This window comes from Leiobunum rupestre, chromosome 1, assembly GCF_980474605.1.
Source record: "Leiobunum rupestre chromosome 1, qqLeiRupe1.1.hap1, whole genome shotgun sequence".
NCBI classification, from domain to species: domain Eukaryota; kingdom Metazoa; phylum Arthropoda; class Arachnida; order Opiliones; family Sclerosomatidae; genus Leiobunum; species Leiobunum rupestre.
The window spans coordinates 34,344,321-34,484,846 of NC_143384.1; the positions used below are offsets into that span (position 1 = coordinate 34,344,321).

A 140,526-nucleotide genomic window follows, 5' to 3' on the forward strand; every position below is an offset into this window, starting at 1 on the left:
AAAAATAATACGGAAAAAAATTCGGGCGAAAGCAAAACTCGCTAACTTTCAATACGCGAAAGAATACCGAAAAATAATACGGGGAAAAATTCGGGCGAAAAGCAAAACTCGCTAACTTTCAGTACGCGAAAGAATACCGAAAAATAATACGGGAAAAAATAGGGCGAAAAGCAAAACTCGCTAACTTTCAATACGCGAAAGAATACCGAAAAATAATACGGGAAAAAATTCGGGCGAAAAGCAAAACTCGCTAACTTTCAGTACGCGAAAGAATACCGAAAAATAATACGGGAAAAAATACGGGCGAAAAGCAAAACTCGCTAACTTTCAATACGCGAAAGAATACCGAAAAATAATACGGAAAAAAATTCGGGCGAAAGCAAAACTCGCTAACTTTCAATACGCGAAAGAATACCGAAAAATAATACGGGGAAAAATTCGGGCGAAAGCAAAACTCGCTAACTTTCAATACGCGAAAGAATACCGAAAAATAATACGGGAAAAAATTCGGGCGAAAGCAAAACTCGCTAACTTTCAATACGCGAAAGAATACCGAAAAATAATACGGGGAAAAATTCGGGCGAAAAGCAAAACTCGCTAACTTTCAGTACGCGAAAGAATACCGAAAAATAATACGGGAAAAAATAGGGCGAAAAGCAAAACTCGCTAACTTTCAATACGCGAAAGAATACCGAAAAATAATACGGGAAAAAATTCGGGCGAAAAGCAAAACTCGCTAACTTTCAGTACGCGAAAGAATACCGAAAAATAATACGGGAAAAAATACGGGCGAAAAGCAAAACTCGCTAACTTTCAATACGCGAAAGAATACCGAAAAATAATACGGGAAAAAATTCGGGCGAAAAGCAAAACTCGCTAACTTTCAGTACGCGAAAGAATACCGAAAAATAATACGGGAAAAAATACGGGCGAAAAGCAAAACTCGCTAACTTTCAATACGCGAAAGAATACCGAAAAATAATACGGAAAAAAATTCGGGCGAAAGCAAAACTCGCTAACTTTCAATACGCGAAAGAATACCGAAAAATAATACGGAAAAAAATTCGGGCGAAAGCAAAACTCGCTAACTTTCAATACGCGAAAGAATACCGAAAAATAATACGGGGAAAAATTCGGGCGAAAAGCAAAACTCGCTAACTTTCAGTACGCGAAAGAATACCGAAAAATAATACGGGAAAAAATTCGGGCGAAAAGCAAAACTCGCTAACTTTCAATACGCGAAAGAATACCGAAAAATAATACGGGAAAAAATACGGGCGAAAAGCAAAACTCGCTAACTTTCAATACGCGAAAGAATACCGAAAAATAATACGGGAAAAAATTCGGGCGAAAGCAAAACTCGCTAACTTTCAATACGCGAAAGAATACCGAAAAATAATACGGGAAAAAATTCGGGCGAAAGCAAAACTCGCTAACTTTCAATACGCGAAAGAATACCGAAAAATAATACGGGAAAAAATTCGGGCGAAAGCAAAACTCGCTAACTTTCAATACGCGAAAGAATACCGAAAAATAATACGGGAAAAAATTCGGGCGAAAGCAAAACTCGCTAACTTTCAATACGCGAAAGAATACCGAAAAATAATACGGGGAAAAATCCGGCGAAAAGCAAAACTCGCTAACTTTCAGTACGCGAAAGAATACCGAAAAATAATACGGGAAAAAATACGGGCGAAAAGCAAAACTCGCTAACTTTCAATACGCGAAAGAATACCGAAAAATAATACGGGAAAAAATTCGGGCGAAAAGCAAAACTCGCTAACTTTCAGTACGCGAAAGAATACCGAAAAATAATACGGGAAAAAATACGGGCGAAAAGCAAAACTCGCTAACTTTCAATACGCGAAAGAATACCGAAAAATAATACGGGAAAAAATTCGGGCGAAAAGCAAAACTCGCTAACTTTCAGTACGCGAAAGAATACCGAAAAATAATACGGGAAAAAATACGGGCGAAAAGCAAAACTCGCTAACTTTCAATACGCGAAAGAATACCGAAAAATAATACGAAAAAAAATTCGGGCGAAAGCAAAACTCGCTAACTTTCAATACGCGAAAGAATACCGAAAAATAATACGGAAAAAAATTCGGGCGAAAGCAAAACTCGCTAACTTTCAATACGCGAAAGAATACCGAAAAATAATACGGGGAAAAATTCGGGCGAAAAGCAAAACTCGCTAACTTTCAGTACGCGAAAGAATACCGAAAAATAATACGGGAAAAAATTCGGGCGAAAAGCAAAACTCGCTAACTTTCAATACGCGAAAGAATACCGAAAAATAATACGGGGAAAAATACGGGCGAAAAGCAAAACTCGCTAACTTTCAATACGCGAAAGAATACCGAAAAATAATACGGGAAAAAATTCGGGCGAAAGCAAAACTCGCTAACTTTCAATACGCGAAAGAATACCGAAAAATAATACGGGAAAAAATTCGGGCGAAAGCAAAACTCGCTAACTTTCAATACGCGAAAGAATACCGAAAAATAATACGGGGAAAAATTCGGGCGAAAAGCAAAACTCGCTAACTTTCAGTACGCGAAAGAATACCGAAAAATAATACGGGAAAAAATTCGGGCGAAAGCAAAACTCGCTAACTTTCAATACGCGAAAGAATACCGAAAAATAATACGGGAAAAAATTCGGGCGAAAAGCAAAACTCGCTAACTTTCAGTACGTGAAAGAATACCGAAAAATAATACGGGAAAAAATACGGGCGAAAAGCAAAACTCGCTAACTTTCAATACGCGAAAGAATACCGAAAAATAATACGGGAAAAAATTCGGGCGAAAAGCAAAACTCGCTAACTTTCAATACGCGAAAGAATACCAAAAAATAAAACGGGAAAAAATTCGGGCGAAAGCAAAACTCGCTAACTTTCAATACGCGAAAGAATACCGAAAAATAATACGGGAAAAAATTCGGGCGAAAGCAAAACTCGCTAACTTTCAATACGCGAAAGAATACCGAAAAATAATACGGGGAAAAATTCGGGCGAAAAGCAAAACTCGCTAACTTTCAGTACGCGAAAGAATACCGAAAAATAATACGGGAAAAAATTCGGGCGAAAGCAAAACTCGCTAACTTTCAATACGCGAAAGAATACCGAAAAATAATACGGGGAAAAATACGGGCTAAAGCAAAACTCGCTAACTTTCAATACGCGAAAGAATACCGAAAAATAATACGGGAAAAAATTCGGGCGAAAAGCAAAACTCGCTAACTTTCAGTACGCGAAAGAATACCGAAAAATAATACGGGAAAAAATTCGGGCGAAAAGCAAAACTCGCTAACTTTCAGTACGCGAAAGAATACCGAAAAATAATACGGGAAAAAATACGGGCGAAAAGCAAAACTCGCTAACTTTCAAAACGCGAAAGAATACCGAAAAATAATACGGGAAAAAATTCGGGCGAAAGCAAAACTCGCTAACTTTCAATACGCGAAAGAATACCGAAAAATAATAAAGGGAAAAATTCGGGCGAAAAGCAAAACTCGCTAACTTTCAGTACGCGAAAGAATACCGAAAAATAATACGGGAAAAAATACGTGCGAAAAGCAAAACTCGCTAACTTTCAATACGCGAAAGAATACCGAAAAATAATACGGGAAAAAATACGGGCGAAAAGCAAAACTCGCTAACTTTCAATACGCGAAAGAATACCGAAAAATAATACGGGAAAAAATTCGGGCGAAAGCAAAACTCGCTAACTTTCAATACGCGAAAGAATACCGAAAAATAATACGGGAAAAAATTCGGGCGAAAGCAAAACTCGCTAACTTTCAATACGCGAAAGAATACCGAAAAATAATACGGGGAAAAATTCGGGCGAAAAGCAAAACTCGCTAACTTTCAGTACGCGAAAGAATACCGAAAAATAATACGGGAAAAAATTCGGGCGAAAGCAAAACTCGCTAACTTTCAATACGCGAAAGAATACCGAAAAATAATACGGGAAAAAATTCGGGCGAAAAGCAAAACTCGCTAACTTTCAGTACGTGAAAGAATACCGAAAAATAATACGGGAAAAAATACGGGCGAAAAGCAAAACTCGCTAACTTTCAATACGCGAAAGAATACCGAAAAATAATACGGAAAAAAATTCGGGCGAAAAGCAAAACTCGCTAACTTTCAATACGCGAAAGAATACCGAAAAATAATACGGGAAAAAATTCGGGCGAAAGCAAAACTCGCTTACTTTCAATACGCGAAGGAATACCGAAATATAATACGGGAAAAAATTCGGGCGAAAAGCAAAACTCGCTAACTTTCAGTACGCGAAAGAATACCGAAAAATAATACGGGAAAAAATACGGGCGAAAAGCAAAACTCGCTAACTTTCAATACGCGAAAGAAAACCGAAAAATAATACGGGAAAAAATACGGGCTAAAGCAAAACTCGCTAACTTTCAATACGCGAAAGAAAACCGAAAAATAATACGGTATGCGAAAAACAATACGCGAAAGAAAACCGAAAAATAATACGGTAAAGAATGCCGGCGAAAAGCAAAACTCGCTAACTTTCAGTACGCGAAAGAATACCGAAAAATAATACGGGAAAAAATTCGGGCGAAAAGCAAAACTCGCTAACTTTCAGTACGCGAAAGAATACCGAAAAATAATACGGGAAAAAATTCGGGCGAAAAGCAAAACTCGCTAACTTTCAATACGCGAAAGAATACCGAAAAATAATACGGGGAAAAATACGGGCGAAAGCAAAACTTGCTAACTTTCAATACGCGAAAGAAAACCGAAAAATAATACGGTATGCGAAAAACAATACGCGAAAGAAAACCGAAAAATAATACGGTAAAGAATGCCGGCGAAAAGCAAAACTCGCTAACTTTCAGTACGCGAAAGAATACCGAAAAATAATACGGGAAAAAATTCGGGCGAAAAGCAAAACTCGCTAACTTTCAGTACGCGAAAGAATACCGAAAAATAATACGGGAAAAAATTCGGGCGAAAAGCAAAACTCGCTAACTTTCAATACGCGAAAGAATACCGAAAAATAATACGGGGAAAAATACGGGCGAAAGCAAAACTCGCTAACTTTCAATACGCGAAAGAAAACCGAAAAATAATACGGTATGCGAAAAACAATACGCGAAAGAAAACCGAAAAATAATACGGTAAAGAATGCCGGCGAAAAGCAAAACTCGCTAACTTTCAGTACGCGAAAGAATACCGAAAAATAATACGGGAAAAAATTCGGGCGAAAAGCAAAACTCGCTAACTTTCAGTACGCGAAAGAATACCGAAAAATAATACGGGAAAAAATTCGGGCGAAAAGCAAAAACTCGCTAACTTTCAATACGCGAAAGGGTACCGAAAAATAATACGGGGAAAAATACGGGCGAAAGCAAAACTCGCTAACTTTCAATACGCGAAAGAAAACCGAAAAATAATACGGTATGCGAAAAACAATACGCGAAAGAAAACCGAAAAATAATACGGGAAAAAATTCGGGCGAAAAGCAAAACTCGCTAACTTTCAGTACGCGAAAGAATACCGAAAAATAATACGGGAAAAAATTCGGGCGAAAGCAAAACTCGCTAACTTTCAATACGCGAAAGAATACCGAAAAATAATACGGGGAAAAATTCGGGCGAAAAGCAAAACTCGCTAACTTTCAGTACGCGAAAGAATACCGAAAAATAATACGGGAAAAAATTCGGGCGAAAGCAAAACTCGCTAACTTTCAATACGCGAAAGAATACCGAAAAATAATACGGGAAAAAATTCGGGCGAAAAGCAAAACTCGCTAACTTTCAGTACGTGAAAGAATACCGAAAAATAATACGGGAAAAAATACGGGGGAAAAGCAAAACTCGCTAACTTTCAATACGCGAAAGAATACCGAAAAATAATACGGGAAAAAATTCGGGCGAAAAGCAAAACTCGCTAACTTTCAATACGCGAAAGAATACCGAAAAATAATACGGGAAAAAATTCGGGCGAAAGCAAAACTCGCTAACTTTCAATACGCGAAGGAATACCGAAAAATAATACGGGAAAAAATTCGGGGAAAAGCAAAACTCGCTAACTTTCAGTACGCGAAAGAATACCGAAAAATAATACGGGAAAAAATACGGGCGAAAAGCAAAACTCGCTAACTTTCAATACGCGAAAGAATACCGAAAAATAATACGGGAAAAAATACGGGCTAAAGCAAAACTCGCTAACTTTCAATACGCGAAAGAAAACCGAAAAATAATACGGTATGCGAAAAACAATACGCGAAAGAAAACCGAAAAATAATACGGTAAAGAATGCCGGCGAAAAGCAAAACTCGCTAACTTTCAGTACGCGAAAGAATACCGAAAAATAATACGGGAAAAAATTCGGGCGAAAAGCAAAACTCGCTAACTTTCAGTACGCGAAAGAATACCGAAAAATAATACGGGAAAAAATTCGGGCGAAAAGCAAAATTCGCTAACTTTCAATACGCGAAAGAATACCGAAAAATAATACGGGGAAAAATACGGGCGAAAGCAAAACTCGCTAACTTTCAATACGCGAAAGAAAACCGAAAAATAATACGGTATGCGAAAAACAATACGCGAAAGAAAACCGAAAAATAATACGGTATGCGAAAAACAATACGCGAAAGAAAACCGAAAAATAATATGGTAAAGAATGCCGGCGAAAAGCAAAACTCGCTAACTTTCAGTACGCGAAAGAATACCGAAAAATAATACGGGAAAAAATTCGGGCGAAAAGCAAAACTCGCTAACTTTCAGTACGCGAAAGAATACCGAAAAATAATACGGGAAAAAATTCGGGCGAAAAGCAAAACTCGCTAACTTTCAATACGCGAAAGAATACCGAAAAATAATACGGGGAAAAATACGGGCGAAAGCAAAACTCGCTAACTTTCAATACGCGAAAGAAAACCGAAAAATAATACGGTATGCGAAAAACAATACGCGAAAGAAAACCGAAAAATAATACGGTAAAGAATGCCGGCGAAAAGCAAAACTCGCTAACTTTCAGTACGCGAAAGAATACCGAAAAATAATACGGGAAAAAATTCGGGCGAAAAGCAAAACTCGCTAACTTTCAGTACGCGAAAGAATACCGAAAAATAATACGGGAAAAAATTCGGGCGAAAAGCAAAACTCGCTTACTTTCAATACGCGAAAGAATACCGAAAAATAATACGGGGAAAAATACGGGCGAAAGCAAAACTCGCTAACTTTCAATACGCGAAAGAAAACCGAAAAATAATACGGTATGCGAAAAACAATACGCGAAAGAAAACCGAAAAATAATACGGTAAAGAATGCCGGCGAAAAGCAAAACTCGCTAACTTTCAGTACGCGAAAGAATACCGAAAAATAATACGGGAAAAAATTCGGGCGAAAAGCAAAACTCGCTAACTTTCAATACGCGAAAGAATACCGAAAAATAATACGGGGAAAAATACGGGCGAAAGCAAAACTCGCTAACTTTCAATACGCGAAAGAAAACCGAAAAATAATACGGTATGCGAAAAACAATACGCGAAAGAAAACCGAAAAATAATACGGTAAAGAATGCCGGCGAAAAGCAAAACTCGCTAACTTTCAGTACGCGAAAGAATACCGAAAAATAATACGGGAAAAAATTCGAGCGAAAAGCAAAACTCGCTAACTTTCAGTACGCGAAAGAATACCGAAAAATAATACGGGAAAAAATTCGGGCGAAAAGCAAAACTCGCTAACTTTCAATACGCGAAAGAATACCGAAAAATAATACGGGGGAAAATACGGGCGAAAGCAAAACTCGCTAACTTTCAATACGCGAAAGAAAACCGAAAAATAATACGGTATGCGAAAAACAATACGCGAAAGAAAACCGAAAAATAATACGGTAAAGAATGCCGGCGAAAAGCAAAACTCGCTAACTTTCAGTACGCGAAAGAATACCGAAAAATAATACGGGAAAAAATTCGGGCGAAAAGCAAAACTCGCTAACTTTCAGTACGCGAAAGAATACCGAAAAATAATACGGGGAAAAATTCGGGCGAAAAGCAAAACTCGCTAACTTTCAATACGCGAAAGAATACCGAAAAATAATACCGGGAAAAATACGGGCGAAAGCAAAACTCGCTAACTTTCAATACGCGAAAGAAAACCGAAAAATAATACGGTATGCGAAAAACAATACGCGAAAGAAAACCGAAAAATAATACGGTATGCGAAAAACAATACGCGAAAGAAAACCGAAAAATAATAAGGTAAAGAATGCCGGCGAAAAGCAAAACTCGCTAACTTTCAGTACGCGAAAGAAAACCGAAAAATAATACGGTATGCGAAAAACAATACGCGAAAGAAAACCGAAAAATAATACGGTAAAGAATGCCGGCGAAAAGCAAAACTCGCTAACTTTGAATACGCGAAAGAAATCCGAAAAATAATACGGTACGCGAAAAACAATTTGCGAAAGAAAACCGAAAAATAATACGGTAAAGAATGCCGGCGAAAAGCAAAACTCGCTAACTTTCAATACGCGAAAGAAATCCGAAAAATAATACGGTACGCGAAAAACAATTTGCGAAAGAAAACCGAAAAATAATACGGTAAAGAATGCCGGCGAAAAGCAAAACTCGCTAACTTTCAATACGCGAAAGAAATCCGAAAAATATTACGGTACGTGAAAAGCAAAACTCGAAAGAATACCGAAAAATAATACGGTAAAGAATACGTGCGAAAAGCAAAACTCGCTAACTTTCAGTACGCGAAAGAATACCGAAAAATTATACGGGAAAAAATACGGGCGAAAAGCAAAACTCGCTAACTTTCAATACGCGAAAGAAAACCGAAAAATAATACGGTACGCGAAAAGCAATACGCGAAAGAATACCGAAAAATAATATGGTAAAAAATAATTGTTGGCCGGGGACTTATTAGCGGCTGCGGGAGGGCGAAAACGTAGGGGACAGTGTGTCAGAATTTATTGCCCGGTGTACCTAGTAACAGAGACCATACCACCGGAGGGCGAAAACGTAGGGGACAGTGTGTCAGAATTTATAGCCCGGTGTACTTAGTAACAGAGACCATACCACCGGAGGGCGAAAACGTAGGGGACAGTGTGTCAGAATTTATAGCCCGGTGTACTTAGTAACAGAGACCATACCACCGGAGGGCGAAAACGTAGGGGACAGTGTGTCAGAATTTATAGCCCGGTGTACTTAGTAACAGAGACCATACCACCGGAGGGCGAAAACGTAGGGGACAGTGTGTCAGAATTTATAGCCCGGTGTACTTAGTAACAGAGACCATACCACCGGAGGGCGAAAACGTAGGGGACAGTGTGTCAGAATTTATAGCCCGGTGTACTTAGTTACAGAGACCATACCACCGGAGGGCGAAAACGTAGGGGACAGTGTGTCAGAATTTATAGCCCGGTGTACATAGTAACAGTGACCATACCACCGGAACGGGTTTAAGAGAGAGCGAGAGACCGAGAGCGAGGGGATAGTAAAGTTAGGAAACGATCGTCGATCGGTCCACGAAAGCCACAAACACACAAACACACAAACATTGAGGATTATATACAAGTTTATAGAAATGTTTTAAAATAGTGAAAATTTATGAATTTACTGGGTTTCACTTTCCATTGTATAATTACTGGTTGAATTGAATCACCGAAGGGAACTGTGGCTTATTGCCCTCAACAAGCTTGGATTCAGAATGCATCTTTGAAGAACAACATTTTGTTTCACCGCGAAATGGACAGAGAAAAGTACGAGACAATTCTGGAGGCGTGCGCTTTAGAAGAAGACATTTACATTCTTCCAGCTTACGACGAAACAGAAATTGGCGAAAAAGTAATTTAATTACAATTGGGTTCATTAACAATTCTTTTCAACTTTGCATTGAGCAATTTAATTTAACCATAATATTAATAATAATAATAATAATAATAATAATAATAATCATAATAATAATAATAATAATAATAATAATAATAATTTTGATCTCAAAATGTGTTTTAGCTACGATTTTGAAATTTAAGGGTGTTATAGAGCGCTCAGGGGCATAGCTGCACGGGCTCGTCTCAATTTTGAGCCAATTTGTGAGTTTGAGACCGAGTCCTTAAATATTCGAAATTATTTTTGAGCCCGAGACGAGTCCCTTCTAAATTTCATTATATCTCGAGCCTCGGGTGAGACCATTCGAAAAAACGTATAGCATTTTGAACACGAGACGAGACCAAGAAATATATTATCTAATTTAAGAGCTGAGACGAGACCCTTAATTGTTTTGAGACGAGACTGAGTCTGAGTCCCAAAAATAGTATAAACAAGTTCGCCAAGAAGGCGATAATATTATTTCATCGCGATGCTCTCAATCGAACCGTTATATATCAAGCAGAGATCGGCATTCTAATATAAAAAAGAGAGAGAGACACTGCGCTCGCGAGCCCCAGCCTAACCTACGGCATTGGCGATCTTTGAAGCCCAGAGCTCCCCGACCTATGATATCAAGTTTAACTGTGTTAAATTGGTTTCTTTAAAATTTAATTTAACAACACTCTATAGTACATACGTTTTTACTATATAGTGTTTTTAAAATTAAAGACCGCAACCTTCTGAACGCCAGAAGCCCACGCTGTGTAATCCCCACGCCCAAGTCGCGAAGAAAAATTTCGTATACTTTTGGCAAGTTATATACGATGATTTTATCAAATTAAAAGTTGGTTTTAATCAATAAAATAATGTAAATATAATATTTGTACTTAATTTGCGTCTACATTTCGATAGAGAGTAGGTTATTTAATTATGTCTTTAAATGAGAGAAGGGGGAGGGGAATGGCGGAGTCTAAGACCTGCTCTTGTATCGTGTATAAATCCTCCTAGATCGGGTTGAAAGAGGTTCCGAAATGACTGACAAATCGAAGTTTTAAATTAGTTAAGCCTAAAGAAGAGGACCAACGAAACTTATATTGTGTGAATGATACTTTACAAGATAAAATTAAGAATTGAAACTATCAAATAGGTCATATTGTATAGAATCACAATTATACTCATAACAAAAAAGCTACGTTCACACTTAGCCCTAAATTCGCTTCGTTTAGATAACTGGTTTTTAAAACCAACGTTAAAATCGCTTGGTGTTTGTTCGGGAAGCAACTCTTCCAAGTCAGTTCGCTTAGAATCGCTTTCAAAACGACAAGGCGGGGAAGTAAAATTGATCGTATTTTCCAAAATAATGGGGATAAAATTGTAAACCATGTCAAATAATATTACTATATGTATATTAAACATGATTAACTAATTGTTTTGGGATACATTTTAGTATTTTCAATATTCTAGTCATAATTTGAAATGGCGTTAAACCTTGGCTATAAGCGAACCGGGCTGAATAGATTCCGCACGTGTGAACCAAGAATTATCGTAGGTGGTCAAAACTGGCATTCAAACCGACCTAAACTGGGTTTTAGGCTCTAGTGTGAACGTGGCTACAGAATACTTCAGAGCTTGAATTTGAACAAACGAATTTCCAATCGGCAAAAGGGATGATGCGCGTTATATTTGTTACTTCAGGTCATACGTTGTAAGCATTGCGTATTACTCCGAAAAGTGTCACACTTATTTGTTACTTTTGGTCATACGTTGTTAGCATCGCGTATTACTGCGATAAGTGTCACACTTATTTGTTAGTTTTGGTCATATTGGATAGGCCTGGGATAAGTGTCACACTTATTTACTTATTGGTTACTTCAGCTCATACTTTGTAAGCATCGCCTAATACTCCGATAAGTGTCACACTTATTTGTTACTTTCGGTCATATTAGAACGGCCTCCGATAAGTGTCACACTTATTTTTACTTCAGGTCATGCGCAGTAAGGATCGCCTATTACTCCGATAAGTGTCACACTTATTTGTTACTTTCGGTCATATTAGAACGGCCTCCTATATGTGTCACACTTATTTGTAACTTCAGGTCATACGTTGTAAGCATCGCGTATTACTCCGATAAGTGTCACATTTATTTGTTAGTTTTGGTCATATTAGAACGGCCTTGGAAAATACCAGAGAGAAATTCACGACCTCCGATAACTGTCACACTAATTTGTTACTTCAGGTAATACGTGGTAGGCATCGCCTATTATTCCAATAAGTGTCACACTTATTTGTTACTTCAGGTCATACGTTGTAAGCATCGCGTATTATTCCGATAAGTGTCACACTTATTTGTTACTTCAGGTCATGCGCAGTAAGGATCGCCTATTACTCCGATAAGTGTCACACTTATTTGTTACTTTCGGTCATATTAGAACGGCCTCCGATAAGTGCACACTTATTTGTTACTTCAGGTCATACGTTGTAAGCATCGCACGGAAGGGATAATTCAACTTAATCCTTACCTATCCAATAATATTTTTTTTAACGTTACCGGACTTGATTTTTAAAAATATCTACCACACAAAGCCAAACTCCCGAAAACGGTTAGTTGGGCAAATATTATATAGTATTTTAATTTTCGCGCCACCTATCAATTAGGTTTGCCAATCTATATCAATTTGGTACTAGAAGGTTTTTAAATAACGCACCATATTATATGGTATTTAAATTTTCGCGGTCAGGATGGTATTTCGCAAGACTAAAAATTTTACATGGTATTTAAATTTTCGCGGTCAGGATGGTATTTCGCAAAACTAAAAATATTACATGGTATTTAAATTTTCGCGGTCAGGATGGTATTTCGCAAGACTAAAAATATTACATGGTATTTAAATTTTCGCGGTCAGGATGGTATTTCGCAAGACTAAAAATATTACATGGTATTTAAATTTTCGAGGTCAGGATGGTATTTCGCAAGACTAAACATATTACATGGTATTTAAATTTTCGCGGTCAGGATGGTTTTTCGCAAGACTAAAAATATTACATGGTATTTAAATTTTCGAGGTCAGGATGGTATTTCGCAAGACTAAAAATATTACATGGTATTTAAATTTTCGCGGTCAGGATGGTTTTTCGCAAGACTAAAAATATTACATAGTATTTAAATTTTCGCGGTCAGGATGGTATTTCGCAAGACTAAAAATATTACATGGTATTTAAATTTTCGAGGTCAGGATGGTATTTCGCAAGACTAAACATATTACATGGTATTTAAATTTTCGCGGTCAGGATGGTTTTTCGCAAGACTAAAAATATTACATGGTATTTAAATTTTCGAGGTCGGGATGGTATTTCGCAAGACTAAAAATATTACATGGTATTTAAATTTTCGCGGTCAGGATGGTTTTTCGCAAGACTAAAAATATTACATGGTATTTAAATTTTCGCGGTCAGGATGGTATTTCGCAAGACTAAAAATATTACATGGTATTTAAATTTTCGCGGTCAGGATGGTATTGCGCAAGACTAAAAATATTACATGGTATTTAAATTTACGCGGTCAGGATGGTTTTTCGCAAGACTAAAAATATTACATGGTATTTAAATTTTCGCGGTCAGGATGGTTTTTCGCAAGACTAAAAATATTACATGGTATTTAAATTTTCGCGGTCAGGATGGTTTTTTGCAAGACTAAAAATATTACATGGTATTTAAATTTTCGCGGTCAGGATGGTATTTCGCAAGACTAAAAATATTACATATGGTATTTAAATTTTCGCGGTCAGGATGGTATTTCGCAAGACTAAAAATATTACATGGTATTTAAATTTTCGCGGTCAGGATGGTTTTTCGCAAGACTAAAAATATTACATGGTATTTAAATTTTCGCGGTCAGGATGGCATTTCGCGCCACCTATCAATTAGGTCTGTCAATCTATAACAATTTTACACTAGAAGATTTAAAGCACGTTTTACGAGCTAGAGGCTGGCGTAGATCCTAAAGGGGTCAGTTTTGGAAGCGGAGGGCCGTGAGTTCGAATCTCAGTAACGACGGTTTGTTAAAAAATTTGGCTCTTCTGATAGAATCCTCGGAGAGATTAAAAGAGCCCGAGTAGAGACTTATCGTAAGAGTTGTTAATGATACGAGCCCGACACGAGCTCGAGTGAATAAATACGAGCTGAGACCGGTCGCGGATTCTAAATTATTTGTTCAGAGGACGAACTCATCAGTAGTAGTCAACCCCTAAAAAAATAATCGACTGAACCGAATTCTATTGGCTGTTAAGTCGATGACGCAAGTCATGGGACCTTTGCACCCACATGGCCCACGTTTGTTTTTGAAAAGTTCGTTTTTAACCACGCATTTCGCGATTGTTCCGAGCTTTCATTCGTTCGACGGTCAAAATTATGTACGGTTCTGCCGTCATGCCGTGTTTATTTTGTAACCTAAGCGGCAGCAGAGGCCTGTGTTTTTTGGAGGTACATTTTTTTTTCTAAACAAACTCTACAACGGTACTTTCTATATTTTAACCTTATAATGTTAGTGGCAGATGTTATTTTATGTTATAACGCATAAAGTAGATTTAGGTAGTCTCTTAATTTTGTAGGAAAAGTGTTAGACATGGCAGTTTTCATATGATCGGATTAAGTATTGGTATTTATTACATAAACCAGGGTACACAAAGGGAAAGAAAAAGCGATTAGAGCAGCGGCGGCGAACGCAAAAATTATGGTGAGGGCTCGGCTGATTTTTTAATAAAAAATGTATTTACATCAAACTAAAATAATTTTAATATTTAATTTCTCAAAATGTGTTTTTCTGATATCTGAAACGTCAATGAATTCAAAGTCGTTGTCTTCGGATAATTAAAATATTTTGATAAAGCTGTGTACGCGACGGATACATTTTGGGTTAAACATTTTAAAGGACTAAAACTTATGCTTATTTCTTTTTATGTACCCTTCTTTGGTAATAACAAATTACTGCAATTTAATAAATGAAAAACAATAATTTAAAATTGGTCTTGGGGCTTTCCGCACAAATATTTTTCAGTGGACGCTCTGGCCCCGGAGCCCCCACGGGATCGCTGTCCCTGGATTGGAGGATATTATAGAAATGGTTAAAATTCCGTAGGGCACAAGACAATGGCTTAAATCTTAAAATTTATTTGTCACGTATCCTGCAATATCTAAAAATCTTATGAACTCTTCAGGGCCGTGCAGGAGGGCGCAAAATCCCCGGGGCAGTACGGTAAATCACCCACGAAGGACTAATAGGGACCCATTAAAGAGACAACAGGGGGGTTCAAATCAGAAGGATTGAAAACGCTCTAAAGGCTCGAGGTGGATAACCTTGGACATTGTTAATAAGGCGGGGGGTGCCAAATCATGTTAACATGGAAGCTGGAGGGGGGGGGGCTAACTAAAGGGCTCGCGAGTAACTTTCGCCACGGGCCTCAGATTACCTCGGCTTTCAACCGTTTTCTTTATTGATAAAAAATATAGTTTTTATCTCTAGATAAAAAAGTATGGTTTTCTATAAGTAAAGTATAGCTAAACTTGTGTTGAGCCGCGGACTCAAAACGAGTGAGCCCTCTAATATTTATTCAGAGACCTAGTACGAGACGACTCCAAAACGAATTGTTTAAGTGAGAAGAGCCCGAGACGAGTCCAAATTCGTTAACTTAAGAAAATTGAGCTCGAGACAAGACGAGCGAAAAAATGTAAAACAAATGAGACTGAGGTGAGTCCAAAGAAAAACTAAAGCTTAACATGAGTCCGAGACGAGCCGTTTCAAATATTGTCATTTTAACTGAGTCTGAGCTCAGCCTGTACAAAATTTTTCCTTAAATTGAGCCCGAGACGAGCACTTAAACATTTCTGTAAATACTTTGAGATGAGCCTGAGTCCAACACGGGGCGTGCAGCTATGCTCAGGGGGTCAACCAACTATGCAAATTTTAATTTCCTTGAACCATGTCTTCAAGGTCATTCAAAAATTATCTTGTGAACCGTTAGTGTAACGAGTTGGTGCCAATTCGAAAAGTGCTCCCCGTCACATTTTATGGCTAACTATCTGGTTTGCGAAATAGGAAGTCGAGATCAAAGACAACTAGCCCTAAAATGAATTGCGTCAGAGACCAGGTGTAAAGGCTAATAACCTTAAAGATTTTGCGTTTGCCATGCTTACGTACAATTTCCATTAAATAAAATTGGTCGGACGGCATTTACACTCGCTTTTTCTCACGCTTGTTACGCTGTTGCACGGTCACCATGGCAACCACTTCGAAAAAAATCTAAAATTCACTTACTTGTTAGTCCTAACGCCATTAGGTTTTTATGTTGAATTGTTGTTAAAAACCAATTAGGTTAGGCATTCGCAATAATCAGAAATGTATTCTTCCCAAGAAAAGGATGAAATGGTTCGACATTATTACGAGAATGGTAATAACGCGTGAGTTGCTGCAAGGACGTTTCACCTACGTCATCCACAACTTCGATCAAATCACGCAAAAATGTTAAGAGTTTTTAAGCTATTTCAACTAACCGGAAATGTCAATAGAAACATTGAAGAACGTAACCAGGGTGGAAAAAATGACGATATCGACCGGATTTAACTTCTTTAGATTTTTTTCTGCGGGGTTTTATTTCGGACAATGTTTACTACAATCCAGCACAGAACGTTGCGATTCTACGTGAAAAAAAAGTACGTGCAATTTCGTGAGCTGACTGTAGAAAATTTGGAGAACACAATGAAGTCGATAGTTACGAGAGCTCAAGTTTGCGTAGTGGCCGACGGTGGAGTTTTCGAACAGTTTTTAAAACGATCTTGAAAAACTTGTTTCATTTCAGATTATTTATTTCAATGCGTTCGTTTTGTATCTAACTTATTTTAAATTAAAATAGTTAAATATAAAAATTTCTACGATCAATTCTATTTAATGGAAATTGTACGTAAGCATCGCAAAGGCAAAATCATTTAGGTTTTTTAACCTGGTCTCTGACGCAATTCATTTTAGGGCTATTTGTCTTTGATCTCGACTTCCTATTTCGCAAATCAGATCGGGTCAAAGCTTGTCAGCCATAAAATGTGACGGGGAATACTTTGCGAATGGGAACCAACTTCGTAACTCTTTCGGTTCTCAAGATAATTTTCGAATGACCTTGAAGACATGGTTCAAGGAAATTAAAATTTGCATAGTGACCCCCTGAGTGCTCTATAACACCCTTAAATTTCAAAATCGTAGCTAAAACACATTTTGAGATCATAGCCCTGGTCCTTTTTAAAGTTAACACCCTGTATAAAAAATAACAAAAAACAATTTCATAGCGTACATAAAACTGTGATTAAAAAAACAACTCCTTTAATTTTGCATTAGGACTTCAAAAATAGTGGAAAATTGTTTTTATAATAGAATTTTTGTCATAAAGGTTTAGATTTCAGAGATTATTCAAAATATTCTATCATGGCAAATGTTTTGATCATGTTACGTTTACAGAAATTTTATACATAAATGGATTATTTTTCAAAAATACAAAAAGGTCTAAGTAAATTTTTGGGGTTGCTGAATTGTTTAAAGTAAACAAGAGAAATTTCCGAAATCGAAATTTGGAGAAAGTTGAAATAACGCTGAATGATATCTGACAGTTTCTGTGTAAAACAATTTTGAGCACGACCTTTGAATAGAACCGTAGAACATTAACAATGTGTATATATTCTATATGTATGCTCCATTCTATTAAATGGCGTTAACGTCAATGCCATCAATAAATGTTTCGCTTATATCGTAGATGAAATGTGCGAATTTCAATCATTATAGGGTATAAATTTTGAGTTGGTAGGTTCAAAGTGGAATCGTATATATGAATAAATATATATCTTTGTAAGAAAAGGAATCTATTAAGTTGAACACTAAAAGGAGCAAAGTATAAACTTTTAATTCACAGCGACCGCCAAATCCTTTTGTATTGACTTTTTTTAAATATTCTGTCAATTTAAATGCAAAATTTGTAGCTTATTTAAATCAATTATATAATTAACTGTACTAATAATATCGGCAAAATATCTTTAATTTAAAGTATGTGCATTTTGGTAATATCTTTATAACATTGTTCAAAACCTTACAGCTTAACTCTACAGAAATCGGTTAAAATGATTGTTAATCTTTAAATATTTATGCAGGGAATCAACCTTAGTGGGGGGCAAAAGCAACGAGTGAGCTTAGCCAGAGCCGTTTACTTGGATCGAGACATCTACTTGTTGGACGATCCTTTGGGTGCGGTAGACACAAACACCGCGAACCATTTATTCGAGAGGGTGATTGGATCCAATGGACTACTTAAAAATAAAGTAGGTTACACGTGTTTCAATTATTACGCTACGTTTAGATTCATATTGCAGACACCGTTTATGCATTCAATTAGTTTTAATCCCGGATACACCTGAGGGAAAAAATGTTTGATTAAGTCTGAAATTCCGCAATGATAAAACTTTGTAAGCTCTAAAAACATTTTTCGCGCTCACTGTTTTTGTCAAAGTGAAAAGCAACTTTATAATTAATATTTTCATCAAATTAGCCCAAGCCCAGAAAATGAATTAAAGCTTCGAATAATGCCTATAGTCGAAGACCTCATACGAGAGGGGTAATTTCTAAGTACCCACTTCCGAAACTCAGCAAAATTTAGAATAAAGCTTTAAATAATTAGCACCTAAGAAAAACGACAATTTTTTGTTTAAAATTTCATTATGATAACAAGAGTGTTTAAGCTTTCATGGAATAACTTAATTTAAAAATTTGTTTCAGACGAGAATAGTGGTAACCCACAATTTGTCCCTTCTTCCGCATTTCGATGTTGTGTACGTGATGGAAAATGGAAAAATTGTAGGCAAAGGGACATACGAAGAATTGCTTGAGAAAGAGGGTCCATTCAAAGATCTCTTAAACGAGTTAAACAAAGAAGGAATTAAAAACAAAGGGATAGTTCAGAAAGAAAAATCGAAAGCAGACGTAACGAAATATACTTCAAAAAGGTAATTCCAATGTTCTATTCTGAAGTTAAAAGACTAAGGCGAGCTTCAACGTTTTCCAGCAACTTCCTTAAAAGTAGGCGTTCTGCTATATTTTTCAATTAATTATTTGCTTCAAAACTGTTAGAAACACCGAACAAAGCTAATATGAACAAGAAACGCACAGAACCGATATCAATGGGTTTGAAATACTATGCTACAGCAAAGAAAAACTCCATTTAAGTTTTTACCCTCGTTTAAGCCCTTTAATTATAGAAAGATTTTTAATTCTTACAAAATAAATAGATAACTAGATAAAGTATTTAAACTTGTTATAATTCGATTGGAAAATGATCAGTACAATTCAAAGTTAAGATAAACACGAATGAAATGTTGTAACGTTTTTCTAGTCGAGGTACTCATTTCCTACCGCGACCAGCGTAGTCAATAACGTTGACATCAAATTAAATTAATCATTAGGCAAAAAGTATGATTTAGGGAAATACTAGAACGCAAAGGATTTGAATTTGAAAAGCATTTAATATTTAAAAAGTAAATTAAAGTTACAAAAACACTAAATTATATGCCTGAACATTAATTGGCCAAAATACCTACACATAAAGACTTTTTGGGTAAAACAAAATACACTTGAAATTAAACAATTAAATGATGGGAAAGACAATTAAACAATTATTAAATACTACTTAAACACTAAGTTATCAAACACTAATTTTATGTTAACGGCGATTTTAAACTAATTAACGGTTAACTTTAAACACTGGGGTACCCCACTCTATTGCACGCGACTTATTCGATCGTGGAGACGAACTCTTGGTTGAACACAAAGCTCAACGAATGGCTTACTATCGCGGCACTATAGTACGGGTGTCCCGTGTAAGGTACTTATCTTATAGTTGGCTCATATGAGCGGACGCTCCTGAAACTGGATCCAAGATGGTTTCTTCATCTGCCATCCGTCCCGATGTCTGGAGCGTGGTTGATTATGGACGCACGAAGGTCTGCTGGCTCGACGCGGCTAATGGCTAGCTATATTACCGACGACGATAACCTTCGGCACTTAACGACTGTTTTCGACGACTCAAAATGCACACTTTAGAACTTTACTAAGTTCAGTTTCGCGACTATGGCGGTTCGGCACTGGTCAAGAGTCTGGGAGGACTACTGCTCTCGGACGAGTTGTTTCCGTACTGTTTTTGTTCGAGTCCGAGTTCACCCTTTTTAAAAGGTTCGCTGGTGTTGCACCACACCACGACACAAGTTTGGGGCATTCGCGTATTTTCCACTTCTTCACTACCTATCAACCTATTTCCGGTCAGGGTTTTTCTATCGATCCAACAATATCCGCCGTACAAAAATATTCACAATAGAAAGAAATCCTTTGCGTTCGAGAAGGGGATTATGACCAAAACCCAGTGGCCACGGCTAGAAACTAGAAACCTTTTCCCAATATGTTTAAAAATAAAAGTAAGCCTAAATACACTATTTACACTATTTAACTTTTTGATATTACATAAAATATCATCACAATGTTAATGCTATTTAATGTTTAAATTTGTTAACACGAAATTTAACTTGCTTAAAGAATTCGAATAGACCATGAATCTAATCCTATAGTCATTAAATAACCTATATACTTTTAGTTAAAAGTAAAAACATTTTAAAACATACACTGTTCATAAAGTAAAGGTTTAACATATGAACGATTCAAAATTCTGAGGTGGTACCAGATGAACGATTGTCATTCTCTTTGAAGGTTTACAGGGATAAAGGTCAGGTGATACCCTTACTAGCTCAGGCAAGCATCTAGACATTTTTTTTGTAAACTGACAATTTACCTAATACGGTACCTCCAATTCGGTCTCTTGTATATTGAAAAGCTAGAACATAGTTTTTTTCTTAGTTTGCAAATGATAAAAAAATTCAAAAACTGATAATACCAACTTTGTTATCGATTAAACGCATTTTCTAATTTATGAAAAAAAACTAAGAAAATGGTCGTTGACCTCGTCCCCTGCAGCAAATAAGGGCCAAGGGTTAACTATTCGGTTGACCGATCTTGAATGTCCAATGGATCTTTGACCTGACTCTTTCATGTTGTTGGACCGACTTTCAATTTTCGACTAAATTTCAAACCTAAAATGGTACGAAATCTAACTTCACTTTGTCAAAATGACAAGCTTATAGAATGAAATCTTGCCATCGTGAATTTCTGATAACTTGACTCTTAAGTCGCCAGCATATTTTTAGTCGAAAAAAACACGAGTTGAGTATAAGGGATTTAAATTGAATTTATTAAGAAACAAAAATATAAAATACAGAAAATATTTATAGAAGCTCTTCTCTTTTGGGAGGCACTAGAAACAGCGCAAGCTTTCGCAGCCTTATACTTCCTTTTTCTAGCTCTCAACGGGCTTGGCTTTTCAGCCTTAATTAATCCCGGTCGAGGAGACTCGCTCCCCTTCTGGGAAAAACCCTTTCTCCCTTCGGGCGGTGGCGTACGCGCTTCCTGGCCAGTGAAAGTTGACTTGGTGTCCATCATTGGGGGGGGAGGGGGGCGGTCCGCCCCGGGTACCAGGGTAGCCAGGGGTGCCATCGGAGAAGCTCGAGGGGGTGGGTGCAAATCGGAACGATTACACTTGAAGAATGTTTTGGTGCTCGAGGGGGGGTTGCAAAACGAAGGACTCCTGAAAACTTCTGCACGGTTCTGGGGGCGTCACAATACATTGCCGCCCCGGGGATCCAGTCTTCTTAATCCGTCACTGACCATCACTGGTGGTAAACGTGTTAAGTTAGTGGTAACAGGATACCAACTATAATCCCCTTAATTAAATTCTTATGGAAGGCAGCAGCCTTTCTTTGCATTAATGATAAAAATCCAGCTTTTTTTCCTCCAGCTGCAGAAATTAAGAATTATAATCCGGGTTGACAATCACCGCTTATTCAGTATCTGCTCGAAACGCGTACACTTCTCCGATACTTATGTACTCGTTATACCGAAAAAGACAGAGTTAATAAAGAATTAAGAAAAACACATCGTTTTAATTTGCAAATTATACTTAAATTTAAACCACTGATTTCCCCGGTATTATTAAAGTGGCGTTGTGAATGTTAGAGCGGTGATGCAAAAACCCTGCTTTTACCCAGTTTGAACGTACAATGCTGTGGTGACGTAAAATGCAATGGCGCAATAACTTAGTATATAAATTCGAGTGACAACAGTGGATAACCATTCGAATTCGAAGAAGTTTAAAGTCAAGAAGAATAACCCAACAAGAACTATGTAAGTATAATCCCTGTTTAGTTTTCTAGTCCTTTGTCTCTGGGGACAATGTATTTATTTTACTTTTGAATTACATGTATAAGAAATCGAAAGTCGTTTATTTTGAATTCTTTGACGGGCGGACGAAAGATGAGAGACCGCAGAAAAAAGTTGAAGAAGTGGCAGCCGGTTCAGTCGAATCTTTATCCCAGGTCGCGGCATGGGTTTTTACCTTTCGCTGGTACGCAATTGAACCTTTCGCTGGTACGGCATTGAACTCCTTTACGGTCCCTTCTTGAACCATAGCAGGCTAGCTTTTGAACCCATATTTATTGGTTGTAAATTTAACCATTTGAAAAGGTTCCCTATTTCACCATTTGAAAAGGTTCCATATTTCACCATTTGAAAAGGTTACATATTGCACCATTTGAAAAGGTTCTCTATTTCACCATTTGAAAAGGTTACATATTGCACCATTTGAAATGGTTCCATATTGCACCATTTGAAAAGGTTGTATGTTGCACCATTTGAAAAGATTCAATATTGCACCATTTGAAAAGCTTCCATATTGCACCATTTGAAAAGCTTCCATATTGCACCATTTGAAAAGGTTCCATATTGCACCATTTGAAAAGGTTCTATATTGCACCATTTGAAAAGTTCAATATTGCACAATTTGAAACGGTTCAAAGTAGAACCATTTGTTATGGTTCATATTAGAACCAAATAAGGTCTTTAATGGGATGCATAAGTTTGAATATCAAATGAGTTTATTTTAAACCTTTCTCATTAACAGTGTAGCGGTGCAAAGAAGATACGGTCTTTGAAATATATTTGCCTCGGCATTTCGGTCTACCATGCCTTTACTCAAAAAATGAGCCACATTCCTTAGTCAAAAAGTTTTAAATACCGGAGCTAAAATTGCTTCCGATGTCTCGAGTGGTGTGTCCATTAAAGACGCGTTAAAATTTCGGGGAAAAGAAGCGGCGAAAGAAACATTAAGAAGAGCCGCCAAAGCAGTGACTTAGCTGACTGGAAATGGTTGTAAAGGGAAACGTTAAACGTCTCCCATCATCAGTTTGGTTCGAACGGGGAAGAAGAAAATACATTATCTGCTAGAGTCTGATATATTCTTGAAGTCATCCCAACATCGAACATAAATGAAAACCAAGCAATTATCTTCTTTATACCGAAAACTCACATTGATCTGAAAAACACCCTACTTCAAGTTCAAGTGAAAATTTGGAAACTAGATGGGACTTTACCAAAACCCAATATTCATGACGCTATTTCTAAAACAACAACGCCTGTGGACAAAATATGCTTAAGAAAAGTTATTTTTAACCAGTCTCTTTATCAAGTATCATAAGGTGACCCATCAGTTACGTCATGTCCTCAACAGTACCCTTACAAGAGCATGTTTCAAACTCTTAACATTCGGTTGTCCAACCAAGGAAAGCTTCTTCACTGCGTCTCTAATATATAAAGACAAAGCTGGGAAATTTGACAAAAAGTTAGATTGACGCCAGAGATTAGGATATTCCACGCTTAATCTTTGGAGCTGGCCACATTTAAATATCCCATCACCCGTTAACGGAATGTAATTCTTTTTCAATATCACAAAGGAACAAAATATGCGTCAAAGACAACTTATATAATACATTAAAATAACTCAAAGAGACACGATACTTCATGACTATTTTTTTCCTTTTATTAAAAGAAACTTAAATTATTTTTGAAAATAAATAATAAAAGGAAAAAATTATGAAGTATCATATGTCTTTGAGTTATATTTAATGTTATACTAATCCATGACTTTTAAAACTATGAAAGTGAAAGATTATATAATACATGTAGTCAACTACCGAGTAATGTGGTTATCGGTTTTGTTCAACAGAAGGCTTATTTGGGAGAATTCAAAATGTCACCTCTTAAAAAATGTTTTGCTAAGTCAAATCGCCCTATACCTAGACGGTAGTAGCGTTCCAGCAAAACCGTTAAATTCTTATTTCAAAGAGATGCTATTTATGCGATCCTACACTAACCCCTTTCTTCAAACCAGTCAATGGAATATCGGCGAAGGATATCAGAGGTACCCTAGCAAGGTCCGGGAAAGTGACTAGCTTTTCGAGACCGAGCTAGTATTATCCCGAAGCAACAAAGGGCTGATTTCAGCCCCTTGTATCTAATAAACCACAGTAATCAGACAACCAAAATACCATTGGAAAGATACGACAAACATACAATAAAACCAATTGGAATGTGCTAGGAAAAAACATGAGTTTAAAATTTTGGCTATTTTTGGAAATGAAAGTGCCGTACATTTTTACACGGGTTTTGACAGCAAGTAGAGATTCTCGGCATTTTACGAGTTTGCCTTTGAAGGTTATGAAGATGCTTGGATAAGAGTAACTAAGTTGAACAAGTCAAGAAAAACTGATAAAAAAACAAAAACCGCTGATTACTCCAGTGAACCAACTATTTCTAGTTTTAAGCAGACTAAGAGTTGGTCTTTTGGAAGCGAACATTGCATACCGAACTGGAGTTTCAGAGGCTACAATAAGCATTATTTGGTTTTTCTGGGTAGATTTTCTCTTCAATCGGGTTATTCAACTTCCTATTTGGCCCAGTCGAAATACAGTTGACAAACAAATGCCCCCTTCTTTCAAAAATGTTTATCCAACAACCAGAATAGTTTTAGATTATTATGAGATTTGTATTGAAACTACATCAGATTTCAAAGTGCAGAGCCAAACTTTCTCAATATACAAGTCTCATAATACAACGAAGGGCCGTATAGGTATTGCACCCAATGGTTGAATTTCTTTAGTTTCTGATTTGGCATCTGAAAGGCTTTCGGATATAGTAATCACAGTACAAAGTGGTGTGATTAGTATGCTTGAAAAAGTGGATTCCGTAATGGCGAATCGTCGGTTTTTAATTAAAGAAGAGTTATATGAGAGGGGAATAATTTTAAATATTCCCCCATTTCTGCATGGAAAAAACAATTAAGTGTAGAAGAAGAAAACATGACTAGAGAAATTGCAAGAGTAAGAATACACGTAGAGCGTGCAATATGATAAATCAAAACTTTTCGGATTATAAAATATACATTCCCTAACTCTATGAGTGATAAAATGAATAAAATATGGACAATTTGTTGTTATTTGTGCAATTTCTCACGTGATAACTTCCTAGATAGATAATTATTAAATATTAAAATCAAACAAATTTTTTAAATTTGATCTTCTTCTTGCAGACCGCTCTAGAGCAAAAACTACTTATCCGATTTGCATAAAAATTGGTGACCACCTTTTTTTTAATCATAAAAATAGAACTTGCAAATCATTAAATGTCAAGTAGCGTGATATGCGGTCTTTTCTTTACCAACAGTTATGAACAGGCCCAAATAGAACTAGTCCATTTTTCTAATTTCGGACCTTGGCCATGGTTTGATTTCACTACGTTCATGGGCTTTGACATTAGGACGTAGTGTTGGGCAGATGACCTTGCGAATTTTAACCTTAAGTTTTTGGCCAGATTATATTGACCGTGAAGAATTCACCAATAGCAATGACCTTTTCGTATTCGACTGAACCCCGACCTTAACGGTAGTTCGACTGAGGTTTCAACCCGGAAAAGAGCGGGAGCGTTCGTGTCGAATAAAATATTTGGAGCATCATTGCTGTCTAAAATTAGCGTGATTTACTATTCCAAATACAAATCTTTGGTTGAAATCGACCAGATGAGTGCAGTTTTATTCGATCAAGAACGACTCGAACACAAAATATCTGTTCAGAGGAGTATATTTTGCTTTTAAATTGTGTTGGAGGATAAAATTGTTTATTATATTGGAAAGATTTTCTGAAAACCAAAATGTAAACGACTGTATGATTTCCGAATTTACGTATAAAAAATACTCAATAAATTGGTCAAAAAAATTATTTTGCTTTATTACGATAATGCTCATGGGCGAGTGTCGAAAATATTACGTTTGTCATCGCAAGGGTTAAGACACAATTTGTTCTGACGCACATTTGCCACAATATGTTTATTAGAGATAAGGGAGGCGATCTACCGATAGGGGCCCCCCGCGGGCGGGGGAAACGGGGGGTGAAACAGGGCCCCTGTGGGGGTAAGCATTCCCCCCTTTCCCCCCATTTTGTGAGCATATTCGGCAGGTCAAAAGGTTAGCTGATTTAAGAGGTCAATAGGTTAGATGATTTACGATGTTATACCACCTCATAAAACCAAGGTGGTAACCCCCCATTTTAGGTCAATAGGTTAGATGATGTCGCTATTCGGCAGGTGGTGTGGACTGACACGATGTTATGCAAACAGCTATAAACCGTTAAATAGGTCCGTCAAAATCGATCCGTCATAGTGAATGTCGGGCACCTGTCTTTCGAGTTGGTAATAAATAGGGTTTCCGCCGACCAACACTTTCAAACACTTTCGGCCCCTAAGGGTTGTAAAAGGGTACCGTAAAATAGCGGGCGGTTAGAGTTACGATTACGTCGCCGCCGGGTCCCTCGGGGCTGGTTGTGGGTATTTTTCGGATGGCGGGATATCTCGACCCTCCAAAGCGGCGGGTGACGGACAGTTGGGATAAAATTTGTCGTGTTCCGCTATGGGTACGTCGCCGGTTTCCCAACTGCCTAACTGTCCGTGGCAGAGGTAGCATTCGACTATGCCGTCCAAGTCTACAGCGAAAAGTCCGGCGTGGGCCAAGTCCTCTTTGTTCACGTGTACGTTGTCCCATTGCTTGAACGTTTCTAGCCTACCGGTTACGGTGTTGAGATCCTCGTGACTAGCCATCCTGATTCTCTTTGAGCTACGGAATAATATTTCTGGGTCTAAACCCCCAAAATGACGTAATCTATAAAAATTACGTAATTTAAAAATGACTCACTAAAGATGACGTAATATACACCATGAAACGTAAAGATTACGTAGATGCGTTGCGGTTTTCATAAGCCAGCCTCTATGGGAAAGAGGAAGATGTCGCCGCTTAGGGTACCAAATAAATGCTGGATATGCGCTGAAATATACCGGTCCGTGAGAGGTTTCAAACAACATTTAATGACTCATTTATCGTGTAATACAATGAAAGAAGATTCGGATCTGGCGTGTGATTGTGATGCGAGTGAATCTCTCCATTACACGGCGTCCGAGGAAATGTCAGATGATAAAATTATCGATTATCTTAACGAACTTATTGTGACATGTAAAAAGCGCGGTGCCCCAATGGAATAAACCGAACCAACTACATCTAACCTGCCAGCCGAATTAAAAATGCCGACTGAAAAGGAAATGGATGCTCTGATTTATTTTCAAGAATATTGTAAAACTAATCAAATTCATAATATTAAAACCGTTGTAAAGAAAATGTGAATAAACGTTTTTATATTGAATACATTGTTATTTTTAAAGGTGACCGTATTAAGTAATTTTGACATTGGTAAATTGACACTTCGTATTTTTAAAATTCTAAAATACGTTTATAATATTTTTCCAACGTGGGCGAATGAATGGACACAATGAACTATTAATTACGTAATCTAAAAAAATGACGCGAGCAATGAGAAATAACGAGTCGGATTTATAAGATAATAAAAATATTTATTTTTACACAAAAAAAATTTATAAGATGATATATTACAAAAATTATTTTTCTTTTACGAGTCAAAAAAAATTAAAATGGACATCGTATTTGACTGTCTATTTCAGCGCGGTTCTGGGTAATCCAGTCGGCGAAAAGTAGACTTCGTTCCAAAGAACACGGTTGTCGGGTGTTTAGAGTTTGAAGTCGGAATAGACATTTCACTGGCAGCTCGGGGACAGTCAAAAGTTTCCAAATCGTATATGGCGGTCTCAGTATAATCGGCTAAAAATTTACACTTTACGTCTCCTTTTGTAAAAATCATATCCGCACTCGATACAGCTGATATAAGGCAGGCGGGTAGTTTATAATAGGGGAGATACCCCGCGGTCCAGCAAATACCGTGAAGGTTCCTAGACACCCAGCCGTTTTGTCTTTTAATGGCGTTCGGAAGTTGTTGTCGCTACCGTTGATATAGCTAGCTCCTTCACGACAATGTCGGGGCCTCTCCGCCGGAGCGCGAGGCGGATTTTCCTAATAGAAAGTCAAATTCGACAACGGCCATTCTCGCCATGCCACCGACACGATACTGAGGGTTTAGTTAGGAATAAAACGGGGTATAGTCGCGCGACGGGAATTTATACTCCGTTTATGATGACGTAACAGGTTGTTAAATTTTCTCGTTGCCATTATATCATTTTTGACGTCTCTTCGTGAAAAACCCTTAAAGAAGCTTTGGTGACTTCTACGTTTTGATCGGTGACGTATATAAATCACGCAATAATGTCCGCAAATGACGCTCGTTGTCGATTGAAGTCGCCGCTTGTTGGGCGTGATTTTTCTCGAATTTTGTTTTAAAAAAGTTAAATGGCTGCAAAAATGGACCGTAGCGCCAACGAGTCAAAATACCAAGCCCGTTTTAATTTATCAAGGTAAATCGCGACCCAATGGCTGCCCGGTTCATCGTGGGGGTCCAGATTTACAACCAGTGACGCTGGAAAACTATTAATCTCATCGGGTAGACAGTCCGAGGCGAATACGCCCATAAAATTGCGCGTATGTCTCAAAAGGTCTAAAATCTCGCATAATTACACGTTTTCAATAGAAACGTTACGATCTTTGTCTACGCTAAAGCTGGCTTGAAATTCGGCGAAAACTACGCAGCCTAACGTTTGCGGGACTGGTGTAGCGAACGAAAGCTCCAAACGCATCTGCCCCTGTCTGGAGGGGTTCCAATAATGACTCTCATCCGCGCTATGGTCGTTTGAAATGTCGAAGACGTAAAAAGCGTACCCCTGGGCATAATATGATAGGCTTGAATATATTGGCCAGCGTCGTAGTTTGGCGTAATAGGTTTCGAATCCACACCATCAGAATCCACATAAAGAGCTAAACTCGATAAATCTTGATGTTCGAAAGCGTACGGGTTTTTTGCCAAGGTTCCATTGTAGGCTTCGTGATCCACCAGCCCGACAATCAAGCGAAACGGGAGGGTACCCAAATATACGTTGGGAATAGCTGTGTTTCGGATATTCGAGTTGATGGTGAATATTTTAGTTTCGGTACGTGTAAAAGCGTACTTTGCTGCTGCTCGTGACAAGGTGTTTTCGTGAGCGATAAGTATTTTGGGTGCAATTTGGACTCGACGTACCAACAAGCTCGCATCCGTAATGATAATTTTATAGTCAACCCCGGGCTTTGGCGTACCCATTAACGCAAAACTCGCTTTACTTCGCGATAGTTTAATACGTAAATCTACTCCATTAATTAAATATTTTTCGACATTGAGCGCGTCAAGAAACAGCGGACCAATTTAATCTATTTCTTTCGACTGATCCGTGAATCCTTTCCGTTGTTTAAAACCCTCGTTGGCCGTGACCGAATTCATTTCGCCGGGGGTATCTTTGTACCACAGCGCGCCTGTTAAATGGGACGCTTTGGCACCCTTGCCAAAATTTAACAACGTTTCAATGTACGCCCGATAAGCGTACGAACAAGCTGACGGAGACAGTAAGGTTCCGTTAAGGTAAACTTCCGCGTGATTAAATAGCGTGTGCAATAAATTATTACACCCCCCAACAACGTCAGACGCGGATAAACCTTTATCAGCGTCATCGGCGACGATTTTAGCTTTAACAAGTAGGTACGTAAGCGGTAAATCAATGTACTCGTGCCCGCTTCCAGGAATATTAAACTCTACGGTATCGCCCCTCAGCGACGAGATGGGTTTGAAGGTGGTCCATTTTCCTCCCTCAATTGACGTTTGGATGGGCGCGGTTTGAAAAATATCAAGTTCACTTTTCAACGCTTCGCAATGACCCATGATTTTAGGAGAAAATATCAACGACCTTTCTAGCTCGTTTCCTGTCTACTAATGATTTTTTTCCACCGCGTTTTGGTCTTTTCTTAATTGTTTTATTTTTAGTTTTGCGTTTACGTTTCCCAGTCCCGTATTGTTGTTTGAGATCCTCGTACTTTTCTGTGAGCCGCCGTTTGGTGGCTTCTCGGATAGTTGAACCCGTCGACACATCAGCCAAAACTTGTTTACCCGTGGAGATGGCTTGTCCCCCCCCCCAAAATTTCGCCCCCCCGTAAAAGAAAAGGTTTCGCTAGCTTGTACAAGCCTGAGAAGAAACTTCCAAACCCGCTACCGAATTGTCCGTGCCCCCGCTGATAAGGCGATCCTACGTATACTTGGGGGATAGCGCCACCCGCCTGAGTGGCGTAATATTGGGCGTAGGGGCACGCTGCGCAGCGTCTTTTTTCAAGAACGTGTCTTAAGGGCATCTTGGACGCAAATGAAGTTTTACTGTTAGATTGCCTAACTCAAAAGGAGCTGGTTTCCCATAAACATCGCGTAGATCTATTTCAATAGTATCAAAGTATTTCTTCTCAATGGGTACGTAATGCGGCGAAATGTACGTTTTCTCGATATGAGTACCAAATCGGGCTGATTCGTCAACAGCTATTATTCTTAACAATTTGACGAGCGACGAACCCACCACTTGATCAGCGACGATATCGGAATAAACGAAAATTTGGGGCGGAATGTGGAAATTTAAGCGAGCCGGTTTCTCGCTTCTACCCGCGATAGTTTTAGTTCTTTCAAATCCTAGCGTGTTGCTCAGTCCGTCACTCATAAATACGCCATAGGGGGTAATATTTTTTCCAACCAGCGCCACGTGTCCGTTCAGCGGATCGTGGGTAAGACACACATTAGCGGCGGTGCATAGCGCGGTGTCGTTTACTACTTTAAGTAAATGGTCTATACTCAAGTAAGGCCCGGAGGGATTTCTCGCATCGTCCCGACCATTTTAGGGTCAGTCTGTCCCCCATGCTGGGCGGGATTAACGCGGAAATACACTTAATTGTCATAGGGCAACACGTTGTAAAACGAAAAGGGATACAATATTTCCACCAACGCAACTTCCCACCCCCCCCCTTTAATTCGATGGGCTCGGGTAATTTTATAGTGAAACAGGCTACCGTATTATTCGGAAATATCTCGAGATTTGAATTACTGGGTATCGTTAGGTAAAAGGCTTCGGACATCTTTAGCAGAAGCACAAGAATTGAATGTAGCCGGATACCCTAACCAGGAAACGATATATTCGACTTTACCCTTTGAACGTCGCTTCTTTAATACTTTGTCAATTGTATATTCTTCCGGTTTTATAACTCGTTGGATTTCTTTGAAATAAAAATATCCCGTGATGGATTCGTCAGCCAAATCAACGAGCTTAAATTGAAGAGGTCTTTTAGTATTCTTGAAAACAACTTTAAATATTTCGGCGCTCCAATTTTGATCGCTGTATCCTTTTAAAAACGGTCTGGCAGTTCGGGTAATCCTTACGTAATCGCCGACTTTGATACGGCAATTTCGGGGGTTGAGGGCGGCTGGCTGAGACTGCCCTGGTTTGTAAATATTTCTATAAACTTGAAGAATATTTTTGTCGTTTACCTCGACTGGAGCCATTTTAATTGTCGTATGATAACTGTGGTTAAACGAATGAATTAAATTGGGCAGCTCGTCGAGATAGCGTCGCGTGTTTTTATGAGTAAAAAAACGATACATGCGCTGTTTCAGGGTCCTATTAAAACGCTCTACCATCGCGGCTTTAACGTCGCTATTTTCGGAATGGTAATGTCTAACGCCCTCCTCTTTTAGGAGTTTTAAAACAGTCGAATTAACGTACTCCAACCCACGGTCGAACTGTATAGCGCGGGGCTTGCCCCGCTCTTTAAAAATTTTTTTCAGGGCACGGGCAACCTCCGCGCCGGTCTTACGTTTTAGGGGGACGGCAAACGCCACTCTCGAAAAGCAATCTATACAAGTAAGAATAATTGTGTATCCGGAATTGTCGCTCGCTAAAGAGCGCATATCCGTCAAATCAGTCTGATAGAGGTCTAGTCTTTTTCCTACACGAATCTTTCGTCGTTGGAATTTTCGAATGACTGGTCTATGTAACGTATAGGCGTCGTGAGTTTGCAAAAACGTTTCAACATTCTCCGTAGATATTCCGAGCTCTTTGACAGAGGCGTATAATTTTTCAACACCCCCGTAGCTAGCTGGATTAAGAGAATCGAAATATATTTTTTCGAGTCTAGTCGTTACGTTTATCGGTTACTCTCCCATTTCAAAATTTTGGCACTAGGCGTTTTTTTTACGTAAACGGTTCTTAATAGTAGGAGACCAAAGTTTCGGTGACTGTCGAGGTGTCGCGAAAGAATTAGGCCCGACCGCTGACGACAAAGTTTTCTTTCGTTTGGAGGTTGCGAGTGAAAGATGGGGCCCAGGGGGGGCGGAAGCTGTTACGAACGAAGTAGACGGTAATGGGGTGGTGCTGGGGAAGGCTTGAGGGGTGATTTTTCGTAGTTTACCAACCAGGTTATTAAATTTTGGCCAACTCTGTGGTCTCGGCGCGTGGGGACTTATTAGATAATATACTAAATCAACAATATCAGAATCAGTTTGTATTTCCCCGTCTAATAAAATCTGCCCCTGGCTATCCCACCGCAGTCTACCGCTGTCCGAAATCAAATGATTAAATATAGCTCGGGCGCTCGCCCTATAGCCCAGCGGGAACAGATTGACTAATGTTTCGAAACTGGGCGTATCGTTATTTTCAATCGGTTTATTTCGAGCGTGCTTTTTCAGTAGCATCTCTTCGTATATCTTCCACTTGGTTCGGTCATCGATCGCTTCGCTTTTTAAATTATCCGCCATTTCCGTGTCAATATCCGGTTTGAGTTGTTGATGGGGTGTCGTAATCGGCGCTAAAGTTATCTTTTTCGAGTATCTTAACATTTTTTATGTTCAACCTGTTAGGGCTCCCACGAGCGACGAAACAATAGGCAGAAGAAACGAGAAAAATCCGGCACCTTTTTGATTTAATAATATTCGTTTTTTAGTTTGCCAGCCCAATTTTTTCTGGGCAATTTTCCGTAACGTTTTACGGTGTATTTTTAATCGTAGTTTTTTCCGCGTGGTTAGACGTATATTCCCTATAAGCGTATTATACACGCAATCGGATATCGCTTCGATCAACTCTTTATTGGCGTTAATTAAAACAAAGTTTTAATTATCAGGGGCCATTTGACGCGCTAAGCAATTAATCTGTGTTTTGTCCCGTACATATTTCGTTAAAAGTATGTAGTGCGCATTGAGGGAAATTTCGCGACACCCGCGACCCTGATGAAATAAATTTTGACTTATGTAGATAAAGCTAACATTACGATGATGGGAGACTTTGGTGAACAATTGGGCAACTTCTCCCTTTTGACCCGCTCCCATTAAATCGTCTAAAACGGCCAGTATACGTTTCGAGCCGTCAAATAAGTCAGGATCGGGTAAACCCTTATGAAATATAACGTTATATTTTTTAAGTTTATCGTATCCTGGCTGATCCTCGCCGTAAAACCAGTGGATTTCTTCAATTTGAGGTTCAAACATTTGTTTTAAATGTTTAATCAGTTTTTCTACGAAATATGTCTTAACACTTTGGCTAGGCCCGCAAAGTATGATGTTACAACTGTGATAAAAAGGGTACATTATCACCGCGTAGCTGAAACCAGAATGAAATAAAATGGACATTTGTTTTATATATATAATATTTTTATTTTTGACAATAACAAAAAAGGTTTTCCCGTGACACACCCCTTCCCACGTGGATAGCGGCCGGCGCGCTAGAGACACACCCACCCTCGTGACCCAGACGCGCGCGCGGATAGCGGATCGAGAGACCCTATTCCACTTTTAGCGAGCTTCAAGCTTATTTTAAACAAACGTTCCAAAACCTGACGCCAAAAAGCAGTTTTACTACGCAAAGCCTTTTCAAGTTGCGCGTCGATTTCTAAAGTTATGTTTCTATACCAGTGCTCTTTTAAAAAGCAAGAGTCAATGTGACTAGAAGAATTTTCATGTCTTTTAATGGCTTTTGAAAGACCTTGCTAATCACGCAAAGCGTTACACCACGAAATATCCTTATTTTTAGCGAAAAGCCAGCAAGGCTCACAATATGCAGCATCGAGTTTTGGAGAATAACATAACCAAGAGGTTTCAAATTGAGAACCGGATTTAGGGGTCTTTCGGTAATATGACGATGAAAATGACCTACCTTTACTATCTCTAGGAAATGGGCCTTCTGGTCTGCAGGGTCCGTGATCAATGATAACTCTTTTAAGTCGTGTGCCAATTATGATGCCGATGTAATGTCCCAAATCCGTTGGATATTTTTCTTTGGAGAGAAAAGTAATATCATTTGATTGATTTCCTGCAGTATTACTCGTTTCAGTGGTGTCTGCGCCTTTTTTAAATTTATTTCGTGTCCTGATGTTTCGTCATGGGTAATTTTGCATAAATTAAGATCGGTAGCTGTACCTCTGTCTTTATCATCAGGCTTGGGATCGACTGACCTTGTGAAAAAGTCCGTTAACTTGGCAATTTTATTCAATTCTTTTTGCAATTTTTCATCTCTCTCTTGGCGAAGTTTTCGCTTTTATGTTTATTCAGTGATGTCGAGCTATCAGTACCTTCAAATTCTGTGTGAAAATGTTTCTCCTCCATATTTACTGTTAATAAAACTTATGACTTTTTATAGATTCTTGTTTGTCAAAGATTAAAAGAATAATGAAATTTGCAACGAGCGCAAGCAGACGATGTTGAGTGAGGTCACTGCCTGACTTTGCCACGGCGGAATTCAATGCTCGAACTCGATACGTAGTTACTCTACAAAGAAGATAAATCACCAACGACTAAAAACGCGAAGACTTTCGTCCGGCTCCAGCGTAATAAAATTTGTTTGAACTTTAGGATAGAAGTCATAGCCGAGACAAAGAAGCTTAATACATAACTAAATTATTACTTCTGGATATTTTTAAGAAGCAAGAGCTACTCAGTGAATTCAGTGATTGAAAATTAGTATTTTTCAAAAGTATGGTCCAAATTTTGAATGGGCCCCCTAGGACCGTGGGCCCGCCCGCATTGCGGGCTCTGCTCCCCCGTAGCTACGCCACTGCAGTGACCCTGGCAAGCCCTTCCGCTATATTATCAGATATTTCAGCTTCCAATTCAATTCCCGTCATATTGAAGTTCGGGAACTGTTTTTCATTCTGACCCAAAATTTCGCAATTAGGGTCGTCAAATTCAATATACCCTACAATTGGGAAATTTCCCTCCTCCTCCCCGTAACCGCTTTGGTTAAGTAGTTCGTTGAAATATTCGTCCACCATTTCGGCGGATTCACGCGGTTCGGGGTCTCCAGCATCATGGACCGTGACAATTTCAGGGGTGTCTATAAAAAATAAATATATTTTTTTAATTTCTTATATATTTTTGATACGCGGTACGAGAGAAAAAAAACTTACTCCTCAAATATTCCAACACAGGTTCGTCATATTCGGCACCCAACATAGCATCCCACTCGAGTTCGAGTAATTCTTTTTCCCGCTTATTATATCTAGCTTCAATAATTTCGCCTAACCGAGACGGTAATACTTGATTAAATAATCGGAGTTCGGCTACCGTTTGGCACGCTTCTGGAACGTGGGGAATAGCTTGAACAGTTTCAAAAAATTCAATGACCGTCAAAATTAGTTTAAAACTCAGACGGCTTAAAATTTCGGGTAACTTATTTGGTGCAAACTCCGGCTCTAAATTTAAAAATAAACATATTCCGTAATAAAATTGCAACAGTTGGGGCACGGGCCAGGGTCTATTTACCGCCAAATCGTCTAGAAACCAACATAAGCTTTCGCTATCCATTTTTTCTAGGCGCTAAGAAAACTACTTCCAACTTGAGAATTCTGCTGATTAGTGAAGTTTCTTTGGCCGATCGGACTCTATTTATACGTATCTTTTGAGGCTGTATAAAAATAATAACACGTCGTTAATTCGAAACTCTATTATATAAAACTCGATTGTTTCTAAAAGATGGGCCCAATGTTTTTTAAGCCTATAAATTTAAGGATGGATAGTGATCAATGGCTACTTTAATGATAGCCCCATCCCCCATAAATTTGGTGGCGGTTCATCCTTTTATCGCTGACAAAAGTTGTTTTTCAAAAAAAGAGCCGCCGAAAAATCTTTTTACTATTTTGACAAAGCTGGATGAATATACGAAAAAAAACTTTTTGACGGTGGCTTTCTTGTTCTCCGAGCGGCCAATTTTTTTTTTACGAGCCGCTGTTTTATTAGACACCAAACCCTTAGGGTGGTATCCTTTGGGCCCACGCCGCTCGAGTCTTAATTGAACGATGTGGGCCCCACCGGTCTTTTTCTTTGAAGGGAAAATGGTTTAGGGCTCTTTTTTTGTGTCAACCCTAACCTTTTTTACGATGCAAATTAAGTTTGTGTTTGACCCACGCGCGACTCCTGAATTTAACATGACGCGTCAAATCGGGTATTGTTAAAATAGTGTGATTTTTTTGCGCACCGAAATAATAATAATAATCAGCTAGGCTAATACCCAAGTCACCACCTTAGGCCTAAGTCATCATGCGACTTTTGAAGCCCTTAATTCAGGTGGCTGGGTTACAATGCGTAGGGGGGTGGTGGCAAGCCCTGCATGCCACGAGATCGAGCCAACAGCTCCCTACACTAACTATTACCGTTAACCTAGACAAGTTTTTATGGAAGGGGAAACCGAAGAACTCGGAGGAAACCCCTTAAACCAGTGGGGAGAGAACTTGCAAACTCAACGCAGAAGGAGTTGTTCCGAGTTTTCACCCAGTGCCACAAGCTGGGATCGAATCCGGCTCCTCTTGCTGCGAGGCGAAAGTGCTAACCACTCCGCCACCCCACCTTTGTAATTTTTCATTTGTAAATAATTCCTTTGTATATTTTAGTTATTTGTCAATATTTCTATTTATATATTTTAATAATTTGTATGTCATTTGGTTTTTTTTAAATATATAAAGTTTAAATCCGTTTTTTTGGTTTATTGATAAATTTAGTTTAAAGATAACTTCCGGTATGGAAGGTTCTATCCCCGCTTCTCCCGTTACTCGCCTTATCGCGAACAATCCTAAAAACGCATTACTAATCGCGTTGATTTTACTTTTAATGGGACTTGTAGAATTTCTATCTCTTTGGTTTACCAATATGGCCGTCGCTATACACATAACACCGCAAAATTTGACTAATCGCGTGAGTCAGAGTCAACCCATTACGTCATACTGATTACGTCATCAAATTATTATCTATATATAAGGCATTCACCCCCGTCATCCATCGGCAGTACACTACAAACCGTTTCTCGAGCATCATGTCTAAACGAAGCTGGGTAGATAACGTTCCAGGGCCTACTAAAATGTCTAAATTTGACCCGACTCAGCGGAAAGTTAACCCTCGGTATTCACTTTCATCCGAGCTTTTCGTTACTACGGGGTTTACGTCTGAACTCGATATATCTGTAGCTCTATGCAATAAAGTCTCACACCAGGTCTTTGAGATGTCTTCGCGCGCCTGGGATGATTTATACGGCCACTGGGAACAAATAAATGATTCCCAACGGCTGCCCTTTCGATCACCGTTCCCGCTATCTGATTCGCTAGTGACCGCCGCCATGTCTGACCAAAAAGAATTAACCTAGCAAAGTACGATATCCGAAGCGTCGGTCGTAATCAAAGCGCCTGAAACTCGAGAATTGGACAGACTCAAATATTTCATTAATTCGCACATTCAACTCCTTAAAGTGAACCAAAAACTCTTTGAATTAATGGGTTACGTTATAACCGATAATTATCGTAAAATTTACGAAATATTGTATAAAGAACCATGCGTGCCCAACAATTTATTTCTATCGGTTGAACATGAAAGGTATGATACAGTTGTACGCTATGCGTCCAATTACGTAACAGCATTTAAAATTATTGAAGATTTTAAAGAAACAGTTGTCAACCAAAATATGTTTTGCGTATTTAACTTTTACAATTTGTTCGCTATGGTATCTACAAACCATAAATATATTAAAACTAAATTGTTTTATCTTTAAGCGTTTTTTTTTCATCCGCTTAATGTACTGTAACTTTGAATGTATAAATAAAACCTTATAATTTGTATACACTCGACTCTTTTTTTTTGCCAAAACACTTTTAGCGAAGACCGCCCCCCGCTATTTTACGCTACCCTTTTACACCCCTTAGGGCCCATATATAAGCTGGAAAGTGTTTGAAAATACTGGGGGAAAGTGGGTGAAAGTGTTTGTCGGCGGAAACCCTTTGAACTATTTATTACCAACTCGAAAGACAGGTGCCCTAGGCCTGACATTCACTATGACGGATGGGTTTTGACGGACCTATTTAACGGTTTATAGCTCTTTGCATAACATCGTGTCAGTCCATACCACCTGCCGAATAGCGACAGATCATCTAACCTATTGACCTGAAATGGGGGGGTTACCACCTTGGTTTTATGAGGTGGTATAACATCGTAAATCATCTAACCTATTGACCTCGTAAATCAGCTAACCTTTTGACCTGCCGAAAATGTACGCAAAATGGGGGGAATGGGGGGAATGCTTACCCCCACAGGGGCCCATTTCACCCCCGTTTCCCCCGCCCGCGGGGGCCCCTATCGGTAGATCGCCTCCCTTATCTCTTTTATTACTGACAATCGGTTTCATGTCCGCGACCGTCAGTTTACTGGAGACAGTCGCGGTGCTGGACCCGCTTCCACTCCAAGCACTTGCACGTCATTCTATCGCCTTTGAAAGAAAAAATAAGTTGAATATTCTAAACATTGCTCGTTATTCATTCAATTGTGCACTTACAAGATTGAAATTGTTATATAAGCACTCGGCACATATGCGGCATAAGGAACGAAAACATGGGTCCGTCGTCATCTAGTTCAGCCGTTTAGCGGCATCCCACTCCATTTAAATCAATAACATCGCGTTGTAAAAGTTCCAATAAAAATATACCCCTCTCCTCTAATTTACAAAAAAAAACGTTTTCGTAGCCTCGGGTAGCCTTTTCCACGCGTGCTTACCGTTTGTTGTATGAAGTAAATCCCTGACGCAGGGTTTTTGCCCCATCACTGTAACATTTCCCTCCCTATTCGCCACTTTCATAATTCCAGGGAAATCAGTGCTTCAAATTGAAGTCTAATTTGCATATTAAAATGTTGTGTATTTCTTAATTCGTAATTTACACGGTCTTCGTACGGTATAACGTGTTCAGTAGATTGTGATAAAGCTGGGACTGTCAATCCGGATTATAACTTTTCATTTCTACAGGTGAGGAAAAAACGGACCTATCATTAATACGGAGAATGGCTGTTGCCTTCGATAAGCCTTTCAATGAGCGGATTACCGTTCGTAACTTTTCACCGCTAACTTACACGTTCACCAACAGTGATGGTTAAGCTTTGCTAGTACACCACCCAAAGAAAAGTGGGGACTGTCAATCAGGATTATTCGGCAGGTGGGAGAAGTCAACAGTCAAATATTAATACATAGAAAGGCGGCTGCCTTCTACAAGCCTATAAATTTACCATCAGTGGTGATCTAGCTTTGTATGTCCATCACCCAGCACGACCTGGTGGTGTAGCTTGGTAGTTTATTACCAGGTGGTGGCCTTCCACTGCGCTGGCTGGGACCGGCCACTCGATCTTCACCCATTGGTGGAGCCTTTGCAGTTCACCCTTCCACACCACCCTGTGTTTGCCATCCACTGCGTTGACTGGGACCGGCACGAAGACCCTACTGTCGCGTTTTTTACCTATTTTTTAAAACAGTACAATTGTTGTTATGTATCACAAATATTAAGAAACATTTTCATTTTAGATTCATAATTTTCGTTGTCTCACAATCTTAATTTTGCAATTTATCTTCAAGATAATTGCTAAGATTTTCGAATAGCGTAATTTAGATGATTTGTGTGCATATGAACTGGCTTATTTGTCTCTATTGTTACGAAGAAACAATAAAAACAAATGGCTACTGGTAGAGTGATAATAAAGGACCGCAACACGCTGATGTCCACTCGGACATTTAATTTTGATTGCTTTATATTTATTTTATACTAACCTGATTTAAAAAATTAAAATTATTGGCAAATTCAGGGAAGAATCTTTTGGAAAAAATGGTGAGGAAATCGTTGGAAAAAAGTTAATTTCAGAGGAAAAAAATACTCAAAGTAGGGTAAGTATTTAGTTAATATTATTCATCCATCATTTATCTCTTCCGTCACTTCGGAAGTTTCCTGCTACATTTAAATAATCTTGAAACTTATTTGAGCAGAATGATTGTCTAATGATGACTATCAATTACGTTAGTTAAGCCAATAGTTAAACCTCTTTTGAAACAACTAACTTGATAGCCTTTTTATTATGTAGATCAATTCGCCAATCTTTAAAATCTGAAAAGATAAAAGAACTAGTCCTCTAGATTCAAAAAACCGAGTTTTCTTACTAATGGTTTTGTAACAAAACCATTAACCACTTCCGGCATGAGACCTCCAAAAATCCGGGCTTTATCGGTTGCTGTAGTGCGCGTTCAAAGGCTGGTGAAAATGGTAACTATGGAGCTAAAGTTTTCGGAATTCCGGTTGGAAGTGGGTAAATGCTGTTGACCTCGCTCAAGGCAGTAATTTCTAATTTAGGGTACGATGTCTATATTACCTTTGATTTATGGCACAATTTCGGAGCTTAGGAGTAGAAACTAATAATGGATCGAGTTTTGTATTTGTGTATCCAAAAAACAAAAGGGAATATAAGTTCTATTTTGGCTGGATGAGATTTTATTTATTATATCTCCTTTACTGATAACTCGGTAAAAATACTAATATTCTGCTTCTCTTGCCGAAGTTGCTATTTTCTTTGTCGATAAGTTTCAAACCAATATTTTCAGAATCCTCTTTCAATAACATTGAAAATATATTTAATTAAAGGCCGGTTTAAAAAAAACAAATCCCCAGAACAACTTGGCAAGTGGTTTTAGGAATATCCTTTTTTATACGCTAAAGCTTTTAAAAAGTTATTTGCGTTAGAAATTGTTTATAATAATGGTTACCACAATTTTAAACCAGCCTTTAATTAAATATGTTGTTGGATCGCTGTCGAAGTTGCGTTATTAATAATCGCTTGATGCATTTTAGGTGTTTCCCAATTTCGACGAAAGTTTGTAAACGCGATAACTTCTCAACCGTTGGTTGTAGAGGGATAATTTTTCCACTTTCTAAATATGAATCGACCATTCTGAATTCAATTCAGTGCCGTAGAACCAATATTTAAAAAGTTGTCAAAAACGAGTTTTGACGGTACCCGCCAAAACTATTAATTTTTGGCGGACGAAAGATATTGGAAAACAAATAATAGTTGCAATTGGTTTCATCGATCTATCTATTATAGTTTTCTAGCAGAATTAAAAGGAAGGGCAAAATTTTCACCTGTCGAAGACTTTTTAAACAGAGTGTACCTCTATGTCTATGATTTTTAGAAATCTCAATTTCAGTCAAAATGTAAGATTTTATAAGATTTAAATTATCAAGCACTGATATTAAATACACTCTCAATGATACGATCATCGATTACCAAAGTAAAATGTATCGTATACTACACATGATTTGGCGTAAATGGGGTTCGACGTTGCGGAAGAATAGATATTTTTTGGGGGGGTTATGAATCACGTGTGGAAACTGGCGTTCGCACTTTTTTTATCACGATTGATTTTTGAGGTACAAAGTAAGTTTATTTTCTAAGTGGATCTTTAAAAATTTTATTAATCTGTTTTTTAATCTCTAGCAGTCTAAAGTTACTTGCCTACACTAGCATTTTGTATTATTTTTAATGTGTACAAACAAGAATTTATTTATTTATACTCATAGAGAATGATAACGTCGAGACTATCGACGGACACGTTGAGGCCCTGACCCCGCCACGCTAAGGGGGGGGGGGGAGGAAAAAATGGAGGCGGTCTTATTTTTTGCAGCAGCGTTAATCGCGTCGAAAAACGTAATTTTTAAGAACCTATGAGATTGCAGTATTATTTGATTTTATTAAAGCGAAGGAGCATACCGGGGGCCCCAACGGGGGAAATTGGAGAAACGCTAAAAATAATCTCGACATATTCATTCTCCCTGAGTTTAAATAAATACATTCTTGGTACAAATAATTAAAATATATATAAGTATTAGAAAATTTAGTTTATCCATAAATAAAATTTTGCCGAAGATTTTGCATAAAGATAAATTAGATGCAAGTAAGACCACCGTTGCGAGTTAAATCGTTATTTTTAAGGATTTCAACTCAAACGTGTGATCGGTGCAAACGTACGTAGCGTTGTAAATAAAGTTTTCAACGGTGCATCCGTGCTTTTTCTTTTCATCTTACAGATATCAAATGTGTCCTATGTTTAAAAACACAAAATAATCCACTTTATATCAACGTTTTCAGGTATAAATTATTTTTTCTTTTTGTTTTTCAGGGAGCTTTTTCGGTGGCATGGCAATATTTCCAACTCATTGGTTTAAAGAGCTGTTTGGCCATTTTATTGGGCTTTTCTGGCGCTTATGCTTTATCTGTGTTTTCCAATTACTGGTTGGTGCTTTGGACTGCAGATATTCAGTCTTCAAAAGCTGATCAAAGCAATGCCACTATGTCCAAAATTAAGAGACTCTCAATATTTGGAGCAATTAATCTGGGGCATATTAGTATGACCTTAGTATCAGGAATCTTTTTGTTGATTTCGATGTTAAACGCCGCCGTTAAATTGAATCGAAAACTACTTGAGTCAGTTCTTCGATCACCGTTAGCCTTCTTCGACACCACTCCAGTTGGACGTATCCTCAATCGCTTTACATCTGACATCCAGGAAGCCGATCAAGGAATGAACATAAATTTGCTGATGGGTATCGCCTATGTATTTCAGACAGTATCTTTATTAATAGCTGTAATGGCTGAAATTCCATTCTATGCGTTGGCCATTGTGTTTTGCCTAGTGCCTTTTATGTTTATTAAAGTAAGAACCAATTTAAATCTAATAAATACAAAAAATATGACTCGTAACCTTCACCCCATTATTAGAGTAGTTTTTGGCAATGAAGATTACAAGAAAAGTAGTTTTGGTTCAGTATCATAAGATCGACTTTCATAAGGTCGACTGAACCTGCCCATAAGGTCGACTCTCCTACCCTAACCATAAGATCGACTGTTGAGGTTCATAAGATCGACTGCTCACAAGGTCGACTTTTTGAAGTCAAATCAAAGTCACCTGATAGTTAAGCCATAGAACATAGAAGGGCTTATTAGCCTTTGACAACTGTACTAGGTAAGGCTTATATTTAATATAGTCGATCTTATGAACATGCCATAAGATCGACTGTCGATCTAATGAACCACCATGTTGTTCATAAGATCGACTGAACTTGCTCATAAGATCGAGTGCTCATAAGATCGACTGCTCATAAGGGTCGACTCTCATTTCCTTCTTAAGATACTGTAAATAGAGTAATAATTCTGCAATAGAGTTTTCTGAGATCCTACTGTTGCAAACACGAAATTTATTTGACTTGTTATTAGATAATTTTTAGTTTACATCGAAATGTGTGTATGTTTTTTTAAATTGGTAATTAACTTCTTATATAAACCAAAAGAGTGTGATTTCCAAAATTTTTAAACTTGAGTTAAATTATTCGGAAAGCATCCAAATTATATATTTGCTTTCAACCAGACGGTGACACGGCATAGGTTTCGTTTGCAATAAACAGTATATGTTTTTTTAACTAGTTTTAGCTTTGGTTTTAGTTAGATTCATTATTATTTATAATTATTTATGTTAAACCAGCATTAATAATGCCGGTTTAAATGGTTTTATTTAAATAGTTTGAGACTTATAAATAGCTGATTAGTTTGATTAATTGATAATTGATTATTAAGAAAGACTCATTGAGTACTTGACTTATTGTTCAAATATAAATGAAATGGAGGTTAAGTTATTTTACTAATTTAAACTTAAACTTTACGTAGACCTCAGACATTGTCCCAGTGACCGAAACCTATTGACATTGAACATTTAACAATGACTGAATGATGAGCGTAATGAGATGCATTTTTAGAATACCAAGGGCTTCCAATTTTGAAGAAGTCTCTACCTCCTCAAATATCAATATAAAAATAAATTGTCCCTTAATTTTTTGGCTTAATTTCAATAATTAAATAATATGCATATTTGGTTTGAAAATTATTAGACACTTTGAGAACCAAATGAACAAACTATTTGATATAGTATTAAATATTTGGATGCTATACAGTATTTGATCAAATATTATTTGACATGGTCCCTATAAAAAAAGGTATTTGCACATCCCTACTTAAAGGAAATTTGTTTATATCGATAATAGAAAATCAAATGATTGAGTAAATTGCAAAAGATAATTTATTTCATACAAGCCAAATTTAGATATAAATTAAAAAAATATGAAATATGAAGTTTATATATTTACATTCACTAGTTATGAAAACAATTTTTAAAAAGGTTTTAGGAATGAACATAATATTGAAAACGTTATAATAGTGCGAGATTTTTAAAACAAAATATTTAAAATAAAACAATTATCCATATTTAAAAATTATTTGTCTATAAAAAAAAATCCATCTAAAAAAAAAGCTCTTTTCATAATACTGAAACATGAATTGGTTGAGGCGGATTCATCTGAAATATTTGACATTAATTACAGAAAATTTCCGATATGCAAGAAAAATGCGTTAAATTCGATAACCAACCTTAGGTAAAAACAATTTGAAATTCTTCCATGATTTGACCGCAGACTGGACAACGAAGAGATAGAGGGTCTTCTCGTCACGCAGCTTGATCCGCAAGTTCCTCGGCGCATTGCTGACAACAGCAGAAATGACGGCATGGCATGGCCATGCGACTTCGTGGGACAGCCCAACAAATGATGCAGGTCAAAACTTGAAGATTGGCAGCGGCTTCTACTTGAACTTCTTGAACGGGAGCATAATTCAAAGGAGGGAGGATCGGTGCTGGAAAATATTGTCCATAATCATCTGCGGGAATTTTAAAATCTTCTTCGTCGTCGTCGTCCTGGATGTTTGCGGCTTGAGCGTCTGCGGCGAGAGCTGGTCCAGCTAGAATCTGAGCGGGAACGGGAACCGGCGCTGGAAGCACGAAGAAAATATTTGGCGCTGCGTCATCTAGAAATAATTAAAACAATATTTATTATCGGCCAAATACTGTTGGTATACAAAGTTAGTTTCCTGTATATTCTACTAGATGGCGCTATAAGCTAATATCTACTAGATGGCGCTACTGACTGATATAGTCGTAAACGTAATAAAAACTTATTACTCATTTCTTTCACAAAACGACTTTTTTATGATCAAACGATTATAATTCAATAAAATACCATTTTCTTGAGGTACGTCTGGGTCGGGAATCACAAAATGTTGCCCAGGCTCTATCCTGTGTTTGACTCTATCCATAAAATCTCCGATAGTTAAATTTCCATTACCATAACGTTCGGATAATCTCATAATTGCTCTAAAAAACAAAATAACAATTGAATTAGCGAGAAAGAAATTACTTAAAAATATAGATGAAAGCAACTAACTTGTTGTTATGGAGATATTTTTTGTTACGCCCACAACGAATGACTTCGTCCTGTTCTACCCCCAAAGGATAGTCCCTTTGTTCCCTATCTTCTACCATTCTCAGTTTGTCTAAAAAGAACTTTAATAATTATAAAAAGAGAGAAAGAAGGGTAAAAAATCGCTTCTCTACCTACCAAGGTACAGGTAAATATTTGGATGTTTGGTTGGCAGACTTCGATTAAACTGAGAGTTAAACGACTCTGCGTCGTTGTTCGTTCTTTTGGTGCGACCGTAGACAGAGACTCTCTCGGCACTAACTACGTCCAACCAATATTGCTGAATATAATCAGCTAAAGCGTTCAAACTTCCAGTTTCGACGTTTGAATACAGCGATAAATAAAAACTTTGTTTTTTAAAGACGAAAAAAGATTTAAAATATTTAAACTATATTAAATTTACTAACCTGAAACAATGAAAGTTCAGCAATTTTACCCCTTATGTGAGCAAGCCCATGGGACATGTCGTCAGCTTTAAGAAGTGGCAATATCATCATGAGTTTCATGATACCGCGAGCATCTTGACGATCCTGATATCTTTCTTCATACATTGCCAAGAGTGCTGGTCTCTTCTGCATTTTGCGGTAAATTGCCTATTTGTACCAAAACGGAAATTATCAGACGACGTTTTAATTTAGAACTAAAATAATTAATTTATTTAAATTCATGCTAAAATAAACACTGCAACGCGCCCGGAAAGCATTATGAATTCTAAAGGCTGTCGGTGATCAAAGATCGTTACTTATTAGCGAAAAATTTAAATATATAGTCTTTATCTTCGGCGGTATGTCGAATAAGAACGTAAATTCGGTAAATATTTTACAATCATCTTCAACAACTATATCGTCATAAGTTATAGCTAGAAATAAATTATTCAAATACCTGCGCAAAACTTCCTCCAGCTGCATTCATTTGGTTCTCAAAGTGTCTAATAATTTTCAAACCAAATATGCATATTATTTAATTATTGAAATTAAGCCAAAAAATTAAGGGACAATTTATTTTTATATTGATATTTGAGGAGGTAGAGACTTCTTCAAAATTGGAAGCCCTTGGTATCCTAAAAATGCATCTCATTACGGTCATCATTCAGTCATTGTTTAAATGTTCAATGTCAATAGGTTTCGGTCACTGGGACAATGTCTGAGGTCTACGTAAAGTTTAAGTTTAAATTAGTAAAATAACTTAACCTCCATTTCATTTATATTTGAACAATACGTCAAGTACTAAATGAGTCTTTCTTAATAATCAATAATCAATTAATCAAACTAATCAGCTATTTCTAAGTATTAAGTGACAATAAAGTCTAATAGAAATTGAATTTTAAATTGTTTCTTACCATACAGTGGAAGTTGTTCAAGTTGAAAGTTTAATCCAAGTTTTAATCTTGAACTTTTCTAATTAACTTAAGTCTCAAACTATTTAAATAAAACCATTTAAACCGGCATTATTAATGCGGGTTTAACATAAGTAATTTTAAATAATAATGAATCTAAATTTTGGTAATCACACTCTTTTGGTTTAAATAAAAAGTTAATTACCAATTAAAAAAAACACACATATTTCGATGAAAATTTTATCAGAAATTAACGCGTTTCAAATTTTTTTTTTAATTCTATATCAAGTTTTCGTTGCTATAGAGAATAGGTTTATTTCCTAATACTATAGAAGAAATCTTACTATAAAAGTGCTACTATACTTCAGTCGATCTTATGAACCAAATAGCATGTTCATAAGATCGACTATATTAAATATAAGCCTTACCTAGTACATTTGTAAAAGGCTAATAAGCCCTTCTATTTTCTATGGCTTAACTATCAGGTGACAATGATTTTATTTAAAAAAGTCGACCTTGTGAGTAGTCGATTTTATGAACATCAACAGTCGATCTTATGGAAGTCGATCTTATGGTTAGGGTAGGAGAGTCGACCTTATGGGCAAGTTCAGTCGATCTTATGGTGGTTCATTAGATCGACAGTCGATCTTATGGCATGCTCATAAGATCGACTATATGAAATATAAGCCTTACCTAGTACAGTTGTCAAAGGCTAATACGCCCTTCTATTTTCTAAGGCTTAACTTTCAGGTGACATTGATTTGACTTCAAAAAGTCGACCTTGTGAGCAGTCGATCTTATGAACATCAAACAGTCGATCTTATGAAAGTCGATCTTATGAGACTTTCCCGTAATTTTGAGGCATAATAGTTAATTTTTTAAACCAGTTCTTTAATTATAATGAGGTTGCTTTTACAAATATTAAGGATTCATTTTAATAATAGATGATGTAGGATGTAATAGAATGTCCACCTAATTTTGCTCAACGCTTCTTGGGAAAAGAATCGTTATTAAATCAACAACATTGTCACTTCTTAGTACTTACAAGGACAGTTAGAAGAACGTAATGACATCTGCTGACCAAAGACTGAATTTTTGTGAACTTTTTTTAAAGTTAAATGCCAAACCCAGACCATAGGACGAGCCGAGGTGTTTCTCACCGATTGAATAAAAACTCAAGGATTCAGTTAATCTTAATATAATTTAAAAATGTCCAAATGAGAACGGACAGTATTTTTAAAACACACAAACACAAACTTATGATTAACATGGGAAATCAGTGACTTAAACGGAAAACAATTATACATAAATGGAAGTATTTCTTTGGTTGACTAGACTATTTTTGGGTGGATTCCTCTAATTATTGGTAAATACGAGCAAATTAAGGTAAGTTCGAGTAAAGGTGCAAAAATTAAAGTTATATACATATAAGTTCATTGAGGTAAATTTTACTAAATTGGACTACGTTTAATAAAATTTATAATACGGCCTATAGTCTATAAAAGAAGGCCGTATAATTAAAGGCATATTATTATGTAATCAACGTATAATTGTTTTATATTGTCATTAAGCAGTTACTTATACGGGGCCATGCGTGGAGACACCTATTGCAGCGTTCTAGTTTCGTGTTGAATGTGACGGAGTTTCATCACTGGCACTTTGTCCTTGGTAATACAAATAGGCATAGTTCTCCGGGAAATACCGGGTACCCCAGCTAATGTAAGATTAATAAGAGTTAATAGAAGCGAAATAAGTTACAGGCAAAAAATGTGGTTATTGCCAATGTATTTTAATTCAATGCATTGCATTTGAGTTACTGTGAATTTAAATAGTTCAAAATTAAGTTAACTAGGTAAAGTTAAATATATTTCATTTGGTGAAACAAAGTTAAGTAATTTGGGTTAACGTGTGTTTAATAAGGTAGGGATTAATAAAATAAGGTTAATGTATAAAAATAGTGTTTTATTTGAGTAAAATTATTAAATTTTAGTTACTTTAAGTAAGATTAAAAAAGCTAGTAAGGGTGAATAATTTGTGTGCAGTAAAATGGGATAAATTTATTTACGAACACGTTTTAAACTTAAATTGTTTTTCTTTGAATCGGCCTTTAAGCCGGTTGCACACATGAGACCCCGAGAGAGTGAAGTGACGCGAAATTAGACAAATCCAAATTTCGCACACGGTTCGCCTGTGCCCGCGCTCAAAATTCGCTTGCGAGCTTTAGTTTTAAACAGGAGACTCCCCATAGTTGCGGTGAGAATTCCCGGTGATACTGAAACACGTCAATCTGCCCGAAGAAATTGAAGACAAGTTCTTACCACCTTTCTAACAAATGTATCCAATTTCAGGAGTTACATTAGGGTACAAGCGAAAAAATTACGTTAATTTCGAGCTGAGCAGTGAAATATATAATCTGGTAACCCTTAATAATATTTAAGTTTTTAATTTTAATCAGTTTTTAAAATATTTTAAATCCTTCGTTTATCAAAAATGTTTTAGGTGATACGTAATATCGAGTTAACTTTACAAGGACAATTTATCTATAGAAATGTAATTTATATATATTTATAGTAGTGTTTAATTATAAATTGAAATAGAATCAGTTGATAAATTCTTATTTTTCTATAAATGTTCATGATTTTGTGAAGGGTCATACGTTATCTTTACGTCTTAAAACTTGTCCCGAAATAACATTTCAATTATGTTCTGATTCACCTATGAAGTTAAATGTTGGATATCTGAAGTTTTGACTATTATAATACCCGATAAATGTCAATATTGTAGACTTTGCCTCGTGTTTCAAACAATAAGCATTCGAATTCCCGTCATGTGTTGTAAGTACCACTGTCTATAATATGAAACAACATTTTGCAAACTAAATTTTCAAGAGTATGTCCATCTTATTAACAAAATGCGTTGAACAGAACTAACATAAATTCTATGGTAAAATTTATAATATAAATATTTATTAACTAATAAATATAAAAAGTGGACAGGAAAAAGAACAATTTTAACCTAATTTCAAGGTGACGCCAGTTATCATACCGTTTTTTTAAGACTACTTACGTATATTTAAAAGCACGAGATTTTAAATTATGTTGCGATAGACATATGAGTGAAAATCGGAACGTTAAGCTTTTATAATGAATACCTTTGTTTTGTTTTGTTTCCCTTATTGACGCATACACTGTATGTCCCACGCGACATAATTTAAAATATCGTGCTTTTAAACTTATATTAGTAGTCATAAAACAATGGATTGATATAGGGTTTCGGCTCGGAACGTCTCCAGTAACAAAATATTGTTTATACCATGAGAGTTTATCCAGTTTCCTTTTTATATTTATATTGTACCATGGTATAAAATCATTTGAATTTTTAGCATTTGTATAATTTCACAGAAATCAAAAATAAGATTCAAACTTAAATTCAATGAATTTATCTATCTTATTATAATTTTGCTAAATATCTTAAATTTTCGCCACTCATTCGATCTACCCAAGTTTTGTAACTTTAAACTGTTAACTAAATTGTATGTATAAATTCGCACTAACTGAAACGCTGTGGATTATACGTTAGGATCTACTCAATCCTTGAGTTGAATACACATCGGTGCGAAACACCTCGGGTGGTCTTTTTCTACGGTATCATTGGTTTTTAGAATACAAAATGAAGATTATTTTTCCGCTTGGGAGTTAAAAAGGGAATAAAATTTAAATTATTTATTTAATTTGGCTATTTTACCATTTACATTGATTTTTCATGGGATTTAAAAAACACTTCTTTTCGATTGATATTTAAATTGATGGAGTGGTCAAATATCTTATTGTTATATCTACATCGTTGTCTCCCAAACCCCATTTCTATATATTTCCTAATTGTTTTAGGTTTATACTTTTTAAACATGGCCTAACTAAGTAAAACAAACTTGTTTTTCTAAACCAGCTTGATGGGCCTCTCAGAAAATATATTCAGGGAGAAACGAGTCTATTTCGTTTTCGGACCACCTCGAAAGTTCTTTTATCCTTCAGCTCCAAAAAAAAGAAGCGATTTCATCAGTATAGCGTGTTGCCAGATATAATTTATTTATCAAATAAAAAAATGTTCCTGCCAACTTTTTAATATGTTGCTCTTACGTCACAAGACACAACTTTATTAGTAAATTGTTCGCACGAGCGATTTGCACGCGCGCTAGAAAACTCTACTGTAGTGCGCGCTCATAGGCTACTAACAGTAAGAGACTGTGACGTAAGAGCCACATTTAAACAAGAAGGCCACGTAACTTTATAAAAATAACTATTCGTCAAGAATTGATCAAGGACAAAATAATAATTTAGTTAAGTCCAAACAAAGGAAAGGTCTGATTAGAACTGGAGCTCCCGCAGTCCCTGCTCTTAAAAGAAACTCAAGTTTTTACAAAAGGTGTTTCTATTCAATACGGGAGGTCATGTGACAATGTTTTGTCCGCGTCTTTTAGCTGTAGCTTTTGAAGTAGAAAGCACGCGCTGCAGTCGCGAGATTCTTCGGAATCTGAAAAACACGTTCTAAACTTACATGCAAGTATAGCCCTTAAATAACTTGCGTGACTCGAATAAGAACATTTTATACTTTTAATTTTTAATTATTTTAATTTACAGAAACACCTATTCGATATCGTCGATGAACGAAGCCCATATAACATTTAGGCGGTTGTATTGGAAATATTGTTTTAAATTTTTAAAAGAGTAAAGGATATAGTTAAGGATTTGCATTATAGAAAATTGATATCTTTCCGAATATTTGAGATAACGGACTAGCGTGTCCACCACTGATATCAGAATTCTTTGGAAAATTTAATTATATATTTAAAGCCACAGAAAAGTTCAAGTTACTTGATTAAGGTTTCCAGGTGGTAAATGAAAACAACCCCTTCTATGTTACATTACGCGGAAAGGTAACAAAGTCCATAATAAAAAGGGCAAAAAAGTCCATAATAAGAAAGGCAAAAAGTCCATAATAAGAAGGGCAAAAAAGTCCATAATAAGAAGGGCAAAAAAGTCCATAATAAGAAAGGCAAAAAGTCCATAATAAGAAGGGCAAAAAAGTCCATAATAAGAAGGGCAAAAAAGTCCATAATAAAAAGGGCAAAAAAGTCCATAATAAGAAAGGCAAAAAGTCCATAATAAGAAGGGCAAAAAAGTCCATAATAAGAAGGGCAAAAAAGTCCAGAATAAGAAGGGTAAAAAGTCCATAATAAGAAGGGCAGAAAAGCTAAGCCCTAACAAATTTAAAGTAATCATAAAACTTATGAAATTCTCGGACCTATAGGACTTCGAGAATAAAATGTTATTCAAGTTTAAGTATTGAAAGCCTGAATCAAAAATGGCTAGTTTCGTGCTATTCTAGGTGATATTTATAATGTTTATCACAACTTATAAAGAATATACTTCAACCAAATTATATTTGGGATAAAAGTTCTATCGTCATTGCATATTAAAAAACAAAATTATCAAGAAAGCGGTGCGTAAGAACTTTTGGGTGTTTCAACCACCTTCCCGGCCACCTGGGATAAAGCCATTAAAAGTCACCTTGGGTGGTGCCTTGGGTATAAGCCTAGCTTATTATTATTTAATTCTTGATACATCGTAGAATTATGAAGAATATTAATACGGATATTACTCAGACAAATATCTGTGTTCCATCTGAAACTTGTCAAAAGTATTCTTATTTTAAATTATATTTTAATGTAAAACTAAACTACGAGGGAACTTAATGCTTTTAGGTGTTTTACTCGAAAGCTCATCGACAGTTGAAGAACCTTTACGTCAACTCAAACTCTCCTCTTTTCACTCATTTTTCTGATACTTTGGGCGGTGCCAGCGTCATTAGATCTCTGAAAGCTACCGACATATTCACCGAGAAAGCATTTTCACTCATTGAGGATAACGAGGCGAAATATTATTCCTGGTCAATGAGTGTGAGGTTAGAAACTTTCATATATTTAATTAAACAAAGTGTTATCGCGTGTAGTTTACAATATGTTTTATTTACTTTACTTATCTCAATTATATTTAATTTAAAGCCTCTTTACGATTTTTTTATTATAAATGTTCTGGGTGCGTTGAATAATTTTAATATTCTTTTTTGGCGCTTGAATTCGGACAACATAAAAGTTTATTATTAAAATTAATGTCGTGTTTTGTGTAATACCCAGCGAAGACGCTCATGCTAGTTAAGCTTTTGCGTTTCAATTTATGTTGTAACGATACCGATAATAAAGATGTTCCTTTCTACAGTAAATCAACCAGGAAACACAAATACGAAATTGTTTTCAAGACAAAATATCCAGGTTGATATTAGTTAGATGTCATTGTTTTGTGAAATACGGTACATTTCAAAACACTGATATACTTATTTTCTAGTGAGATTTTAAATAATTTTTCCTCGCTATAATAATAATGTATCATTAATTTTTTTAATTTCTCAAAGATTTTTCGCATTTAAATAAAAATTCCGTTAATGTTTCATGATTGCAAAAATTTCCAAGTACATTAAGTGGATATAAAGTTACTTTTACTAATAAAGCTTAGGTTTTCTTTTACTTCAAACGTATTAATAGCTTACACGAAAAGCCACTCCTCTTGTAGGAAAGTAGATTGTACTCCATAAATCTTCGTCTACATTTCCACAAATATCACATACACGTTTTAGAGATAATGATTAATCTGTTTAATAACGACTCAGAAACTAAAATAACTTTATTTCCAGATGGATGTCCTTCCGCGTAAATTTGTTACTAAGTGTGCTGTTACTCATCGCTTATCTATGGGTAATACTGTCAAAAGAATTCCTCTCACCTGGAATAGTTGGATACATTCTTAACAACTTGAACCCGGTTTGTTGTATTTAATTATCACCTCAGTAAAACGAGCCAAGTTAATTTGGCCCCTGCTGCCTTAAGAAATTTTTTCTCAGTTATTAAATGGAAAAGTATTGAATACATTTATGAACATGACCGCATATAAAATGCCTTAGAACATGCAACTCAATATTACTTCACTCAATGTTACTTTAGGTAATTTTTTCTCATGGAACCTATTACAATTACGCGGGACAATTTTTAATTCAGATATACCAATTACAGATATGTTCAAAACGTGACAAATAACAAGTCGGTCAAGACCGTAATATTACCTCTCCTCGGAGTTGATTTATTCGGCTTACAACACTATAAATTCGCTCAATCGAAACTGTTACAACGGCGATAAATTGGTTTTTAAAAAGAAAAATAAGAAAGCGGGCCGTAAATTTAAAAACCCATAGAAAATATATAATAATAACTCAATCTATCAGGCTTCAAAGCAAAAATAACCGGAAGAAAAATAAAACGCGTGCTTGGGCCAATCCTATTTTCAATTTTCATAAACTCTATGCCACACCGTTCAGCACAGTCGCATCTACCTGTTTGCTGATGACTCTAAATTTGCCAACTCGGTCGCCACAGATTTGGCTACTGACCATAATATGCAATTTAACATCAATAAAAGTGGAGTTCTTCATCTTGGTCGTAATAACCCACGTATCAATTATACAATAGATGGATCATTACTTTCGGCCTCAGATAACCCCCCAATTCGTGATCTTGGAATATGGATAGACTTTTCACTAAACTTTAGTAATCAGACAACAAGAGTCGTGAAGAGAATAAATTCCATAACTGGATTAACGAGAAGATGTTTCTTCTTTCGTACTACCAAGTTAATCCGTACACTGTACACTTCGCTCACCCTTTCTTTAATCAACTTTGGTTCGGAAATATGGTCTCCCCCCTTAACTGGCGATCAAGATTCCCTGACACGGGCACACAATCGATTCACGAAACTTACCAAAGGTCTAGACACATTGCCTCCTGAAATTCGTAATGAGAAACTAAATATTGATACACCTACGCTTCGCCACGCTGTTAATGACCTTGTGCAATTGTGGTCCATGTGGTCAGGTCACTCGGCACTAGACCCAAAAACGTTTTTTTACGTTTGATACCCTACGCAAAACTAGAGGCCATAGTGCCAAAATTATTAAACCACGGGTGAAAACGAAGATCTGCCAATGGCATTTCACATTCAGAACTATTGCCAGATGGAATTCACTCCCTGAGAACGCCCTAAAATGTGAGAGTCGCCAGTTATTCCGTCAATGTGTGCGCGATTACTTTCGAGCGATCCCTGATGTATAAACCGTATTATTCTATATATTCTACATTTTGTATTATCCTTATATATTATATCATTTGTCAAACTCCTGCAAGGCTGACTATAAGCTCTAAAGCTTAGTGGTTTGTAATATGTTAAATAAATAAATAAAAAGCCACAAATTACTTCAAATATTTTAAAAACTGAGCAAAAGAAATGTAATTATAGCAAAAAGTACAACAAATTACCATTCCAAATTCAAATTTTCGACTTTACTATAATGCAACCGTATAAATTTTAGAACACGATGCATACACTTTAAAACCTCCTCTAACACTGGACTATTTCGCGGGGGGAAAAGTTAAAAAAACAAAGAAAAATATGAAACAGGAACAAACAACGGTTCGGAAAAATAGACAAAAAAAAACCGTTATCACGTTCAATAACATAACATAAGACCCTTCCATTGTCTGAAACACAGATTCTTATTATATTACAACAAGTTGGCAAGCAAAAATATACCTCTCCTCGGAAGAATTGTCCCTAGTGGTATTAATTTCTCGAGACGTCCCTTAAAGATATCTCCGCAATTCAGAGTTATTTACTAAAAATGTAATCCCGGTTCAATCCCGCCCGGTATAAAATTTTAATTTTAATTAAAATAATTGAGAGTATAATTTATTCATGATAATATAAATTACGTAGTTACAACAGCGAGTTAGACGTACTAAAACAATGACCAATTGAATTTAACCCTATTTACAGAACAAGTTTATCATTTAAATATAATACGAAGCAAATTTTAATGAAATAAATATCTACAGAGGGTATATGTATTTTTCTCACTTACGGCATACTTGCCGCATCTTTAATGCTCATTTTATTTCAACACTCGCCCTTGCTGAAGATACCGTAGAATAGCTATATTCGACATCTGGTAGTGGACGACTCGTAGACTTCCTGTTGACGTTGTGACACATACCGCATGAAAAAGACCAATACAGTCCAATTTCCAATATCATATAATGACTCGCACACCCAGGAAATCAATGACTGCATTAGGAATCGCAGATGTCCAAATATCCATACTAATAAAAAATGAATTAACAAGAAGTGAAAAACTTACCATTCACAAAGCACCGAAAGCCCCTTGACTAAACGACAGCTCGTATATCAATAAATGACTGTAGACGGAATAGTTAGGGCTCTTTATAAATAAAACATACGAACCCAATTGATGAACTGCATTAAACATCTTAATCAGTCGAGAAAACGTTTAAAATAAATTACGAAGTAATGACGAACCAGTTAAAAATCCCAACCACTATGTAAACAACTCGATATTTTCTTCATAAATGAACAATTACCCTTGAAAACTAATACGCTAAACACACAATAGATAAAAAAGGCTGAAAAAAAGAAATAAATTGCACAAAACTAACGGGTTCTACCCTTTAACCATGTTATCTGCTGACTGCACTAAAACATGATTTGACCTTTAAATTTTAATACGTTAAATAATTAGATTTTAACAAGTTCACAAAAATTAAAAAACAAAGTTCAATAAACAATATATACAGATATTGTATACATCCGTTAAGTAAAAAAACCCGCCTTATCATAATGGTTCCTTTACTTTAATATTTTCCCTAAGGAAGTCAATGGCTCGGCGGTGAACTATCCGCATGGTAACAATGTGATCCGAGTTCAATTCGTGATCACGATCAAACTTTACATTAAAATACTAAAATATTTAATTAAATATAAGATTAAAATAATTTATAAATATTTAATTACATATAAGATTAAAATAATTTATAAAAATTTAATTAAATATAAGATTAAAATAATTTATAAATATTTAATTAAATATAAGATTAATATAATTTATAAATATTTAATTAAATATAAGATTAATATAATTTATAAATATTTAATTAAATATAAGATTAATTTAATTTATAAATATTTAAAATGATGTAGAATAAATTATAGTACCTACCGTTATAACTTCGTAAAGGCTCAGTGGTTAGAGTAAATCTCTTGCACGCAGCAAACCCGGGTTCGATTCCCGGCTGGCGCCAAGAAATCGCAAATTGATACTAAGACGAATATCGTGAAAAATTGGTGGAAACCCTGCCATTGTACGTGGAGAGGTTGGATAACACTGAGCACTCGGTCCGTCCCAAAAGTCAATAAGAAGAAGTTGAAGAGAAAACGTCCGTACAAACAAAACAGACTCAACACCCACAACCGTCATAATACTAACTCAACACCCACAACCGTCATAACACAAACTCAACATTCACATCCTACACATGAACATTTCAATAACGAAATATCCAATCAAACTGAGTTAAACTGTCACGACGGTGAGTGTTAACGAAAAAACACCATCCAAACCAAACCCAACCGCAAATCAATCCGTTAAGGCTGACAGTCGTAGCAACTGCGAACGCAGAGATTTCGAGAAACTGCGTATGCAATGATTATCCTTTGCACGGAAAATGCGAACGCGTTCGCAGGACAGACACACCGACACACACACGGTGATTGTATAAAAAAAGCGTATCCAGAAAAAATGAACCTATTGACTACAAATAACGAGTAAAGAAAACGGCATTGATAACATCAAAAGTAACATAAGACAGGGTATTTGTATTTTTCTCGCTTACGGCATACTTGCCGCATCTTTAACGCTCATTTTATTTCAACACTCGCCTTTGATGAAGATACCGTAGAATAGCTTTATTTGACATCTGGTAGTGGACAACTCGTAGACTTCCAGTTGACGTTGTGACACAAACCGCATGAAAAAGGCCAATGCCGTCCAATTTCCAATATCATATAATGACTTGCACACCCAGGAAATTAATGATTGCATTAGGAATCGTAGATATCCAAATATCCACACCAAATTAATTAATAAGAAGCAAAACCCTTACCATCAACAAAGCACATAGAGCCACTTTACTAAACGACAGCTCGTATATCAATAAACGTTAAATAAACGCCTTTGCATTATTACAACTATGTTTAAGACGATAAGAAAACCCGTAAATAAATAACAAAAAAACTAAAATAAGTCGATCACCCACAGATTCTACCCTTTAATCCTCTTATCTCTGCTGACTGCGCTTAAACAAGATTTGACCTTTAAAATTTCATACGTAAAAAATGTAGACTTTAAAAGCCATTAATATACTCTTCCGCTTAGAGCAATATTCCTGCGTGAGCTGTGCGCTAGTAAATTGGCGCCAATTCTCTGTGCATCTTAAATGTATCAGGTTGCGGCTTAAAGAGTTTCAAGCTAATGGCCAAGTTATAAAACAATGTATGCTAAATACATTGAAACCTTTTATTTATAACAAAGCTTTAACAAAGTTAACCTTGTTTCAACGTCACACACATTCAAATTACGCAGAAGTAACGTTATACTACACCCAATGCCCTGGGTTCGATTCCTGACGACGATCGTATTTAACTAGAAATTGATCAATTTCCACATTTGACAATATTATACATATAAAAAAAATAAAATGGTACAGGAAAAAACCGTAGCTTAACAAGCGTCGGTGGCTCAGTGGTTAGAGTAAATTTCTTGGACGCAGCAAACACGGATTCGATTCCCGGCCGGCGCCAATATATAGCAAATAGACACTAAGACGAATACCGTGAACAATTGGTGGAAACCCTGCCATTGGAAGTTGAGAGGTTGCCATAACACACAGCACTCGGTGCGCCCCAAAAGCCAATAAGAAGAAGTTGAAGAAAAAACGCCCGTACACACACAAACACAACACCCACAACCGTCATAACACAACAAACACAAACAGAACACACCCAACACCCACACCCAACATAACACAAACTCAACATTCACACCCTACACATAAACATTACAATAACGAAATATCTAATCAAACTGAATTAAAAATGTTGCGACGGTGAGCGTTAACGAAAAAAATATCCAAACCAAACCCAACTGCAAATTACTCCGCTAACGCTCACCGTCGCACGGTGGTTTTGCCACCCCTTCGACTTCCCTAATTCTTAGCAACTGCGAACACAAAGAGTCCTACCAACTGCGTTATTGCTAACGAAAAATTTCGCGCTCGCTGCGCTCGCGATTTTATCTGGTTGCGTTATAACCCGTCCGCCCCCTTAGACTTTCTATATCTACGTGCTTGTTTAAACATAAGTTATATTTAGCTCTCGACTTCTCCAGACGGTTTTAACCTTGAAAGAAAAGAAGGGAAGGACATTTTGAAAATGCGAACTTCACCGCTGAAAACTTTCAAGGTTCTCCAACAAATTGTATTCTATTCATAGCTTTCGCGCCAGTAACGTGGCGTTAGTTTAGTAACGCTTATCCAGCATAAGAGCTCGTCCATTTACGCGTGGTAGTCGACAAAGCTTAGCATATCAGAGTGATGAAACTCGTGACTAGTGCGTGAGCAGTGTGCGCAGTATGTTTATTACTGACATAATTTATATCATGTTTGTTTTTAAATATCACGATTTTAATGAAATATCACGATTGAAAATAAATAATAGATAATATTAAATATCACTATTTTAATTAAATATTAGCATTATAATTAAATATGACGATTATAATTAAATATGACGATTATAATTAAATATGACGATTATAATTAAATATCTCGAATAAAATTAAGTATCACAATTATAATTAAATACGACCATTATAATTTAACATCACGAATATAATTAAATATCACGATTATAATTATATATAACGATTAAAATTAAATAAGTCGATTATAAATAAATATCACGAACATCATTAAATATCAAGATTATAAATAATATAACGACTATAATTAAGTACCACTATTACAATATTCTTTTTTTTCGGCGCCATTTTGTTCGATTTTCGCGAGTTTATATCGATCAATCTTGAATTTAAGTTCTCAATGACTTTTAATGTCAAACTTAAATGTTATTTTCTGTAATCGTTCATTTTTCCAACTTTTCCAGATTGCCCCTTCAGTGTGGCTCATATTATATTACGAAACACTTGTTGAGGCTTCTTTTGTGAGTCTGGAGAGGATATTTGAATACTTCAATCTAAATCCAGAAGTGAGCACACATTTTTCATTTTTATTAAGGTTATTTATTTTGAGCTCCTTAACTTAAACGAATGCGTTATCAATCCCTATGTAAATGAATTATTTAAAGTTAATTTGATGCTATGTTATTATTTTTGGTTTACGTATTTTGTATATATTTCAATTTACAAATTTAGCTCGATTGATTATACTTCAAAAAATTCCTAAAAAATCCAGCACTCTTAAAAATACATCGACTTTAAGTAGTTTCTGAAATAAACTGTAAATGTGACTAAAATATTTTTCAAATGTGAACAATGATTAAGTTGAGAGAACTGAAGTTAATCATTGAATGAATTAGCCCATGTTGTTTTTATGTTTCTGAAAATATGAGTTAAACCTAGATAGCCTAGCTGATTTAAAAAAAACGGATAAATCTAAGAGATTTTGTTTCAGAAAATATTAAATCTTGTTATTTTACAATTAATTCACTCTCCCGAAAAGAGACTTTGCTTCAAGGCTAACCGTTATTGGTGCCTGTACTGTAAATAAAAATCAAAGGATTCGCACTTTTGATGGGCCTAAAATTTTTGATCACCTTGTGACGACCAAGAATGACAAACTAGAATTCACGATGGCTCAGACTCTCGCGAAATTCCGAGTTCAATGTTGCCTAGACCAATGAGAGGATTTGATAGTATTTTAGCTCCGTAACAGAATAAGATGATGTCTAGGGCCCGGTACTATTCTTTATAATTCGAATGGCCCTTTGTTAGCTTCATTTGTTAAAAATAGCAATTGCAGTCTCTTGATCGTTTATTTTCATTTCATGAAATTAATACAGACTAGATAACTTTTACTCGCGAAATTTTACTCCTTGTCATTATTTCTGCCCTTTATGAACAATGGCCCACAAAAATCAATTCCTACGACAGTAGAAGCCTCCGAGATACGGCTTCGGCCCCCTAACGTTTGTGTCAGCGATAGAACTTTTGAATTTTGAAGGAACTTTATCGTCATTTTTTAGAGCTCAACTTTCAGCCGGATACTCCTTGAGCTGAGCAGATTTTACCCATAGTTTTTCGGCGTTGTCTAGTTCGGTTGCGTTTAAAGGACCGCGTAATTTTTCTTTCTTCTTCCATTTGTTAACGACTCGTAACAACATTGCAGAAATTCGCGGCGGTTTTCTCCAGGTACTAAATTTGTTTAAGTCGATTAAACTTTGAAGGTCTAAAGTTTCTACTACTTGCATAGCCAATACGATTGTTTTGCGTTTCTCCAGTTCCAAGACTTCTTGCGGAATTTTTTCCACCAGATTTTTTGGCCAATTTTCAGACCAGAGAACCAGGCGTCTCCTTCAATCAATTTCTTGACTTCGATTCCTCTTGACAGGAGATCAGCTGGGTTTTGACAGCCGGGGCAATGCGACCAATTTTGCGGATCCGATACGCGTTGGATTTTGGTGACTCTGTTTGAGACGAAAGTAATCCAGGTTTTTGGGGTTATCTCTGACTCAATGAAGCGCTATAGTAGAGTCACTCCACATATTAATGATTAGATTTCCTTTATCTAAAACGCTTTTGATGTGGTTGACGAGTTGGGCTCCAATCAGACACGCTAACAATTCCAATCGAGGAAGTGATAATTCGGGTTGCCTCTTCTTCAATGGCGCAACCTTGGCCTTTGCAGTAACGAATGATACTCCCGTTTTACCGCTTTCGGTTTCGTACCTGACGTAAATTACGGCTCCGTACGCTTTGATACTACTGTCACAGAAAACGTGTAGTTGTTGGGATTTGATTTTATCTTGATAGTAGTATCTCTGTAATTTCAGTTTCTTTAGATCCTTCATCTCATTACTCTATTTTTCAAACTCGTTTACTAAGTCGACTGGGAGATCTTCATCCCAAGTTTTCTCTACAGTCCACAGTTTTTGAAACCGGATCTTCGCCCGTATGGTATACGGTGCCAGAATTCCGATTGGGTCGAATATTTGTGCAACCGTACTAAGCATGAAACGTTTACTTCTTCCAGGATGTTACTGAGATCGAAAGTAATGACATCTTGATTGTTTTGCCATTGCAGTCCCAATACTTTAAGAGACGCCTTTGATTCGCCAGAATTTTCTTCCATTGTAAAGTTTTCGTCGTCTTTCCATTTTTTTCCAATGTTTTTGAGTTTGATGCATTACTGCCTCCTTCATAATTTGATTGGCGCCTGAAGACATTTCAAAGGCTTTATCGTCATCGTCCTTTCCGGATACCCAGTCGTCCACGTAGATATCGTTAGATAGGGATATGACTTCTTCTTTGGTTTGATCGTATTTTTTCAAGTGTAGTTTTATTGTAGCTGCCAAAAAGAATGGTGAACTTGTGACTCCGAAAGCGGCTCTTGTTACTCGAAACACCTGAAACTGATCTCTTTTGAATTTACCACCTTCTTCAATGACCCATAGGAATCTTAGACAATCTCGATCTTCCTTCTTTAATTCTAGCTACATGAAGGCTTTCTCGAGGTCTGATATTACGGCTATGACGTGTTTTCGAAAGCGTAACCATAATTTAAGCAGCTCAGGATTTAAATTTGGACCAGATGCCAGGCAGTCATTTAGGGACGGTTCTCCAACGGCGTGGGCTGACGCGTCGTACACGATTCGTAGTTTGGTTTTACTACTTGATTCTCTTTTGACTCCTTGGTGTGGAAAATAAAACGTTCCTGGAGTGCCTGGAGTCTCTACGATTTCAATGATTCCTCTGTCCTTTGATTCCATAATGATACTTTTGTAGGTTTCATAATATTCTTTATTTGCTTCAAATTTCTTGATTAAACTTCCCATTCACTTTGTTGCTACGCTGAAGTTGTTCTTTAGAGTTGATTTTTCGACGAGCCAAGGTAGTTTAACCTGATAACGTTCGCCTTGAAAGGTGGCATTGTTTTCAAACTCTTCCATAATTTTATTGTTTGTCGGAACTTGGTCCTCGTTTGAATCGATACCTAGCGACTCCAGCTCCCAAAACCTTTTCATCGTATCCGATATCGATCTTTCTTCATCACTGACTCGTAGCACTTGTACCACTTCATAATTCCCAATTCCAGTTTGATTTACGTTAATGGGTCCCTGTAGAGTCCAGCCTAGATATGTTTCCTGCGCCACTAACGATGGGCTTAGCCTTTGCATATTGCTAGTTACAAATTCCCAGTAGAAATCGCTTCCAATGAGAACGTCTACCCAGCCCTGGATTAACCATTAGGCAAAAAAAGCAATTGCTTAGCGCATCAAGAAATATAGAAATTAGGGGCACCATCGAAATTTTATTCATTAGGCCATTACCCATTAGGAGAAAACAAAAAAATGTGATAGTGATACAATGGAACAAAATCTAAATCAAAAAATAACTCTATCAGTATAAATATATAATATTTAATTAAACAAAATATTAATTATTTCTAAAATTTGATTGGACATTTCCGAAGTGTATGTATTTCCCTAAACTCCTTTGAAGCGTCTACTGACATCGGCAATGCGCCAAAACGACTACCTCCATAAATATATTGAATACTGCAGGCCTGGTGGCGGGAACAAAATGGCTGCACGAAATTTTTTGACTATACTAAATATACTAAAGTCACGTATTTTGGTTCAATTTTTATTTATTAAAACTCACAGTTCAGTAAATACATTTAACTCGGAAAACATTTTGAAATAATAATGGTAGTATAGTCAAACATTTCGTATATTTTTATCGTTAATGGTCACAAATTGTTCAGCTGAGCGCTCATTTAATAGGTTGAAAAATATTAAAAATCAAAACAGAGCGAGTATGCAACAAGACAGGTTCTAAGTATAGAAGCAGATGTGCTACGCAAGATTAATTTTGAAGATCTGATCAAAGACTAAAAAGAGCAGGAGAAAAGTTTTCAAATAAGAGAAAATTAAGTGAAATAAAATGAACTTCATTCTGATTTAAAAAAATTAAATTTTTATATAATGTATATGAGGGAGAGGGGCACCAAAATTCTTAAATTGCTTAGGGCAGATTTTGGGGTTAATCCGGCCCTGCGTCTACGTTGTAAGCACCTTTTGGCTAAATTCTAATCTCACTTCTTCGGGTATAGCACGCGAGATAGCCGGGCACAAGCATGAGCTACTACTTCCAGTATCACAACCTAGTGCTTTTACGCTACGGATGTGATATTCGCACGACAAAAGCAAATTACGCAACGCTTTAAAAACTCTAACTTTCGTAACTGGCTCTAATTTTAACATTAATTTATGATGGTGCAGTATCATTTGATCTGTCCGGCCGTAGGTATCTTTCAATAATTTAACAGCTTCGTCGTAAGAGCCATCAGAAACGTCAGCTTCATAACTCGATATTAAATTTCTAGCCTCACCTGATAAATACGATATCAAATAATTAAATGTGTCTACTTTAGGAAGGTTGTTTTTATCAACCGCTGCTTGATATCTGCTCCAAAACCCGTTGAATTTCAGAATGTCTCCATCAAAGATTGGCATTTTGAGTTCGGGAAGCTTGGTCACCGAAGGTACTTGACCGATGGTCATATTTTGGGCCATGCTAGTTGATGCGATGTTATTATTTGGTTCGTGAACTTGCCTGGCGTTGGCAGCTCGCGTTGCTGCCTCCTTAATTCCCCGGTTAGCTCTTGATTTTGCGATGCTGATTATATCCACGTACTCGTCGGCGGCCTTTAACTCGCGTCGGAGTTCCTTTAGATTGAGCGTTTGATCTTGAACTTGTTTAGAGGTCGGGGATGGTTAACTTTTATTCAATAGATAAAGCTCTCAAAATTATTCGTAAAACGTTTTGATCAAGTAATTTATATTTCTGTATTATCCGATTAATTTTTTGATAAATTTGTAAAATTAATCGGAAAAACGACGTTTTTTTCGATAAAAAGCTCAAATTTTACGAATAATACATGTTTTTAATCCTTTTCCGAAATATTAACCGGTAAATTTCTTTGTTTACATTTTTTCCCCGAAAAAAAATCCATTTAAACATGGATAATGATTAACCGTTACCAACCTCTAAACTTTTTCTTCCATCGATGTCAGCGTTGGCTCTTTTCTTATCAGTATATTAAGGTGATCTTCGACATCGGCGACGTCCGAGTTAACATTATTGAGTATATCCTCTATTTCCTTAATTACTTTATTTATTTGAGAACGAACTGTTTCTCTTTGTAGCTTCAGGGGGTTGTAACTCCATCGGTTCACGTCGGTTTGGATTATCCTCCTCCGACTCTAAATCTTTTATGATAGCTGTTTCTCTAACTTCTCTTCTCGAAGTCGTCTCCTCCGAATTTTGAGGTTGATTTCGTTTTGATTGACTTCTTTTCTTTGGTATTTTGTTGATTGGTTTCTTTTACTTCAATCAGTTGTCTCACACTGCGAACTAGTTATCGCGACGTTTGATCTTCCCGGGTTTCGGCACCAAATGTTGGGAGTTTGAAGTTCTTTGTTCCCACTATTTTACCTTAGGTAATAAAACATAAGTAGGTCCTGGCATTAGTGAGGGAGAGCGGTTATCGGTAGACTGAAACACCGATCGGTTTGGTGTGAGACGAACAGACTAACGCTTTTTCTAATCTTTTAATTGTTACTAATGGAAAATAAGTCCCTTTGGACAAAATTATCACGAGATACAAATTTTAAAACGTCTTGTCTCAAGCTACATCAATTCGTATCTAACAATAAAAAATAAAACGCTTCTTTACGAAACACGTACAGTTTTCACGTGCTGCATTCGAAAATATTAGACTGAAAGTTTCCAAGCAATAGGTGTTTCTATAAAATACGTTAGGTCACGTGTAAATGTTTTTTCTACGTCACTAGCTAAAGTTATTAAAGATAGAGAGCGCGCGCTCGAGTCGATAATGATTTTGGTATTTGAAGTCGACGTGCGAAACGCGCGTGCCAATAAAGCACTAAAAAGCTTAAGCTCGTGACGCGGGGAAAAACATTTTATACATTTAATTTGTTTATTGATTTATTTTATAGAAACACCTATTGAATTTATGAACAGTTTTCTCTTTTCTATTCTATTATATTCTACACTTATATTTATATTTACAAATGCTACAAATAAACGTTTATACTACAATTTTACTACATTACTATTTCTTTTCTAATAACATAACGATATCAATTTTCTCCTGATACTGCATATATATTTTTTTATTTTTACAATCACTAATGTTAAAAATGTGCGTGATTTGAAAGGAAAAAATTGTACTTCAGAAAACAAGAAGTTTAGTTCTCAAAAAAGAATAAATCTTGCGCACAAAATGTATTAATGCCTGTATCAATAAATGAACGTTTTGGTCCCAAACAGGCAGATTGGAATAAACCAGAAGCGCATCTACCGAAGCAATGGCCTGAGAAAGGTCAAATTATATTTCGGAATTATTCAACTCGCTACCGTGAAGGATTGGACCTGGTTTTGAATAACATATCTTTCGTTGTAAATCCAATGGAAAAAGTAAGAAATTAGGTAGTTTTAAAAATATTATTTAGATTTAATATTCATGGTCTACAGAACCACTGAAAGCCGGAAATGTTGGAATTAATTTTTGTTGAAACAAACACTATATATTCCGTCAACCTTCTGTCCTTTTTTAAGAAATTGCTAATTATAACCTAACACAACTATAAATATAAAGTTATAGTTAACCCAAAATAATATTGAAATATAAATGGTTGATTTTGCTGTATAATTTCATATTTGTTTTTACACACAATCTAAGGATTTGTGTGTATTAGTCACACCAAGAATGTATTTATTTATACCTAGGTAGAATGTCTATGTCGAGACGGTTTTTAGCCTTTCTCTCAATCCACCCGTTGGTCCCCCCAGTAAGCTCCTCCGCTTAAAATAAAACGAATACTCCCGGTATTTCATTGGCTGCTTAACATTTACGTCACCTAATGCGATGGAAATCAAACGCCGGTGACGTTTTGTCTTTCCCCCCGCGCGAGACGGGGGATAGGCGTTCAACGTGCCCGGCGATTGTCGAAACATAATCATTCTTCCTAAATATAAATAAATACATTCTTGGTCTCACGTACAGTGTAGCCGATGCCGCCGTGTCACGCAAATCTCTTCAACGGTTAGGGCTAGAAGAGTCAATGATATCTCGTTCGAGTGTACATACATGGCCATTGATAGCCTTTCATAAAGTTTTCACATCGGAGCCCTAGAAGTTGGGCAAATGCCAAAGTTACTATTTTCGGTGGTTTCGCTTTGTGCGGTAGATATTTTATTTAAAATAAAGTCCGATAACGTTAAAAAAAAGTATTCGATAGGTTACGATTCAGCGGACCTACAACTTCGGTTGTATCAGTAAATATTAAATTTAAGTATAGTGTTCAGGGTAATTTACGGGACCCCAATTTTCGTGGTTTTATATTTAGCCTAAAAATCTACATACAGTTCCTTAATTTAAGTCCGATTTTCATGAAAGTTATATTTTTGAATAGTTGTGGTTTACATAAAACCTAGATTTGCAAATACGTTCCTTAATTTTAATTCTAAGTAAAGTTTTTGGGGCAGCGTATACGGGCCCCCGCAATTTCCAACATTGTAAATCCGCGTATTTATAGAGGTCTACGCGCCCGTTTCCCTCTAGCGTTATTAAAGGCCGGTCAGAGCGCGCCGCGCTTTCAACATATGACCAGAAGTAACAATTAAGTATGACACTGAACGACCTAGTCTTCGGCGTATGACCAAAAGTAATACGTGTGACACTCAACGTAACAAATAAGTGTGATCAGAAGTAACAAAATAAGTATGAAACTGATCGAACTAGTATTTGTCGTGTAACCAGAAGAAATGAGTGTGACACTCAATGGCTGACTAGTAGTAACAAATAAGTGTGATCAGAAGTAACAAAATAAGTATGAAACTGATCGAACTAGTATTTGTCGTATAACCAGAAGAAATAAGTGTGACACTCAATGGCTGACTAGTAGTAACAAATAAGTGTGATCAGAAGTAACAAATAAGTGAAAATACAATTATGAGTGGTCGTGGATATATATTGGTTGTGATATCGGCGCTCCAGGTTGCTGTAAATAGCTCAAACAAACTTAACACATTAGAAGGATTGTGTGTATTCTGGCCGTCGTACGTCTGGTTTAATTTGTTGTGGCCTTTGTTAGATAAATTACAAAGATGATAAGCATTTTCAAGATAGTCAAAGTAAATTCTATTTAATTAAATAGGTTGGTGTGGTAGGAAGAACAGGCGCTGGAAAATCTTCTTTGGCCTTGGCTCTGTTTCGGATGATTGAGCCAACAAACGGAGAAATCATTATCGACGGACAAGATATCAGCAAACTGGGTCTACACGATCTGAGATCCAGAATCACCATCATTCCTCAGGATCCTGTTCTCTACTCTGGAACCCTCAGATTCAACTTGGACCCTTTTAACTTAAACAGTGACGACGAACTCTGGACAGCTCTAGAATTAGCTCATTTAAAAACTCTCGTGAAGACGTACAAAAATGGGTTAAATCACGAAATGATGGAAGGTGGACAGAATTTAAGGTCAGATTTTATTAAGATTTATAAATTGTGTTAATTCCAATTTCTGTACGGGTCTGCAGTTTTGGAATCCTTTTAAAAAAGGATATTATGGCGTTTGAACTCATCCAGCGAAATTTCACTAAATCTTACCAGAAATCTTTTCAACCAAATTTATTTGCTTATATTCTACATGGTAAACGACTTTAATCTCTTCATCTTTAGCCGCATACTATTTGACTGTTATCTTTTTACGCGTTAAAATTCTTCAAGGCAGCGACGTTCAATCTAGGTTATTATATGAACTTAAGTACCCGGCAGACCTGCGCTAAATACTATCTGAAGTTCACTGGCTTTTTTTCCTTTTAAAATTCATTTTTCTTTAAAAGTGCCTGAACCTGGAACAATAGGCGAAACTGTAAAGCCGATGGGGTATGAAAAAAAGGAAACTCACGTGACTTATTGACATCGTTAACTCGTGAATAAGTATTTCTGTAAAATACGGTGATTATGTTAGTTTCGTGGCGTGTACATTTTTCATTCAGGGAACGACTCGTGCAAAAATGCGCGTAGAGTAGCGATCTCACGTGGTTTTTCTTTCCCATTTCAACAGGTTGAACCAGACTAAAATAAATTTATAATTTCGCCTATATGACCAAATCAATTTTTTTTTTAGATTTCATTTGTTAAATTATATTAATTTTATTTATTGTATTATTTTAATGCTTTGTTTCGTTCTGACAACCACAATGTACAGGCTATGTACAGTTGGTGTTTGTGAACTTAAAAATAATATTCCAATTATTATTAATTTACAAATGTAAATGTTATTTTATTTTCAATACTTTACTTTATTCAAACTATTTCATTTCAAACCACAATAAAACAAGTTGGCAAGCTTGCCGAAATATACCCCTCCTCGGAAGAATTTGCCCTTGGGCGTATAAACTACCGGACACGGTACTTAACGATATTTCGCCATTTTCCAAGCGTACTCCAGAAAAACCCAAAATCCGTTCTATTCCAACCACTAGAATATTTCGTATTATAATTATAATAAATATTACAATTGTAATTGCCTTGAACAAATTTCCGATATCAATAGAACAAAAACCAAATTTAGACCCAACACGTTAATAGCAACAAAATGAAAAATAGGAAATACAAAATTTGAAATTATTAGAATGCTGACGAATCGAAAAATAAACTATTTTATAGACAAAAACCAACCCATTTATATAGGTCTTAAACAATCAAATTTATATGGAAAATAAAATTAAAGGGAACACCAAAACTATTAAGTTAAAGCACTAATAACAAGTTGGCAAGCCAAAATATACCTCTCCTCGGAAGAATTGTCCCTAGTGGTATTAATTTATCGAGATAACCCTTAAAGATATATCTCCGCAATTTAGAGTTATTTGTTAAAAATATTAACCCATTTCAGTGAATCTAAGCAGCTATCGGTGGTTCTGTGGTAGAGCGCTCGACTGCCAAGCCGAATGGTCTGGGTTCGAAACCTGGGTGGCGCATTTGTTTTTAATCAATAGAGAAACGCTAAATTAGAATTTCTTCGATGCAATAATTTCAATTTCAATTCTATTTCAATTAAACCAAAATTTCGTACTCTATTAAATACGCTTCCGATAAAGCTGAAGGTCTAATTTTCAATAAGGCGTAACAAGTGTCGGTGGTTCTGTGGTAGAACGTCCGCCTGTCAATCAGGAGGTCTCGGGTTCAAATCCCACCCGATGCGATCGCAAATTGATACTAAGACGAATACCGTGTACAACTGGTGGAAACCCTGCCATTGGACGTTGAGAGGTAGCATTACACTCAGCACTCGGTCCGTCCCAAAGTCATTAAGAAGAAGTTGGAGAGAAAACGCCCATATAAACACAACAGACTCAACATGCACAACCATCAGAACACAAACACAACAAATTCAACACTCACAACCTACGCATAAACATTACAAAAACGTAATACACCAAACCGTCACGACGGTGAGCGAAAAAACACCATCCAAACCAAACCGCAAATGCATCCGTTAACGCTCACCGTCACACGGTGGTTTTGCCAACCCTTTGAGAAACTGCGTACGCAGTGATTACACTTTGCACCGAAAATGCGAACGCGTTCGCAGTCCTGACAGACCCACAGACCCACCCACAGACCGACCCACAGACCCACAGACAGACACGGTCGTTGTATAACCCCTCCTAGGGGACTTTGTCCCCTCGGAGAGGTAAAAACTGCTTGGGCTCATGACGAAAACCCAACGAAGCCGATAAAAATCAATGCAAATAAAAAATCGTAGACGTGAATTACTTTAGATAGACTAAATAAAGTTAATTAAAATACTAAGGAATCAAGAAAAATTCCATCTAAATTCCCACAGTTATAAACATTGTATTAGCAGAAATATGCAATAAAAATATATTATAATAACCCAATCAAACAACAAGGTTATTCAAATACTTGGAAACCCACGGTAATGAAAATTGCAATAGAAAAAAACAAAAACACGTTACCGTTAACAATTCCCGGCTTATAACGCACACAAAAAACCTTAACTGAAGAGTGAAGGCTAAACAACAGCGCATATCTCAAAATAAATAAAACCAACGGAACCACATTAATGAAAATGTATAACACATTTAAAGCCGATAAGAAAACACGTAAAATAAATTACGAAGTTACGAGTAAAGTAAGCAAAACGAAAAAAGCGCGCTGTATACTACTTGAAATTGTATTAATAAATGGCCCTTAACGGTTCAAAAGTACCGATAAACAAAAACCAACTAAGTGGTCCACCTTATCTCTGCTGACTGCGCTAAAACAAGATTTGACCTTAATAATTTCATACGTAAACAAGTCGGTCAAGCCCGTAATACTATCACTCCTCGGAGGGGAGTTAATTCATACCCCACGCGTTATCCCACAGTACTATAACTACGCTTAATCAAAACTATTATAACGGCGATACATTTTTTAATATAAAACAGGCCGAAAATTTAAAAATTGAATTTGTTTTATATATTTCCCTAATATATTCCTAAATTTACGAGATTTTAATCCCGTTGCTGCTACATCGAAAATTTATTTGTAATTCGGTTTGTAAGGGTGAAAAAAAGAAGACACACCACAAAATAGTTTATTGTTCTTTAGACCAGGTTTTCACAACGACTTATATTTTATCAAATACTTATTACACAATTCTAAAGGTTTTACCACTTTAGTAATTAAGGTGAACGAGAATAGGGTTGGTCTGGATCAATGGAAATAAAACATCGTACACAAATTTTCGCTCACATTATCAACACTTTCGGTAGAGTATAAACGTGCGAAAAACCACTTTAAGTGGAAAAAGACCTTTGGGCGTTGAGACGTTTATCGTACCCCTGAGCACTCGGTCCGTCCCAAAAATCATTAAGAAAAAGTTAGAGAGAAAACGCCCATACATACAAGAATGTAAAAATGTAAGACTAGAAAAACTATTAATCTAATCTACCGTTTAAGCTGAATTTATAATTTTCAGTAAAGAGTAACACGTATCGGTGGTTCTGTGGTAGAACACTCGCCTGTCATGCAGGAGGGCTCAGGTTCGAAACCCGTCCGATGCGATCACAAATTGTATAAAAGACGTATACCGTTACCATTTGGTGGAAACCCTACCATTTAGACGTCCGTCCCAAACGTACAATCACAATTCGCTAAAGAAAATTATAATACACCCAATGGCAAAAAGAGGGCGCTTTTTGAAAAACCTCATCCCTAATTCTAAGAAACTGCGTACGCAGCGATTACATTTTGCTCCGAAAATGCGAACGCATTCGCAGTGCAGACAGAGAGACACACACACCCACACCCATATACTCACCCACCGACAGACACGGTGATTGTAAGACCCCTCCTAGGGGACTATGGCTTTAGACAACGTGGCCCGCGGGACCGAGGGAAACCAAGACTGCCTTTCGCTTCGTTACTGAGGTGGCTCGGCTTTAGACAACGTGGCCCGCGGGACCGAGGGAAACCGAGACTGCCTTTCGCTTCGTTACTGAGGTGGCTCGGCTTTAGACAACGTGGCCCGCGGGACCGAGGGAAACCGAGACAGCCTTTCGCTTCGTTACTGAGGTGGCTCGGCTTTAGACAACGTAGCCCGCGGGACCGAGGGAAACCGAGACTGCCCTTCGCTTCGTTACTGAGGTGGCTCGGCTTTAGACAACGTGGCCCGCGGGACCGAGAGAATCCGAGACTGCCTTTTGCTTCGTTAATAAGGTGGATCGCCTATAGGGCAAGGGTCGCTTCGGAGTTTGAGAGTCGCCACGTCTGTGAACAATCGGAGGATTAACGGAATGCGCGCTTCATTGGGAAATAATGCAGTTCAATGTTTGTTTTGAAACGAAGAGGTTGTCGGCGTTTCAAGTTCTTTAATATATGTATACGGTATCTCACAAGAACGCTTTTTTCAAATAAAGCATTTTTTTCGTTTCATTGAGTTTCGTCTCAATGACTTCTTTTTATTTTAACATTAAGCTACTTTTTTTTAAAAATATTTAATTAATTAAAAAATCATGATAAACTCTTCTGTTTCTCATGTTATGAAATCATTTTGTCACATTATACATCACTTCATGAAATGATAATGACTTGTACGAAGATTGTTTAAGCTATATTGGGAACATTGCAATAGTTATTATTAATAAAGATAGTTTTGTTTGTTTGTTTAGCGTTGGCCAGCGTCAACTGGTCTGTTTGGCAAGAGCGCTTATCAGGAAGACGAAGATTTTGGTGATGGATGAAGCGACGGCTTCTGTGGACATGGAAACGGACGATCTCATTCAAGCCACAATTCGGGAACAATTTAAATCTTGCACAATAATCACCATTGCGCACAGAATAAACACTATCATGGACTACGACAGGTAAAAATACACGCAATTGTCTTGTTAATATGTTCTTGAATGTCCTTAAAACAAAGACAAACACTTTATTTAAAAAAGTACAATCTCAAAGATTCCTGAGACATATTGGCTCGCGGCACCTTGAATCAGCAAAAGGGATCTCACAGCATCTCTTGAGAATGAACGGGGAAAGGAGCGAGGCTCCACAATTAGCAAAATAAACGTTTCATAACAACGAGTTTCCTCTTCGCCTATAACGGAAACTTTAATTTATCATATCGCCAAACCAACTACCCTAAATAATATGAATAATAATAATCATCATCAGCTTGATAACTACTCGAGCTACTACTCTGGGCCAAAGTCACCTAGAAGCGTTTATCGCCGTTATCCTAGTTGCTCGGGTGAACTAAACTCTGATATTGTTTCGCGGAATGCACGCCGTCATCAAGCGGCTCCAGTTAAAGCACGGCCCCAGCTAATTGTTTCTGGTGCTGATGATACTGATACCAGAGCGAAAATGTTCCCGCAGTTTGAGGAAACCACTTCATAATCACATTCTGCATTTCCAAAACCTGCAGTTCAGCCGCATTCTGAGAGAAGGCAAAAGTCTTTCCACAGTTCAACGCGCTTTCAGTATTTACACAATTTGCCAACTCAAATCAATTTTCTGGAATAACTTGGAGACAGTCTTTAAAAAATAAATTACCACATTGCTAAATGAGACTAATAAAGATAGGAGCTTTACTCCCAGCTCAAAAGACGATATAATGGTTTGAGCTGCGTCTTTCCCAAGCAACTGATAGCTATTCAATTTTTGCTTCATCTGGCTTAGTGCTGGCTACTTACCCAAAAAGGGCTGATTTCATTTTTTGAGGTGTTTCAGATATTAAGTATATCAACATTTTAAGGTTTTAATTTGTGATTTTTCAGAGAAAAAATAATATATTTTCACGTGTCTCTACCAAGTTGGAGTATTTTTATACTCTATGAAATTAAAAATATAAGGTTTGAATTTGTTAGAAATTATATATTCAATAAACGGTTATTTCAAATTTAATTTAAAGGTTTTTAGACTTTTTCACCTATACCTGGAAAATTACCCATTCAAACATATTAATCACATGAACTGCAAAATACATCGACAAGGTTTTGAAACCAAACACGTTTAAGTAATTTTCGTTTTCACTAATTAAAAGCCAAAATAAATATTAATAAAATACAAAATGTTTAGTAGAGCAATTATAGCAGTTACATGATTATTTCCAAGTGAATTAATTTCACCCGCTTCCTCCGTGAATAGTGAGCCAATATTAAATAAAATTACAAAACCAAATCAGATGGCTATGTTATAATATCTGACTATTTAACTGTTAGAATTATATTTTACAGTTGAATCGTGCATTTTTGGAGTTCAAATGTAATATTTGATCTAACTGCCGCTTTTCTTTTTGAAAATATTCAGGTTTTAGTTTCTGTTGGAGGTAGAGTTGGGGCAAAAAAATTATCCTTAATCCGAAACCACTAAGATATCTGTTTAAAAAGGGTTCAGAAAAGACCGAAGGTTTAAACCAGTGAACTCGACATTTAAGACATTTTGATGTAGTCCATTTACATTTTAATCTTTGTTTTAAATTTAAATTTATTTTCAGGGTGCTGGTTCTCTCTGAAAGAAAAATTGTAGAATCAGGCGCTCCTCGTGGTCTTAAAAGAGACAGCAAGTCGTGGTTTTCTGAACTATCAAAACATGCGGCACTTCAAAGCTAGTCTATAAAACTGTATGATTATATCATTAATACTTCGAATATCAATAGCTATAGTCGAATGATTAATAATTGGATGTTTTAGATAATGTTATTTTCTAATTTAAAAAAATCATCGAAACCTCTATAAAACATTTCTTGAAATATGTATCATCTTAAGAATCAATTAAAAATATCAGTTGAGTCTTATATCTAAAACATTCATTCATGATACCTTCTAAAGTATTCTAAACAACTGCCTTAGATACTAACGGAGAATATTCATTTGAAAATTCTGTACGATGCTTATGTATGCATTTTTTAAATCAAATAAAATTATTAGTAGGGCATATTTTATTGTTATTAATATAGAAATTGGTTAACAAAAATACAAAAGTTACATGTATAGAGATATATTCCTTTGAATATCAGTTCTTTTTGTGTAAGATACATATACACGGTGTTTTTTATTTGCTCGGAAAAGTGATTTTGTTCGAAAACAATGTTCTCTAGAATGTTGACAATTTAAGTGTACGATATTTATACCAAGGGACACTCATTACCGATATTCCATTGAAATCGTAAAACGTTTCCACTTTTTTTGAAAATTTAAATTTTCACCGCTAGGTGTAACATGGAAAATGGTATGAACAACTTGTAGGACGTCATCGAGAACGTAGAAATATCGTTGGCGTGTAAACAAAAAATTAGTTTTTCATTCATAAAACACGACTTGAATAAGTGACAAGTTGAGCAAGCTAAAATGATTTTTCTCAATTTCCATAAATAAAGAAGGATAACTTTAAGTCAAAAGTTGCCAAACTTTTCTTCAAATCAATAAGCACCACAGTAAAATCGAGGAGACCATGGCGAAAGAAGGTAGTAAGCTTACATGATTTAAATTCTGTATGTTGGAAAAATATTAGAATTTTCATGACAATGCCAATTTTTTTGAACTAATTACAAACAAAATTTAAAAGTGTGGTTCGAATACTGTACAATGGATCGCGATGCAGGCTTAGGCGCGAACAATCATATGGTCGTAAGCACGTTGAACCATTTCCAGGGTTACTTCCCGGCAAGCGTTAATAATTCGTTGACGTGGCGTATACTCGGTCTTTAATGAAGCCCCAAAGAAAAAAGTGCAACGGCGTCAGATCTGGTGACCTTGCTGGCCAGTGAACCGGACAGTTCATTGTCCAGGAAAAGTTACTCGTCTCTGATGTAATGAAGCGGGGCACCGTCTTGTTGAAACAACAGTCTAGCTCGTTGACTACTGGCAGTTCGTCAAGTTGATCTGCAATTTCGTTACGCAAGAAATATAAATAACTCTGGCCATTCAGATATTGATGGGAAAATACTGGACCAATTAGACGTTTTCCTACGAGACGAACCCGAACGTCTAAGCGCCCAAATTGAAATCGGTGACGGTGTCCAAAACCCCACACTCTTAAAAATGTGTGTTCCTAGACTGTTCAATTTCGAACATGGAAGTCGATTTCTGTTCTTATTAAACAAATTCTGTTCTCAGAGGTACTAAATGTTCTATGCAGAACAGTTTGTTCAATAAAAACTTGTCTCTGTCCATCTAAGAATATCTCTGGGTATTCTAAAACTTCTACAAGATCGATTGTAAAATATCACCTTCGACTTGATCTTGTTCAATATTTTCACTCGTAAGACTGTTCGAAGAAAAACGGGGAAGCAGGCTTTATTGTACAAAATAGGCGACCTTGAAGATATTCTTAAGACTTAATTCTTAATGACTTTAAAAGTTACTTGATGACTTAGACCTAAGGTGGTGTCTTGGGTATTAGCCTAGCTGATTATTATTATTATTATTAAATAAATAAGAAAAATGAGTCCTATATTGATGATCTCACCACCGGTGGCCATCTTAAAAATAAAACAAATATATAAACTTTAACCTCTAACTACTCCCTTCTTACTCCAACTCGTTTTTTTCGTCAAGAAAGAATTGGAATAAAATGGCGTCATAGGGCTACACTTTTGAACCTGCTCAAAAAACCCAGAACAGTCGGAAAAAAACCACCTTTTATTATTATTATTCTAAGAAGAACGTCTAAGCATGTATTATTGTTATGAACAGAACGGTACATCAGCAATATTCGAACAAATTTTATAACCCTTTCAAAACTGCAATCCGGCTTCCCGCTTCGCCATTAACTCGTATACTTTAAATCCTCACTTCCTCCCGCAGATTGTTTTTTATTTCCTATTATTTTAAACTTATGTAATATTGTACATATTTCAAAATATTATAAATAAACCAGTTGGCAAGCTTGCCAAAATGCCGGGAGTAGTGGCGTACTCCTGTAATCCCAAGCGTCTGGGAGGAAGAGTTTTTGGATGCCCGTTTGAGGAAGACCACCAATTCCCCAACGGGTGGTCGGAATACTTCCGCCACGGGTGACCTCACCCCTGTCCCCACCTATCCCCCCGTTGGCGTGGCCGTTACACATATCTCACCCTGATTAATCAAATGGACGAGAGGATTGAATTGTCCCACACATTACAATCGACAAGGGCAAATTCTTCCGAGGAGAGGTATATTTTGGCAAGCTTGCCAACTTGTTAATATTTTGGTTGGTCGTGGTATATTTTAACACATAAATTCTGTAGATGGAAGAACTATCAAATCCGAGTGATATGGAAGACGATTTGTCAGTCGCCAAAAGACAAAAGCGATATGTTAAAGAAAACCAATGTAGATTGGGTACAGATTAATTTAAAATGGACCGTACATTTTGTTTTCGTTCTCTCAAAATTAGAGAAAAAAATCCAATAAAAGTTGTAGTAGAAGAATATCCGGCACTTCGGAATTTAAATAAAGTAAGTTAAAGTTTTAAAACACCTTTTTTAAAGATAACGTGTATTTTTACGGTATAGATTCATATAGAGTTCCAAAGAATTCACAAATTTAGAGCGGATATAAAAATTTGTGAATTATTGGAGAAGTATGGTGGTAAAATTTGAAACAATACTCCAAAATCAACGGTTGTAAAATAACTAAAATCAAATATAAAAGCTCTTCTCACGCGAGAAACCAATGAAGATTCTAAAAGAAGTAATTGTTCTGATAGTGTAGTGGTATTAAGTTTAATTTGTATTAAATTTATCAATTTTTATTTGGCAGTAATTAAAAATGTTTGCGCAATCTTATTGGTGCCAACGTTTTTCAAGGAAAAAGTTCAAAGAATGTTTCACTCGGCGAATAAAAAAGACAAAAAAAGCCGGCCTAATTATTATTTATCAAAGCAAAAACTTTGTGGAAAACGAACTTTATGAAATATATGTAGACGGAATAGAAATTGGGCAAATTTCTTATATTATATGAGCTCTAATTGCGCATTTACTTTTACATGTTTAAAAAAACTTTGAAAATTGACTTTTGGGTTTGAAAGACTCGACGGTTATAACTCGTGCAAATATTTAATACAACAATTCATAGGACCAATTTAACTGGACCTAAAAATTGTTACGTTCTTTAAATGGTTTACAAAAGGCTTTACAAGGGAATAAACCAGGTCTTTAAAGGGAATAGATACGGCCTTTAAATGGTTTACACAAGGCCTTTAAAGGGGATAGTTACGTTCTTTATAGGGAATAAACCAGGCTTTTCAAGGGAATAAACCAGGTCTTTATAGGGGATAGCTACGGCCTTTAAATGGCTTACACAAGGCTTTTCAAGGGAATAAACCAGGTCTTTAAAGGGGATAGTTACGGCCTTTAAATGGCTTACATAAGGCCTTTAAAGGGAATAGCTACGTTCTTTAAAGGGAATAAACAAGGCTTTTTAAAGGTAATAAACAAGGTCTTTATAGGGGATAGTTACGGCCTTTAAATGGCTTACACAAGGCCTTTAAAGGGAATAGTTACGTTCTTTAAAGGGAATAAACAAGGCTTTTTAAAGGGAATAAACAAGGTCTTTAAAGGGGATAGTTATGTTCTTTAAATGGCTTACAAAAGGCCTTTAAAGGGAATAGTTACGTTCTTTAAAGGGAATAAACAAGGCTTTTTAAAGGGAATAAACAAAATCTTTAAAGGGGAGAGTAACGACCTTTAAATGGTTTACAACAGGCCTTTAAAGGGGATAGATATCGAGGTTTCTAAAACGTATACGAAACACGTTTGGTAAACTATGATAATGTCCACAGTTAGCACGTGTTTCACCACGGAGTTTTAAAGTGTTAAATTGCGCGTACATTTAGATTACAAAAGCGCCTTTTAAGTTCAAATAGCATTAAGTTTGAAAACAATAACCATGTTTTTTACTCAAATTATACCGTATTAATCAGCGATTCTGCACGTATTAAGGAGATATTTTTTTGTGTATTTAGCGTTTAGTTTCCGTGAATTAAGGTATTATTTCGTGTACATTAATTGAAAATTTTGGTGTGTCAATCGGTTTTTTTCGTTGGTCAATCGGTTATTTTGTTTGCACTAATTGTTTATTTTATGTACATTAATTGGTTATTTGGTGTGCATTCATTGGTGATTTTGTGTGCAATAATAAGTTAGTTTCTGTGCATTAGTTGCCTATTTTGGTTGCATTAATTGGTTATTTTGTGTACATAAATTGTTTGATTTGGGTACATTAATTGGTTATTTTGTCTGCAGTCATTGGTTATTTTGCGTGCATACAGAAGTTATTTTGCGTGCATTAATAAGTTGGTTTTTGCGCAAAAGTTGGCTTTTTTGGGTCTATTAATTGTCTATTTTGCGTTCATTTATTGTTTTTTTGCGTGCATTAATTGTTTATTTTTTTATTATGTGATGATGAAAAGTTACACACTACACGATGAGTTTTCGTCTAATACTAGAAAGAAAAATGTTTTTGGGATACAATTCATTTATTGATAAACTATTTTTTCAATAGTGCGTGTCTTAACTTTCATTCTTTTTAGGAGTAGAATACATAAGACGGTAAAAGATAGCTTAGAGACTATCAAAAACACATGACTAAGAAACATCTCCTACCTCTTCAATATATCTCCATTGACTTTAAATAATTCTGCCCAATTATCTCACAAAATGTATGTGAAGGACGTACGCCACGAAATTGTATATTAAAATTAAAGATATACTTATAGTTAATTTCATTAAATTAATGAATAGACCCCAGAAAAGAAGTTTTCAAAAGTATATTTATAAACCGCTTTTGAAATCTTGAAATGGAGACCTTTTCAGCGTTTGAAAGTCAAACAATCCTTCGGAAAACAGTACACCATAAATAAAAAACCGCTTTATACACGAAAAAAAGCTTAATACATTCAAAATAATAGTGAATTCGAAATAATATCTTCGTGCACGAAAAATAAGTGCTTATATCTCGAAAAAAACCTCTTATTTTTTGCCAAATATGCGCTTAATATACGAAAACTAACATCATAATTTACGCCAAATAACCTATAAATACACGGAAAATATCGCTTAATACAAGGAAAATAACCAATAAGTTTACGCAAAATAACGAATTAGTTCACGCAAAATAACGAATTAATGCACGGAAAATATCCCTAACTACGTGAAAAAGAACCAATTATTGCACGAAAAAGAAGCGTTTGACACACGAAAAATAACAACTGAATGTTCTCGAAATAATCTCTTAATCCATGAAATTTAACCGTTAATACAAGAAAAATAACTCCTTTCTACACGCCAAATACCAGCTTAATATCGTATGATTTAATGTAATTTAAAATTAATAAGTGCATTGTATAAACGGTAAGTACTCATAATTTAACACTTAAAAATACCTGGTGAAAGGAAGGGGATAAAATTTTGCGTAGTCAAATATACCCCCAAGGGAGGGTTTTAAAAGGGAGCCTTCACTTGTCTACGCCACTGGTTATTTATCCACTTCTTGAATCCTCAATTACCAATCTACTGATTTATTTTCCAAATATATCCCGTAAACCAGGCGCACGTGTAAATTACGCACAGCGTAAAGCTTAACACTTTTCCAACCTAGTTATTTATCTACTATTTATATACGACAAAACTACCGGTCTGCCAATCTAGTGACATATTCACCATATCTATACGTAGGAAACACGTGTAGTGAAACATACACGTTAGTATATAAGTGTCTTATATACTAACTTAACACGTTGAAATGACGTATACATTTTACTCAACACGGAATATTAACGATGCATACTAAATATCACCCTTATATACACGTGCTCCTGCTACCTGGGTATGTAAAGTAGTTTTAAAATCTTTCGTGGACTGTAAAAATTGCTTAGCATGTTTTTCAGATGGGGTCAGGCCCATAAGCGCAGCCGGGTTCATAAGCGCAGCGGGCCCATAAGTGCAGCGTAGTCATAAGCGCAGCGCAAAAAAAATGAAAATTTCTTTTATTTCTCAAACAAAATGTACAAATCTAAAATATAATTAGAAAGTGGTTTTTAATAATATTTATAAAAACTGGCTGCGCTTATGAACCCTGCTGCGCTTATGAGCCAGCTGCGCCTATGGGCCGGCTGTGGTTATGAACCCCAATCGTGAGATGCGATCGAGCCTCATTGCGAAAGTAAAACTCTCGCAAGAACACCGCAATACAGAAAAGGAGTTGTACCTTAAAATGTATTATCAACGACATAATCGTGAAAAACTACCTTTGTCTCACAATAACATTTTTAGTACAACGGGATCAATGGGGAGATTTTACACATTGTTAAGAACGACCATATCAAAACTGAGCTTGTTCGCAATTTTTCCGAGGTAGAAATGTAATTTCCCTGGTCTAAGAAACATCGATTTCACATTGTTAATTTTTTTTTGAAAATGTCTTTATTTTTGCAAATCGTATTATTTTTAAATTAAGCCTTTTTTCTCCTAAATGTATTAATTGTTTACAGGACTTGTATCAGGACTCACGCAATGTGGGAGATCGCACTTCAATGCCAATGTAATAAAACACAATAAATCATTCATTTATCCCCCACCACAGCGAATAATTTGGTGCTATACTGAATACCAACCTGCATTATTTAATTCTTTTTTGGAAAGAAAGCCGATAGTTGAATTCCACATAGGATTATTAGATCCAGATAAGTTGAGCTCTGGAATTATAAATTTTATAATCCTTGATGAAATAGCGAACAATAAAGTAGTGACGAATTTATTTATACGAGGTTCGCATCATCGTAATACATCTGTTCTTATTTTAATGCAAACCTTCTTTTATCACGGAAGAGAGGTGAAAACTCTCATTCTCAATTCGCAATACCTCATAATCGTTCGTTCCGCTATAGACGTCTCCAGCATTTTAAATATTGCTAAACCAATTTCCCCGTCTAATACCAAATTCGTTATTGATGCTTTTCGTCAAGCTGTGCAGAAACCATATGGCTATTTATTCATTGACTTGAAACCAAATACACCAGATTAATTTAGGCTGCGAACAGGAATAATACCGCGGGAAGAACCTGCCGTTTTGGTCCCAAAGTGAAAAGGAATAGACTTACATCGAACAGAGTGTCAAAGAACGTCCATTTTTTAAATATTTATGTAAGTGCAGTACCAAGCAGCGGAAGGCGGCAATTGTGTTAGCAGACCGTGACGCTATATTAGCACTGGTGGAATGTTGCATAAATGTACTTAGTGGGAATATAAAATTAGCAGTTGCTCAAAAGAGACGGTTGAGGAAGCATCGCTCCATTTTACACCACATATGTGGAAAAATTCCTATTTCTAAAAGAAGATATATATTAGTTCAAAAGGGTGGTTTTCTACCCTTTTTATTAGCACCGCTACTTTCAGTTATTAGCTCAGTAGCCGGATAATTCACGCCATCAACAAGTAAATGGCTCGCAAAATGATATTAGTTTCCGAAGACGATCTTCGAAGGTTGAAAAGCGCAATCACCGAAGAAAATTATGAATCAGTACAACTGATAAAGAAATGAAATCGATTCTCAATAACCCTAGCGTTACTAATTCTGAAAAATTCATTTTATATAATCAAACGCTGCAGCGTCATTTAAATGTCAGTAGTAAGCCACTTGAAACAATCAACACCAAGAAGACGTGGTATGAAGAAATTGCTTCAGGAATTCCACCCAGCCTATTCAACGATGCCTTTGCGTTATACACTTGGACTCTGCAAAATAAAAATATATCATGGTCTGAACTGGGCGAGTTGGAAATTCGGGGGAAAGTCATTTCTCGAACTAACGTAGTAGACTTAATTTACGATGCCGTTAGGAAAACAAAACCAATTACAGATCCGACAGGAGTTCAGAACTTTAATCAAATGTTACAAGACAACAATGTTCCGATAAAGTTTCTCAAAAATCCATCCAGAATAAAGTTTGTGAACTCGCTGTCGTATTTTTTTCCACCATCTCACCCTCAACAATGGGCAACAGTTTGATGTTATTTGTTTAATAACGGGTGTGACAATTCGGAATTTAACCTTTTTCAAGTTCCTCTGACTCAAACGGGGATCGTCGGCGGTGAATGGGTCGAATACAACCCCATTTCTAGTATTACAAACAATCCGTCTTTAACATTTTGCATAAGTGGAAATTCCGAAGCCTACGTTGATCTGTCCCAAACACTTCTACAAGTTCAGGTGGAAGTGAAAAAGGTGGATGGATCTTACCCCAAAGCGGCAGTTATCGCCGCAGGTGGAACAGTTACTACAGAAGCTGACAAATTAGCCCCTGTCAATTTATTTTTGCACAGTCTCTTTCCGGAAGTGCATTTGTTTTTAAATGAAAAATCCGGTATTCCTAACGCTAATAATTATCCGTATAAAAGTATGATACAAACAATGTTAACATTTGGTGATTCAGCAAAAACGAGTCATCTGACCAGCTCTTGGTTTTATCGTGATAAAGCGGGGAAGTTTGACGATTTGACAAATAATCATGGTTTCTTGAAAATATCGAGCTTTGCGCAGAAGGGAGCGATAGACAGGATCGGGGTGGTTCATTTAGGTATGTGTCAGCAAACTCGCTATCTATTGAACTTAGTTGATTTGAAATTTGTTTTCGGAAAACCAAACCATGAATTTGATCTTAAAAGTAATAAAAAATGTAAAGTAGACATCAAATCAGCCTCTCTTTACATCAGAAAAGTTAAATTAATCCACGAAATTCCGTTATCACACGCCAAAATGTTAGAAGTAGCCAGAGCGAAATACCCTATTACCCGTACGGAGTGTACGTCGTTTTCGATCCGTAGGGGAAATATGGGTGTTGTGCAGGATCATTTATTTAAGGGGCAAATTCCAAAAAAAGTTGTTATAGGGATGGTTACTCAAAGCGCTGAGGTGATTTAAAATTATATCCATATAATTTCCAACACTTCAATTTGAATCACACCAAATTTTACTGAAAACAGTTACATACAGGCATATGCGAATTTATTTCTTCAAACCGGACAGTGGAATACAGACGAAGGGAATCCTATAAGTAGAGAAGACTATGCTGCGGGGAACTGTCTTTTCACCTTCGTCTTGACGGCTGATTTGATAAGCAACGCATTTCCATTTGGTCAAAAACGGGAATTTAAGACCCAAAATTAAGTTCGGATCTACTTTACCCGAAACTGTCGCTGTAATTGTTTACGCAGAGTTTCAGAGTTTGATTGAGATTGATAAGAACAGAACCATTGTACTTGACTAAAACAACATGGATACCATACAATTGACGATAATTATGGAAAGAGATAAGTTCAGTAAGGACCTATTTCGAGGCGTTTTTGCAGCAGATCAATTACGTTAAAACGTTCCCATCTTTTTATATTGTAAACACGGCTACTTCGAAAAATTCATGAGAACCTTGGGTTGTACTCTATTTCTCTAGAAACAACTCCACTACAGAATTCTTCGATTCTTTTGGGAACGCCCCTGACATGTTTCGTTTTAACGACTTTGTGGAAAGAAATAGTAAAACTGTTACTTTTAATTCATTACAACTGCAGGGAAATTGGAGTATGATGTGTGGTGGAATTTGCATGTACTTCGCCATTAATAGGTGTAGGGGTGTAAAAATGTTAAATATTGTTTCAAGAGTGGATGTTACTGGTGGATTTCTTTAGGATATTCTAAATAAAATTTTGAAATAGGTTTTTTCAAGGGCATTTTCATCCGTTGAGCGTGGATATTACAGTTTTCTACGTGTTCTTTGTGATTATTTTCAGAAATAACTCCAGAAAATCGATGCAAACAATAACGACATACGTGCACTTTACCATTATGATGGGTGAATTTGCATAATAATCTACTCCGTATCAAACAAAAGTGTTGCTTTTCTCCGGAAACAATGAATAATAGGTCAATTTGTCGACTTTCATTCACCTCGTGCTCACACCGATGTGGCGAGGGAAGACCTCAATGTTTTCAAAACCAAAGATATTAATTGAAAGATTGATCTTATTTTCAAATTTCTGTAGTTTGGATATGTTAAGGGAAAATGGGAACGATAAATCGCAACAATCTAATTCGGTTTCCAAGGGTCTAAAGTTATTCACTCTTTCAGCGTGGAAATATGCGTGGTGGAGTTTCGCGAGAATACACCAAAAAAAACACTTGTTATCGTCTGAATTAATATTCACAATACCTAGAAAATTGTCAGGAATGACAACACGCGCACCACCTACAAGGTGTCTGTAAGTAACGATATCCACTTGAAGAAACAGAATGGATTGAATTATCCACCCACTACCAATATCTTGAAATTCCTCCATAGCCTTAGATATTTGTTGTAGGCACGTATCAATTTTCCGCTGTATTTCATCGGGTGTTATTTCTGCTCCGGAAATAAGGAAGCAATGCCTCTTCTTCTCAATTGTTTAATTCTCTTAAATATCGTGCGGGAATAAATATGTTCCACTTTAGCCCATTTTTATTACTTAATTGTTTTTCCAGATATTTAATTAATCCAAGCTTTATGTACGTAATTAGTAAATTAACGTCCGTGTGGGTTGACTTTGGTGTATATCGAGAACTAACTATAGCGTTTCCTAGAACTGAAAGTTCTTCAAGATTTTCATGAAAATTGTTCTCTGGTCCATCTATAGACACGGGTTCTTTCCCCCTCGGTTGACCAGAGGTATGGCTATCCGTTTGTCCGGGTAAAGCGCCTTGGTTGATGAGATCGGTGCGTCGCTCGTGAACGCGCGAATGTCTCAAAATACGATCATTGGGGGCAAATGAATGTCCACAGACTTCGCAAGTACATTTCTGTTTTTCGTGAACTTCGCGAACGTGCCGATTTAAAGTACATTTTCGCGTAAACCCTTTCGAACACACGATACACGAAAACATGATGGAGAAGACTAGCCATATTCGGAAATGGAAATGACTAGATTTTTAAAAGTTTTTATACGGTACCAGTCAATACTCTCGTTATCCTCAATAACACTCTAAGATACTCGTATCATTCAATTTGATATTCGTCAGTTTTCAACAGATCATAGGTCTTATAAAATATGATACACAGAATTGCTTATTTAACTTCAAATGAAATATTCTTATTTGTTATTAGCAACATGGTAAAAAACCGGATGAGCTATCCGAATCTGAAATGTGAACGGTGTTTTTCTTCAACACGGTCTGGGCCATTTTTTCCAAATTTATTAAATTGTCGAGACTATCTTGATTTCTTTTGTCTTCAATGGTGTGTTCGCATCCAATGAGCGTTTCTTTTTTTATGTTTGGGAAATTGCTGAATATGAAGGGGTAAGGGAACCGGAGAAGGACGTTATTGGTAAGGGGATCTCGGACGATTTAGATAAGGGAGATGGTAGATCGGTGGCATTTGTATTTTTTAGTGGGCTAGACGATGGTGGTGGAGATGTTATACCCATCAATATTCTAGCAATATCGTCGTCCTCCTGAGACACGGTCGAGTCTTTGATGAATTTTTTTTACCTTGAATAACACAATTAAAATTTATTATTTCCCTAACAATACATATTTATATACATCTAAGAATTAATATTAACCTCAACATAGGGGAACACCAGTTCTAGTTTTTTTCTCAAATTCTCCAGGACCACGTTAAAACAAACTTGTACGTCGATATAATTTCCTTCAACGTTTTGAACATACTTCACCCAAAATTTCGTTGGGTGTGATCTTTGCGTCAAGAACTCCGAACTTAATTTTCTCGATTACCAGATCATTAACGAATTTGGGTGAATAGCGTAAAATGCATATAGCTACATTTTCGTCAACGGGGTGCTGCATTGTCTGCTCTAATTTTTTTTAACTTGCTACGGGGGAAGAACGAAGTTCTCTAATTTTCTTCTTTCGAAAACTGTCTTTACCTAGGATACTACTCCGCAATAGGTTTATGAACTAAATGTACTTCTAAATTTTACTTAACCCCGAATTTCCAAATATATCATGTCGACATGGATTTAGCAAAACAAAACACTTCACTGATAATAAATTTTATTTATAGAGACAAAATTATTAAATATTAACATATTCACGTTTTATTTTTCCATGGGGAAATTCTGTACGCTTTAAACAACGAACAGTTCGTATCATTGCTGTTATGGTATTTACATGGCAACGGGCACAAATCGGGTGATAATTGATTTAATTTGGGACACCCGAAATCTTCGACGTTAATAACTTTTTTCCCGATACATTTCGACAGATATTTGTATTTTTCCTTTTGAGTAGAACAACGTCGCTTTACCTAACAGGAAAATAATATGAAGGACGGTTTCAGTAATTGTCAAATCTAATCACAACTTAAACAATAAAGGTGTAAACCTACCCAAACAGTTTTATCACTTAAATAACCTTTTGGACCCTTAAGAAACACGCAATGCCATTAAAAGGTGTATTTTTTGTGGCAGGCACTAAAACAATATTGCAGTATTTTGGAAAAGTTGTCATTTTTTGGCAGGCACTAAATTTAAATTGCAATATTTTGGAAAAGGTGTATTTTTTGTGTCAGCCACTAAATTTAAATATAAATATTTAGAAAAAATGATATTTTTGTGGCAGGCACCAAACAATATTGTGTGGCAGGCATTCGCTTAGATTTTTAAATTATAAATCGAAAAATTCTTAATAAGCTAAACCTACGCCAAAGTAAGCTAAAATTAGTAAAATATAGTCTTGCCTAAGCCTGTGTTCTTTAACAAACAAAGAAAACGTTTTCATAGCGAGAGCCAGAAAAATTCCGTCAGCGTTGCAGATATAACATGTTTATCGTAGCCCAAATTCTGAGAAGCTAGGGTTTTGATTTTTGACTGAAGATATATTCCCAACAGAATAATTCAACAAACGATAAAAAGTCGTAATATAGAATATTCAAGTCGTGAGAAGCCGCGGAATTGAAAAACCTGCGCCAATGGAAAACCGCGCAAATGGAAAATATCTGCGCAAGTGAAAAACCGCGCAAGTGTAAATCCGCGCAAATGAAAAACCTGCGCCAATGGAAAACCGCGCCATTGAGAAACCGCGCAAATGAAAAATATCTGCGCAAGTGAAAAACCGCGCAAATGGAAAACCGCGCCATTGAGAAACCGCGCAAAAGAAAAATATCTGCGCAAGTGAAAAACCGCGCAAATGGAAAATATTTGCGCAAGTGAAAAACCGCGCAAGTGTAAATCCGCGCAAATGAAAAACCTGCGCCAATGGAAAACCGCGCCATTGAGAAACCGCGCAAATGAAAAATATCTGCGCAAGTGAAAAACCGCGCAAATGGAAAATATCTGCGCAAGTGAAAAACCGCGCAAGTGTAAATCCGCGCAAATGAAAAATCTGCGCCAATGGAAAACCGCACAAATGAAAAAATATCTGCGCAAGTGAAAAACCGCGCAAATGGAAAATATCTTCGCAAGTGTAAATCCGCGCAAATGAGAAACCTGCGCCAATGGAAAACCGCGCAAATGAAAAATATATGCGCAAGTGAAAAACCGCGCAAATGGAAAATATCTGCGCAAGTGAAAAACCGCGCAAATGGAAAATATCTGCGCAAGTGAAAAACCGCGCAAATGAAAAACCTGCGCCAATGGAAAACCGTGCCATTGAGAAACCGCGCAAATGAAAAATATCTGCGCAAGTGAAAAACCGCGCAAATGGAAATATCTGCGCAAGTGTAAATCCGCGCAAATGAAAAACCTGCGCCAATGGAAAACCGCGCCATTGAGAAACCGCGCAAATGAAAAATATCTGCGCAAGTGAAAAACCGCGCAAATGGAAAATATCTGCGCAAGTGAAAAACCGCGCAAGTGTAAATCCGCGCAAATGAAAAACCTGCGCCAATGGAAAACCGCGCCATTGAGAAACCGCGCAAATGAAAAATATCTGCGCAAGTGAAAAACCGCGCAAATGGAAAATATCTGCGCAAGTGAAAAACCGCGCAAGTGTAAATCCGCGCAAATGAAAAACCTGCGCCAATGGAAAACCGCGCCATTGAGAAACCGCGCAAATGAAAAATATCTGCGCAAGTGAAAAACCGCGCAAATGGAAAATATCTGCGCAAGTGAAAAACCGCGCAAGTGTAAATCCGCGCAAATGAAAAACCTGCACCAATGGAAAACCGCGCCATTGAGAAACCACGCAAATGGAAAATATCTGCGCAAGTGAAAAACCGCGCAAATGGAAAATATCTGCGCAAGTGAAAAACCACGCAAGTGTAAATCCGCGCAAATGAAAAACCTGCGCCAATGGAAAACCGCGCCATTGAGAAACCGCGCAAATGAAAAATATCTGCGCAAGTGAAAAAACGCGCAAATGGAAAATATCTGCGCAAGTGAAAAACCGCGCAAGTGTAAATCCGCGCAAATGAAAAACCTGCGCCAATGGAAAACCGCGCCATTGAGAAACCGCGCAAATGAAAAATATCTGCGCAAGTGAAAAACCGCGCAAATTAAAAATATCTGCGCAAGTGAAAAACCGCGCAAATTAAAAATATCTGCGCAAGTGAAAAACCGCGCAAGTGTAAATCCGCGCAAATGAAAAACCGCGCAAATGAAAAATATCTGCGCAAGTGAAAAACCGCGCAAATGGAAAATATCTGCGCAAGTGAAAAACCGCGCAAGTGTAAATCCGCGCAAATGGAAAACCACGCCATTGAGAAACCGCGCAAATTAAAAATATCTGCGCAAGTGAAAAACCGCGCAAATGGAAAATATCTGCGCAAGTGAAAAACCGCGCAAATGGAAAATATCTGCGCAAGTGAAAAACCACGCAAGTGTAAATCCGCGCAAATGAAAAACCTGCGCCAATGGAAAACCGCGCCATTGAGAAACCGCGCAAGTGAAAAACCGCGGAAATGGAAAATATCTGCGCAAGTGAAAAACCGCGCAAGTGTAAATCCGCGCAAATGAAAAACCTGCGCCAATGGAAAACCGCGCCATTGAGAAACCGCGCAAATGAAAAATATCTGCGCAAGTGAAAAACCGCGCAAATGGAAAATATCTGTGCAAGTGAAAAACCGTGCAAGTGTAAATCCGCGCAAATGAAAAACCTGCGCCAATGGAAAACCGCGCCATTGAGAAACCGCGCAAATGAAAAATATCTGCGCAAGTGAAAAATATCTGCGCAAGTGAAAAACCGCGCAAATGGAAAATATCTGCGCAAGTGAAAAACCGCGCAAATGGAAAATATCTGCGCAAGTGAAAAACCACGCAAGTGTAAATCCGCGCAAATGAAAAACCTGCGCCAGTGGAAAACCGCGTCATTGAGAAACCGCGCAAATGAAAAATATCTGCGCAAGTGAAAAACCGCACAAAAGAAAAATATCTGCGCAAGTGAAAAACCGCGCAAATGGAAAATATCTGCGCAAGTGAAAAACCACGCAAGTGTAAATCCGCGCAAATGAAAAACCTGCGCCAATGGAAAACCGCGCCATTGAGAAACCGCGCAAATGAAAAATATCTGCGCAAGTGAAAAACCGCGCAAAAGAAAAATATCTGCGCAAGTGAAAAACCACGCAAGTGTAAATCCGCGCAAATGAAAAACCTGCGCCAATGGAAAACCGCGCCATTGAGAAACCGCGCAAATGAAAAATATCCGCGCAAATGAAAAACCTGCGCCAATGGAAAACCGCGCCATTGAGAAACCGCGCAAATGAAAAATATCTGCGCAAGTGAAAAACCGCGCAAAAGAAAAATATCTGCGCAAGTGAAAAACCGCGCAAATGGAAAATATCTGCGCAAGTGAAAAACCGCGCAAATGGAAAATATCTGCGCAAGTGAAAAACCGCGCAAGTGTAAATCCGCGCAAATGAAAAACCTGCGCCAATGGAAAACCGCGCCATTGAGAAACCGCGCAAGTGAAAAACCGCGCAAATGGAAAATATCTGCGCAAGTGAAAAACCGCGCAAGTGTAAATCCGCGCAAATGAAAAACCTGCGCCAATGGAAAACCGCGCCATTGAGAAACCGCGCAAATGAAAAATATCTGCGCAAGTGAAAAACTGCGCAAATGGAAAATATCTGCGCAAGTGAAAAACCGTGCAAGTGTAAATCCGCGCAAATGAAAAACCTGCGCCAATGGAAAACCGCGCCATTGAGAAACCGCGCAAATGAAAAATATCTGCGCAAGTGAAAAACCGCGCAAATGGAAAATATCTGCGCAAGTGAAAAACCGCGCAAATGGAAAATATCTGCGCAAGTGAAAAACCACGCAAGTGTAAATCCGCGCAAATGAAAAACCTGCGCCAGTGGAAAACCGCGTCATTGAGAAACCGCGCAAATGAAAAATATCTGCGCAAGTGAAAAACCACGCAAAAGAAAAATATCTGCGCAAGTGAAAAACCGCGCAAATGGAAAATATCTGCGCAAGTGAAAAACCGCGCAAGTGTAAATCCGCGCAAATGAAAAACCTGCGCCAATGGAAAACCGCGCCATTGAGAAACCGCGCAAATGAAAAATATCCGCGCAAATGAAAAACCTGCGCCAATGGAAAACCGCGCCATTGAGAAACCGCGCAAATGAAAAATATCTGCGCAAGTGAAAAACCGCGCAAATGGAAAATATCTGCGCAAGTGAAAAACCGCGCAAATGGAAAATATCTGCGCAAGTGAAAAACCACGCAAGTGTAAATCCGCGCAAATGAAAAACCTGCGCCAGTGGAAAACCGCGCCATTGAGAAACCGCGCAAATGAAAAATATCTGCGCAAGTGAAAAACCGCGCAAAAGAAAAATATCTGCGCAAGTGAAAAACCGCGCAAATGGAAAATATCTGCGCAAGTGAAAAACCGCGCAAATGGAAAATATCTGCGCAAGTGAAAAACCACGCAAGTGTAAATCCGCGCAAATGAAAAACCTGCGCCAGTGGAAAACCGCGCCATTGAGAAACCGCGCAAATGAAAAATATCTGCGCAAGTGAAAAACCGCGCAAAAGAAAAATATCTGCGCAAGTGAAAAACCGCGCAAATGGAAAACCGCGCCATTGAGAAACCGCGCAAGTGAAAAACCGCGCAAATGGAAAACCGCGCCATTGAGAAACCACGCAAATGGAAAATATCTGCGCAAGTGAAAAACCACGCAAGTGTAAATCCGCGCAAATGAAAAACCTGCGCCAGTGGAAAACCGCGCCATTGAGAAACCGCGCAAATGAAAAATATCTGCGCAAGTGAAAAACCGCGCAAAAGAAAAATATCTGCGCAAGTGAAAAACCGCGCAAATGGAAAACCGCGCCATTGAGAAACCGCGCAAGTGAAAAACCGCGCAAATGGAAAACCGCGCCATTGAGAAACCACGCAAATGGAAAATATCTGCGCAAGTGAAAAACCGCGAAAATGGAAAATATCTGCGCAAGTGAAAAACCGCGCAAGTGTAAATCCGCGCAAATGAAAAACCTGCGCCAATGGAAAACCGCGCCATTGAGAAACCGCGCAAATGAAAAATATCTGCGCAAGTGAAAAACCGCGCAAGTGTAAATCCGCGCAAATGAAAAACCGCGCAAATGAAAAATATCTGCGCAAGTGAAAAACCGCGCAAATGGAAAATATCTGCGCAAGTGAAAAACCGCGCAAGTGTAAATCCGCGCAAATGAAAAACCTGCGCCAATGGAAAACCGCGCCATTGAGAAACCGCGCAAGTGAAAAACCGCGGAAATGGAAAATATCTGCGCAAGTGAAAAACCGTGCAAGTGTAAATCCGCGCAAATGAAAAACCTGCGCCAATGGAAAACCGCGCCATTGAGAAACCGCGCAAATGAAAAATATCTGCGCAAGTGAAAAACCACGCAAAAGAAAAATATCTGCGCAAGTGAAAAACCGCGCAAATGGAAAATATCTGCGCAAGTGAAAAACCGCGCAAGTGTAAATCCGCGCAAATGAAAAACCTGCGCCAATGGAAAACCGCGCCATTGAGAAACCGCGCAAATGAAAAATATCCGCGCAAATGAAAAACCTGCGCCAATGGAAAACCGCGCCATTGAGAAACCGCGCAAATGAAAAATATCTGCGCAAGTGAAAAACCGCGCAAAAGAAAAATATCTGCGCAAGTGAAAAACCGCGCAAATGGAAAATATCTGCGCAAGTGAAAAACCGCGCAAATGGAAAATATCTGCGCAAGTGAAAAACCGCGCAAGTGTAAATCCGCGCAAATGAAAAACCTGCGCCAATGGAAAACCGCGCCATTGAGAAACCGGGCAAGTGAAAAACCGCGCAAATGGAAAATATCTGCGCAAGTGAAAAACCGCGCAAGTGTAAATCCGCGCAAATGAAAAACCTGCGCCAATGGAAAACCGCGCCATTGAGAAACCGCGCAAATGAAAAATATCTGCGCAAGTGAAAAACCGCGCAAAAGAAAAATATCTGCGCAAGTGAAAAACCGCGAAAATGGAAAATATCTGCGCAAGTGAAAAACCGCGCAAGTGTAAATCCGCGCAAATGAAAAACCTGCGCCAATGGAAAACCGCGCCATTGAGAAACCGCGCAAATGAAAAATATCTGCGCAAGTGAAAAACCGCGCAAGTGTAAATCCGCGCAAATGAAAAACCGCGCAAATGAAAAATATCTGCGCAAGTGAAAAACCGCGCAAATGGAAAATATCTGCGCAAGTGAAAAACCGCGCAAGTGTAAATCCGCGCAAATGGAAAACCACGCCATTGAGAAACCGCGCAAATTAAAAATATCTGCGCAAGTGAAAAACCGCGCAAATGGAAAATATCTGCGCAAGTGAAAAACCGCGCAAATGGAAAATATCTGCGCAAGTGAAAAACCACGCAAGTGTAAATCCGCGCAAATGAAAAACCTGCGCCAATGGAAAACCGCGCCATTGAGAAACCGCGCAAATGAAAAATATCTGCGCAAGTGAAAAACCGCGCAAAAGAAAAATATCTGCGCAAGTGAAAAACCGCGCAAATGGAAAATATCTGCGCAAGTGAAAAACCACGCAAGTGTAAATCCGCGCAAATGAAAAACCTGCGCCAATGGAAAACCGCGCCATTGAGAAACCGCGCAAATGAAAAATATCTGCGCAAGTGAAAAACCGCGCAAATGAAAAATATCTGCGCAAGTGAAAAACCGCGCAAAAGAAAAATATCTGCGCAAGTGAAAAACCGCGAAAATGGAAAATATCTGCGCAAGTGAAAAACCGCGCAAGTGTAAATCCGCGCAAATGAAAAACCTGCGCCAATGGAAAACCGCGCCATTGAGAAACCGCGCAAATGAAAAATATCTGCGCAAGTGAAAAACCGCGCAAGTGTAAATCCGCGCAAATGAAAAACCGCGCAAATGAAAAATATCTGCGCAAGTGAAAAACCGCGCAAATGGAAAATATCTGCGCAAGTGAAAAACCGCGCAAATGCAAAATATCTGCGCAAGTGAAAAACCACGCAAGTGTAAATCCGCGCAAATGAAAAACCTGCGCCAATGGAAAACCGCGCCATTGAGAAACCGCGCAAATGAAAAATATCTGCGCAAGTGAAAAACCGCGCAAAAGAAAAATATCTGCGCAAGTGAAAAACCGCGCAAATGGAAAATATCTGCGCAAGTGAAAAACCGCGCAAATGGAAAATATCTGCGCAAGTGAAAAACCGCGCAAGTGTAAATCCGCGCAAATGAAAAACCTGCGCCAATGGAAAACCGCGCCATTGAGAAACCGCGCAAGTGAAAAACCGCGCAAATGGAAAACCGCGCCATTGAGAAACCACGCAAATGGAAAATATCTGCGCAAGTGAAAAACCGCGCAAGTGTAAATCCGCGCAAATGAAAAACCGCGCAAATGAAAAACCGCGCAAATGGAAAACCGCGCCATTGAGAAACCGCGCAAGTGAAAAACCGCGCAAATGGAAAACCGCGCCATTGAGAAACCACGCAAATGGAAAATATCTGCGCAAGTGAAAAACCGCGCAAGTGTAAATCCGCGCAAATGAAAAACCTGCGCCAATGGAAAACCGCGCCATTGAGAAACCGCGCAAGTGAAAAACCGCGCAAATGGAAAACCGCGCCATTGAGAAACCGCGCAAATGAAAAATATCTGCGCAAGTGAAAAACCGCGCAAATGGAAAATATCTGCGCAAGTGAAAAACCGCGCAAATGGAAAATATCTGCGCAAGTGAAAAACCAAGCAAGTGTAAATCCGCGCAAATGAAAAACCTGCGCCAGTGGAAAACCGCGCCATTGAGAAACCGCGCAAAAGAAAAATATCTGCGCAAGTGAAAAACCGCGCAAATGGAAAATATCTGCGCAAGTGAAAAACCACGCAAGTGTAAATCCGCGCAAATGAAAAACCTGCGCCAATGGAAAACCGCGCCATTGAGAAACCGCGCAAATGAAAAATATCTGCGCAAGTGAAAAACCGCGCAAAAGAAAAATATCTGCGCAAGTGAAAAACCGCGAAAATGGAAAATATCTGCGCAAGTGAAAAACCGCGCAAGTGTAAATCCGCGCAAATGAAAAACCTGCGCCAATGGAAAACCGCGCCATTGAGAAACCGCGCAAGTGAAAAACCGCGCAAATGGAAAATATCGGCGCAAGTGAAAAACCGCGCAAGTGTAAATCCGCGCAAATGAAAAACCTGCGCCAATGGAAAACCGCGCCATTGAGAAACCGCGCAAGTGAAAAACCGCGCAAATGGAAAATATCTGCGCAAGTGAAAAACCGCGCAAGTGTAAATCCGCGCAAATGAAAAACCTGCGCCAATGGAAAACCGCGCCATTGAGAAACCGCGCAAATTAAAAATATCTGCGCAAGTGAAAAACCGCGCAAGTGTAAATCCGCGCAAATGAAAAACCGTGCAAGTGTAAATCCGCGCAAATGAAAAACCTGCGCCAATGGAAAACCGCGCCATTGAGAAACCGCGCAAGTGAAAAATATCTGCGCAAGTGAAAAACCGCGCAAATGGAAAATATCTGCGCAAGTGAAAAACCGTGAAAGTGTAAATCCGCGCAAATGAAAAACCTGCGCCAATGGAAAACCGCGCCATTGAGAAACCGCGCAAATGAAAAATATCTGCGCAAGTGAAAAACCGCGCAAATGGAAAATATCTGCGCAAGTGAAAAACCGCGCAAGTGTAAATCCGCGCAAATGAAAAACCTGCGCCAATGGAAAACCGCGCCATTGAGAAACCGCGCAAATGAAAAATATCTGCGCAAGTGAAAAACCGCGCAAATGGAAAATATCTGCGCAAGTGAAAAACCGCGCAAGTGTAAATCCGCGCAAATGAAAAACCTGCGCCAATGGAAAACCGCGCCATTGAGAAACCAGGCAAATGAAAAATATCTGCGCAAAAGAAAAACCGCGCAAATGGAAAATATCTGCGCAAGGGAAAAACCGCGCAAATGGAAAATATCTGCGCAAGGGAAAAACCACGCAAGTGTAAATCCGCGCAAATGAAAAACCTGCGCCAATGGAAAACCGCGCCATTGAGAAACCGCGCAAATGAAAAATATCTGCGCAAGTGAAAAAGCGCGCAAAAGAAAAATATCTGCTAAAGTGAAAAACCGCGCAAATGGAAACTATCTGCGCAAGTGAAAAACCACGCAAGTGTAAATCCGCGCAAATGAAAAACCTGCGCCAATGGAAAACCGCACCATTGAGAAACCGCGCAAATGAAAAATATCTGGCAAGTGAAAAACCGCGCAAATGGAAAATATCTGCGCAAGTGAAAAACCGCGCAAGTGTAAATCCGCGCAAATGAAAAACCTGCGGCAATGGAAAACCGCGCCATTGAGAAACCGTGCAAGTGAAAAACCGCGCAAATGGAAAATATCTGCGCAAGTGAAAAACCGCGCAAGTGTAAATCCGCGCAAATGAAAAACCTGCGCCAATGGAAAAACGCGCCATTGAGAAACCGCGCAAATGAAAAATATCTGCGCAAGTGAAAAACCGCGCAAATGGAAAATATCTGCGCAAGTGAAAAAGCGCGCAAGTGTAAATCCGCGCAAATGAAAAACCTGCGCCAATGGAAAAACGCGCCATTGAGAAACCGCGCAAATGAAAAATATCTGCGCAAGTGAAAAACCGCGCAAATGGAAAATATCTGCGCAAGTGAAAAACCGTGAAAGTGTAAATCCGCGCAAATAAAAACCTGCGCCAATGGAAAACCGCGCCATTGAGAAACCGCGCAAATGAAAAATATCTGCGCAAGTGAAAAACCGCGCAAATGGAAAATATATGCGCAAGTGAAAAACCACGCAAGTGTAAATCCGCGCAAATGAAAAACCTGCGCCAATGGAAAACCGCGCCATTGAGAAACCGCGCAAATGAAAAATATCTGCGCAAGTGAAAAACCGCGCAAATGGAAAATATCTGCGCAAGTTAAAAACCGCGCAAGTGTAAATCCGCGCAAATGGAAAACCACGCCATTGAGAAACCGCGCAAATGAAAAATATCTGCGCAAGTGAAAAACCGCGCAAGTGTAAATCCGCGCAAATGGAAAACCACGCCATTGAGAAACCGCGCAAATGAAAAATATCTGCGCAAGTGAAAAACCGCGCAAGTGTAAATCCGCGCAAATGAAAAACCTGCGCCAATGGAAAACCGCACCATTGAGAAACCGCGCAAATGAAAAATATCTGGCAAGTGAAAAACCGCGCAAATGGAAAATATCTGCGCAAGTGAAAAACCGCGCAAGTGTAAATCCGCGCAAATGAAAAACCTGCGGCAATGGAAAACCGCGCCATTGAGAAACCGTGCAAGTGAAAAACCGCGCAAATGGAAAATATCTGCGCAAGTGAAAAACCGCGCAAGTGTAAATCCGCGCAAATGAAAAACCTGCGCCAATGGAAAAACGCGCCATTGAGAAACCGCGCAAATGAAAAATATCTGCGCAAGTGAAAAACCGCGCAAATGGAAAATATCTGCGCAAGTGAAAAAGCGCGCAAGTGTAAATCCGCGCAAATGAAAAACCTGCGCCAATGGAAAAACGCGCCATTGAGAAACCGCGCAAATGAAAAATATCTGCGCAAGTGAAAAACCGCGCAAATGGAAAATATCTGCGCAAGTGAAAAACCGTGAAAGTGTAAATCCGCGCAAATAAAAACCTGCGCCAATGGAAAACCGCGCCATTGAGAAACCGCGCAAATGAAAAATATCTGCGCAAGTGAAAAACCGCGCAAATGGAAAATATATGCGCAAGTGAAAAACCACGCAAGTGTAAATCCGCGCAAATGAAAAACCTGCGCCAATGGAAAACCGCGCCATTGAGAAACCGCGCAAATGAAAAATATCTGCGCAAGTGAAAAACCGCGCAAATGGAAAATATCTGCGCAAGTTAAAAACCGCGCAAGTGTAAATCCGCGCAAATGGAAAACCACGCCATTGAGAAACCGCGCAAATGAAAAATATCTGCGCAAGTGAAAAACCGCGCAAGTGTAAATCCGCGCAAATGGAAAACCACGCCATTGAGAAACCGCGCAAATGAAAAATATCTGCGCAAGTGAAAAACCGCGCAAGTGTAAATCCGCGCAAATGAAAAACCTGCGCCAATGGAAAACCGCGCCATTGAGAAACCACGCAAATGGAAAATATCTGCGCAAGTGAAAAACCGCGCAAGTGTAAATCCACGCAAATGAAAAACCTGCGCCAATGGAAAACCGTGCCATTGAGAAACCACGCAAATGGAAAATATCTGCGCAAGTGAAAAACCGCGCAAGTGTAAATCCACGCAAATGAAAAACCTGCGCCAATGGAAAACCGTGCCATTGAGAAACCGCGCAAATGAAAAATATCTGCGCAAGTGAAAAACCGCGCAAATTAAAAATATCTGCGCAAGTGAAAAACCGCGCCATTGAGAAACCGCGCAAATGAAAAATATCTGCGCAAGTGAAAAACCGCGCAAATGGAAAATATCTGCGCAAGTTAAAAACCGCGCAAGTGTAAATCCGCGCAAATGAAAAACCTGCGCCAATGGAAAACCGCGCCATTGAGAAACCGCGCAAATGAAAAATATCTGCGCAAGTGAAAAACCGCGCAAATGTAAAATATCTGCGCAAGTGAAAAACCGCGCAAGTGTAAATCCGCGCAAATGAAAAACCTGCGCCAATGGAAAACCGCGCCATTGAGAAACCGCGCAAATGAAAAATATCTGCGCAAGTGAAAAACCGCGCAAATGGAAAATATCTGCGCAAGTGAAAAATCGCGCAAATGGAAAATATCTGCGCAAGTGAAACTCCACGCAAGTGTAAATCCGCGCAAATGAAAAACCTGCGCCAATGGAAAACCGCGCCATTGAGAAACCGCGCAAATGAAAAATATCTGCGCAAGTGAAAAACCGCGCAAATGGAAAATATCTGCGCAAGTGAAAAACCACGCAAGTGTAAATCCGCGCAAATGAAAAACCTGCGCCAATGGAAAACCGCGCCATTGAGAAACCGCGCAAATGAAAAATATCTGCGCAAGTGAAAAACCGCGCAAATGGAAAATATCTGCGCAAGTGAAAAACCGCGCAAATGGAAAATATCTGCGCAAGTGAAAAACCACGCAAGTGTAAATCCGCGCAAATGAAAAACCTGCGCCAATGGAAAACCGCGCCATTGAGAAACCGCGCGAATGAAAAATATCTGCGCAAGTGAAAAACCGCTAAAATGGGAAATATCTGAAAAGTGAAAAACCGCGCAAATGGAAAATATCTGCGCAAGTGAAAAACCACGCTAGTGTAAATCCGCGCAAATGAAAAACCTGCGCCAATGGAAAACCGCGCCATTGAGAAACCGCGCAAATGAAAAATATCTGCGCAAGTGAAAAACCGCGCAAATGGAAAATATCTGCGCAAGTGAAAAACCACGCAAGTGTAAATCCGCGCAAATGAAAAACCTGCGCCAATGGAAAACCGCGCCATTGAGAAACCGCGCAAATGAAAAATATTTGCGCAAGTGAAAAACCGCGCAAATGGAAAATATCTGCGCAAGTGAAAAACCGCGCAAGTGTAAATCCGCGCAAATGAAAAACCTGCGCCAATGGAAAACCGCGCCATTGAGAAACCGCGCAAATGAAAAATATCTGCGCAAGTGAAAAACCGCGCAAATGGAAAATATCTGCGCAAGTGAAAAACCGCGCAAGTGTAAATCCGCGCAAATGAAAAACCTACGCCAATGGAAAACCGCGCCATTGAGAAACCGCGCGAATGAAAAATATCTGCGCAAGTGAAAAACCGCGCAAATGGAAAATATCTGCGCAAGTGAAAAACCGTGCAAGTGTAAATCCGTGCAAATGAAAAACCTGCGCCAATGAAAAACCGCGCCATTGAGAAACCGCGCAAGTGAAAAACGGCGCAAATGGAAAATATCTGCGCAAGTGAAAAACCGCGCAAGTGTAAATCCACGCAAATGAAAAACCTGCGCCAATGGAAAACCGCGCCATTGAGAAACCGCGCAAATGAAAAATATCTGCGCAAGTGAAAAACCGCGCAAATGGAAAATATCTGCGCAAGTGAAAAACCGCGCAAGTGTAAATCCGCGCAAATGAAAAACCTGCGCCAATGGAAAACCGCGCCATTAAGAAACCGCGCAAATGAAAAATATCTGCGCAAGTGAAAAACCGCGCAAATGGAAAATATCTGCGCAAGTGAAAAACCGTGCAAGTGTAAATCCGCGCAAATGAAAAACCTGCGCCAATGGAAAACCGCGCCATTGAGAAACCGCGCAAATGAAAAATATCTGCGCAAGTGAAAAACCGCGCAAATGGAAAATATCTGCGCAAGTTAAAAACCGCGCAAGTGTAAATCCGCGCAAATGAAAAACCTGCGCCAATGGAAAACCGCGCCATTGAGAAACCGCGCAAATGAAAAATATCTGCGCAAGTGAAAAACCGCGCAAATGTAAAATATCTGCGCAAGTGAAAAACCGCGCAAGTGTAAATCCGCGCAAATGAAAAACCTGCGCCAATGGAAAACCGCGCCATTGAGAAACCGCGCAAATGAAAAATATCTGCGCAAGTGAAAAACCGCGCTAATGAAAAATATCTGCGCAAGTGAAAAACCGCGCAAGTGTAAATCCGCGCAAATGAAAAACCTGCGCCAATGGAAAACCGCACCATTGAGAAACCGCGCAAATGAAAAATATCTGCGCAAGTGAAAAACCGCGCAAATGGAAAATATCTGCGCAAGTGAAAAACCGCGCAAGTGTAAATCCGCGCAAATGAAAAACCTGTGCCAATGGAAAACCGCGCCATTGAGAAACCGCGCAAATGAAAAATATCTGCGCAAAGTTAAATCCGCGCAAATGAAAAACCTGCGCCAATGGAAAACCGCGCCATTGAGAAACCGCGCAAATGAAAAATATCTGCGCAAGTGAAAAACCGCGCAAATGGAAAATATCTGCGAAAGTGAAAACCGCGCAAGTGTAAATCCGCGCAAATGAAAAACCTGCGCCAATGGAAAACCGCGCCATTGAGAAGCCGCGCAAATGAAAAATATCTGCGCAAGTGAAAAACCGCGCAAATGGAAAATATCTGCGCAAGTGAAAAACCGCGCAAATGGAAAATATCTGCGCAAGTGAAAAACCGCGCAAATGAAAAACCCGCGTCAATGGAAAACCGCATCATTGAGAAACCGCGCAAATGAAAAATATCTGCGAAAGTGAAAACCGCGCAAGTGTAAATCCGCGCAAATGAAAAACCTGCGCCAATGGAAAACCGCGCCATTGAGAAACCGCGCAAATGAAAAATATCTGCGCAAGTGAAAAACCGCGCAAGTGTAAATCCGCGCAAATGAAAAACCCGCGTCAATGGAAAACCGCATCATTGAGAAACCGCGCAAATGAAAAATATCTGCGCAAGTGAAAAACCGCGCAAGTGTAAATCCGCGCAAATGAAAAACCCGCGCCAGTGGAAAACCGCGCCATTGAGAAACCGCGCAAATGAAAAATATTTGCGCAAGTGAAAAACCGCGCAAATGGAAAATATCTGCGCAAAGTTAAATCCGCGCAAATGAAAAACCTGCGCCAATGGAAAACCGCGCCATTGAGAAACCGCGCAAATGAAAAATATCTGCGCAAGTGAAAAACCGCGCAAATGGAAAATATCTGCGAAAGTGAAAACCGCGCAAGTGTAAATCCGCGCAAATGAAAAACCTGCGCCAATGGAAAACCGCGCCATTGAGAAACCGCGCAAATGAAAAATATCTGCGCAAGTGAAAAACCGCGCAAATGGAAAACCGCGCAAATGGAAAATATCTGCGCAAGTGTAAATCCGCGCAAATGAAAAACCTGCGCCAATGGAAAACCGCGCCATTGAGAAACCGCGCAAATGAAAAATATCTGCGCAAGTGAAAAACCGCGCAAATGGAAAATATCTGCGCAAGTGAAAAACCGCGCAAGTGTAAATCCGCGCAAATGAAAAACCTGCGCCAATGGAAAACCGCGCCATTGAGAAACCGCGCAAATGAAAAATATCTGCGCAAGTGGAAAACCATGCAAATGAAAACTATCTGCGCAAGTGGAAAACTGCGCAAATGAAAAATGCGTTAATGGAAAACTGCGGAAATGGGATACTGCAAAAATGGAAAACCACGAAATTGCATATGTGGTAATCGGAACTGCGCAGTTGGCCCATTACCGGTTGGGACACTCGCAGTGTGTAAGTTAGGAGTCGTCACTTTCCCTTTAAATACATAGATTTTTCTAGGTCATCTAAATTCCGTGCCAGTTACACTCGTTGCTTCTAAAAGTAAGATAAATTGAACTAGTGCTTCAAACTTAAATATTTCAGGCTATTCATCTAGTCAATTAAAGATATCCTTATATTATCCGTAAGTCATTTATAATTTATATTCGCCCACTCCACAATCTGATCTCAAATTGTATCTGATTTATTCTTAGAAGTCACCGAACTGAACTGTTCTGCTCTAGTCCTTCTCACCAGATTGGATTACCTAATCAGTTATATGACTTACACGTTTATTAGATATATAATCTTTTGTAAGCAAATCAAACAAGTTGGCAAGCCAAAATATACCTCTCCTCGGAAGAATTGTCCCTAGTGGTATTAATTTCTCGAGATAACCCTTAAAGATATATCTCCGCAATTTAGAGTTATTTGTTAAAAATATTAACCCATTTCTATCCCGCCCGGTATAAAATTTTAATTATAATTAAAATAATTGAGACGAAACGACCAATTTTAATTTATTCAGAATATCATAAGTTAAGTAGTTACAACAGTAAGTTAGACGTACTATAACAATGCACAATTGAATTAAACCCTTTTACAGAACAAGTTTATCAGTTAAATATAATACGAAGCAAATTTTAATGAAATATCTACAGAGGCTTTTTGGAATTACTCGCTTACGAAATACTTGCCGCATCTTTAACGCTCATTTTATTTCAACACTCGCCCTTGATGAAGATACCGTAGATATCTGGTAGTGGACGACTCGTTCACTTCCTGTTGACGTTGTGACGCATACCACATGAAAAAGACCAATGCCGTCCAATTTCCAATATCATATAATGACTCGCACACCCAAGAAATCATTGACTGCGTTAGAAATCGTAGATATCCAAATATCCACACCAAATGTATTTACAAGAAGCAAAAACCTTACCATCAACAAAGCACAGAGAGCCACTTGACTAACCGCCAGCTCTTAAAGCAATTAACGTTAAATTATCTCCTTTGAATTAACAGAACTATATATAGGTCGTTAAGAAAGTGGACCACCCACAGGGTCTACCCTTTAACCCTCTAATCTCGGCTGACTGCGCTAAAACAAGATTTAACCTTTAAAAAATACCAGATTAGGCCTTCATAAATGCATTAATAAAAAAAGACTTTATTACCTATTATGCTTACGATGCCTGTCTTAATTTCAGTGAATCTAAGCAGCTATCGGTGGTTCTGTGGTAGAGCGCTCGACTGCCAAGCCGAATGGTCTGGGTTCGAAACCTGGGTGGCGCATTTGTTTTTAATCAATAGAGAAACGCTAAATTAGAATTTCTTCGATGCAATAATTTCAATTTCAATTCTATTTCAATTAAACCAAAATTTCGTACTCTATTAAATACGCTTCCGATAAAGCTGAAGGTCTAATTTTCAATAAGGCGTAACAAGTGTCGGTGGTTCTGTGGTAGAACGTCCGCCTGTCAATCAGGAGGTCTCGGGTTCAAATCCCGCCCGATGCGATCGCAAATTGATACTAAGACGAATACCGTGTACAACTGGTGGAAACCCTGCCATTGGACGTTGAGAGGTAGCATTACACTCAGCACTCGGTCCGTCCCAAAGTCATTAAGAAGAAGTTGGAGAGAAAACACAACAGACTCAACATGCACATCCATCAGAACACAAACACAACAAATTCAACACTCACAACCTACGCATAAACATTACAAAAACCGTAATACACCAAACCGTCACGACGGTGAGCGAAAAAACACCATCCAAACCAAACCGCAAATGCATCCGTTAACGCTCACCGTCACACGGTGGTTTTGCCAACCCTTTGAGAAACTGCGTACGCAGTGATTACACTTTGCACCGAAAATGCGAACGCGTTCGCAGTCCTGACAGACAGACACACCCACAGACCCACCCACAGACCCACCCACAGACAGACACGGTCGTTGTATAACCCCTCCTAGGGGACTTTGTCCCCTCGGAGAGGTAAAAACAAAATATAATTGTAAAAGAATTGGATCAAGGGATATGGAAAATCGTAGACTGTAAGGGAGTGTGAGGATTCTGAAATCTATCGGTTTCCAATGAATTGAATTCGGATTAATTTCGGGTTAAAAATATTGGTTTCGCATTTTCACCCATATAAATTGGTCTGATAATATCTATACGGAAATTCAGATAACATGATATTTGATTAAATGTAAAAATTTTATCGGTTCTGATAACGCAATTGTTGAGAATCGTTTGGAAGCACTAAATGGAACAAATATTTTGAAAATGTAAATCAAAAATATATTTATATCTTTACTTTAAGACTGGCGACTGGCAAAGATGATTCGGCGACAGAGAAATTCCAAGAAATTGGACCGACCAATACATTGCTGATTAAACTTACAACATACGCCTTATACACTGTTTTAAATTACGGTTGAATACAATACCTTTTTGGGTATTGAAAGGAAAGTAGCCCTAAGACTAAACATTTTCCAGTACTTGTGGTTATAAGGTGTAAAAAAGGTACTTTTTTACTTTTAGCCCTTTGAATACCCATTTAATTCCCTTAAACAAAGAAAACTATTGTAGGGACCAATCTCGAGACTAGTATTTGATTACTACTTTTGAATATTTTCTTTAAAATAACACAATGTGAATCACCTCGAATATTTAACAACATAAGTTTGATTGCAGATTTTAAATATACGGAACATTGATTACGGCGTCAAACTATACGTATAGAGGCTTCGAAGAATTTCTGTTTTATCTGTATCAAATCCGTAATCTCGTACTTCCTAGTAGCAGGTTTCATTTATTTCTTTATTTTTTAAATGACTAGCGATTTATCACGGAAATATACATGATTGGCAACATGCCTCGTTCAAGGCAGTTGCTGGCACCCTCAACGTATCATTTTGAAAAATGTAAATGGAAAGGAAGTTACACAGTGTTGCATTTTTCAACAAAAAATGAAAAGATAAGCTACGTTATCAAAGGCACCGGGAATATGAAAAAGCTAAACTTCTGTTAGTGTGTTTAGGTGGTCATAGATCAGGATCGTAGGAACGTTCTGGAAGTTGGAGGGGGCAAAGAAAAACGAAAAGGGTCTGGAGAATGGTTTTTTTAATACTATGTAAATTGGCGGGAAAAGACTGAAATCTAAGCTTTAGATGCTTTTAAATTGAGAATTTAAGCCTTTAAAGATTTCAACTGACCAAAAAGTTGGAGGGGCAATAACATTAGTTGCTCCTCCCAGCAAAATTCTAGGGAGGGGAATTGCCTTCTCGCCATGGTCTTGTACATTCTTTTTTTGGGATTGTAACGTGAGGGCGAGATATTTGTAACGGCCACGCTAACGGGGGGTGAAAACTCGGAACAACTCCTTCTGCGTTGAGTTGGCAAGTTCTCTCCCCACTGGTTTAAGGGGTTTTCCCCCGAGTTCTTCGGTTTCCCCTTCCATAAAAACTTCTATAGGTTAACGGTAATAGTTAGTGTAGGGAGCTGTTGGCTCGATCTCGTAGCATGCAGGGCTTGCCACCACCCTCCTACGCATTGTTACCCGGCCACCTGAATTAAGGGCTTCAAAAGTCGCATGATGACTTAGGCCTAAGGTGGTGCCTTGGGTATTAGCCTAGCTGATTATTATTATTATTACGTGGGGAATCCCTTTTGAAGATTGGTGGTCGTCCTCACACGTCCATCCACAAACTGCCCCCCAGCCGCTTGGGATTACAGGAGTACGCCACTACTCCCGGCCTTGTACATTCTGTTGATCAATTACTGCACTTCATGAAAAGTGCTCTTGGTTAGGGTCGTCGTAACCGGCACCTTCTTCAGGCGTAATACTATTCTTTTCAATATATCGAATTAATTTAGCTACCTAGTCAACAGGGGTTTATTTATTTCATTTACTTTGGACAATAAGAATGTTAAATAAAAATAAATCATCCAAAAGAACTTCTTGTATTTGCGGCAATTATTACAGATGGCACTGAGCACAAAGGGAATAACGCGCGTGTGTTATTTTAGTTTCAACTAAAGGCTATACATCTATATTGTTAATGTTCGCAAATGTCGTTTCGTTATAATGGTTTTTTGCTATAGCTTTGAAAATTTATCTCCCCTTCAACATCGCACGTGGCAAGCAGATGAGAATCACATCAATCTCTCTATATAGATTTTTTTTAACTCTCCGAGGGTAAAAGTCTCTAGGAGGGGTAATACAATCACCGCGTCTGTGTGTCTGTCTATTGTTCGCTTCGGAAACGCGTTCGCACTTCCGGGTCAAAATGCAATCACAGCATTCGCAATTTTGAAATTTGGTAAAACGCCTATATTTCCAAAGCCACGTATCTCTTTTTTTTTAGGTTTGTGTACATACTTCTGTGGTTACGTGGTTTTGTAAATACGAAAGCGTTTTTATCCTTGCGTATGATATTGTGTCGTATGTTTGCTTGTGCGTCGTTGTGTTGCGTCGAGTGTATGTATCGTATTTTTGAATGATATGTGTGTTTGGTATGTACTGGGTAACAACTTTCCAACTTCTATAGTAATTGACATTTGGTACTGACCGAGTGATGAGGGTTACGATAAACGTCTCAACGTCAAAATGGCAGGGTGTCCACCAAATGTTTACGGTATACGTCATATTGTCATTTTGCGATAAAATCTAGCTGGATTCGAATCCGAGCCCTCCGGCATGACAGGTGAGCGTTCTACCACAGAACGATCGATATATGTTACGCTTCACTGAAAATTATAAACTCGGCTTAAGCGGAAGAGTATATTAATAGTTAATTTAGTCTTACACTTTTTTTCGTATGAAATTATAAAGGTCAAATCTTGCTTAAGAGCAGTCAGCAGGGATAGTTAGAATTTTTGTGTATAGTTATTTACTTTTGAACTGTAATGGGTCATTTACGAATGAAATTTTAAGTTGTGTACAACGCGCTTTTTTCGTTTTGCTTACTTTACTCGTAACCTTGTAATTTATTTTACGTGTTTTCTTTTCGGCTGTAAATATGTGATACATTTTCATTAATGTGGTTACATTGGTTTTATTTATATTGAGATACGCGCTGTTGCTTAGCCTCCACTATTCAATTAGGGGTTTTTGGTGTGCGTTATAAGCCGGGAATAGTTAACGGCAAGGTGTTTTTAGTGTTTACCTCTCCGAGGGGACAAAGTTTGGTTTGGATGATGTTTTTTCGCTCACCGTCGTGACGGTTTGGTGTATTACGTTTTTGTAATGTTTATGCGTAGGTTGTGAATGTTGAGTTCGTGTTATGACGGTTGTGAGTGTTGGGTTTGTCGTGTTTGTGTTTTGATGGTTGTGCATGTTGAGTTCGTGTTATGATGGTTGTGGATGTTGAGTCTGTTGTGTTTGTATGGGCGTTTTCTCTCCAACTTCTTCTAACTGACTTTGGGACGGACCGAGTGCTGAGTGTAATTCTACCTCTCAACGTCCAATGGCAGGGTTTCCACCAATTGCTCACGGTATTCGTCTTAGTATCAATTTGCGAATTATTGGCGCCGACCGGGAATCGAACCCGGGTCTGCCTCGTGCAAGAGATTTACTCTAACCACTCAGCCACCAACACTTGTTAAGTTACGGTGTTTTTCTAAAAAACAGCTTTGGCGAATGTCATTTACAAAGTTATAACGTTAGGTACTATAATTTATTCTACATCATTTTAAATATTTATAAATTATATTAATCTTATATTTAATGAAATATTTATAATTTATATTAAGCTTATATTTAATTAAATATTTATTAATTATATTAATCTTATATTTAATTAAATATTTATAAATTATATTAATATTATATTTAATTAAATATCTGAGTATTTTAATTTATTTGACCGTGTTCAGGAATTGAACTCTGGTCACATAGTTACAATGCAGATATTTTACTGCCGAGCCATTGACTTCCTTTAGGAAATTAAAAAGTAAAGAAACCATTATGATAAGGCGGGTTTTTTACATTTTAATAACGCTTAGAAAAAGGATAATTATTCAAAACTTCCGCGGAAACTATATCAAAGTAATAATATATCGCCACCGTGTGGAGAATTATCAATCAAACCGGGTAAAAAATATAACCTCTTCAATTTTTCGAACTTTAGTCAAATCTCGGCGGGTTAAAAAACACAAAATAAACGTATATAAGGCCGTTGCGGTCAATTTGCACGATTTAGTCTTTCTTAGTTCTTGGCTGTCAGACGAACTATTACAGGACGGGGTCCTGGTGTCGGTCAAAAGTTATGAGGTAACTTTGCGGTTTTAATTAGTATGTTCGGTCTTCGGTCAAGAAAGAGTTAAATTGTGTTTCGCGTTTGGAACGTGAGTGAATGGACTTAAGTGTATGAAAAGTGCGTGTTTAAGACTGAAAGTGTTAAAGTAATTGTGAACTAACTCAAGTCAGCTGTAAGATAAAATTGACTGTTATTATTTTTTGTATTGGAATAACCTAATTATACCCTAGAAATTATTAACTCAACCTGTGAGGCTTATTAAGTAGATTGGAAGTAATTAGTAGCGAACAGCTCTCAGCTGTTAATTAAGACAGTTTATAGTTTTTTTTTAACTAAATTCAAAGTACCTCAGTATAATTTATGATATTTACTTAAGTGTGTGTTTTGGTATATTTTTCAATCACGATGAACTAAGACAAATCTAATCTTAGACACTGAGTACCAGTTCTGTACAATTACGTAGGAGGGATATATATTGTTGGGTTACTGATGAAAGTTAAATCTAGAACGTTCCATAGACTGTTCTGAATAAAAATAAACATTTATAATTTTTCACAATTCTGGTTGCCATTTTATTTTCTTATCACTCGCCCACAACATTAGAGTTCTGGCAATCCCGAATCAAATAAATTTTCAATTTAACGGCGACGGGAAATTATTCTCGTAAATTTATCGCGCGGCCTTAGGGAATATTCTTTTAACAAAATTTAATTAAAATCGGCCCGATTCCGTTAAAATTATAAACTAAAAAGCGAACGGTCGTTATAATACCCTCTGTAGATATTTTTTCATTAAAATTTGCTTTGTATTATATTCAACTGATAAACTTGTACTGTAAAAAGGGTTTAATTCAATTGTGCATTGTTATAGTACGTCTAACTCACTGCTGTAACTACTTAACTTATGATATTCTGAATAAATTAAAATTGGTCGTTTCGTCTCAATTATTTTAATTATAATTAAAATTTTATACCGGGCGGGATAGAACTGGGATAACATTTTTAACAAATAACTCTAAATTGCTGAGATATATCTTTAAGGGTTATCTCGAGAAATTAATACCACTAGGGACAATTCTTCCGAGGAGAGGTATATTTTGGCTTGCCAACTTGTTTCAATTTCAATTTTCATTACCGTGGGTATGTGGATTGACTTTTTCTGGATTTCTATGTACTATAATTAACTTTTGGCTTGGTTGGGTTATTATTATTTATTTTTCTGTTTGAAATTTTTCTTGTTTTATTTCGTGTATCGAAAGTAAGGGATAATTCATGTGTACGATGTTTTTATTTGTATTGATTTTTACCGGCTTTGTTGAGCCCACGCAGTTTTTATTAGCGCTTTCACTTATAGTTTTTGTTTTAGCATTTACTATTATTTTCCGTATATATTTGATTGTTTTAGACCTATAATACAATAGGTTGATTTTTGGCTCTAAAAAAGTTTCTCGCACATATAAATTTTACGTTTCGTGAGCATTCTAATAATTGTTAATTTATTTTTATTTTATCATTTTTGTTGCTTGGTTAATTTAAAAACGTTTTTGGTCTAAAGTAGGTTTTTTGTTCTATTGAAATTTGTTTAACGCAATAACATTTGTAATATTTATTTTCATTGTAATAAAAAAATATTCTACCGGTTGGGATATGACCGCGATTTCGTTTTTAGGAGGACGTTCTCAATATCGTTGAGTGCCGTGTCCAGTAGTTAATACGCCCAAGGGCAAATTCTTCCAAGGATAGGTATACAGGGTGCTACGGATAAAAGTACCGAAACTTCTATATGCAATCTATGGGTTTCTATGAGTAAAAAATGTCTAATAAACATGGGTCCTAAAGTGCTTCGTTTCAGAGATATGGGCTCTCAAAAAACTACCTCAAAAATCCGGACACAGCCCTTAATCTGGCAAACAATATTCTTCCTTGAACCAAATTGTTTTCATTAAATTATCATTTGTGTTTTATCCGTGAGGCGAGAAACTCTAATAACAAGTGGCAAAAGTTCATTTATGTCCTTTTAGAAGTAAAATGAGTTGGAAGACAAATACAAGCCATTTTAATTTAATGTTACGATTTTAATTATTAAATTTAAAGATACAAATTTCTTGTATTTCTCTTAGCAGTCTATCTACAGACTCAAACGCAAGTCGATCTGACACCAGTCTTTTAGGAATCTACTGCTGGTTGAATCTTTGAGCTTCTAACCCATTTTTCTTGAGCCCGTCCGCGCAATAAGCGTTCCTGGACCAATGTGCCATATTAGCTACAATATTAGACAATTTTAAAACCATTCCTTTAGAATTTTTATGACATTTGTATCTTTAGATTAAATAATTAAAATCTTATCAATAAATTAAAATGGCTTGTATTTGTCTTCAAACTTATTTTACTTCTAAAAGGACATTATTGAACTTTTGGCACTTGTTATTAAAGTTTATCGCCTCACGGATAAAAAAACAATTGATAGTTTAATGAAAACAATTTGGTTCAAGGAAGAATATTGTTTGCCAGATTTAAGGCTGTGTCCGGTATTTTGGGGTATTTTTTGGGAGACCATATCTCTGAAACAAAGCACTTTAGGACCCCTGTTTATTGGACATTTTTTACTCATAGAGACCCATAAAATGCATATAGAAAGTTTCGGTGCTCTTATCCGTAACACCCTTTATTTTGGAAAGCTTGCCAACATTTTTAAACTTTTCAATGTCTCACTTCATGTTTTAAATCCTTTATGTATTCGTAGGTTGTCTGTACTTGTTATTTTCTGTAGATGGTGGTCACAAGATTATTTTATCGAAAAATCGTCTAGTGTTTTCCTCGCGATTTTAATGCTTTAAATTAATTAGTAGCGAGCAGTAATGATGATAAAATAAATCGATTATTTTTTTAGCGTGTGATGAAGTCAAAGCCATTATCCCCTCAACTGAAATCATCACATACCAAAAAGACCGAGTGTTTATACCCTGTATGGCCACCCCGATTGTGTCATGGTAAAAAAAAATATAAAAAATTCAACAAACAAGACTCGCGAGTGCTTCTGCGGCTGTTAGAGTCCGAAGTAAGCATTAAGCGTCTACAGCTACGGAGCAAATTTAGCATCTGGTATAGTTAACGTACCTGTACGGGCTCCACTACTTTACCGAGCCATGGATTTAACGGACGTCACCGGCCGATTTGGAAAGTTCCAGAAACGTATCTTCGTCGCTTTGCTTATCAGACCAATATGCTGGAGTTTCATTTTATTAAATTACCAGTTCGTCAACATGAAAGTCGAGTTCCATTGCGATATCGGCGATATCGACGACGACCCCAGTGCAAACGCGACCGATTTCCAATGCGATAGACCCGCCTACTATGGAACGCCAAAAATGTCACAAGCAACACTTTTGGACATGTCAAAAGTTTTTGACTAGTGCTTTTCCGTTAGCATTCATTGGCTTTTAATTCACCGAATCCCATCGAAGTTGCAACGTTTCCACCAATAAAACAGTGACAATTTAAGCTCATTATTTATTCAACCATTAAAAATTGGCTGTTTCATTTGGGCGTAGCTGGGGAGGAGTCACGTTTTTACTTGACTCGACACAATTTATACATGTCAAAATCAATTTTAGACATGGCAAAACTTCATTTCGACTAGTGCTTTTCGTTTTGACTAGACAATTTCTTCACGCATCGTGATTGGACTTGAGGTTTTTAACGGTAACTGGACAGAAATATTATTAACATAATTATTGAAAAACGCCATTCTATTGGTTTATCAAAATTTATACAAAGCCTTTATTGGCCTTTACGTGTCACGTGAAATAATTTAGTTACATCCTTAAAAAATCTCATGCCTTTATCCCCTCCTCCGACAAATTGAACATTTCAAAAAAATTCTGACTAGTTAAAAACTGTAGTCAAGTACGCCAAAGGTGTCTCAATTCCCGTATAGAAATCTAACGCGAGCCGAAAGTGTCACAATACAACAGTTTTCGACTAGTCGAAACTCTTATACACGTCCAAAATACGAGTCACGTCAAGAATTCGGCCCTAGTTCGGAAATGTGTCGCTTAAAAACGTTTTTGACTAGTCTCGAAATGTCGCGACTAAACCTGCGATGGCTTTCAACCAATCACAATAGTTGAAATTCAAACTGCCCAATCGCGAGTGATGTAAATTTCTGTCGCTTAGCTCGCCAAAAGTGTCTCAATACAACGGAACGAGACACGTCAAAAACGTTTTCACTAGGCTCAATCTCAATCATTAAATCTGCGATGGATGTTTTGTTTCTTAATTATTTCCGTTTATTCTCCGATAAATCTGCGACTACGTCTTCTGCTGCTACGTCAGTATATCGTTTTTGGTAGCAGACAATTCCTTTAATTTATAGAAAGAACCACATAAATAATAGTGACAGGATAGGCAACTTCACAGACAAAAAGGATTGAAGCCGTAGGCTTCGAATGATATTGCAAAATAAACTTGGCAGTACGAGAAGGCTGCGTCGGAATTGAGTTTCATTAATTTTTTATTAGACGGTTTCGAAACTGAAAATATAAAGGGTGCGTCAAATATCAATGCGTTGTTATTAATAACTAACGATATTTTAGCAAAGGATCCTTTCAACGTGTAATATTTTAGAACGCGAGCTTTATAAACAGCATGTTTAAATTATTTTAACTGTGTTTTTAAGGCTGGCAAAATAAATGCTGCTTTCCAATTTCTGTTATATATTTTGAAGACCGGAGGTGGTTTGTGCAAAACCAAATGAGTAGAAATCTTCTAGCGATGTTTTGTACTCAGGCATAATTGTAAGCAAAGAGTATAGAAAGTGCGTGAACTAGAGAACACAGTTGGCATCGGCCAATGAATTGGTCGCCACAGAGGATGGAACTCCGAAGAGCTCAGGAGACGGGTCTGTACTTTGGTAATACAATTCCGTAAGTCGTAATCTTTGAATATCGAGATAGTCAAACCAATTTTACCTTATATGGAGTACCGAGGAGAAAAGTGTCTTCGGTACGGAAGTATTAGATTACTAGGTAAAGGTATACGCGCTGCCGATGAATAACACGCCGCGAAAAGTCAGAATTGCTAGCAGACGAATTTTATTCAATTGTTTACGTCTTGTCAATGGTTTTAAATTACGTTGAACACTTCTGAAAACTCTGCCCGCGCAAGTGGCATGCAGTGTTGGACATACGGATATTTTTTTAGTAGTCACGGAATAGTGGGGTAAAATGGGGGTAGCCAACATTTTAGTTAACCCGTCAGAATTAAAAAAGAGGTTTATTATCAGTTGAGTTACGTGATGTAATTTTTTTAAATAAAATGTGATTGACGGATGATGGATTTATGATACGCAATATTTCCCATTAGTTATGAATATTACGGTTATTTTTCACTAGTCAAATTGAATAGTGAGCCAGCAGATTTCGATTAATGTTAGTAACCAGAGCATTTAATTTAGTGCCTTATGTCTAACCCTAGTGCATGTTAGTAACGAAATTAGTATTCCCGTGCAAAAATTTAAAAAAACTGGCGGGAAATTTGAATTACCAAAGTTAAACTGCTTTAAAATTAATAATAATTAATGGAAAACTAAATAAATCACGTATAGTCTACTTGTTTGAGATGAAACTATAAAGGAAATTTAAAAAAAAATCAGGTAAAAACTCTAAAACGGGGAAAAAAATTATTTTCATTATCGAACAGTTTTAAATGTAAAACCATGGAGGTAAAACTATACTTGGTAAAACGTTTACAAGAGGCATGTTGTTTTAAAAAGTTCAAAATTCCAGTTCGGGTTAAGACTGGTTTTAAACAACACTATTTTGCTCAGAATGATTGAAACTGAATAAGGAGCAAACAAATACGATCGAGCCATTTCCCTATTGCTCTTTAATAGACTGACAATTTAATTTTGTTTTACAACTTTTTTTAAATATTATAGTTTAGAGAAATAGCTAAAATATAAGCCAATTTCACTCGATAATCATAGTTTTTAAACACATTCAACTTCCCGAAATCAAAGTTTGGGATCGCAATCAATTTGACCCATAAATGCTTTTTCTTGTATATAAATTTAAATTCTTCATCAATGCTCCACACATTTTCGATTATGAACGCTAAGCTAAATTAATTGAGGCTTTATTTCACATTTAGGGAAATCTACGATTTGTCGGGAATTAGATATACCTTATTTGTAGCAGGAAATTGTTACCCACATCTGATTAAATATAACATGTTTGTAGAAGAAGTTAAGGATACCTTTTTGATTCAACACCAGCAAAGTTATTAAATGACAAGACAGTAATTAAACCTTTATTTATAGATGACATAGTTAATTAGAAATGAACACTGTATAGTATACTCGGACTAAATTGAGCGAACTAATGTTAAAAACGCGATACATGTTTATATACTAAAAGATAAAAACATGAGGTTATGTACAATAGATAATACCAAAATTCGCCAATTGAATGTCAAAATTCGCGCATTAAATGTCGAATATCAAGAGTTTCACGGGGTGGGAACTGGGAAAAGTTATTATCTTTCTCTTTGCGCCTACTTCAACGCGCAATTTATTTAAAAAACACTTAAATTGCATTAAATACAATGTTAAGGAATATACTCGTTCTTTCGTAACTACTTGTTTAACTGAATTTGATCTACCACTGACATTTGTGAGTAGGTTTTAACTGAAAGGGAAGTTTCAAGGACTTTAATTTTGTGTCCAATTATAATATGCATTTTGGTTGGGCTAGGTCTGGTCTTAATTGTTGGCTTGGATATTTACTACATATGATAAAAATTAGTGTGAAAGCTTGTAAAATGTCCATGCCACGGAAAGGGAAAATTATCCTAATTTCAAAGAAATGTTTGTGGGTTGTGAATAGCTGTTTAAAATCTGCTTTGTATAAAATTCTAAAATGTATAAAGCTTAATTTCATGAAATAATCAGAAACAAATGTTTCGAAAAATTTAAATGTAGAATAAAATTGTATAAGTTAAAACAAAATTCCAAAATGTTTAAATTCACTTTAAAATTGAATTTTTGACGGATATAATCAAGTATCTGATTAGGTAGCGTTATCCAAGAGAATGATTGAATAATAAATAAACAAAACTATAATAATTCAAAACTTAAGTTCGGATGAAATATAGGAGAGTTTAGTAATTTCACTAATTAAAATAAATCAAAACCAATCCCCTTATATATTTTTTCAGTCGGCGATATAATGTATAAAATAGCTCTCACAGAGAACCTGTAAGCGCAATAGAAAATCAATAAACCCCAAACCCATTTTTTTACAAGGGCCCTTTTCACCTGAAAAAATAGCTCACCTGAAAATGACTTCAACAAGTTCCAATAAATGGTTTCTAGCCAAATACAAATGTCTTTAGAAGTTGAGCAATAATAATTTTAATAGATGATAAAGCAAATTCATAAGCTTCCAGGCCCAAAAAGGTTTTGAAGTTGAGAGTAAGGAAAGGGGCAAAATCCTTGTACTGAAATGAGCAGATTAAGAGGAGGTTTAAAAAAAACTACAAGGAATTTTCATTCATTTTTTAGATAAAAAACTATACAAATTTATCAAAAAAATTAAAACAAAACATTTGTAATGAACCGTTTTATTGTAGCACCATAAGTATAATGCACAATGTTTTATAAATTTTAGTCATATATGACAAGAAATGTTTTATTTTCTGGAGACTATTATTAACATGTTCCTTAACTTGCGAATTTAAAGCCATGAACTCTGAGTATTTGGACAATTTATATGCCACAGAACAACCTAAGAAAAATTGAGGAGTTAAAATTAGTTCATAAAATTTTACATGGGAGTAGAAAAAAAACAGAGAACAAACCTTTGTAAGCTTTAATATAAAATCTAATGATGGGAGATAATTTGATTTATTTCAACGTATAGTAAAATACTTAATCCACAGAGGTTTATTATAAATAACCTATTGTATTAAAAAAAATTGTGGTGTTGAATTACTCAATATTCCTTTGTCATCAGGGTTCAAACAAAATTTTCTGAATGAAATTTCCTGACCAATTATTAAAAAAATTCCATTACCATTTGTCTATAATTTCCATGCAAATAAATAGAACTTGCTAGTTGTCTTAGTTTTTATTCAAGCAATAAGGTAGATAAGGCATGGACTAAATAATGTATACAGTATTTAGTCCATGGTTAAAGATAGTACAGCCTAGTAATGTCCAGTCAGTCACTAACTGAGTACGCAGCCTCTACAGAGAGTTAAGTATACAGTCAGTGTCTCCTCAACCAATGTGAGTCTTTAGATTTCAGCATAGTACGACATTGCTGGAATAGTGTCCATTGATGATTGGAACCGATTTAATTATATATTGAGATATTGAAATAATTCAATAGGGGCATTTAAATAAACAACTAATGAGATATTAGAAGTTGTAATTGAGTTTTGAGATATAGAAGGAATTATAAGTAATATTGACTTATTTGATCAAATCTCGTTAATTGAAGATGACTAATTACGCAGTTAAAGAAAACCATTGAGGCTTAAGAATCGTAACGGGACCCCAACAGTCGGGTATTCATCTCCGAGGTCAGGTCACTGCATTAACGCGGTAATCTTCCCTCTATTTCTTTTCTATCTCTATGGTCAAACCTAATGGACAACGTTATAGTTTAGTCTAGTCGTATTAAAGTTTTTCGCCTTGAAGGCCTATCGGCCGAAGTACCGCATATTTTTCCCCATTAAAGCTTAGTTTTCTCCCCCACTTCTTGGTCTTTTAACTTGTTCGCGTTTTCACTCCTCACTCTTTAGACCATTGGTGGTTCTCGTGTTTTTGTTCTAACGTTATAGTTTGCCTAATAAAAATTAATACAGACACATCATATGTAAAATTATAGGCCTTGGTCTACATAATAATGCCGAGCTCTGTGCCGCTCTCTGTCGTTCGCGACCAATATCAATATCACACGCCTGTTAATTAAAATAATTTAATTTTTCATGTAATCCAATAATATTTTAAAATTGGAATCAATAACAATAATTCAAACTTATCTTTCTATAAAATCTAAAATTAGCCACCTTGATCCTAGAAACTCTAGCAGATAATTCTGCGACGAGTGTCCTCTATTTTTGAAATGTAGAGTACAGTTGGGAACAAGACGGGACGAAAAACTTGTTGCAATGTTGGACGAAAGTAATGCATTGTTTACGTCTTGTCAATAGTTTTCAATTACGTTTTCTAAAATGGGAAAACTTTTCAAACTTTCAGTATAATTTTTCGAATATAATTTACTTAAATTAACACCTATATCTTAATATTTATCACTGTGTATTAGGCTTACAACTAATAAAACGTTGTTAGTAATTGAACAGTTACGTTACACTTTATTCAACATTAGAGCAAGCAGAACACTCTGCTCAGACGAATGTGTTTATTATCCGCCAGTTCTTTTCTCTTGTTCTTTTTGCACGGGAAGACTAATTTCGTTACCATCATGACATCAGCGTTAGACATAAGGCACTAAAATAAATGCTCTGGTTACTAACATTAATCGAAATCTGCTGGCTCACTAGTCAATTTGACTAGTGAAAAATTTACCTAAATATTCATAACAAATGGCAAATATGGCGTATCATAAATCCATCATCCGTCAATCACATTTTATTTTAAAAAATTACATCATGTAACTCAACTGATAATAAACTTCTATTTTAATTCTGACGGGTAAACTAAAATGTTGGCTACCCCCATTTTACCCCACTATTAAGTGACTACTAAAAAAATATACGTATGTCCAACACTGCATGCCACTTGCGCGGGCAGAGTTTTCAGAAGTGTTCAACGTAATTTAAAACCATTAACAAGACGTAAACAATTGAAAAAAATTCGTCTGCTAGCAATTCTGACTTTTCGCGGCGTGTTATTCATCGGCAGCGCGTATACCTTTACCTAGTAATCTAATACTTCCGTACCGAAAACACTTTTCTCCTCGGTACACCTTGTAAGGTAAAATTGGTTTGACTATCTCGATATTCAAAGATTACGACTTACTTAATTGTATAACCAAAGTACAGACCCGTCTCCTGAGCTCTTCGGAGTGCCATCCTCTGTGGCGACCAATTCATTGGCCGATGCCAACTGTGTTCTCTAGTTCACGCACTTTCTATACTCTTTGCTTACAATTATGCCTGAGTACAAAACATCGCTAGAAGATTTCTACTCATTTGGTTTTACACAAACCACCTCCGGTCTTCAAAATATCTAACAGAAATTGGAAAGCAGCATTTATTTTGCCAGTCTTAAAAACACAGTTAAAATAATTTAAACATGCTGTTTATAAAGCTCGCGTTCTAAAATATCACACGTTGAAAGGATCCTTTGCTATATAAAATATTGTTAGTTATTAATAACAACGCATTGATATTTGACGCACCCTTTCTATTTTCAGTTTCGAAACCGTCTAATAAAAAAATTAATGAAACTCAATTCCGACGCAGCCTTCTCGTACTGCCAAGTTTATTTTGCAATATCATTCGAAGCCTAAGTCTTCAATCCTTTTTGTCTGTGAAGTTGCCAATCCTGTCACTATTATTTATGTGATTCTTTCTATAAATTAAAGGAATCGTCTGCTACCGAAAACGATTTACTGACGTACCAGCAGAAGACGTAGTCGCAGATTTATCGGAGAATAAACGGAAATAATTAAGAAACAATACATCCATCGCAGATTTAATCATTGAGATCGAGCCTAGGGAAAACGTTTTTAACGTGTCTCGTTCCGTTGTATTGAGACACTTTTGGCGAGCTAAGTGACAGAAATTTACATCACTCGCGAAAAACTTACATCACTCGCGATTGGGTAGTTTGAATTTCCACCATTGTGATTGGTTGAAAGCCGTCGCAGATTTAGTCGCGACATTTCGAGACTAGTCAAAAACGTTTTTAAGCGACACATTTCCGAACTAGTGCCGAATTCTTGACGTGACTCGTATTTTGGACGTGTATAAAAGTTTCGACTAGTCGAAAACTGTTGTATTGAGACACTTTTGGCGAGCTAAGCGACAGAAATTTACATCACTCGCGATTGGGCAGTTTGAATTTCAACTAGTTTGATTGGTTGAAAGGCATCGCAGGTTTAGTCGCGACATTTCGAGACTAGTCAAAAACGTTTTTAAGCGACACATTTCCGAACTAGTGCCGAATTCTTGACGTGACTCGTATTTTGGACGTGTATAAAAGTTTCGACTAGTCGAAAACTGTTGTATTGTGACACTTTCGGCTCGCGTTAGATTTCTATACGGGAATTGAGACACCTTTGGCGTACTTGACTACAGTTTTTAACTAGTCAGAAATTTTTTGACATGTTCAATTTGTCGGAGGAGGGGATAAAGGCATGAGATTTTTTAAGGATGTAACTAAATTATTTCACGTGACACGTAAAAGCCAATAAAGGCTTTGTATAAATTTTGAAAAACCAATAGAATGGGGTTTTTCAATAATTGTGTTAATAATATTTCTGTCCAGTTACCGTTAAAAACCTCAAGTCCAATCACGATGCGTGAAGAAATTGTCTAGTCAAAACGAAAAGCACTAGTCGAAATGAAGTTTTGACATGTCTAAAATTGATTTTGACATGTATAAATGGTGTCGAGTCAAGTAAAAACGTGACTCCTCCCAAATGAAGCAGCCAATTTTTAATGGTTGAATAAATAATGAGCTTAAATTGCCACTGTTTTATTGGTGGAAACGTTGCAACTTCGATGGGATTCGGTGAATTAAAAGCCAATGAATGCTAACGGAAAAGCACTAGTCAAAAACTTTTGACATGTTAAAAGTGTTGCTTGTGACACTTTTGGCGTTCCATAGCCTACCCAGAAGAACTGACGCCAACTGGTCAACTCTTGGGCTTGAATGACACGGTCACCTGCGACAGTTTCCTGTATGATAATATTACCAGGACTACCATTACGCGAGAGGTACGTGTTAACTTAAAGGAAAAGTCCAGGTTGGGTAAAACTTGGGTCTATTTGAAAGATCATGTTTAAATATACTCAAAAATATCAGTCGTAAAATTGTATCTTTTTTTAATGATTAGAAATTAATTTTTAAACGAGCGAAATTTACCCGCCAAGCGAGCTGCCATTTTCTTTCGCCTTCGCTCCGCATACCGCACGCGGAGCAAGCGCGCGCAGGGAACAGAGCGCTGTTATAGCGCGAACAGCGCGTGATTAAAGTCCTAAAACGTCACCGCGAAACCAAATGGCAGATCGCTTGGCGGGTAAATGGCTCGTTTAAAAATTAATTTATCGTCATTAAAATAAATACAATTTTACGTCTGATATTTTTGAGTTTATTTAAACATAATTTTTCAAATATACCCAAGTTTTACCCAACCTGGACTTTTCCTTTAAGGTTTTGGTACGTAGCGAACTAGTTGGGCGATAATGATACTTCCGAACATACAACAGAAACTAATCCGGTAATAACACCGAAAACCAATTGACGTATATATGGAGTCCATTTTATCGGCAAGTGCAATTGTAATTTATCCGCATTTCAACTCTTTACGCAGTGGGACCTGGTGTGCTCCCGAGAGTGGATGATCTCGTTTGGATACATGCTCTTCTCTTTGGGAAACTGCCTCTCATACCTTCCGGCGGGACAGCTGGCTGACAAGTAATTGTCTCGATACTAGAGAGGTTAAGCAAAGCAGCTGAGAGATTTGAACGACAACGTAGAATGGTAAACCATAATTTTCGGGGATTTCAATTCGTGTTTGTACTTCGGAGTCGAATATTTCGGAACTTTAGGATGACACCATATTTCTGTCAAACTTGCGTGACACATTGTATAATAATTATTGTGTTTAAATAACTAATCTCTGGCAATTTAAGAGATCAACAAAACAAGTGGAGTTTTTGTTTGGTATTGTTCAAACACGTACATTTTCTTCAACACTGGTTTAACGAAATATAAAAAGTGCGTTCAAATCCAAAAGGGACTCGTACTCGTTTTCTTCAGCCGATGAACTGAAAGCGCGCTTTATCGATTTAAAATTATCGATGTAAACGTTCCAACGTTGTGGTTCAAATCTCTAAAGTGCTTTTTTTAATCTCTGTTCTATTTGACACATTAATTCGCCAAGCTTGGGACGAATAATCCCTCTCTTCTTTTATTCTTAAGATTTGGTCGAAAGCCACTCATCTTGGCGGGTTAAGTGACGATGACCACCGTGTCCTTCATCATCGCCTTCTCCGCCAACATGCCCATGTTCCTCGTCCTCAGGTTCCTCATCGGATTCGGATTCGGACTGTCTCAAAACGCTTTCATGGCCTTTTATACTGACAAGGAGAGTACCCGAGGTGTTTATGGCTGATTTTGTTCAAAGTCGGGCGTAATGTAGACCAATATGAGATATGAAATTTCCCAAAGGGAGGCGTTGCACTACCTATTCGATTTGCCATGGCAACAGACAATGGTTTTGACGATTTATAACAAAAATGGGGTGGCGGAGTGATTAGCGCTTTCACCTCGCAGCAAGAGGAGCCGGGTTCGATCCCAACTTGTGGCACTGGGTGAAAACTCGGAACAACTCCTTCTGCGTTGAGTTTGTAAGTTCTCTCCCCACTGGTGTAAGGGGTTTTCCCCCGAGATCTTCGGTTTCCCCTTTCCATAAACACTTGTTGAGGTTAACGGTAATAGTTAGTGTAGGGAGCAGTTGGCTCGAATGCTTGGATTGCAGGGCTTGCCACCACCCTCCTACGCATTGTAACCCGGCCACCTGAATTAATGGCTTCAAAAGTCGCTTGACGACTTAGGCCTAATGTGGTGCCTTGGGTATTAGCCTAGCCTAGCTGACTTTTTAAAATCTAGCTCCGAAAATTTTTAAAAATTCCACGAAAGGGGTAATTTGGACCACATTTAGGTACATGTCATCAAGGTTGGGTAAATTAGATTATTTTAGGGGTAAAATTGTAACAATGTTTGGGTAACATAAAGAAAAAATCTTATTTTTGTTTTAAGTGGTCAAAACCATTTTCGGTTGCCATGGCAAATTGAATGGGTAGTGCAATGTCTCCTTTTGCGAAATTTCATATCTCATGTAGGTCTCCATTACGCCCGACTTTGAACAAAATCGGCCATAAACACCTCGGGTACTCCCATTGTGAGTCATATTATAATATTTCCATATGTAATGTCAACTAAGACCTCTAAGTTTCCTTTCACCTGGGAAGAAATATCTTTACGCTAGTGTATTAGGACCGATTTCTTAGGATTTCCAAAGCTTACGAACGTGGATTAAATAATGGCCGTATATTTGCCAAGTTGCATGTGGTCTCGTTACTCTGGTCTTAGTCTCCCGAATTTAACACGTTCATCGTCTTATGGCCGAGGCTTAACGTTAAAATTTTAATTATATATGATAATTAACATCTTTTCGATGGGCATAATAAGTTAAAATGTGAAAAGGTACACACCTATACCAAGAATGGATGTATTTATATATTGTATGTATATGATATTTATTAAGAGAGATTATAGTAGATTGAAGAATTTTTTTGAGAGTTGCGCGTAACTTTCTTCGCCGGTTAAACTGAGAAATCACCGTAGCTTCTCATAGGGTGATAAAATTAAAACATTTCGCGCTGTGGCTACGATAGGGGGCGATACTTTACGGTATCATTTTCGTGTATAACGGAAACGTATCCAAGGGCTTTAACATCAAAACGCGTTGAGCAAACGCTCAGAGTACAAGTACCCAAATTTTCAGTTTGAAATTTTCAAAATTGAGATCGCAATCTTCAGGGTCGAGATCGCCATTTTTAGGGTGGAGATTTTTCATGGCCATTTGGGAAACCCTCGATTAAATAGCGGAATTATTTTATTGTAATATTTTCGTAGTTTACACTCACCATCGAGGTGTCTCTTAGTTGCTTCTTAAGGTGGTGTGCATCGGCTGAAGAGGTGGAAAACCACAGTCAAAATAACGGGTTAACTTTAGTCACGAGTGTTCATCTCCCTTTACTAATAATGATATTTGATTAAAACATAAACATTCGCAGCTTATCCTTGATAATCCTGCTAATCTTTTGTGTGATAAAGTTACTAACAATAAAAAAAATCCAAACAAATTTGGCCTCAAATATGTGAAATGGTTTACAATCTATGAAATACCAGGATTTTAAGTACCTTTATTTATTCTGGTGCTATATCATTCGGCGATACATCGTTAGTAGCCCTAAAAGTGCATATGTTATTACTTAACAAACTTTTAATGTTCCTATTTGGTCTTGTAAGTTACGTGTGGTCCATGGGTGATTTTTCTTAGATACTGAATCGGTTGACGCGACCCATAATGACGCTATCAGTTGTACTATTCCGGTTGGAAGTCGTTCCTTTCCCGTTGACTACAGCTTTATTTCTTTTAGTTATCGAGTCAGTGGGCCCAGAGTACCGAGATTACATAGTGTTCAGCTTCACCGCCATGTGGGGTGTGGGAACCATGGTAGTGGCTTTCATTGGCTGGATAATTCACGAATGGAAAACGATCATGTTGGTCTCGTCTCTGCCTTTCCAATTACCCTTCTTATTTCTGCTGGTGAGCTAAAAATGTCACCTTATTTAATATTAATTTAAAACAATTCAATATGTAGTGGTCTGACGTTGTATTTTTGTGGACCAAATACTATACAGTTACGGGTTTAATATCAGTTAAATAACGATATGAACCCTGTAACTATATTGTAATTGTAGCAATAAATAGCTTAAGTGTTAGGAAACTTAAAATCGATTTATTTTGAGTCTGGTTCTTTAACAAATAGGTTTTATCAGCAGTTTGATTTAGTCCGAGCTGAACTACCTTATTATTGGGCAATAAAAAAGTATTTCCAGGACAGTGCCAGAATCAACAAGATGACTGCTTTCGACCAAACAATTCGACAGAGCCGAGAAACAACTCCTGCAACAAGCCCAGATGAACGGGAAAGAAATTAAGGAAATTGACCAAGTCATGAGCAAACTCAAACAAAAAATTGATATGGTACGAAGGACAATGTCAGTAATTGAATATTAGAGGTTTGAGATGTCGTGGTTTTATTCCAGGATACAAAATCCGACCAGGCTTCGCTCGCTGACTTCGTTCGAAACAGACATCTGCGTAAATTAGCGGCCATTATTTACATCACATAGTACGATTTCAGATCAATTTAGTCCTATTTGTTCGTACTAATTACTTTAACATATGCATGTAAAGCATAGGGACCGTGTTCATCAGCCATGGCTTCAGTCTGAGCATTGGTCTGATGGGTGGTTCATTGCACCTCAATCTATTTCTGACCGGTTTCGTGGACATTCCCGCCGTGGTCTTGTTCTTTCTGCTGGTCAAGTACTGCACTAGACGGAAAGGGCTATTGGTCAGTTTCGTCGTTGGCGGTATCGTTTTCTTAGCAGTCACGCTAATTGGGGGTAAGTCTGAACATTTTTTTAAAAGGGAGTATAATGGACGCTCCACGAATATAACAGATTTACCTCTAGGAGCGCTGTCGATGGCATGTTAAAGATAAGAATCAGAAGAAGCCTCAACTCCAACAACCCCCACATTTACTAAAACCAATTGGCAAAAACAAGTGTCGGCTCAACGTGAATTAGCTCTTTTTTTCAACAGATGTCGCTCGCGTCGAAATAGTGAAGCTGTATACATTTTAACCTAAAAGGCGGGTACTTGTAGGTACCCCTGGCGTTGACTGGCACGTAAATTGATCAATAACAAAAATAACAGTAAATTAAAACAATACATTTTATATGGGATTTATTGTTTAGGTTTAAGTCCACTTAATAGAGTATAATACTCTACAATGGCTCTCTGGTGACGTTATCATTTCGCTATTTTAAATATTAGCTTCCTTTGTCATAAATAGATGGCACCACGCTCTCCAGTAAAGTCGTTTTGTTCGAAGAATCGGATAGATTCATGGCCATCTCTAATAATAGGGCCCTTTTCATAATACAGGTGGCAATGATAGAGCCGACAATTGCTTTAATACTCTTTAAATACACATATTGCACTTAGTTACAAGATTGTCTTAAATCAATGCACGGTGAAACAGAACTTCAATCCGAAAGTAGGAATACAAATATTTAACAATTAACCTATTTGCAGATATTCCCTGGTTAAAATTAACATTAATTATGATCGGGAGGATGACTAACTCATTGGCCTTCGCGCTATTGTACGTTTTCGTGAACGAACTGTTCCCGAATAACTTGAGGACTGTTGGTGTCGGCGGCGCAATGACCGCTGGCCGAGTTGGCTCTATTCTCAGTCCGTTCGCCGACGTCTTTTAAGTTATTTTAATTTGCAAATGCTCAAAGACCCTCCGCTCAGTTAAACCACCAGCGGTGAAAGTTACTTCTTAGAGCACCAATGCGTACTACTCTTAAAAACGATATCATTATAGGGCAGGTTCTATGGTCAATCAATTCCTTTTATCTTGTACGGCGTTATGTCACTGTTCACGGGCGTTGTGTTCCTGCTCTTACCCGAAACCCAAAACAAGCATTTGCCCGATACACTCGTTGACTTCGAAAAGTAAGTTAAATTGTATTTTCAAATATCTTAAGATAATCAGTAAGTCATTAACCAAACTAAACTGATCTGCTATAATACATCTTAGCAGATTTGATTACCTGAACAGTTATAGTAATAATAATAATAATAATAATAATAATAATAATAATCAGCTAGGCTAATACTCAAGTCACCAACCTAAGCCCAAGTCCTCTAGCGATTTTATTGTCTTTCATTAAATGTTTACTAGATATATATAATATTGTGTAAGAAAATCAGAATATACAGTTTATAATTATGAAGGAGTTTGATCAGAGGATGTGTAAAATTGATAACTGTGAGGCCTCTGCAATGGGCTCATTTTAATGTCTCTCGATTTTCAAAGAATTCCGATTAGTTTCAGGTAAAAACAACCTAGTTTGATTTTGGACCCAATTTACGCAACTGTTATTTGAGAATCGGTTGGAAGCGCAATATTGAATATTTGTTTAGGAAATTTAAATTCTAAATGTATTTTTATCTACAATTGAAGGCTGGCGACTGGTAAAGATGATTCGGCTGCAGAGAAGCACCAAGAACTTGAAGCAACGAATATTTTGCTGATTTAACTTATAACATTCGGAAAAAAACAGGACATCAGAAGTAAAGTATATCTTTTTCGAAAGAACTGTAATAACCTGTATTGAGAAAACAATTCCATGGATACACGAACCTTCGCAGCCTACCACTGAATTTTCAAAGTTTGTTTTGGAAATAAACATATTTTGGGGCGAAATTAATTAAAAATTATTCCATCAACAAAATATGTAAAAAATATCTTCACGTGGTGTTCTTGTTACATGTTTTATTCGTCGGCGAAGTAATTCACTAGTTAAATATTTAGTCCTGATGTTATGTTCACATCCTCGATTTGGTGCGACGCCTAAAATAAAATATACGTAAAACCAGCGAAGATGTCAATATGTTATTAACTTCTGATACCATACATTGTCGGTTAAACCTTGTTTGTAATAAAGATTTTTAATGGAAGATCTTTATCTGTAATTTTAAGATGTTCAATAAAAACTTTAGATTTGACAGTGATCTCTCAAGCTTAGTTGCGATTTAAATCCGATAGATGGCAGCCTTATTGACAGTGGAGTAAAAATTTCAAGAAAAAATATTTTGAAAGCAGAAGAGAATCAGTTGACCACAGGAAAACATCAAATTTTTTTAATGAAAAATAGGACATTCATGGTCATTTTATTGGAAATTATAGGAGTAATTTGTATGTAAATATAAGAAAATGTAAGAACATTCAGTTGAATTTATAGAAAATTATAGGAATAATTATAATAAAGATAAAACCAATGCTTTTAGAGGAACTAGTGTTTTAAGTCGGAAAATTTCCCGGAAAATATAAAAAAAGTCTTTCATTCCATGATTAGTCAAATATATTGTTTGCAAATTTAAATAAAGTAGCATTTTCTCCTCATTTTTTTAATCTAAAAGTAAAAATAAACCTTTTGACTAGTTTAAACTTATTAACAATGTAACACTATTAATGGGTTGTAGTATGTTTACTGATATTAGACATTTTATATCGATAAAAAGTTGAAAACATTAAAAACCCTTAAATATAATTTATGTTTCAATTTTTTATTTTTCCGAATAAAATGCGAAAAATTAATAACGCTATAGTAACTTTGGTTTAATAGTAATATTACATTTAATATGAAACATCATAGACTTTTACTAGATATATGTATCAGGGTAATATTACATTTTCATTTCTATCAAACTTCAAAACTATGTTGAAAGCAAAGTGCAAAGTACGAAAAATAGGAAATATGCCAAATTATAAGAAATTATAGGAAGACATTCGAAATATACTAAAAATTATGAAATAAAGGAAGTGTGGACACTTCGTGAATGCAGTAGTGTCGAACGCTTTTCGAAGGTCACGTTTATTTTATTTTTAAAGCAGCTCCTGCATCCAAAGGTTGCGTTATTTATTCAAATGTAACACACAGATTGTTAAACCAGGATCTTCCATAACAAACCCACATGAATATCATCGAAGTAATCTTTTTGCTCTACATGCCTCTCGAAGATTTCTAGGTTTTTTTCCTGGGATGCGAGTAAGGCTTATTTGCCCCTATTGTATATACTTTCTTGACGTTGGGTATTTTTCTTTAGGGATATTACATTGATCGTTTTCCAAAAGTTTGGCAAAATTGACTGCGAAAAGAATTGTATTTAAAGAATCAGCAGAGGGCCCGCAAGTGCAGCTTCACCAAAGACTATAGAAGCTTACGCTACATAGACTGGTTTGTGCTACGGAGAAAAGGTTGACCATTTTTTTTCAAGCATCAGTAGTGGTGGAAGTAACTATTCATTAATAAAATAAGGCCACGCCAGCACCATAGAGTATAGAAGCAGCTGGTAAGTTTATATTTTTGTTCTGAATAAGCAGAATTTTAAGAAAAATTCAATGTTATTATGATTTAATGAAAAAACAATGTTTTATTGGAGAAGGATAAAAACTCGTCGAAATAATTTTTCAAAATTTCCCATTTTTAAGTTCCTGGCAGTTTACATAAAATAATAAATAGTTATTTGAAATTGGAATACAAAATGATAATTTTTTAATGTGGTTAAGTTCGTCCAACTACAATGCATGTATTTGTTTTATTCGATCCATTTGTTTTTATCAATTTCGTGGTGTCGTCATACTTGGCAATATTTAGAATTATTTGGAATAATATGAAAAAATTAGAAAAATCATTGGAGAACGATATTTTACCTTAAGCCTTTGAATTTTAAGTAAAAGAGTGTTTCTGTAGTTGACTAAATTCCTAAATCTGTTCAGCAATTTTCTTTCAGCTGAAATATATCTTTTATTCATCATGAATTGTATGACACTAATAATAACTTTTCGTTTAAGGGCTTAGCATTTTCTCTCATTTTATTCGGTCGTGCGCGTGGCATTCGACGCTCAGGACTTCTAATTGTATATTGGTGTCTCTCAACATTGACCGGAATAATTTCAATCAGATCAATAATTTCTTCAACGTTAAATGATGTATGTATATTTTTTTATTAATGACAAAACGTACATTTTCATTATTATCATAGCAACATGATCAGTGAAACTAATAGGTTTAGCAGCTGTTTACAAAGGCATTGATACTACAGCAATGGAGAAAAAGATACATCAAACTGTACTTCATTTACTTTTAAAATTTGAATTTTGAAATATACATTACATGTTGAAACAATAGGAACAAAACCGCGTACCCTCTACAATAGCCAGTAGTGTTCACACACCACCAGCCAGAACAAGTGGTGTTTTTATTGGCATGCTAAGTGTGGGGCATCTTCACGTTACTCATGTAGGTACTCCACCAAGGGTGGGTTGTAGTGCTTCCCCTAATTTGGCTAAAAAGAAATGTTAAATTATTTCTAGAAAAAAAGGGTACGATTAATTAATTTAACTTCCCATATTGATGACAATACAATGGCAAAAAAAACAAAGATTGTCATTGCAAGATATTGTTAATGAAATGAGTAAAATTAGTAAGACTTGGTTTAGATATATTAGTTACTAGAAGATAAAGCCCAGTTACATTTTTTAATCAGACCCAAGGGCTGAAAACCCACTTCCAGATCCGATCCACCTAGGCCAAAGGTAGAAGAAAAATTAAAAAGAAGTTTTGTTAACGTTGCTTAGCTCCTAGATTTTCTGAGAAGTATATGGACTTTAAATTACATAAAAGTAGTAATTTGTTGATTAAAGAAGCCATTAAAACATCATATATTACCTGTGTCCTTCGAATCTATTGCTACTAGCAGCAGCGAAACATTACACCATGCTGCCCTGTCTCTTAAATAATCAAGAATAATTGAATGAGCTATTGGAAATGATTCTATACGAATTGCTAGCCGAAAAAGAACAAATGCGCAATTTTCTCTCGCCTCTTCAAGTCATTTAGACTATACCAATAAAATTCTTGTGGCCATACACAACACAACTCTCTTGTTTAGGCTTAAAAGGTCATTGAAATTCTATTTGAGTGATCTCCTCTTTATCAACGAACATTTACTAGCATTTTGTCTTCTCTTTAAAATAAAAGTTAATATTTCTAAGAACCTTTTCCCTAGCTTTCATATGTAAAATCTTTCCACAACTCCCCCGCCATTTGCTAGTTATTTAACGATACTTTTTCGTCTGTAAACTGTTGTCGTTCTTCAAGTATTAGTTTAGCTGATTACTAATATTGTTATTATTTTTACCTCATTCGGATATAATGAAACAGCCATTTCATAATTTTTAATTTTTGGGTACACTTCATTAAACATGAATTATTGCTAAAGCTAGTAATATTTCCCAAAAATAGGGGTTTTAATATTTTTAAAGAAGTAACTAACTTTAAAGAGCAAGAAGAAACATTAAATTTCGTATCTAATTTTAATTGATTAAAATATATTTAATTTTTTTCAGTTAATTACACTTCTAACTTATATTGAATTTTGTTTATTTTTAGGGGCATATCGAAAATGTTATTACATTTTCACTATTATTGCCGAATTTTCTTCCGTAGCGTTGCTATGTTTTCTGTCTTCATTGTTAGATGCAAAACCTAAATACGAAAAACCGCCAAACACCGACTTTCTTCCTGATGAGGTACTTTATAATAGTCTTCGCAAGAGAATCATCATGTGTGGTTTCCTTTACCAATTCCTACTATCGTTTTACTAAAAATACGTATTAAAATTGTGTCGTTTCTGTTACTGAAAATCTCTACGAGCTGCCTTTTGGAATTTGTTCACAATGTTTTTTGGTGCCCCATTGGGCATTTGTATTAATTATGAAAGCGTTAAGAGTAACTTCATTGAACATTTAATGTTAAGTTATGGTTATAAAATACACACCACCTATCCCATTTATATAATTAGAGTAATATTGGTAGCAAAAATTTAAATATTATATTTTTAAATAAGTTTAAAGAACACTCGGTAGTTGCCTCTTATTTAAGTTGCTTACAGATCCGCACATTCTAATTTTATCTGTGATCTTAGCTTCTATTTCATTTCTGAACCAAACAACGTCGTGCCACTGCAGTTGATTTCGATCCCCTTGTTCATATACATAGAACTATGTATATGTACCCCGTTGTTTCGCCTTAGCACTACAGAGGCGTACGATACTAATCAGACTAAAGTGCGCTTGCCAAACAACGTTCGGCCAGTGAGGCAGCCATCGTGACTGGCTCACATATAGCAAACAAACACTGCAAATAAAAGGTTCACTGATACATCACTAAAGGCACACCTATGGAGCACCGTAGGTGCGCAACAAAATTGGATCACTAACCACTTATAGATCACTTTTGGCACATGTACTTTGAGTGTGAAAATAGTGCGCCAATGTGAGCTATGTGCGATATTTATCCGTTCTTTGAGTGATCCAAGGGGCTCACTAGTAGAACACTAGCGCAACAAAATTAGCTCACTTGACCACATGGGGAACACAAAGGGAACACTATTGGCATATGTACATTTAAGTGTTCTTTGAGGGTACTCAAGTGATTTTCTAGTATACTCATGTGATCTACATGTGGTCTTTATACAATCCGGATCTGATCTAAATGAGTGTGAAATAGGTACACTATCAGATCACTAGCGCAACAAAATTGGCTCACTCGATCACCTAATGCACACTTATGGATCACATTGTGTCATTTTTAGCGCATTTGTGGCACACTATAACACACTTCCTGATCACTGTGCAGAGCGGCTGCAAAAGGATAATCACACTAAATGTGTGGCCTAACCCCTCCCCCTCCAAATCCCTGACACTGCACTGCAAATCTTCATGATACCTAAAGAATGTTAAAAGAACACCTGAAGAACGCAAAAAAAGTGTCCAGAAATTAGAGCACTTGTTGTTATAGGCATAACCAAAATAAATTTAAATATCAGTTATTACATGGTAAAAGTGTTCATAAGTGACCTAAGCAAATTTGTTATGTGAATAGGAATTTTCGATTTAAATATATAAAAGTAAATTATTGAATGAACTAATTTATTTCAAAGACGTGGTACAGCTATATAGAATTAAAACAGCTTAAGTTAACAAAATTTACTAAAAATAGATTCACAATTTTTACAGTGGTTAAATTACAATGCTGCCCACATTGGTTAACATTAATTACATTTCCTTTTATTTAATTTCAACAAAATGTAACTTTTCTGGCTATTTCAAATTTAGTAGTTAATATAATGTTACACAAATTCTACCAGTTCAATCTTTATTTTAATGAATACTGCCAAATTATTTCATAATTGAAACTCTTCAATGTCTTCTTTGAATGTACTGCAGCTAAACAATAAAATAATTTTAATAAATGAACCTTAAGCACTAGGGTTTAAGGCGGGTTATTTGTCTTCCAACAGTTTTGATTAAATGCAATTGCAAAAAATAGAGAAAATATTTAAGTAACTACTAAAATTTCAAAATAAAAAAATCCTAATTATTTTTTTTAAATGGTGCCTTACACAATAGGTGATCTCAGACAAATAAGAACTATATTTAAAGGCAACTTCTCTTAAATTGCAGGTTATAAACACTGAAGCTTATAGTTGCGTTTGTTAAAAAAAAGTGGTTAAATATGTTTTGGGTTCAATAATTTTGATTCTGGGTTAAAATTTGCATATATTAAGGTTATCACATAGAAAAAGCTTCAATGAAAATTTTCCATCTCCTATCACAAACAATGGGTGAACACAGAATAACAATGCCTATTTTCAACTATATTTAAAGGCAACTTCCCTTACATTTAGTTCTGGAAACACTGAAGCTGCGTTAAACACAAAACTATAATAAATGCAAATTTTTCACCAAAAATATTTTACCGCTTTATTTTTTAACCTACACAGCTAGCCAAATTTGGTTAAGTTAGGTAAGGTTGTTTTTAATGAGGGTTCAATTACAATTGGCAAAAAAGCTTGAGCTTTGTTGAGATTTTAATACTCTGCACCCTATATCACTTATTTAAAAGCTCAAGAATTTTCTTTTCAAATGTGATTGAGCCCTCACTAAAAACAACCTTCCAGAAGTCTGAATCGCTGTGTAGGTTAAGATGAAAATGGTGAAACTGTTTTGAGTTCAATAATTCTGCTTCGGTGTGAAAAATTTGCATAAATTAATGGTTATGCGTTGAACAATCATCAGTGTTTTCAGAATTAAATGAAATGGAAATTGCCTTTAAATATAGTTAAAAATAATCATAATCCGTCGGTATTAACTTATTGATTCTGCTAGAAAAGTAAAAATATTTATGTAGACAACTTTTTAAAATTTGAATTTGATATTTTGGTAGCAAAGTACCTATATCACTTATCTTAAAGCTCAAGCTATTTTTCCCACCATTCTATTTAAACCATTACTTAAAACAACCTTCCCCAAGTCTGACAGGCTGTGAAGGGTATTAATGAAGTTGCTAAATATTTTTGACTTCAATAGTTGTATTTCTAGGTAAAACATTTTTGCATTTATTAAAGGTATGGTGTTGAACGGAGCTTCAGTGTTTTCAGAATTATATGTAAGCGAGGTTGCCTTTAAATATAGTTAAAAAAAAATAGTTAATCTGTGTGCACCTATTGATTATGGTAGGAGATAGAAATTTTTAATTTAGGCAACTTTTTGAAATTTGAGTTTGAAATTTTGATACTCTGCACCATATATTATCATTTATTTAAAACTCAAATTTGAAAAAGTGGTCTAAATGGAAATTTTCCATATCTTACCATAATCAATGGACGAACACAGACTGGCTATGCCTATTTTCAACTATATTTAATGAAGCTCCGTTCAACATGATACCTTAAATAAATGCTAATTTTATCCAGAAATACAACTATTGAAGACAAAAATATTAAGCCACTTCATTTTTAACTTACACAGCCTGTCAGACTTGGGGAAGTTTGTTTAGAGTGAGGGTTCAATCACATTTGAAAATTGCTTGAGCTTTTATAGGGTGCAGGGTATCAAAATATCAAACTCAAATTTAAAAAAACTACCTAAATGAAAATTTCCCATCTCCTACCATAATCAATAAGTTTTATGCTATCTCGGGCCCGTAATGAGGTTTGATGCTATCTGGGGCCCGTAATGAGGTTTAATGCTATCTGGGGCCCGTAATGAGGTTTAATGCTATCTGGGGCCCTTAACGATTTAATTGATATCTGGGGCCCGATAACAAGGTTCGATAAAATCTGGGGCCTGCAACGATGCTCAAAGCTTTCTAGGGCCCGTAGCGAGGTTTGATGATATCAGGGGCCCATAAAAGGTTCTGCTGATACCGGGGCCCGTAACGAGTTCCCATGATATCGGTATGAAGAGCTATTATTAATAGGGCCTGCTGCGAAGCCCGATGTTGTACAGGGCCTTAAAGAAGCTCATTTAATAAGAGGGCCCGCAATGAAACCCAGTGATGTCTAGGACCAGTATCGAAGCTCTATTATTAACAGGGCCCGAAACACGCTAGATGAAGTCAGAACCAGTGGAAATGTAGACAATGTCCGGTCTTAAGGGCCCTTTGTCCGGTTGAAAGGCACCGGTGTCCGAAACTGAAGTTCAGGTGTCCGGTTCTTAGCTCCTAGTGTCCGAACCAAACGTACATCGTCCGATAGAAGGACCAGTGGTGTCCGATTCATTATCCAAATGTCCGATAATAGGTACTCGTACTAGCCAATTCATTTTTCAATTTAGCACTAATTTACATATTTTTTTAAAAACAATTTCAAAAGCATCTAGTGAATAATGTTCCATATTCCATAGTTCTGAGGTTTAAAAAAGGCTCTCTGCTGTTTACCTTAGTTTAAAAATGAATTTTCTATAAATTGTCCGATAATAGGGGGACTGACCCTAGAATAAATTTTAATCACGAAATAAAAAATTTCTTCAAAAATTAACATTTATTGGGACGAAGAAAGCCCATCTCTTAATTTTTGATAATGGTTTTAGTTAATTCCATTGATATCATTGATATTTTTTAAAAAGTTCAATTTTGAATTACGAAGATACGCCTGCACCAAAGAAAACGCGTTACAATGAATAGAATAATTCCGATATTAGAAACGAAAGTAACGAAAACATGGTAGAATAATTTCACTTTATTTCTAAAACCCCACACTTAATTATAACCGTAAAAATATTACATTTATTATTTTTCGTTTAAATATGAAGTCTACGTTCAGGTAATTGAAGAATAATTCGAATAAACCGCCACGGGTACAGAATAATTTATCCGCTCTTGGAGACTTTGTCGCCATCTACTGGATGGCGTAAAACGTGCACAAAGAAAAGCCGGACCCAAAAACGCACCGCTTAAATAGAATAATTTCGCTATATTTCAAAAACGTTGGCGTGGAAATTAACGAAACTACCACGAAATATACCCCTCTTCACGCTCTTCGTGACGGCCTAAAATAATTCCGGTATTCAAAAGGGAAGTAGCTTAAAAACGATAGAATAAATGTGAAGCACGAAAAAACGCTGAGACGCCATATTCCCTACCCAAAAGGAATTAGAATAAATAGAATAATTTCGCTATAACGTTTAAACCAGTCCGTGCAAATTAACGAAACTACCACGAAATATACCCCTCTTCACGCTCTTCGTGACGGCGTTAAAATAATTCCGGTATTCGAATGGAAAGAATAGAAAACGTGATAGAATAAGTTTCAATAGCTAAATAACGCGTTGACGACAAAAAGCATACTGAAAACACGTTAGAATAAATAGAATAATTTGGCTATAACGTTTAAACCTGTGGAGGGAAATTAACGAAACTACCACGAAATATACCCCTCTTCACGCTCTTCGTGACGGCGTAAAAATAATTTCGGTATTCGAATGGAAATTATAGAAAACGTGATAGAATAAGCTTCAATAGCTAAATAACGCGTTGACGACAAAAAGCATACGGAAAACGCGTTAGAATAAATAGAATAATTTCGCTTTATTTTTAAAACCGTTCCGTAGACATTAAAATTTTTTACACTCTAGAATAAAAAAAAGTAGTTATTATTATAATTATTCTTATTATTTTTATAGGTTCAAATAAAAATAAATAAGTCGAGATTCCCTTAAGTTGCTATTAGGTTTGAATACATTATAATTGTCTAGTTTCCCTTGCCTTAGAATAAACTCTAAAATTAGTTTTAATTACCGCGATATAAACACAAAGATATGGCCTAGATTACAATAAACGACGAAATCGAATATAAATATTTTATTTACTTTTACTTAGCTTTATTTGAATTACACGTATTTAATCATTTTGAAAAAAAAATTATATTTACCATCAATAATAATGACTCTGACGGACTGAATTTCCCAGTAGCATTGTTGATGGACCAACAGGAATCAGAATGCCTTGGAATAGGAAATCTACCTTCAGGAACGTGCACACTTGAAAATAACCTGTGGGTCTGGAAGGTCTCGAGGTTGTGAACCACTTCAAATCCATCTTCATGTATAGCCAATTGTAAACTAAGTGGTGACCCCTCCGGGGCACATCCGATCCAGGTTTCTATCCAAACAAACTCTTCTGGTTTGGGTAAAATGCTGGCCCAGCCGTCAACACCATTTGAATTAAGATTATCTATAAGTTCTAGCGTCCTCGTTGATACCTCATTTTGATCGAGACTAGAGGAGGTAGCTTCATACATTTTACAAAGCATGGGCTTATTTTTGCTCTCTTCTTTCGGAGCTTGGAAATTGATGTCAATCACAGAAAAAGGAGAATTTTTTTTGCCCCGAGGACGGTTCCACTGTTGTGGCTTGTCTGTACATGAAAGTTCTTTGGGTGGATTCTCTATATTTTTACCCCGTAAATGGGCAAGCAATCTAAGAAGCGCTACTCCGTGATTACAAGTTCCCAAAATACCAGCGGGACATCCACAGTATTCATCTAAGATTTCAGGACTAGATATTTTCAGTGCAGTGCAAATTGTGTACGGATTTTCATTTCTTTTCTGGCTTTTAAAACACATAGCTTTCACAAACACTCTATCGTTGTCACTGTAAAACATAACAATAACTAAGTTTATCATCTTTTGAAACCTTAAGATTATTTTTAAAATTTAAAAGAACTATCACTTACTATTCTGGTTTGCTCATTAGTGTATCCGATAGAATATATTCTTCAATTAGAAATTTGTAACTTCTGCGGAAGTGCTGGCTAGTCTTTGACTTAGAGTTGTAAAAAGCTTTAATTTCTTGTTTACTAATAATAGGAACATCTTTGATAGATTTTTGGTACCCAACAATTGGAAACACCAATCCACCATTAATTGCAGAGTTTAAATTCATTTAAATTGTGTGCGAACTAAACAATAACCACGCTGTGAAAATAGTAAACACGAAAACTTGTAGCACTCGAGTAGCAGACGACAAATATCTCTAATACGGTAGCGCCATCTGTTGTGGGAGATCCGCGTTTCTAATATTACCCAGTATGGTTTTAGACCCTGGTAGTTTGTATGACCGTATGTAATTTACGAATTTGTCTATACTCTTTCAACGTCTCTGTTTTCTTGTCAAGTTTTCGTAACTCGAGAGTGAGCGTCGGTAAGTTTATACCTAACGGATCATTCCTTTATAACTTGACTGCTTTCGTATTACGGAGTCTTTCGTTTCCGCTGGTAAGACTGCTTCGCCCCCTTCTTCGTTTGGCATTTTCGTTTTCGTTACGTAATTCCACTAACCTTTAAACTTGATGTTCGTAATTGAGACCGTCGATTGATCTGTTGAATTTCGTTGCGTTATCAATCTAAGGTCCCGGGTTTCGGCACCATGAAATATTTTTGCGCGCGTATTTACTTAAAATAGTAAAAAAAACTAAAATTATGTTTAAAATAGATACTTTTAATGTTAGTAAGAGATTAAAAATTAGGGTTACGGAGAGAGAAAAATATATTTCTTTTTGACGGTTGCTAGTACGTTTTTTTTATTTTTTGCGCGTGCACACTTTTTTAAAACCACTGTCAGCGCGTGCTCATTATCTTCAATCTTTTTCACGTGAAGCAGACAAAACATTATGTATTTTCTAATTCTCTTTTTTTTGTAGGTTACCTTTGCAGTATTAAAATTACGTTAAATAAGCTAAATATACAATACGGACAGAGTCAAATTTAGAAAAAACTTAAAACAACTTTAAGTCTATTTTTGCTTTTTGGGGAATATATTTTTACATGCATATTATGCAATCGTTACCTATTTTGTGGGCCAATTGGCTGCCAGCAGTAACCCAATATTTATCTCTGTCTTTCGTTACTGTTGCCTGAGTCCCGCAAAGCATTACTTCTTCGTGGCTTCTTCACATTAATAGTCCCGCGAATCTTGGCCTTTGATTATGAATTTGTGGGTGTTTTTTACTATAACTAAATCTGATTCTGTTAGTCTACTTCCTACGAAAAGTAAACCTCAGTCGTTTTTTTGGGTTTCAATCCTAATATGCTTGATTGTTTAGGTGGCTTCTTATTCCCAGTCTCCTAAGATTCCGTGGCACTTGTAACATCGTACATCATCTCCACGTTGAATATAGTAAAATCCAGCAGCAGCTAGTAGTTCTTAGGTGACGTGTGGGTTTTTCCAGTGACGAAACGTTTCAAATCACCATTAAATAATGAAATCATAATGAAAGTTGTTAAATCACTATCAAATAACTCAAACATGATTAAAATGATTAAATAACGATGAAATAATTCAATCACGATGATATAATGAAATCACAATTATTAGATTAGATCGATATTTTAATTATTAGATCGATGTTTTAAAGATTAAATCGAGATTTCAATGATTAAATTGAGATGGAAATGATTAAATCGAGATTGAAATGATGAAATCGAGATTAAAATGATGAAATCGAGATTGAAATGATGAAATCGAGATGGAAATGATTAAATAGATATTGAAATGATGCAATCAAGATTGAAATGATTAAATCGAGATTGAAATGATGAAATCAAGATTGAAATGATTAAATAGAGATTAAAATGTTTA

The 140,526-nt window shown here is 37.0% G+C and overlaps 3 protein-coding genes across 3 annotated transcripts; 2 read left to right on the plus strand and 1 right to left on the minus strand.

The window, feature by feature from the left end:
• The first annotated feature begins 8,919 nt into the window (after positions 1-8,919).
• Positions 8,920-75,855, plus strand: LOC149962188 (ATP-binding cassette sub-family C member 2-like). Its single transcript, XM_090179023.1, has 12 exons — positions 8,920-9,836; positions 18,043-18,210; positions 18,665-18,891; positions 40,312-40,390; positions 42,674-43,207; positions 52,952-53,151; positions 53,938-54,064; positions 60,366-60,467; positions 66,796-66,942; positions 68,685-69,010; positions 73,720-73,914; positions 75,546-75,855. Exons 1-12 carry the CDS (start codon positions 9,738-9,740, stop codon positions 75,658-75,660), a joined length of 2,319 nt encoding a protein of 772 aa, XP_090035149.1. The 5' UTR covers positions 8,920-9,737; the 3' UTR covers positions 75,661-75,855.
• On the minus strand, positions 44,803-46,766 carry LOC149962189 (uncharacterized). Its single transcript, XM_090155746.1, has 7 exons — positions 46,737-46,766; positions 46,262-46,447; positions 45,993-46,134; positions 45,819-45,927; positions 45,615-45,748; positions 44,971-45,402; positions 44,803-44,899 (listed from the first exon to the last, which is right to left on the minus strand). The coding sequence occupies exons 1-6, from the start codon at positions 46,764-46,766 to the stop codon at positions 45,047-45,049; spliced, it is 957 nt and encodes a 318-aa protein (XP_090011872.1). The 3' UTR covers positions 44,803-44,899; positions 44,971-45,046.
• Positions 75,856-125,258: 49,403 nt separating the features above from the next.
• Positions 125,259-128,077, plus strand: LOC149962190 (solute carrier family 22 member 7-like). The gene is made up of 7 exons (XM_090164425.1): positions 125,259-125,455; positions 125,725-125,784; positions 125,846-125,942; positions 126,005-126,090; positions 126,156-126,315; positions 127,360-127,490; positions 128,002-128,077. The coding sequence occupies exons 1-7, from the start codon at positions 125,259-125,261 to the stop codon at positions 128,075-128,077; spliced, it is 807 nt and encodes a 268-aa protein (XP_090020551.1).
• Positions 128,078-140,526: the final 12,449 nt, after the last annotated feature.

Bases quoted from the DNA above. Each gene is read 5' to 3' on its own strand.
- LOC149962188 (XM_090179023.1), top strand. From the start codon at position 9,738: ATGGACAGAGAAAAGTACGAGACAATTCTGGAGGCGTGCGCTTTAGAA. The intron at 40,391-42,673 runs GTAAGTATTTAG...TTTGTTTTTCAG, and splicing joins AAAAAAATACTCAAAGTAGG to GGAGCTTTTTCGGTGGCATG. The intron at 43,208-52,951 runs GTAAGAACCAAT...TAATGCTTTTAG, and splicing joins TGCCTTTTATGTTTATTAAA to GTGTTTTACTCGAAAGCTCA.
- LOC149962189 (XM_090155746.1), bottom strand. From the start codon at position 46,766: ATGAATGCAGCTGGAGGAAGTTTTGCGCAG. The intron at 46,448-46,736 runs GTATTTGAATAA...TGGTACAAATAG, and splicing joins CTGGAGGAAGTTTTGCGCAG to GCAATTTACCGCAAAATGCA. The intron at 45,928-45,992 runs GTAGGTAGAGAA...AGTTCTTTTTAG, and splicing joins AAATATTTACCTGTACCTTG to ACAAACTGAGAATGGTAGAA.
- LOC149962190 (XM_090164425.1), top strand. From the start codon at position 125,259: ATGACGCTATCAGTTGTACTATTCCGGTTGGAAGTCGTTCCTTTCCCG. The intron at 125,456-125,724 runs GTTGGTCTCGTC...TTTAACAAATAG, and splicing joins CACGAATGGAAAACGATCAT to GTTTTATCAGCAGTTTGATT. The intron at 125,943-126,004 runs GTACGAAGGACA...GTTTTATTCCAG, and splicing joins TCAAACAAAAAATTGATATG to GATACAAAATCCGACCAGGC.